At 40.4% G+C, this 144,179-nt stretch overlaps 1 protein-coding gene across 1 annotated transcript; it reads left to right on the forward strand.

Moving 5' to 3' along the window:
- Nucleotides 1-25,399: 25,399 nt before the first annotated feature.
- PARM1 (prostate androgen-regulated mucin-like protein 1) lies at nt 25,400-118,354 on the forward strand. Its single transcript, XM_033106254.1, has 4 exons — nt 25,400-25,699; nt 84,277-84,999; nt 105,416-105,494; nt 116,815-118,354. Exons 1-4 carry the CDS (start codon nt 25,657-25,659, stop codon nt 116,897-116,899), a joined length of 930 nt encoding a protein of 309 aa, XP_032962145.1. The 5' UTR covers nt 25,400-25,656; the 3' UTR covers nt 116,900-118,354.
- Nucleotides 118,355-144,179: the final 25,825 nt, after the last annotated feature.

Genomic DNA, 144,179 nt, shown 5'->3' on the forward strand with positions numbered 1-144,179 from the left:
GTACAGTAAATTCTGCAATTTGATCTGATTTTTACCTCAAATCGAGGGTCATATTCTAAAGGAGAGCTTATATTAATGGCAGCATATCTTGATTCATAACCTCCAGTTTCAGTTTAAAGTTTCCAATTTAAAGGTTCCATCAACAAATAATATTAGGTCAGCGTTCTTTATGGGAGTCTCCAATAAATCTGAGTGAGATACAGAAAATTCCCTGAGGTCAAACAATTGTGAGATTCCCCCTCTTCTGGTAGAGACAGGATTCAGGGTGTTGCAACGGGTGAATAGTAATGTGAGAGGGTGAAAATAACAAATCTCATAAGAATTTAATTGGCTGGCTGAAAAATATTGTGTATTCTCAATGAGTAGTAATGTCTACACTGTATAAGGAACAAAGCAAGGAACCTAGAACTAGCTCACCAGAAGCATCAACAAATGTTACAGTGCCAGCTATTGCTCTAAGACCTCTAAGAGGGCCTTTGCAACCAGGTCAAGATTGAGGCTATAATAAATGATGATTTTGATAGTTTCCATCAAATAGAGTTAAAATCACAAGGGCTCATCCATGTTGTTCATTTACAAATACACAAAAGGGCTGTTTGTAGTTAGGAATCCTGTTATGGGTGAAATTATATCCCCACCCCCAAAAGATATGTTGAAGTCTTAACCCCTATAGCTCACAATATAACATTACTTTGAAATAGGATTATTGCAGATTTAATTAGTTACGATGAGGTCATGCTAGAGTAGAGTGGGCCCTTAATCCAATATGACTGATGATAAAATGGCCATGTCACAATGGAAGCAGAGATTAGAGTGGTACATCAACAAGCCAATGATTGCTGGCAAACACCAGAAGCTAGGAAGAGGCAAGAAGGATTCTGCCCTACAGATTTCAGAGGGAACGTGACCCTGCCAACACCTTGAATGCAGACTTCTAGCCTTCAGAACTGTCACACAATAAATTTCTGTTGTTTTAAACCACTCAGTTATGGCACTTCTTCAGATTTCAGAAGATCTGTTCATGTTTGGGCTCCCAGAGGAGAGTCTCTTACTGAGGACTTAGTCAATTCATGAATAGGTATCATAATTCAGAGAAAATGGCACCCACGACTGCAATGTCCAATTAAGCCAAGAAATCCTCTCAATTGTCATTTTGTGAAGGATAGAGGATAAGTCTGCAAAGTCTCTCAGAAAAGAGAGTGTTTCCCTCTCCTTAGATATATCATGCCCAATATAGGGGGGCAATTGGAGGAGAAGGGAGAGGACTTATTAGGGAAATGAGTTTAATTTGTTGTCGTTAAGTTGGTCAAGTTGCTCGTGAGTTTCAGCCAAAGCATCTTTTGGTGAAACAATTTTATAATTAGAATTTGATTTGAAATACTTAACAACACTGCATTGTGCCCTTAAAAAGTTTTTGAGGGTCGATCTCAAGTTAAGTGATCTTACCATAATAAAAATAAAATACAATAGTAATTGAACGTAACTATACTGTCAGAACTGATAGGTGACTTTCTCAATTACTATTTATAATACTGGAGTTTGCATTTTTTTCAAACAATATTCAACATCAAACAAGTATTACTTTATGGTAGTAAATGTAGTATGTAACTATGAATCCCTACCACTTGCCTTTTTCTTTTCAATTTTTGATTAACAATGTTGTTCTATATCACTAAAGTTTTCTTTTATTATGAAATCAGAATCTGGCTTTTTTTTTCTATAAAGTTTATGTTCAGGGAAATGAAGAACACTCACAATGAGAACAGAGTATGTGGAGCCTTTATGAATCTTCAGCAAGGATTTTAGAAACAACTGTCTTTGGGACTTCTGAGGGAACTTGTGAAAGGGAATATATCCTCAGTCTTCAGAGGATTTGATGCTCTAATCTGTGGATTTTAGGGTCATACTCCCATGATCTACCTTAGGACCAACTTATGAAAGATTTTTATTTTTTTTATAAAAAAAGAAATAATTTTATTTGGAAACCGCTCCATAAAAATGAAAAACACTGCCCATTGCAACTGAGAAATTTTATTCCCTTTCTTTTCTAAGGTACCTCTCAAAGAGCAATTTTGTTCAAGTCAAATGCTCTCCAGAGAGCATTTGAAGGCCCAAATCATCCTTGGTAAAGTGATGCCATTTAGAGATAGTTTCATGAATAATGATGATAAGAAGATTGCATGTTAGACGCCCAAGTTTTTCCTGGAAGAGCAGAGCATTTCAACCTAGCTGACCCAGTGAAAGCAGGCAAGAGTCAGCCAAAAGTAATGCTTACACACTTTGTGTCTTGGGTTTTTAACCTGCTGGTTGACCACCTCTGAATGCAGACACAACAATTTGTGCCCTCCACCCCTCATGTTCTGGGATTTTCACAATGGTGTCTTTTCTAAAGATAGTTACTAACTGGATGTCTTTTGAGAGAGACCAAAGTCGGGAACAATCTATGTTGCCATCTTGATGACATCATTGCCAAAAAATCTACTTTTCAAATGAGCCATTAATTAGAATTTTTACTAATATTGATCAGTTATTCCAACTGCACTAGTCTAAATAAAAGATGACTTACCATAAATATGACACATTCGGCTTAAGTAAAATAACATGCCACTGTGAAATTCCATATGATTTTAAAAATTAATGGTGTGACGGAAATTGAATCAGTAATCAACAGTCTCCCAACAAACAAAAGCCCTGGACCAGATGGCTTTACAGGTGAATTTTACAAAGCGTTCAAAAAAGAATTATCACCAATTCTCCTCAAGCTCTTCCAAAAAATCCAGAAGGAGGGAAGACTCCCAAACACTTTTTACGAAGCCACTATCACCCTGATCCCAAAATCAGACAAAGACACCACAAAAAAAGAAAACTACAGGCCGATATCTTTAATGAACATAGATGCAAAAATCCTCAACAAAATATTAGCAAACAGAATTCAGCAATACATTAAAAAGATCATTCACCACGATCAAGTGGGATTCATCCCTGGTATGCAGGCGTGGTTCAACATCCGCAAATCTATTAATGTGATACACCACATTAACAAAATGAAAAATAAAAATCACATGATCATATCAATAGATGCAGAAAAAGCATTTGATAAAATCCAACAGCCATTTATGATAAAAACCCTTAAGAAAGTGGGAATAGAGGGATCTTATCTCAACATAATAAAGGCCATATATGACAAACCCACAGCTAACATCATACTCAATGGGGAAAAGCTAAAACCATTCCCCCTAAGATCAGGAACAAGGCAAGGATGCCCACTATCTCCGCTTCTATTCAACATAGTTCTGGAAGTTCTTGCCACAGCAATCAGACAAGAAAAAGAAATAAAAGGCATCCAGATTGGTAAGGAGGAAGTAAAGTTATCATTGTATGCAGATGATATGATACTATATATAGAGAACCCTAAAGACTCCACCAAGAAGCTATTAGAGCTGATAGATGAATTTAGTAAAGTAGCAGGATACAAAATTAATATTCAGAAATCAGTTGCATTTGTATATACCAATAATAAAACATCAGAAGGAGAAATTAAAAAAACAATCCCATTTACAATCGCTCCAAAGACTATAAAATACCTGGGAATAAATTTAACCAAAGAAGTAAAAGATCTATACTCAGAAAATTATAAGACACTGAAGAAAGGAATGAAGGAAGATATAAATAGATGGAAACACATATCATGTTCATGGATAGGAAGAATTAATATAGTTAAAATGTCCATACTGCCTAAGGCAATATACATATTCAATGCAATTCTTATCAAACTGCCAACGTCGTTTTTCACAGAAATAGAACATATAATCCTAAAATTTATATGGGACCATAAAAGACCCCGAATAGCAAAGGCAATCTTGAGAAATAAGAACAAAGTGGGAGGTATAACAATACCTGACTTCAAATTATACTACAAGGTTACAGTAATCAAAACAGCATGGTACTGGCATAAAAACAGACACATAGATCAATGGAACAGAATAGAGAGTCCAGAAATAAATCCACGCCTATATGGCCATTTAATCTACGACAATGGAAGCAAGAATGTACGATGGAGTAATGACAGTCTATTCAATAAATGGTGCTGGGAAACCTGGACAGACACATGCAAAAAAATGAAGTTGGACCACCTCCTTACACCATATACAAAAATAAATTCAAAATGGCTTAAAGACTTAAATGTAAGATCTGAAACCATAAAATACCTAGAAGAAAATATAGGAAGAAACTTCTCAGACATTACCCGGAGTAAGATTTTTACTGATATATACCCTCGCTCGAGGGAACTAAGAGAAAAAATAAACATGTGGGATTATATCAAACTAAAAAGTTTTTTCACAGCAAAGGAAACCATCAATAAAACAAGAAGGGATCCTACTGAATGGGAAAAGATATTTGCCAATGATATATCTGATAAGGGATTAATATCACAAATCTATGGAAAACTCACTCAACTCAACTCCAAAAAAACAAACGATCCAATTAAAAAATGGGCAGAGAGCACTATACACAATAGCTAAGACATGGAAACAACCAAAATGCCCATCGGTAGATGACTGGATTAAGAAACTGTGGTACATTTATACAATGGAGTATTATGCAGCCATAAAGAAGAAAGAAATCTTACCATTTGCAACAACATGGATGGATCTAGAGAACATTATGTTAAGTGAAATAAGTCAGACAGAGAAAGATAAGTACCATATGATCTCACTTATTTGCGGATTCTAAAGAAAAGAATAAGTGAATGAACTAATCAGAAACAGTTTGGGAGACAATGAGGAAAAACTGAGGGTTGCTAGATGGGCGGGAGGGTATGGTGATGGAAGGGGAGCTGACTCTGGGTGGTGAACACACAGTGTGACTTATGGATGATGTGATACAGAATTGCACACCTGAAATCTATGTAATTATACTAACAATTGTCACCCCAATAAATTAAAAATAAATTTAAAAAAAAATGGGCAGAGGACTTGAAGAGACATTTTTCTAAAAAGGACATACAGATGGCAAACAGACATATGAAGAAATGCTCAACCTCACTAACCATCAGAGAAATGCAAATAAAAACCACAATGAGATACCACCTCACCCCAGTCAAAATGGCTATCATCAATAAATCAACAAACAACAAGTGCTGGCGCGGATGTGGAGAAAAGGGAACGCTTGTGCACTGTTGGTGGGATTGCAGACTGGTGCAGCCGCTATGGAAAACAGTATGGAGGTATCTCAAAAATCTGAAAATGGAACTACCTTATGATCCAGTAATTCACTCCTAGGTATCTATCCGGAGAAATCCGAAACTTCAATTCAAAAATCTTTATGCACTCCTATGTTTATTGCAGCACTATACACAATAGCTAAGACATGGAAACAACCAAAATGCCCATCGGTAGATGACTGGATTAAGAAACTGTGGTACATTTATACAATGGAGTATTATGCAGCCATAAAGAAGAAAGAAATCTTACCATTTGCAACAACATGGATGGATCTAGAGAACATTATGTTAAGTGAAATAAGTCAGACAGAGAAAGATAAGTACCATATGATCTCACTTATTTGCAGATTCTAAAGAAAAGAATAAGTGAATGAACTAATCAGAAACAGTTTGGGAGACAATGAGGAAAAACTGAGGGTTGCTAGATGGGCGGGAGGGGTGGGGGGTGGGGGGGAGAGTGAGGGGATTGGAGGGCAGTCGGTGACCACAGGATGGCCACGGGGTTTGAAAATTAATCTGGGGAACGTAATTTGGTGGTTACCAGAGCGTAAGGGGGTTGGGGGGTGGGGGATGAGGGTGAGGGGGATCAAATGTACGGTGATGGAAGGGGAGCTGACTCTGGGTGATGAACACACAGTGTGATTTATGGATGATGTGATACAGAATTGCACACCTGAAATCTATGTAATTTTACTAACAATTGTCACCCCAATAAATTAAAAATAAATTAATAAAAAAAAATGCAAATAAAAAACACACACACACACAAAAAAAAGTTACCTTAATTTTGGGCAGATATAATATGTAAGTGCATGTCTAATCTCTGCAAATGAATACTTATGCTTTTAAATTTATTTCATATATTTTTGAACCAAATTCTTTACCCTGTGGAATGTAGATCCTATATAAATACTAAATAGGTTACTATAATAAATATTTTTTATCTTCAAAAAAAAAAATTAATGGTGTGAATAAAGGGGTATTAATTGATAGAATTTTTAAATAAAATGTACACTATTCAACAGTATAGATTTTTTTTACTATAATTACTAAATAAAAACAGGGAAGTAAAAAGTATAGTCAAAGACTATTTCCCAGTATAATTAAACAGTTGAACTTGGTAACCTCAAAGATCTCTTTTAGCCCCCAAAGTTTGATTGATAGCTCACCTTTGTGTGAAGTTCAATACGTGCCAAGCATAGTTCTGAGCACTTTTTAAAGGTACACTTCTTTCATGTGATTCTAATAATATTTATTGAATGCCTGCTATGTGCTGGATCCATTGAAAATTATTACCTCTTTGGTAACATGGTAATCTGGTAATATAAGCCAATCCGATAACATGGCCATTATTATTCTCTTTTTTACAAATGACAAGTGGAATTTTAAAAAGGTTAAGCACCTTGACTCCAAGCTCATTTTCTTTCTATTTTACCTTCCTGCTATTGCTCCCTTGCTGGCAAGTGCAGGGAAGGGAGTGAGTGGAACCACAAGGTTGGGTGTGGGGAGCAGGAGCCCAGATAGGCAGTGTCCTGGGGCTGGGAAGCCAAAATGAGTAGTCTTCTCTCTGAGTTATAGGGTGAGGCCAGGCCACACAACCCACAAAGGGGGAATCCAAAACCAAAATCAAATCAATCACCCCATGGGTTCAGTAGCTAAGAAGCTCAGGAGAAAGCCTAGTTGCAAAATCCTCACAAGAGAAAGCTAAAGGAGCCAAACTGAAAAAAGTTATTCAATTAAAAAGCCTAGAGTATTGTGGTCATGGAGTGCAGCAAACGGGCCCAATGGAGAAGGAAGGAACCCCATAGCTGGCAAGTCTCCAGCTGCCTCCATCCATCCAGTTGTGGCAGTGCCAGCTGAGGAGGAATTAAGCAGGTAACAGAGGGATGGAACTTGGGAGGCCCTTGGTAAATGGCAGCTTTAGGAAGCAGCAGTGCTGCAGGGAAGAGTAAGGGCTCAGGAACTTTCTGCGCTCTGTCACTCATTAGAGGTATGACTTTGCTGAAAGCCATTTAACCTTTCTGAGCCTTAGTTTTTTCTTTACCTATAAAAGGAAATAATAAAAACCAAATAAGTCATTTTTAACCTAACCTAAAATAATCACATTGTCTGAAAGTAGTAATTAGAGAAACAGATCTCCTTATCTGGTCACTGACGCGCAGCCTATTCTGGACTGGGGCTGCACCAAAACAGTGCTGTATGAACAACCTGCTTCGTAGGAGAAAATAAATTTACCAGGACCTGGCACATAATAGGAATGTAATCACTGGTAGTTGTTGTACCTGTTGTTTTTGTTATACACAAAGGACTAGAGGGAAATAGAAGACACCTCTCTAGTGAGTAATTTTTGATTAGGCTGATAGGTGTTCAACCTGTTTGTCCCAATTAACTAAACCTAATACAAGTCTAAGAAAACTCATCTTGACTCTCTTTTAAGAGACAAATCTTTCAGCTGCTTTGTGCTTTTATAGGTTTCGGAACTATAGTATGATTCAGCATATATGTTTGCCAAATTGATTTGCTTTCCCTTTAGGTGCTATGTCTGTATTATAAGGAAATCAATTTGGCGGGGGGTGGAAGAGATCTCAGGAAGGAGTATTATTTTACATGATCAGCATTTCTTGTACACAATTATCCAAAGCTTCTAGATACTAGATAGCAGGTGATATAGGGGCTTTCATGGTTCATTATTAACTGTTTTTTGTTCTTCGTGAGTTCTTACAGATGTACAATACAGTGGTTCAGTATAAGTTCAGTATGTTCTTTGCCTGTAATAATTTTTACCCAAAGAAACATAATAACTACCTTTCAGAAGGAGGAGGAGGGAAAGGGAAAGGGGACATGAAAAAATAATAAAGTGGGATCAACATGACCTGACTGATTTTGGTTCGGATTTGGAGGTACATGTATATGAAAAAATAATAGTATAAAATATTTACGATAGATACTGCCAGGTATCAGAGATGCATCATTGCCATACCAATAAAGGATAACTACTAAAAGTCTCTTCATAATAGCAGGCTTGTTCCTCGTCTGACACAGCAACAAGATAAAGGAAAGACATAGCTAATCAGACCATACTAAGTACTGTTATCAGCTTCTCATTTCAGATAGCACTGAAACCAATGTTTGACTGAAAAATCCATCATGTCAAACTCTTCTGAAAATGTTAGTGCTTTCATTTGCTTATCTACTAACGAATACTATAAACAAAATAATATGTTAGCCATTATCTTCTTTTGGTGCCATATATTTTCCTTAATTTAAGGGTATTCAGTACGGTATTGTCTTGCTTAGAATACTCCCTCTCAGCCCCTCACCCCCTCTTCCCACCACTCTCTTCCAAGCCTTTGCTTGGGTCATTCCTACTCAAATTTATAACTTAAGCTTAAGAGTCACTTTTACAGAATGGCATTCCTGACTCCTTAGGTTGGGTGAGGGTCCCTGCATATATGCTCTCATGGCAGCCTGTATTTCTGCTTTCATTCATCACACTTACTATATTGACTTTTTTAATACCTTCCTTCCCCTGCTCCTTCCCCCTTTCCAATGAATCCACCCCTTACACCATAAACAACAGAGGATCCTGCCTGTGTTTTCATTGCTGTACACTGAGCATAGTGCCTGGCACATAAAAGACACTCAATAAATATCTTGAATGAATGGATGGATAGACAAATGGATGGACGATAAATAGGGCAGATTAAAGGAGAGGATCACACAAGTATCCTGCTAAATATACTATATCAATCAAGGTAATACCAGCTTAGATAACAAAAATGCCAAAATGACAATGGTTTAATAAAGTAGAAGTTGCTTGCTTGCTCACATATTAATTCAATGCAGGTGTTTCTATTTGATGAGAGGGGCTAACCTCCATGGTGAATCAGAGCCCAGGCCCCCTCTGTCTTAGGAAGGGAAGAGAAGAAAGCAGCAGAGAAGCCTCATCTACTTCTTAAAAGTCTCAGCCTGGGAGGGACACAGATCACTTCCAGTCACCTTCCATTCAAAAGGACTAATCATTTGCCATATCAGGAATCAAGGAGGAGGTCCTGATCTGGGCACCCTCCTCCCACTGACAATATCACGTGTGGAATAGGAGAGTCCAATTTTTTAATGAGACAGCTAACATATAACTAGTATGAACATATAATTAGCCAATCCAGATAATTCAAGCTAAATCATCCTTGCCTACCAAAAACAAAGAAGTCCAAATTCTCTGGTCTGCACATTACTAGTTATAAAATGACCTTCTGCTTCATTTTGCATGTGAAATTACGGCCCAAATAAGGCCTTCCTCATACTGATATTTTGAATTATTAAGATAAAGTCCACAAAGCTTCTTTAGCTTCCTTGAAGCTATTGTAGCTCTATTGTGTTGTTGTTATAACTTTATTTAATGGTGTGTCAAATTTTTACATATCGCAAAAATAACCTAAGTGTTTTCAATGTTGCCTTGGCTGCCAAAGTTCTCTTCTAATTGCCAAGTCTGCTCTTATTTAATTATCAGTGCTATAACCTAAGGTAGCATGACTGCAGACCCAGAAGTAGCTTTGCAATAATATTTTAAAGTATAAATAATTTAAAATAGGATGGCACTGTGCTTTAAACTATAGCTCAGTATGGTTTTTTTATTAGCATCAAAAAGAAGAAATAATACAAGGATCTCTAATTGATTTTAGTGAACTCTTGCCACCTCTAAAGACAAGAATTACTAGTTAATCTATTTGGATGTTTTATAAGTACAAAATATTACTTAATAACAGCAAGTGTATACCCAATGCCAAGTGGAATAAACACAGAAAAATATTGCAAGTAGTAGTTAAAACAAAATTATTGAAGATCATAGTCTTTGCTTGGAAGGACTTTAAGGAAATGGATTCCTATGTTAATGCAAATGCCAGGTAGAATCATATTTTCAAAGGACAATATTCTTGAGAGGTCACATTGATTCAGTAAGTTGAATGTGCGGTGCTGACCATCAAAAGCAGGTAATGCTGATTCTATAAATTGGCTACTATGATGACTATTTCTGCTCTCTTGAATAATCACTATTCTCTCATCCAGTGGTTGCTGATGCAGTGAAGAAGCAGTCATTCATGTCACCACTGGTGACCTGTCACACCCTCTTTGCCTCAGATTTATTATGCTATTCAAGCCAAAGGTGGTTGGGTTGACCCAATAATTTGTGTGGGTTTATTTTGCTTCCAGACAAGTGACTTGCTACTAATTTAATGATTAAATGATATGGAAGAAAAATTTAATAGCAAAGTTACACTGCTACAAGTTTGCTTTCTAGCATGAGCTCTGTTTAGGATGGTAATAACATGAAAATGGTTAAATATTGAAAATAAGTTTACAAAACCTCTGGCATCAAGCGATTACCCAAAAGTGTCTATTTTTATTGGCTTGAAAGGAATCAAATCTATCCACACAATTTCTATCACCAGAAGACTGTAGAGTCATCTTTGTTAGCCTGCTCAATTTCAAATTTTTACTTCTCAGGTGGTAGCATCTGTGTTCCTTTGGGGACCTCCATGGATAATGGGTAGCACTTGACATAAATCAGACCAATCAGACTTACCCATCTAAGATTTGCTCTTGTATTGATAATCTTAATAACTACAAAGGATGGAGGTAATTCTTTTTGATCTCCTGAGGGGGCTTAATAAAGAAATAGTCTTTCAATTTCTGCTACTCAGGAGGATCCCCAGTTCTTGAGGCCTGAGGTAACTTTGCCGTACAATTTGAACTACCCATATCCTTCAAACAAAGTCATTTTTTTTGCTTAAGTTAGCTAGAATCACTTTCTGTGGCTTTAAATCCAAGAACCTGACATTAAAAGACTTTGTCATTTGTGATCAAGCACTCACCAAAAGACACAAGATTTCCAGGACTTGACTGAATGTCATTTTTACAGCTTTAAGAGTGGACCTGTTCTACCAAATAGAAGCATATGAAAGAAGGTCTGTCGAGTTCAAAGGATTTACAACTATATTGAGAGCCAAGGAAATGCCAAATTCAGACAAGCTGCCTAGATGGGAAAAAAGATTTCCATGAGCAGAGCAGGGAAGTCAACTACATGGACTAGGAGACTAAACTCTTTACATTTTGAAGTCCTTCTAATAATTGGTGTTGCCAACAAGAATTCAATCATCATCTTGGCTAATAACTTTAGCCATTACATATGTGGGAAGTATCCTTAAAATGTCTTAGGATTTGATAAATGTTTCTGTAATGGGTAAACATATTTTAAAACCAGGAAGATTTAGAATTAAGTTTAAAAATATTACAGAGGATTGTATCTATAATAAACCAATAATAATAATAATTGTGGTTCAGGAATCTCTACATATTTTGTATTTTATGTACCTCTATTATTTCAAAGAATTTGGCCTATTATTATAGTCATTTTGTCATTCTATTTTAAAACACATAAATATGTAATTTAGATTGCTGATTATAAGTAGAAAATGTCTTAGTTTGTATGTTATCAGAATATTTAAAAGAACTTGAGTGTCACTATTTGCAAATTTAATTTATTAGATTTAAAAAGAATTATTCAAGAATTTAGAGGGGTTTTTTTTGTTGTTGTTTGTTAAGCCTGACAACAGAAACACCTAAAGGGGAATTAAAAATATTAAATCTATAATTGCAGCTTAAAATGTCTTCAGACGTTTAACTTGCTTTATGTAGGAGGCTATTATCCAAAAACTTTAAAAATTATATATAAAATTTGACTAATCAATAAATAGAATAAAATTTGTCAGCTGAACATAAAAGTTTTGACATTTGTAACTGTAATAAACAGAATAACATATTTTATCTCAAAACAACCTCCTCATCCTTAAAAACGTCACATTGACAGAGTCCAGAAGGACATACAAAAGGTAGCAGGATGGATAGATAGTTCAAACATGTGACAAGAAATACTTTAAACTATTAATCTTTTTTTATTATTATTACTGTATTTAATTCTTCCCCTACCCCCAAACGAGTGTTTGGTTCAGTTTCCAGTGACAGCTTGACAGAGAGGGATTGTGGCAGAGCAAAAATCAGAAGTAGCTTGGTAATCTCCCAGGCCTTTGATTCCAAAGCCCTAATCCCTAAAACCGGGGAGTTAAGGTATAGACAAAGTATCTAGGCCAGCAACAGAAAGGAAAATGATTGCCCTAAAACAAGAAATTCATCCCCAGGATTTTAGGGGATAAGTTGAATCATGAGAACAGTGAGGTCTGAAGTCTAAATACGTAGGACTTCGTTGCCAAAGCCTCTAGAGTGGAAAGACCAGTAATAAAATGATTATCTTTGTAGGGATCTAGGCCTTGCAAAACTTCCTACACTTCACCCTAACAGAAGGCTCCTGGATTTGAAGAGTTTATGTTGATCAGAATGACTGATTCTCAAGAGTAGCCTGAGTTTCAAAATAGAGGACTTAATAACCAGATGCTTTCATCCCCACTCCAAACTTTAGCATTGCATAAGATTCTGGAACTATGGCAAAAATCCAAAAAGTTGGAGGTAAATCACAGTGACTAGGGTTAAAGCTGTCTACCAGCCTAGTGAGATGGAAGACTTAAAATAGAAATTGTGTTAGAGAAAGTAAAGGGAAGAAAAAAGAAAAGGGGTGAGGGAAAGAGGAAGGAGTCTAAGAAGATACAAGGGACTTTCACATTGGTAAATATGTAAGTCTCGTTATTGTAAAATACCACTTCCTGGTGAAAAATATCTTTAAAATTCTGGATAAAATTTTTATAAATATATACTGGTTTCATAAGAATGCAAAGGAAATCCCCAGCCCCCCTTTACCCAAAGAAGAAAGAACAGCTGTAATTAGAATGGTTAGCAGTTCTTAGAGTTGTAGATGCCCTAGGTTTAATGGTCAAATGGGGAACAAGCATATAAGGGCTTGACTTGCATAAATTAGAGTAATGGGATTAGATTTCTTGCATAAAGTGAGGGCCCTTGAAGGATTACTAAAATTTAAATAAATAGGTAGCTAGGGCAGGAAAAGAAAAAATATTGTCTGATGGTAAACGGAGACACAAAAGGTAATTTATCTGTCATACGAAAAAGGAAAAATAATAAGGAAAATACTCTCCCTCATATGTCAGAACCACAGCTCAACCCTCACATGGATTTGGAGCTTGAATAGATATTACTTAGTTCAAGAAACCCCAGGCTAATAATCTGAAGCTGTTATAGGTTTGAACCAATCCGTGATATTTACTGTGTTTCCCCGAAAATAAGACCTAGCAGGACCATCAGCTCTAGTGCATGTTTTGGAGCAAAAATTAATATAAGACCTGGTCTTATTTTAATATAATATCAGACCAGGTCTATAATATAATATAATATATTATAATATAATATAATATATTATAATATAATATAATATATTATAATATAATATAATATAATATAATATAATATAATATAATATAATATACTAGGTCTTACATAATATAAGACCCGGTCTTAATTATATAATTATAATATAATATAATATAATATAATATAATATAATATAATATAATTTTTCAGAAATAGAAGCTGAATTATATTAATTTTTGCTTCAAAAGATGCATTAGAGCTGACGGTCCAGCTAGGTCTTATTTTTGGGGAAACACAGTAGCAGAAACAAATGCAAATCTTCTCTAGAGCAGAGGTGGGCAAACTATGGCCAGAAGGTCAAATCTGTTTTTATACCGGCTGTTTACAAAGAATTAAAAGAAGAATATTTCATGACACATGAAAATCATATGAAATTCAAATTTCAGTGTCTATAAGTAAAGTTTTATGGGAACACAACTACACTTATTTGTTTACACGTTGGCCATGCTGCTTTCATGCTCCAACAGCAGTTAGTGTTGAGTAGTTGTGACATACACTGTATGTCACACTCTCATGGCTTCACACTGCTGCTCAGCACACTACAAATCACAGTGATGAAGTCACAGTTTGGCGTGTCATTTTGAGTGTCACACATATTACCATACCACCACATTTTATTTTATTATTTTTTTATTATTGCATACCCATCATGTCGAAACAAAAAAAAAGGAAAATGAAAAGTAGACTCTGAGTATTACACTTTTAAGGCACAATGGAATGTGGATTATTTTGCTTTCTAATTAAACTGCAAAGCATTATGCCATTACTGTATTAAAAGATTCCAATATAAGTCAATATTACCAAACTAAATAATTGTCACACAATTGTCAATGCACAGTATTCCTAAAACAGTCAGAAAAAAAAATGAGAAAATGTAAAACAAATATCTCATTGGAGCAGAATTTTTCCACAAAAATTAAAAATCAAAATGAAGCTGCAACCAAAGGAACTTTCTAAGTGGCTCTAAGCAATAAAAACCGTTTACCAATTGTGAGTTAATTACATTGTACTTAATTGTAGCAGCCAAAAAATGTCCAGAGTGAATAAATTTGTTTGGACTGTTAGACTTTCTGTTGCTCAGAGTCGAGGACATTAGGAGCAACATCAATAATCAACTTAAAAACATCAATAATCAGCTTAAAATGATTGCTAATGGTTTTCCTTGGCTCTTGATGAGTCAATAGATGTTACCAATATCATTCAGTTGTAGTTATTTGGAAACTTAATGCTGAGTTTGAAATAACTGAAACATTAGCCTCTATGAACAGTCTGAGCAAAACTACTGTCAAGAATGTTTTCAAAAAAGATGGAAAAACATGAATTCGGGATAACCAGAGATGAAATCTACTAAGGTATGTTACAACTGATGGTGGGAAAATACGTGTAGAGCAGAAAAAAAGCTTAGTAGTTCGATAAATTTACGAATATTGTGACAATATAAGCTGTTTAAAGCCAGGGTTATTTATTGTATTTTTCATTACAACTACTTGTGGAAGTCATTGTATTTTCATTACAACTACTTGTGGAATTTGTCATGTATTATTAAGCCGGCAGTGTCAATGGTGAACTACATTTGCTTTTATGGACGTAACCATTTTCAGTTCCATGCATTATTTTTCAGAAATAGAAGCTGAATATCCTGACTTGCTCTGCTATACACTAGTTCAATAACTTAGCAACGGTGTGGTTTTACTGTGATTTTTTTTTTTTTAAGCTCTCTCAGAGAATGAAATTTCCCTGAATGGGAAGACCTGTCCTCAATCACTATTATTGAACACTAAATGACTTTGGAAAATAGCTTTTGCTTCCCTCTTCATTAGTCAATTTCTTTGTGTTGCAGGTGACAGAAACCCAATTTGAACTAGATTGACCAAAAGAGGAAATTTATCAAAATGCTCATGTAGTGGTGAAAAATGCAAAGGTGTGGTTGCACCTCAGAGACAGATATGACAAGGGACTAGAATGCCACCAGGTCTCTTTTCTCCCATTTCTCCTTCTCTCTGAAAGTCAGATTTCTGTATCCTATTTCAGACTAGTTTCTTCACATTCTTCACCAGTGTACCCAAACCTCCTAACTTCATCTACAGAGAGCAAATTATTAGTGGAATTTTCTGGTCCCAATTGTAAAAATCCTGGGAAAGTGCCCTCAGTAGGGCAAGGAGAGTCTGATGTCCACCCTATACTGTGGCAACAGAGGCAGGCTACACAGGAAGATGCAACCACCACTGGAATCACTTGCTTAGAGACGGGGGCAGAGCATGTCCCTGAAAAGAAAAGGTCTGCTCTGGACAGATAAAACAGTTAGTGTTCTTAGGAATCTTCTAAGATGTTTCATTAAACCAGTAGTACCAAAGGTGTGGTGCACAGAGTTGTATGGGTCCACAAGACCCTTTCAGGTCTGCAAAGTCAAAGCTATTTTTATAATAATACTAAGATGCTATTTACCTTATTTATTTACTTATTTACTTTGGCACATTAAATTTTGCATTGATGATGCAAAAGCAATTGTAGGTAGAATTTGTAGTGCCTTAGCGTAAATGAAGGCAGTGGCACCAAATTATACTAGTAGTCATTATATATTCACCACCATGCATGTCCAGGGGAAAAAAAACAACTTTCACTTAAGAATGTCCTTAAAGAAGCAGTAAAAACATTTAATTTTATTAATCCTTGATTTTGAATACAGATCTTTTTCATATCTACGTAAATAAATGAGAACTATGCATAAAGCCTGTTGGCTGCATACTAAAATGAAATGATTGTCTTGAAGAAAATGCACTAATGCGATGACTTGAGTTGCAAGCTGAACTAACCACTTCTTTTATGGAAAACAATTTTTACTTGAAAGAATGACTAACATACAAACTATGGTTATTCAGACTTGGATATTTGTACACATTTTATCCATGAAGTTAGCCTGTCACTTCAAAGAAAACAACTGACAGTATTTGCTACCAAATAAAAGATTCAAGCTTTCAAGTGAAAATTAGATTTTTGCCAAACTTGTATCCTCCACCATTAACTTTACAGCTTCCTAATATTTAAAGGTTTTTCTGATGATATAGGTGGAGATATGGACAAATACAATTTTTTGATGCTGTGGAGTGAAATGTGTTAAAATTTGGAAAATCTGCACCACTCAGTGAAACAATATTTTCTATATGACCAATGCATGATGTTACAAAATACATGGATAAAAGACACATTGAAAGTGCAAGAGAGATCATGGATTTTTAATGGAATGGAATGTGAAAATTTCATTGAGATGCTTTCACATTCCACATTGCTAGTAACTTTTTTTAAAAAAAACTACTGCTTATTGAGTTTTGCTGTAATGTAAAAGAAGAAAAACCACTATTATCTGAAAGGGACTTTAAAATGCCTCTCCCACATAAACAAATGGTTTTTGGAATTCTTAATCAATTTTAGGAGTGTAAAGGGGTCCTGAAACAAAAATGTGTGAGAACTGCTGCTCTAAACTATGTGTACTCGTACATAGATTTCTAGGGAAAAGCGCTATTGTCAAAGCCTCTGAGTACTAAAGAATCTCTAATACTACAATGACAATTGAGAAGGCTTTACTGTTAATAATCATTTTTCATCATCATAAGCATTCCTACCAAATATAATGGTAAACATTTATTGAGGCTCTGCTCTGTCCAGGGTCTGTTCTAAATGCTTTACATGCATTTAATCCTTACAATAATTCTTTGACATAAAAGTGTCATTTTATCCTCATCTCCATTTCATAGAAGGGGAAACTGAGACTTAGAGAGGTTTATGAGGATTAAAGGCCATACAATCAGCAAGTCTTAGGCTTCCGACTACTCCACTGTCAGTAAAGAAAGTGCCACCAGCCCTGCTCTATGCTTTTACAGAACATATCCATGGAGTAAGGCAATGGCCAGGCCAATGTTCTGTAGCTGCTCTGCCCGTTATGACAGCTACTAGCCACGTTTGGTTATTGAGGATTCAAAATGTGCCGAGTCTGAATTGAGATGTTACATAAGTGTAAAAAATACACACTGGATTTTGAAGATTTAGAATGAGAAAAAAAATTGTAAAATAACTCAATATTTTTTATATTCATTACATGTAAAATGATAAATATTTTAGATATATTGAGTTAAATAAAGCATATTATTAAATACCCTTTAATTAATTAATTTCATCTGTTTCTCCTTTTCAAAAATGTGACTTCTAGAAATTTTTATCTTTTTAAGATTTTTATTAAAATATAGATAACATATAATACATAATATTATATTAGTTTCAGGTGTACACCATAATTATTTAACATTTATATGTTGAATAAAGAAGCGATCACCATGATAAGCCCAGCAAGCTTCTGACTATACCATGCTATCACAACATTATTGATTATATTCCCCATGCTGTACATTACATCCCTATGACTTATTTGTTTTATACCTGGAAATTTGAACTTCTTATTCCCCTTCACCTTCCCTGTTTTTTAATTTTTTCAATTTCAGTTGACATTAAATATTATTTTATATTAATTTCAGGTATACAGCATATGTAAACACGTATATTATTTAAGAAGTTGATTCCCCCTGACTAGTCTAGTACTCACCTAGCACTATACATAGCTATTACCATATTATTGACTATATTCTTTATGCTTTACTTACATCCTCATGACTGTTCCGTAACTATCAATTTCTACTTCTTAATCTCTTCACCTTTTTCATCCTGCCCCCAATCTCCCCTCCCATCTGTCAGCCATTAAAATGTTCTCTGTATCTATGAGTGTGTGTCTGTTGTTTGTTTATTTTGTTCTTTAGATTCCACATATAAGCAAAATCACATTGCATCTGTCTTTCTCTGTCTGACATACTCCACTTAGCACAATACCTTCCAAGCCCATCCATGCTGCTGCAGATGAAAAAATCCATTCCCTTCCATGGTCAAGAAATATTCCATTGTATATACGTACCACCTCTTCTTTATCCATTCATCCATCAGTGGTCACTCAGGCTGCCTCCACATCTTGGCCATTGCAAAAAATGCTGTCATGAACATATGGATGCACATGTCCCCTCGAAGTAGCATTTTGGGTTCTTCTGATAAACACTCAGGATTACTGGGTCCTTCTTTGTCTCTTATTATAGCTTTTGTTTTAGTCCATTTTGTCTGGTATAAGTATTGCTACTCCAGCTTTTTAATTATTTGTTTTCATTTTCATGAAATATCTTTTTCCATCCTTGTACTTTCAGTCTGTGTGTGTTTTTCGATCTGAAGTGAGTCTCTTGTAGGCAGCATATGTAAGGGTTTTGTTTTCTTATCCATTCAGCCACCCTATGTCTTTTAATTGGAGCATTTAATCCATTTACATTTTAAGTAATTGTTAATAGATATGTGGTTATTGCCATTTTATTATTCATATTTTTATTTAATTTTTTTTTCACCTCAACATTTCTTGGTGGTAATTTCTTTCATCTCAACTGGTTTGGTGGTAATGAACTCCTTTAGCTTTTTCTTGTCTGGGAAGCTTTTAATCTCTCCTTTGATTCTAAATGAGAGTTTTGCTGGGTACAGTAATCTTGGTTGTAGGCCCTTGCTTTTCCTCACTTTGAATATTTTCTGCCAATCCCTTCTGGCCTGCACAGTTTCTGTTGAGAAATCAGCTGACAACCTAATAGGAGCTCCCTTGTAAGTAACTGCTTTTCTGCTTTCAAGATCCTTTCTTTGTCTTTAACTTTTGGCATTTTAATTATGATGTATCTTGGTGTGAGCCTCTTTGGGTTTATCTTATTTGGGACTCTCTGCCCTTCCTAGGTTTGTATGTCTATTTCCTTTACCAGGTTAGGGAAGTTTCCAATCATTATTCCTTCAAACAGGTTTTCAATTCTTTGCTCTCTCTCTTCTCCTTCTGGTTCCCTCGTGATGTGCAGGTTGGTATGCTTGATGCATAGGCCCCTTAAACTATCCTTATTTTTTTGGATTCCTTTTTTTTTCTTTTTGCTGTTCTGATTGGGTGTTTTCTGATGCTTTATCTTCTAAATCACTGATTCGACCCTCTGCTTCATCTAATCTACTGCTGATTTCCTCTAATGTATTCTTTATTTCAGTTATTGTATTCTTCATTTCTGACTGGTTCTCTTTTGTGTTTTCTGTCTCCACTTTTATGTTTCCTATCTCTTTGTTGAAGTTCTGCCTAAGATCACTGAGCATCTGTATAACCAGTGTTTTGAACTCTGCATCTGGTAGATTGCTTGTCTCCTTTTGGTTTACTTCTTTTTCTGGAGCTTATTCTGTGCTTTTTTGGGGGATGTGTTTCTTTGTTTCCCCATTTTGGCTGCTTCCCTGTATTTGTTTCTGTGTATGAGGTAGGGTTGCTATGTTTCCCGATAAGGGTGGCCTTATGTAGTAGGTGTCCTCTGGGGCCCAGTGGCACAGTCTCCCTGGTGACTTGAGTCGGGTGCTCCAGGTGTGTCCCTTGTGTGGGTTGTGTGTGCCTTCCTGTTGTAGTTGAGCCTTGGTTGTTGTTTGCACTTTAGTGGGAGGGGTGGCCCCTCAGGCTGATTGGTTGTGTGGACTTGCCATGACTATAATGGAAGAACTGTTGTGCCAGGATGACCGTATGGAGCAGATTTCACTTTATCAGGGCTCTGGTGCCTGCCCAGTCTGCCCATTGGGTGTATCATCCTTGGATGGGGCAAGGTGATGCTCTGGCTTAGTCTGAAGCTGGCCACCTGGTATGCCAGCCCTGGGGCCTCCTGAAAAGGGCCCTGAAGCAGGCCAAGTTCAGCTGCAGCCTGTGCCCTGCCTGGGGCACCTGACATGAGCCATAAAGCAATCCTCAGAGGCATCCACCTGGGCTGGGCTTGGAGTTGCCTTGAGAGGCCAATCCATAAATGGAAGCTGGCTGCCACTAGTACCGGGCTTGGTGCTACTCAGCAAGAGGTACAGGATATGCTGAAACCAGATGCTGCTTGTTTGGGTTTTGTGACCTTTTGAATAATTTTAGGAAATCTTGGCATGAGCCAAGACAGGCCATTTGGATAGAAAACCCAATGGAAGCGACTTGGGTGTGCCTGCAAGTGGGTGGAGTGGGGTGAGAGAATCACCAGGGAGGGGTAAACAGTGTTAGCCAGGCTGATGGTGACTCAGATATGGCAGTTACCTGAGTCTGCATATCAGGAATGGGGAGTACTCAACAAAGAAACAATGGACTCTGCCAGCACTTCTGTCTGGGAGAAAGCTACCCCTACAACCCTCGCTCTCTAGCCAGACAACTCAGTTCCTTGGTGCCTTTTGAGCTGCTGCCCCAGCACTTGAGCTCAGAGTGAGTCGTCAGCAAGGAAACCCTGCACAGGCCCTGTATGAAGAACGCTTGGGACTCCAGCAGCCCTCTGCCTCATTCAGCTACAATCTCCTTTGGTTTTCACAGCCAGAAGTTATGTGTTGGGGAGCCTGGTGTGGTTCTGGGACTTCTTGTTCCTCCGGGGGGACCTCCACAACTGAGATATCCCTCCCAATTATTAACTGTCACATGTGGGTGTGGGACCAGCCCCGTCCTATGTCTTTGCTCTCCTACAAGTTTTGAGGTGGTATCTTCTGAATGTCCTTAGTTATAGGACTTCTGTTCAACCAGACTTCTGTTCAACCAGATTCTCAATGTTGCTTGTTCTGTAATTTGGTTGTAATTTTGATGTGGTCATGAGAGGAGGCAAGCACAGTGTTTACCCATTCCACCATCTTGACCAGAAATCTTAGACATTTTAAAATTACCTATGTGACTTGTATTTTACTTCCATTGGACAACATAGGTCTGCAGTATCAACACAATCCAATTTTAGATTTACTTAAATAAGAGATTTCATTATGTGTATCACCTCCAAGAAGCCAGTTTCTTCTTCCTGATATGTTTTAAGGGCTCCCTCCTTCATTAAAATAAAAATTAGTGACCTATGGTTGAGTGTCCTCAAAGAGCTCATGTAGCTCCAAACAACTTTATTTATTTAAGTCAGGAAAACCAATCATGTTTCATCATTCCCTTTTAAACCTGCTCTTGTTCAAGCAGATATTTCTTGGCAAATTTCCAAATTTACCATTTTGTACATATTGTGTAACTGTTTTTAATATTTTTTGTGATTAATATTTTTAAAAAGGAAATCAGAGTTAAAAAGAGAAAAGCAAAGTGATGTGAGGAAGTGTAGGAGAATCCACGGAGACATTTTTGCGATGTGACTTGGGAAGTGAAATGAAACCAAGGCAAAATGTATCAGGGTCTTAAGGCTGTTGCATTCTGCCTTTAGGGTAGAGAATTAGGTGGAGAAAGAACTGTCAGAGACAATTTAGAGCTTTCCCCAGAAGCTCAGTTGTAAGCAGGAATGGAATTTCTCAGGACAGAGCCCAAGTCACACAACGGTGTACGTGAAGAAATAGCTGCAGCAGGCATTAACGTTTTCTTCTTGTGCTTTAGATCCCCCCAATTTTTAAATGTTCCCCGAAAGTTTCTCCTCTAATAATAGCTAAGATTTATTGGCACTCAGAACATACCAAGTCTTTCACATATGTAATCCATTCAATCTTCCCAATAATGCCAGGAGAAACTGTGGCATAGAGGTACCAAATAATTTAGAGTAACTCAGTATTTGGCAGAGGGCAGATTAGATCCAGCCTTCAGTGGCCATAGAGTAGACATCAGAACCTAGCCTCTAACCACTGCACACACTGCTTCTCCCAGCTCTCTCACCTTCGGTGTTCTTTCTCTCCTAAGCCATTTGAATCCCAGAGTCCAAAGCTAACACTTCTATATTATCTAGCATATATTATATGACGTTATCTATAAATTATAATACATTTAGGATGTCAAAACCTAAGTCAACCAAGGGCAAGTTTTTGTAAAATGTTGAAAGTCTACAATACTAGAAATTCATTTTAACAGTAATCAAAAGAGAGTGGAAGTCAGTAAAAGGCAGATTTATCTTAGATTTTATTCCAGTGGAACAGTATAAAAGAACCAAGAGAATTCTATTAAGACACTGGCTTTTGCTGGTATGACTAAAGTATAGTCATAATGTATGACATGCAAATTCCATCCCTGAGCCCACTGAGGAGTGCAAGTCCCCCTATACTACCTCATAGCATCTTTTGGTTTCCTTCATACTTAAACTCTCTTTAAGTACTCTCAGTTTTTTGTTTTTGGGTGTTTTTTTTTCTTCCAATTTGTAAAATTGGGATAACCTCCTGGTGTGTGAAGTTTAAACAGATTACATAAAATGCTTGGAATAATTCCTAACACATAGCAGAAGCTCAATAAATGTTAGTGGGGATCATAATATCTATCATTTAACATAAATTATTGCATATATTTTGTGATTGTTTATTCAATATTTGACTCCCACTACTAGAATATAAGCTTTCTCATGGAAAGGACATTTAACTACTGTGGCACACATCACAACTTCCCCTGCTATCCAGCTCTCCTCTTCATCTGAGCACACAAGGAAATTGGCTTCCTTGATTTCTTGAAGTTGATCATGGCCACTGATTTGATTTAGCCAATAAAATATGAGCAGAAATTTCCAGGTGGAAAATTTAAATGCTGTAGTAACTCTTCACTTATTTTTTTCCCTATTTCACTGAATGTGGAAGCAGGTTTTGATATGATGTAGAGGACAGCTACTCTGGGGAGTAACTTGGATCCACAGCAGACTTTGATTAGTGAGAAATAGATCATTATTGCGTAAGCCTCTGAGACTTCGGGGTGGTTTATTACAGCAGCATAACCTAGCCTACCCTAACTCTTACAACCTATTACATTCCCACAGCCTAGCATAGTGTCTGGCACCTAGTAAGTGGTCAAATGTGTTTTCACTAAATTGATAAATTGAAAGTTTTAATCATTAACAAACATAAATAATTCTGTTAAATAAATTATTTTCAACTCTATTCTGTGTACAATGAAAAACCTTGGAAATTTTAACTGATTAGTATGTGAGCCTCACCATCCTTTGGGTACCAAACAATCATCTTACATATCAAAGTAAGAGTCACACATGCTTTGCACTCCAGGGGGACTTCATTAAAGTTTTATTGAATTTCAATTGAATCATTTTTTTTCTGTGAAGTGGTTTTGAAAAGGCTTTATTTCTGTAATAGAATTACTTACTTAAATGGCCATATTTAAAGGCACCAGTTCCTTATAGGATGGCCCTGCAAAAATTCATCTGTGTGTGGTAACTCCCTCCATGACAACTACAACCCAGATGCAGAAATTCTTCATAATCATGTAGATTACACTAGAAACCAGGAGGATCTCAAGTTCAAAAGCATTCAGAAAATGTGTTTGACAGATGGAATTTGTGGTTTCTCTGGCCAGGGAGGGGGGAAGCGGATGGGCACTGGTTGTATTAATATCTTACTTCTCATTCTGAAAAGAATCAATAACTTTACCAAAACAAAAGAAAAACTATGAGCGCCAGTTTTTCTTTCTGGTCATGGAAGCATGACAAGTTCTACAAGTAGTAATGGTGGTCAGGCAGAGAAATTGACCTTGTCACTGATAAAGTGATGAAGCCCAAAAGAGTGAGAAGATAAAACCTGAAACTCTGATATATGAGCAAGAAGTCACAGAAAAACAAAGCTGTTCTCCAGTGCTACTAATGGTCCCGAGCAAATCAATTCTTTTGGAAGGCTCATTAATTCCTGCAGCTTCCCAGCTCTAGTGCCTAGAGGACCACCAGGCTAATCATCACATAGATATTTGGAGATGACCTGGCATCTGGTCTGATAGAGATGTGAGAAATAAGCAGGTCGAAGGTAGTGGGGAGGATTAAATGAAAGATCAGCTTTGATCTGTGTGAATACACAGAACCTTTGGGCTTTTGGAGAGTAGAGTACAGGGGGTGACCCAGGATGCCTTGGGCAGGCATCTTATTGGTACTATTAGTTAGCTGCGTGACATTGGACAAGTACTTAAACCTGTCTGTGCTTCCATTTCCTCCTCTGAAAATGAAAACAGTGCTCACCTCAAAGAATTGTTGTGAGAATTTGACTTAGTTAAAACCTGTACATCACAGTTGTATAGCATGCAGCATGACTCAGGAAATGTCAGCCTTTGCTGTCATGGCCCTGGTGCACACAAACTGTTCCGTTATGGGGTCCAGCCCTTACCCACTATGCAACCTTGAGCACGTTAGTTCTCTGTGCCTTAGTTTTCTCATCTGTAAAATGGAATAATAGTAATTCTATGTCATAGGGTCGTAAGGAGTGATGATACAACATCTAGTACGATGCCTTGCTCATAGTAATCTCGTGATCAATGCTACCTGACGTTAGTAATATTTCTTCTAGTAAAAAGCTGAATAGGACAGCAGACATCCTCCAGGGCTGGATGTGTGTGAGGGTTTAATACACAGGCAGGAACATTTGGTGAAAGGAAGGAAAATGTTCTCCTGCTTGGAAAGAAATATGTGTGCTTTCTTACAATGGTGGGGTCTGGCTCTTCGAGGTGACACCTAAAGTGAGATATGGTCACCTGTTTAAAGGCTGTAGGCTCCTGTAAGAAAAGCTGAGATAAATTTCTGAGGGCAGAGTTCCGCTCACACATCCTTGCATCCCTTTAGTTCCCAAGTGCTAGACACCCCAAATATTTGTGGAACCGTCAAAACTCGGATCTCGCGCCTTGACTGACCAGCAGAGGCCGCCCTGGGCCGGGGCTCACGGGACCCCAGCACTCGGAAAGGGAAGGCCAGGGGGTGGCCCTGTTGTCGCTGCGGGGATCGGGTGGGAGGGGTTTGGCGGTAGCCGGCGAGGCGGCGGAGGCGGCCCAGTGCTCAGGCGGCTGGGATGGAGCAGAAGCGCACCGGGTGCCGGAGGACACACAGCTGAAGGAGACACTTCGCATTCGCCTGGCTTCCCTGCCCGCCGCCGGAGCCGCGCGGGACTCACGGTTCCCATCGCAGCCCATCAGGAAGAGGAGGAACAGTCAGTGCCCCGTGCGCTCTGGCAGTCCGGCAAACTCTCCCGCCGCCCGCGCCGTGCTCGGCACCAAACACCAGGGTACCATGGTCTGCAAAATTCTCTTCGTTCTCTGCATCTTCACGGCAGGTATTTTGGGGCGCCGTTCTCCCGGAGGGGCCGGGAGTGGTATGGGCCCTGGCAGCCAGCACTGGGGTCCGGGCCGAAGCGGGGAAACCGGGAAATAAATCGCCGCGCGCAGATGGTGCGAGCCTCGGGGATTGCGCGAGTGGATGTGCGCACTTGGATTTGGGGTGATGAGCGCCTTTGGAGATCCTGGTCTGTGACGGACCTAGGGGATGACAAGGTCCTTCCTGCCGCAACCCGCACCCGCACAAACTCTGAGTGCTGTAGAACAGGTGGCTGCGCGGCGCGTTCGAACCCCGGTTGGGAAACACTGGCTGCGACTCGGGGCTTCTCAAGTCCCCGAGCGCACCCTGCCAGAGTCGGGGACCAGACTTCTTAACGCGGTTGGACTCGGGGAGGGATGAAAAAGTGGGAGAAGCAGTGGGGGGAGGGTGTCGCATCTGGGAAGGCTTTAAGCAGTGGCTGCGCACCCGGCGGGGTTTGATTGCCTTCCCCGAGACTTGGTCTCTGGTCTCCGGCGTCTCTTCCTAGTTATGCTTGGACATGATGCAGCATTCAAGTCCAAGGGAAGCTGCCTCGACCCGGTTCAAGCTTGCGATCACCGCTACGGGTTTGCAGTCCTTCCCAGTGGCCTGGAGCCTCCCCAAAATGCGTGCCATAGCAGAAACTGATAACTTGGCTAAAAGCAGCATGCCCGGGTTCCACCCACTACCCCCGACACACGCACAGCCTCGGGACCACTACCCTCTACGCGCCTAGCGGGTCTTGTGACCACTGACAGTGGCGGCCTCTGGCAGGGGACTGAGGAGAGAGGAGCAGGGGAATGAGCTCGGCTTGGTGGGGGCCGGGGAGAGATTCAGAGCCACGCTTTGAGTCTGGAGTTGTGTGTACCCAGTTTTTCCAGAAAAATGCAGCCCGACAAGGGACAACTGACTATGGATGAAGCAAATAGTAGCTCGAGTGCATGGACACTGACATGTTTAGATAATGTTCCAAAGCCGCATACACACGCGCGTTTGACTCCTGCTTGTAGTCCGTGTATATTTTTCCTCCTGACTTGTTTGGATTCCTTTCATTGTGGACACATGTCTCTACAATCCCTTGAAAAGAAGCTAGGGGTTTCCTGGCAGCTCCCAAAGGATAACGCAGTTTTGAAGAAAACTTTCCCAACTTAAGGCTATAGCGTGCGTTTTTTCCTCTACTTGCTGAAAGCCTAAGAAAACTCCCTTTTCTGTGGTGTCTGCAGGGTTTGGAGACGGGCCCGCAGAAGGTTCCCGAACAGTCTCTGGTGGCTTTGGCTGCGTGCGCAGCCCGCGGGGCTGGGAGCGCGCGGATCCCGGCAGGTGTAACAGTGGCGTCCAGCCCAGGAGTTGCTCTGCCTGGGGGGTTCCCGTAATCCCCCAAGCTAACGATGTTTACGAAATGACATGAGGGGGTGCCTTTACTTTCTCCTCATTAGAAATCCTTTCAGGAGGCTCGAGGCTCAGAAAACTTTGAGTGAACCAGTAGAGCTAGTAGGTAGGTTTGTTTGCTAATTTTACTTCATGGCTTGTGTTTTCTTTGTTTTGTTTTTTAACAGCTCTGGCAGTTGGCAAGATTGGGATAAACCCTATTAGATAGTGTATTGTGGCTTTTGTTTTTTTCTAAAGAGGTCAAGATCTTTCTCCCTCGGCCAGTTTCAGAGTTTAGCCCCTCTATTCTGGGGGCAGGAGTACTGCCCTTGTTCTCAGACAGAGTGAGGAGGCTGGTGGCTCAGGGACCAGCTTGGCAGCCTCACCCCCATCCCGCACGTGTGTGTCGAGATCAGAGTCAGGAAAATCACAGCCTCCCAGTTCTGCAGCTCTCCTGACACCGCAAGACATAGTCATGTTTCTGTGTACATCTCCCCAACAGAGTGATGGAGCTTCCTTCTTCTGAAGGAATCTCTTCAGGGTCAGTGGGTGTTAGACCTACTCGCAATTGTTGTCAGGAAAATAATATAAAAATTGACATAAATACCTCATGAGGCCCTTTGCATCCCAAAGTAAAAGGTTTACAGAAACTAAAAGATCACTTTTTTAGAATAAAGAGATGTTTGGTAAAGGAAAGAGGGGTGAGGGTTCTTGAAATGAAAGTGGCATGAATGTTTCAGTGCCTCATCTCTGAGCTTCCTTGGCAAAGCTCTAGCTCATTTCACCAGGCTATTACTCCTTTTCTGCTGGCCCCCTCCCCTGCTTCCTCCCACCCCCAACCTGCAGCTTCAGAGGCTTCAAGAAAATTTCTGTAGAACTCAAGGTGATGCTGTCTTGAGCCGGGAATGGGGTTTGGCAGGGGACTTTTTTTAGCTTAATAAATCAATATATATGTACACAGCATTTCCTCCAGCCTGTGTAATGGACACTTGCAAATATATGTGTATTGTCAACAACCCAGAAAAAGTAGCTCTCTATATTTACTCACTTGAATTTTTAAAAGAAGGAAGAAGAGAAACTGTGGACTATCTTCAGTTTTCTCAAAGTTGACTGGTAGAAAACCAGCATGGCTATTGTACAAACCGTTCCCCAACACCTCTAAGGAGTGTACAAGGGATTTAGGAGTCCTGCCTCCCGACTAAAATACAAGCCAGAACCTGCAAGATTTGGCAGCAGAACCAAGAGCAAGGGAGGATGGCCAGTCCTGGGAAGCTTCCATCTTCATCCCTCGCTCTCTCCCCTCTGGATTCTCTTCCTTCATTCCCACCACCATCATTGCTGCCCTCCCATGTTCTATGCCCCGAATTATTTAAAAGCTCCCTCACTGAGACATCTGAGATATACAGGAACTTTCAAACAGCCTTTTGCAAACACTTAGGAAGGACAAAGGGGAAAGAAGCATAGGTAAGAGAGACACAGACCCCAGGATCTGACTTCCTGGTCTGGGTTCTGCCCTGTCTGTCCCTAGTCTCCCCCCAAGTTGGTCACTGCATTCCACCCCACTACTTGGTGATCAAGACCAGGAGAGCTAGATTTTAGTCAGCCACCCAGCTAGAGAGCCTATTTGTGTTCTGGGCCTGTCATCGCTCTTCTCCCGATGAGTAACATCTAGAATGTCCTTGTCCTTGACAAAAGACCCCATCCTAAACATTTACGGCTCTGTTCTTACTACAGATCCTGATGTATGTCAGGACCTCATCATAAGCATATTGAAGCCTCATCATAAATCTTGTCATAAACATGTTAAAAATATGCACATGCATTTATAGGAACAGCGAGGTTGCCTACGGGTGGTTCCTTTAGCTTGGTTACCTTCTATTCCCCTGAAGTCTGTGTCACAGTTCAAGAAATGACACCTCCTTCACATGAAACCTGATCTGAGAAGGTGGAAGCTCTTGTTACCTGATACATTTACTGAGGCAGTGTTGCAAAGTGGTAGGTAAGAGCTTCAGCTAGATTGCCTAGGTACAAAGCTAAATTTTACGGCTTACTAATTGTATGATTTAGGGCAAGTAAGTCAACCCCTCTGAGTTTTCTTATCTACAGAATTGGGGGATTAAAACCTCATAAGGTTGCTGAAAGTGTTAAATGACTGAAGATACCTACAGTGCATGGGACGCAGTAAGCTTTCAATAAATGTTAGCTATAATTGTTGATATTATTCTTATTAATAAAGTTTGCTGTATTCGGCATCAATTAGGTCATCCTCTCCAAAAGCAGAGTTTATATATTTGCTCTTGGACTATGTTCTCAACTAATATCCAGGACAGTGCCAGGAGTTCTGGCAAACCCTAATGCGCAAATTAAGAAAAGATTCAGCTGAGCCTACTAAATGGCTAATTTGAAAAGGTTAATAACATACCAGCTCAGACATAGCACAAGAGTCCCCAAAATGTTCGGTAACAAATAGAAGTACAGTCTCACCAAGGACTTTATTTCGTCCATAAAGTCTTTTGCAAACCGGTATGTTTCAAAAGCTCAACTCAGCTAAACCTTAAGGTCAGGTTCCCAAAGCCACAAATTTTGGATAATTCAGATCAAACAACTTAGGAAAAGACAGTCCATGGTATCTAAATGATCCAAATGGCTCTCTCCAGTACCCCAAATCATAATGGCCAGATAGCTAATTTAACTTGAGCATTTGGACCTGGTCTAATTGCGCTTGTGTTTTTATAAGGAAAATATTGGCCAAGTACTTTCACTGTTTGAGCAGACTTTCTTAAACAGTGATTTTCCCTTGAGGGCAGCGGAGAATAGCATCTACTAGAGAGAGACATTTAAGAAATATTTTCAAAAGGGGTTGGCTGTCTTAATACCCAAATGAAAGGAATCCTGCCATAGCATTTACAACCGTTTGCTTCCTTTTGTAAGTATCTGTCACTGAAATTGGACATGTTAGTTTAGGAACCAAATATATGCTTGTCTAATAAGAGACTGAATAAAATAGTCACTTGGAAAAATTAATGTTTCATTTAGAAGACAGACGCAGCTCTAAAAAGAGGTGGGTAAGTAGTAAGTACATGTGCCTTATGCAATGAGTACTTTTTACTTAGAAATGCAAGGCTAATAGGTTATCATCCCATTAATGTGGAAGCAGGGTGACTAAAAAATAAGACTGATTTGTGTATGTAATTCATGATGTTACTTTTTTCAGTCACAGCTTAAATTACTGAAATGGCAAGGATTGATGTAACATCAGACTTTCTGATCTGCAGATCTTTTAATGTTCATCATAATCCTTTACCGGCATAGCCTATTTCTTTTACCTGTTTTGATGTTGTTTATAAACCTTGAGTCCTTTGCCATTTTATAAGTAATAGAAATCATTAAAATAAAATAGACAATTAGATAATTCTTTTCATCTGTGTTTTTCATTAGTGCAGGGTGGTGTAATGTCGATTAAAAATAAGCTGTTTTAATTTTCCTTTGACCAGTGTTACCAGATTTAGCAAATGAAAATACAGGTTGCCCAATCTGATTTGAATTTCAAATAAACAGCAAATTCCAAGTATGTTCCACACAATACTTGGGACATACTTAAATTAAATAATTCTTCATTGTTTGTCTTGAATTCAAATTGAACCGGGCATCCTGTGTTTTATCGAGAAACCCTACCTTTGGCCTTTCATTTGCATCCCATCTATTCAATGGGTTTGATATAGGATTAGCTTTATTTTGAATCCTATCACACCCAGCTTTAGCTGGGAAGACACAGAGATTTCAGAGCAGCTCTCTCCCAAACAGCAACTACAAGGATTAGTATTCAGGGGCAGCTCTCCAAGGAAATATTTTGAATCTGACTGCATATCTAGTACAGTTCATCGTTGTGTGTTTCTGAACAACTGGTGGGATTTCTGTAGGCTCCCTGAGGCTACATCACCCGACTCCTTAGTAATCTTTTCTTTTCACAAAAACAATATATTTTAAATGGTAGCAATGTTCTTGCATAGGAGCTGGAACTAGACGCCTTCTAGAATCCAGCTGGCAGCTGATTAAAAAAGAAAGTTATAGAATAGCTTTGGATTTCAATGCTCTCTTCTGTGCCAGGATCTTAATACATCTCAAAAATATTAATTATATAAGGTTTACATAATTCCTGAGGGATAGCTCTATTGGTATCTCTTGAAAGCTATGGCTATATAGAGCCTGAAGCAGCATGTTAGGCAAAATTTCAAAGCAGATTGAAAAAAATATCCTTAAAGCTATTGGACTATAGTGGAAATTTGTACCTCTTATACCCAAGGTAAAATCTGTAAATAAGTAACCGTTACCGTGTTTCTCTGAAAAGAAGACCTAGCCGGACAATCAGCTCTAATGTGTGTTTTGGAGAAAAAATTACTATAAGACCCGGTCTTATTTTACTATAATATAAGACCAGGTATTATATTATATTACATTATATTATATTAATTATATTATACCCGATCTTATATTATAGTAAAATAAGACCGGGTCTTATAGTAATTTTTTCTCCAAAAGACGCATTAGAGCTGATTGTCCGGCTAAGTCTTCTTTTCGGGGAAACATAGTAAGTGGAAAACAAACTGTGGGAAGTTGTCAGATGTGATTTTAGAAAACATACCTATTCAATACCAAATAAGATGAATGGTAAAATACAACTTTGATGATAATATCTTCCAGTTGTAGTCCAAATTCTGACACCTGATTTTCTTTTCCATCAGGGAGGAAATAAGGACATGGGAACTTTAGTGCAGGTGTTAAACATGAAAATAAATGGAGAAGAGAAAGTTTTGTTTGAATTTTTTGTTTGTTTTTTTGCCATGGTTGTAAACTTGAAGCTATCATTTAGACTTCCCACTGGTTAGAACATATTATATTTTCCTATATGAGGTTATTAAAATGTTACCTTTTAAATTACGATATTCTTGCCAGCTTTTGTAGTCCAGAATCATAACGTTATTACTGACAGAGCTGTTTTACCCACTGTTGTATTCACAATGGATTGTTACTAGTGCTGTCTGCCTTTTATGAAATCTTTTCAGTTTCTGTTGGAAAAGCATTTGTGATCCCATACGTAGACCACAGACAGATACCATCATACTGGCATTGAACTTTTATTTGATTGCTAAACATTTCATACTATATATGATTATTGCTTTGTACTGTGATTTTGGTTCTTTAGTAAGAACAATACCAATTATTGTAAGGATAAAAGGATGCTCTTTATTCACTATGCAAAAGCTACAATGCACTGTCTCCATGTGTTTAGAGAAATGTCTAAGACACAGTCATTCTATTGAGTTAATGTAATGTGTTATATTATGAAAGGACTGCAGTACATCATGAGGGGGATTTCGATGCCCATTTTTTCAATAGAGAATCCTAAAGAAATCTGGTGGACTGAACCCCTCTCTCTTGGCCTGGGAGAAGAGGCAAGGTATTGCTGGATGACACATTCTGGGTTATGGGAATTTTTGTTGTTGATAGAGGCAACATCAAGATGGATATGGCCATCCCCCAACCAATGGGCAGCCCAAAATGTCTTGTCTAAAAAATTACAATGTTGATGGGATGACATTCAAGAGGAGAGAGTCCTGGAATTCTCTTTTTTGAAAAAGTGTTCAGACAGGTCTGAGCAGGAGAAAGGATTATCAAGTTTTGAGGCTAAATGATCATTCATCATTTACATTTTAGGAAATGTTCATGGGGAAGGGAGTAGGATATCAAATTACGTGTGGAAACTGGGTAAAAATGGGCAGGAGGAAGGGACAGCAGCTGTTTCAGAATTTCTACATAGGATACATGGGAGAAGCTGAGGGACTGGGAGAATATCAGATGGCTGAATGAGGGGGGTGACAATTGGAAATTATTTGGGGCTACAAAGGACCAAACCACCCTCTTGATGCTGCTTCTGGGAATGGAAAATTCATCAAGTTTTGTTTTTAGGGGGTGGGATAAGAGAATCCTCCTCAAACGTATGTGAATCTAAAAGCCTATTTTCTTACACCTTTTTAGATTTGTGAAAGGTTGCAAATGGAGCCTTTCCAGTGAAACAATGTGGGGGCCCTAATGGCAGCTAACTAAAGTACCCTCAGCATTGTGAAAGGGGGAAAGAATGAGAACATGCCCTGAGATGTCCAGAGGAATTCTTCTGCATAGTTTCCATCCATTAAGGAGGGATGAGTGGCCTGGGGTCACTCACTTCCAGGTAGCCTTTCTGGAACTGAACTTCAAAAAGAGTCCTATTTTGAGCCTATTTTCCTTTAAATGCTTATCTGAGGAGAAACACAGCCCTGATATTTATCAAGTGAGGATGAGATTTGTGTTACTTCATATGAGAAGCAACATGGTGCAGTAGAAGGAGCTTTGAAGTAAGACACGCACTCATGGAATGCCAACTCTGGGATCTTAGTTTCCTCCCTTGTGGGGTTATGATAGAGCGCCATGTGAATCCACATTCGGGAAATGTTTATTAAGCAGGTATATCAATAGGCAGAAGGTTTATTTTATTTTATTTTTTTACTTCATTTGCTTGTCTGCCCTTTGGTACTGGATTTTAAGGTGCATGAGAGGAGAATTTTACCTGTTTTGCCCCTGCTTTGTCCTCAGCATGTAGAACAGAGCAAGACATAAAGAGTGCTTAGCACATATTTGTTAAATTAATTTTTAATGGACAACCTAAGTGTGCTAAATACTGTCCAAGGCTCTGGGGCTACAGCAATGAAAAAAATAGACAAAACTCAACCCTCAGGGAACTTACATTCTATGAAGATGATTCATTTTGATTTGCTCATAAAAAAATCAATAGTTGAATATCTAATCATCATCTCCAACTCAACATGTCCAAATCTGAACTCTTGGGTTTCCCTCCCCCAAGAGTCTTCTCCTGAAGCCTTCACCATCTCAATTAATGGCAACTGCAACTTTCTAGTTGTTCAGGCTGAAAATCATGAGTCCACTTTGAGTCTCTTTCAACACCTCTCATCCAGTCCTTCAAGGAAATCTGCTTGCCTTATGTTTAAAATATATGCAGAATTCAGACACTTCTTGTCACCTCCATTGCTCTCATTCTGGTGTGAGCCACCCTCCTCTTTCTCCTGGAATACTGCAGGGGCCTCCTCTCAGATCTACCAGCTTTTCCTCTTTCCCTCCTAAGATCTGTTCTTTGCATAGCAACAGTTGATCCAGTGGAAATGTATCAGATGATGTCATTGCTCTGTTCACAGCTCTGCAGTAGCTTCCCATTGAACTCAAGAGTAAAATCCTGAGTCTTTAAAGCGACCGTCAAGACCTCCTGAGCTGCTGCTCCACTCATTCTTGGATCTGGGCAGCTGCCTCTCCTTTGCTCATCCTACACCAGCTTCCTTATACCGTGTTTCCCCGAAAAGAAGACCTACCCAGACAATCAGCTCTAATGTGTCTTTTGGAGCAAAAATTAATGTAAGACCCGGTCTTATATTATAGCAAAATAAGACGGGGTCTTATAGTAAAATAAGACCGGGTCTTATATTAATTTTTGCTCTAAAAGACACATTAGAGCTGATTGTCCAGCTAGGTCTTCTTTTCGTGGAAACACGGTAGATATGCTGGCTGATTCCTCGGTCTGGAACATATTTTCTCTCCATATATCCACCTGACTAATCCCCTCATCTCCCTAAAACCTTTCCTCAGATGTCACCTTCTCAGTCAGACTTACCCTGACCAACCCTGTAAAACCGCAATCTGTTCCCCCTGCCAACACCATATTCCAGTTCCTCATTTTTGCCTCTTGCCTCGGTTTCTTTACTCTTTACTTCTCTCCATCCCTTACCCTCCCGCCCCTACCTAAAGGATTTTGTCCCTTGCTTACTGTGGTCTCTCCAGTGCTAAATACGGTGTGGCACTTATGGGGTTCCCAAAATCTATTTGTTAAACTAAATGAAAATACATTTTTGAGGGCTGGCCAAATGAAGACTTAATTCAAAAATTTTCTTAGATCACCCGAAAGAGGCATTGGCAAACTTGCTTGCTATCAGGTGCTTATGTTTAATGTTTCTAAATAGCTTTTTTTTTTTAAATGAGCCAGGCTTTTAGTTTCCATTGAGGGTTATGAAAGCTAAACTTTAAAATCAGGTGGGTTTTTTTTTCTTTTTTTTCTTTTTTTTTTTTTTTGAACTATGCACATACAGAACACTTCTTTTCAAAATGTAAGCTTTTTTTTTTCCTTTGCCATGGGTATCACTTTAAAATAGCTGAAATTTCTTAAACTTTCTGGCCAATTAAGAAAATGTCACCTTTGAGCTTAGCTACAGAACCTTTTGAATAACTAAAAATAGTTATTCATAGGTGATTCTGAAACGCTATCTGTGTTTTAGTCCAAGCAATCAATAGAAGTGATGTGAAGTCCTGGTGAAAATCAACCCTGCAGACCTGACACCCCCTGACATGGCCACTGCTGACATCACTCAGGCTGGCATATCCCTCAGCCTCATCATCCAACAAATTCTCGTGGTACTTTCTGCCTTAAATAGGAATGTTTAATTATTTAGCAGCTACCAAAAAGAACATGAGCTTAAAAAAAAATAACATATCAGTCTTGAAGCCTTAGGGATAAGGGTAAAATTTCAGATTATATCAACTTGAAGAACAACCTACACAAAACCCAAAGAAGAGCAAAGATAACACTATACTAAAAACATGTGCCTTACTTGTTCAGTGATGTTCACTTGTCCATTCTTGAAGTGGGAAGGCTCTCAACCATCTTGAAATGCAGCAGCATTAACTGTAAGCAGAGGAGATGCAAGGGAGAGTAACCGTGACCTTCGGCTGGACAATGGACAGGGAACTGTGTCTGGTTTTGTGGTTGTGACACTGGGCGACACATGACCATTCCCCCAGCTCTCCTCCAGGGGAGATACCACGTCCCCTGATTAAAATGAAAAGCAGGGTCTGAATTCTCGCTGGAAGGAAAAGGAACACGCATTGACAAGAGAAGGCTTGTGATACCCAAAATCTCAAAGGCAAGTGTGGCAGCTCAAGGAGCGAAAATTACTACTTCACTAAGAATAGAGTTTCAGTGTGAACAGTTTTCAGAAAGAGGGGAGATGTGGGTTTTGAGATTCAGAAATTTACAGCCAAGTTTTTGTTTAAAAAAAAAGTCACCAAGCAATAGTTTATTGTTGTCTTATGACAGTTTTTAAAAGCTGCACTGAAGTATTGATTTAAGAAAATATTGTACTATGGAAACTATAAACATACAAAGAAATTGAGAAGAAAATATCTATCCCCTGTCCGGACCTGATTTAAAGTCCTGTTTGTTTGTTTGTTTTGCTTAAGAACTCTTACAAATATTCATACATTGGAAACAATGCAAATGCCTAACTGTAAAGTGCTAGTCAGATAAACTAGCATACATTCAACGTTTATTCAACTGGGCAAGACTAAGCAACTGTTTAAAAGAATGAGGTGGTTCACTTATGTACTGACACGTGGAAGTGGTCACTATATCGAACTAATATTTGGAACTTTATATTTCACAATATGTTGAAAAAGCAAGCTACGGAATAAAATGTACATTGTGATAAAATGTTCAAAACATTATGTTTATGTGTATGTCTGGGGAGAAAATGGTTTAGAAGGATACAGTGGTTAACTTTGGCAAGTAAGCTTTGGGGCAGTTTCACTTTTTATGCTCCTTTGTTTTGCCTGAATTTTTAAAATAGTTTGTATTGCCTTCAGCATTAAAAAATATATTATCAATAATCTACTCCCTCTTTATCAACGGTTAAGATGGTTGTAGTAACTGCTAGACGGCTATTCCTATCCTCAAAATCTTGATTCTAAAATTTCTGATGGAGCTCTCAAAAATAAGATCTTACAAAAGCAAATCATCTCTGAAAGGTTTATAGGATATCACTGACGTAATGGGCTGGGACAGTTCTGGGAAGGAATTGACTTAAAGTAATATTGTATTTTCTGAAACCAGAGTGCTGCATAAATCATTGATCAGGACAATCATCTTGGATAGTATTTTAAGAGCCTCTGAGATAACTGATCAGTATTTAAGGTACTTTGTTAGTTTTTAATATCTTCAGCATGTGTCACTTATGGGAGCAATTTTAAATTAAAACACTGTTCTCTAAGCTTTTCTAAAATGGAATTTGTCAACTTAGACATCAAATAAGAAAAATAGCCTTCAGAACAATATATGATTTTTTTTCTTTTGGCAATATTAAATTTGTTATATCATCTTTTCAATAAAATAATCAATAAAATGTGGTTTATGCAAATGCTGGAGGATCCATTATTAATTCTCCATGGCATTATCAGAGAACCATGCAAGTATGACTAGAGCGAGGTTTGGAGCACATGGCACTGGAAGAGCCTTTGTAATCTGTGCCAACCCTTTCACATTACAGATAAAACTACACATGTTGAAGAGTAGGGGGAAATCCACAGTTTAAATTTTTAATTGTACTAGGTATGTATCACACATTCTATCATGTTCATTTCATTTGCAACTTCACCTAATATTCCCAACCACCCCATGAGATAGGCAGAACTATTCCCATTCAGTAGTTCAGGCCACTGAGTCTCAGAAGTTAAGTAAAGTTAAATAATGAGCTGTAGATTACATAGTTGGTACGGCAGAGCTATGCTTTGGACAAAGGTCTGTTCTCTTTACCCATCTCAGCCCCTACAGCTGCTGAGCTCCCAAATCAGTTGATAAATCCTTTTGTGTAAAGTCTCTAGTATTTCTCTCAAATCTGATCCTCTTCCCATCCCACAGATACTATATTGGTTGAGAATCTTATCATCTCTTCCTAGACTCTTATAGTAACCCTAAATAGTTACAGGTCACCCTTTTTCTTCTCAGTCTCTCACCACTCTTTGGGGACTCATTCATGCCAGGCCAAATTGCCTGCTCCCCTCCAAAGAAGGAGAAGCAGACGCAGATCTGCTTAAGGGTCTTCCAGGTGCTCAGACTGAGGTTGCTAATTTCCATTTCTACTAAAAGGAATGAAAGCTCCTTGGAGAAGTGTCTAATTCCATGTCTGGGTCAGGAAATGTGTACGATGAGCCTGGAATATCTTGTGATACCAGACAGCAAGGATGCTAACAAAGATTACCAGGTTCCTATCAAACGGACTCAGAACCATTTAATGAGACTCCCACTGGCCAAAGATGGAACAAGTGTAGCATTAATATGGAAAATTGCAATAGATTGAATCATGTTTTAAACTCATGAGTTCAAAATGATACCAACAACAATGGTACCTTACCGTTGTCAATGGTACACAAACCATTAATCTCCGTTGGAGGATACTTACAAACCAACACATTATTTTGAAAATTAATAGATAAATAGGGTTAAGTATTCTTGATTGATTGATTGATTGAACTTATTTTTGCCTTGTGTTATGAGGTATATGACTGGGTGACCAAATAGTAAATGATGGGATGACTGACTGTCTCTACACAAGTATTCCAGCTAATAAATAAAGACAACATCATAGAAATAGAATATCACCGTATGGCATGACCTAATGAGTTAATGGATCTTGGCACTGACCATCAGTGGCTGCCAGCATTATGAAGTGTAACATAGCCAGATATATATCTCTTAATGGAAGACCACACCATCCTGTATAAAATAGCTTTGCCACTTTGAAAGGAAACTACATCTGATGAGGCCTCCACATCTCATAAGTAAGTCACAGGAAATATAGAGGACCCAGGCAGATGTTAAATAACATCATAGGAATGAAATCAGCAAATTCCAGACTGTAGAAAACTCTATGGGACAACCTGGTTTTTTTCAATAAATAAATTGCAAGGAAAAAAAGAGCGAGATTGAGAGAAAGATGAGGGGCAGGATTTATAGACTAAAAAGAGATATAGTAGACATGTCAACCAATCACAATTGTGGACCTTATTTGGATTCTGAATCAAACCAAAACTATAAAAATAAATGATGACAGTTATGAGACAATTTTGATTTTAATCATTGGCTACATATTTGATGATATGAAGGTATTTTTATTTTCAGCATGATAATGATATAGCCCTTATGTTTTCAACAAAAGTCTTTATCTTTTAGAGATACATACTGTTATATTTATATAAGAAATGCTATGATGCCTAGGATAGGGTTTTTATAGAAAAAAAATTATGGTGAGCTAATTCTTACAGCTGAGCAGAGGGAACATAGGGGTTCATTATAATATTGTCTCCCATTTTGTAGATTTTCCATTATATAAAATTTGTTAAATTTTCCATTGTGAAAACATTTGTAAAAAGAATCTTCCAAAACTCCCTATTTCTTACAGAAACAAGCCCAAACTCCTTAGCAAGTAGCTCAAACTCTGAATTAGAGGCAGAACAACAAAACAAAGAGGTACTGGTAATCATGGTGCGAGAGGCTAGAGAGGCATATGGGTCCTCCTGCCTGGGAAGTCTTCCCCAGACGGAAACACCTGCCACATATCTTCAGGCCTTTGCACATGCCAGTTCCTCATTCTAGACCATCAGACTCCATGATTCTCTGCCACCACCATTCTCTTCATCCTGTGAGCTCAAATTCCTCCGGAATTTGTTTGCCTATGTTGGCCCGATTAGACTTTTGGCCTTTGGAGAGCAGGGATCCAGTCTAAATTTCATATCCCTCCATCGCATGTATGACAGCATACACTGTGGGTGCTCAGTACTTGTTGAGCTTGTACTAAAGTAACTGAGGCTTAAAGATGTGGACCCTGAGGCCTCCCGGCTTATGAGGGGCTGAACTGAGACTGAAAATCTCAGGTATATAGGAATATAAGTCCCCTGAGTCTCCCAAACCCCTTCAGTATTGTGCACCACACTCCTCCCCTTGAGAGTCAGGATTTAAGCTTCATGGTCTCTGAGAGAAGTAACACATTCACTTAAAGTAGCTAAAAGTTATTTCTCTAATGCTATGGCCATGCAGTGGCCTACAGGACAAACGCTTTTTGGTAGTGGAAAGTGGCCTGGCAGCTAAGATACCACGTAGAAAAGGAGTGGCACAGTGAGAGGCACTGGACACCAAGAGCCTCCCCCCACCGGCCCCCCCAGGGAAGCACAGAAAGGAGAGGAGATCCATTTAGCCGCCTTCATACGGACCCACCTCAGCACATGAAATTGGGAAAGGGACTGTCATCACTTTCCAGACAAGCTTACTGTCTTTGGGCAACCACACTTACCTACCCATCTTTATGAAATAAAATTTCACTCAAGATGAGTGAGTCCAGTGAAAATTGCCTTTTAAAGGATCCACAGGTAGAGGAATTTAACAAGGAAGTGTGTTCTCCTGGTAGAAAGCAAAAACCTTCTCCTGTCTTCTAAGTTACGCAGCAGCAGAGGCTGCCAGTAAGTAAGTGACCTGTCCCTAAACATTACCCTCCCCCAAACTGCTGTGAACCCCTTGCTCCCTGGAACTACGCCAGCTTGCTAAGCTTAGGATAAATATAGATTAGCTATTGTCTTAGTTTGAAATCAAGGTTTCAGCAAGGCCACGCTCCCTCCCAAGCCTGGAGGAGAGAAGCCTTCCTTACTTCCCGTAACCACAGGCGTTACTTGGCTTATGCAAGCAATAACTCCAGTCTCTGCCTGTCTTCACATGGCCTTCCTCCCCGAGTCTGTCTCCACTCAGATTCCCTGTTTACAAGGACACTAGTCCTCCAGTCATAGGGGATTAGTGCGCACACTAACTCAGTAGGATCTCATCTTAACTTGATTACCTCTACACATTCACAGGTGCTAGGGGTTACGGCTCCAGCATATCTTTCTATGGGGACACAATTCAACTCATACCAACTATATTATTTTCACGTCTAAGCCGTGTTCACGAAAGACCCTTCCCCACTGATAACAGAAGCAATGAATAACTTCATCAATTATAAGTTACTTTCATTCAAGATTGCAGCTGCTACATATCACCTCAAGTATTTTTTTTTTAATTTGTTCACTTATTTACTTGTTTATTGATTGATTGCTCTTGTAGAAGGCTGGTTGAGACTGTTTAAATCAGGTATTTCTCAGCCAGAGTGCTATGGGCATTGGAAGGGGACATAACACATGGAAACAGCATTCTGGTCTCTGACCACTAAATAATAGAGAACCCCACAGCCATTGTGACAGCAAGATTAAAGAAAAATACATGGGGGGAAAAAAAGGAACGGAGAGAAGGGAGGAGGGAGGCAATAATGCATTTCTAAACTTATCAGACTCATTGAAAACCAACAATTTAATCGACGAGATTTTAAACGGCCCTTCTTAGAGCCCCTGCAGAATGGGATGTACTAAAACAACAGCAGTTCTGCTTACTCAACCAGCCTGCGAACTGCGAGAGATCTCTGGTAGCCTCAGAAATGCTCTGATCTGGACATGGCTAGTAGCCTGGGCACTGTTTGGGAGGCATGTGCCAATTTTTAAGGGTACTGTTTCACTTATTTTATGCCATATAGTAAAGTTTAATACTGTATTGTTTTCAACATTGTACCTGAGTAGAGACAGAAAGAGAACTGAAAGAACAAAAAGTTGCGGAAGATAAAAAGAGCCTCTGTTCTTTCTCAATGCAGCTCAGTGCCCTGTAGATCTGATGCCTTTCCTCTGTGCGCAGGGAAGGAGGGATCCACTTCTTACAAGTGTCTTCCTCTCAGTTCATTTTTTTAAATTAAATTTATTGGAGATAATATTGATTAATAACATTATGTAAATTGCAGGTGCAGAACCATTATTGGATGTGGGACTTTGGAGATCACAGGAATCTTTCATGGGAAAATGTAGAAATCATGACATTCTAGAACAGGGATTTGTGTCTGTCAGTGTGAAAGTGTGTGTGTGTGTGTGTGTGTCATATGTGTATATGTACATTTGTGAGTGGGATGTGTGTTTCCCTTCTTTTTACCTGCTTCCTTCCTTACTAAAATAATTAAAAGAATTTTAAAAGGGGAAGACCAAGTAACACTAGAAAGAATATCTTTTTCAGGGAAAATTAACATTCATTTTGTGAAATATCTAAAATTCAACTCTCCTGCCCATAGAAAAGCAGGATATTCTATACATTTAGCAGCTATAATCATAATACCCATGTCTTCTGATTAGTAACTAGGATGTTTATTAGGTAGAATATGGATATTTATTTGGTTTTGTAGCTACTATTCAATTTTTTTTTTTAATTTGTAGAATCATATAGCTTTCCTTATAAGTCAGAGTGAATATCAACATGTGAAATTCTTTTCCCTGGAAAAAATATAATTTCACCTAGAGAAAGTTTAATTACTTAGTTTTGTGTATATAGGCAAGAGAAATATTCTAAGTGAGAGGTCTATTGTCTAAAGTTTTATTGATTTGGGTTATTCTTAAAGGGATAAAAAATTTTAAAGCTCTGATACTAAAATCAAAGATCCTTGATGAGAACTGAGTTCATGCTGAGATAAAAAAAAAATTACAAAGCAAGAGAACAGCCTCATTATATTTTTAAATCCCTGGGAGAGCCATTGTTTTGCCAAAGCAATGTGGTAAGACAGCCTGGGACCCAACACCAGTGCCCAGGAGACTGGGAGTAAAGAGCTTTAGAAGCTTTGATTTTTTTTTCTAAAACAATTAAGATTAAAGGAGTTAATCAGGAAATCTGAGGTTATATAAGGGGTGAGCAGGTCAACCAGCTCATGTATCTAGTTTGGGGCACACGTTTGAGATGACCAAACTTTTCCATGGAAGATTGTACTTTATGATAATTGTTCCAGAATGAAAGAAGTAACAAGAAACATTAAAGTTTGAAAAGTGATCCCCACCGCCCCTGATATCTGAGAACATCCTGGCCTCTCCAGAGACATCTGACGGAGGAAAGCAGATGAGCCAGCTAGGGCTCGAAGCCCGAAGGGTCCAACAGGAAGAGGAAGGAAAGTGGGTCATGTTTGGTGAGCTTGTCAAGTTAAGCTGGCCAGTGTGGAGGCTGCCACCTCTACTGTGGCTGGCCTGGCCACCTCAAGACCACCTCTCCAAACATGGCATGCTTACTGCTTGAGACTTTACGTGGCACTGAAGTCAGAAATTAGAGGTAGATCTGGAATATATCCTCTGAAGCTCTAAGGCTCAATAACCACAATAAATTCTTGAAATTAGTAGGGAGAAATCATTCACTATTTGAGCAGGAACCACCCCCAGAAAAAATAAAAGCCTTCTTAGATGGTACGTGAAGGGACAGGCGTTTTAGGGAAAAGACTCAACTTCTTGATTTAATCAGGGTTGGGTTTCTAGGAAGGCACAGAAAACATGAACTAGAGAGTCAAAGTTCATTAACATGTACCAGTTGATACCTCCTTAAGTCTTTGCTAGTCAAAGTGACATCATTTATCATTCTGATGCTGTGCCTTTTCTGGTCAAACTTTAGTGACAGCAGCTTGGATTTGAAAGGGCACGCGTGTTCTTTGCAAAGCACTTAGGACAAGTTTTTGACAATTCATATTTGACCTGTGTTTGACTAAATAACGCCCGATCAAAAATAAATTATGCTGTTTTGAAGTTACACAGTGAGCAGTGTGTAGCTGGGACCTCGCTGTAAGTTCAGTGGCTCTACCTGCTCATTTCCTTTTCATTGGTGACGCTGATGGCCCATTCCAGCACCATGTTCAGAAAACAGGAAGAAACCCCTCTGCACCTTTAGGAGAGCCATGCCCATGGTTGCGATGACAATGAATAAGTAACAGGCAGCAGATCCCCATCTGCAACGGGAATGATGGCTCTCATCACCCAGACTCCGAAATGTGGGAATTGCATATGTGTATGTGTTTTCTTGACTTTATTTTTATAAAAATATACTTTTTTGAGCATCAGACTTAAGCAACACTCGAGTTTTCTTTTTGATGAGGAATTTGGCAGAGCATAGATGGTTAGCTATGAGCTATATAAATTCAAGAAACCTGATTAACTGTTAGATCAAAATTCATCTAAGAAGTGATGTTTAAGCCCTGGTGGATAAAGTATCCTCCTAAAAGCATTAGCAGTTTGGCTTTAAATGGGACATTGAATTAATTCAATCTATGCTTCCTTCCTACACAGCATCGTTTCAAAGTATAAATTCAATTTATGGTATGGGAAATGGATCGGAGATGCATAAGCTTGCCTTGATTTTACTCAAGATGATGGACTCAATGTTCTGGTAAATAAAATATTCCAAATAACTAAGTGGTCTCTATATAATGTAGGTTGGTGCTTTTTACAAATGGACAAAACACACACACACACACAAACACACACAACATATTTAAAACTATATTTAACGTTGATAGTAAGGTCACTGATAAGTTATATGCTTCCATTTGTCCTTTGCTAAATAAGAGTATCATAATAAATGAGATGAGCTTTTTCTCTGCTCTTTATGATGTAAAACAGATTTTTCACCTCAGGTCTACCAAAATGTAGATGATCCATAAATGAGCACCACGAAGCACCTAAAACTGTACGCAACGTTGCTTGTATGGGCTCATGGGTCTGTCTGTTTTTCCCCTTGGGAGAAGATCCATAGATTGTATCATACTTGAACTCTGGGTCCCCAATAAGGTTAAGAACATCTAACATTCATCCTGCAATTAATATGACCCTTAAATGATTTACTCTTCCTTTGAACATTCATAAGGCTCCGCAAGATGATCTGGTGTTTGAGAATGCCCTTATACTAACAATAGGACTGGCTCAAGGTCACTGGGGGCATGGCTTTCCACCTACCCATAGCTCTGGCATGCATTCATCTCACCCTCGGATCACCCACAAAGGTAGAGATTGTCCTTTCAAGCTATGGATAAGGAAATGGGAGTGCAGAATGAGGCAGTCAGTGAGAGCCCTACGAGTCAGTCATATGTGTTTTGACCTCCGGGTCTGGTGTTCTTTCCATTACAGTCAGTTATGTAGAATGCCATAAAAGCTACTTTTAATGCACACAAGCTCAGTATTTTGGAAGCCACTTATGTTAGCTAAAGTCTCCAAACTCTAAGACACCCCCCCCAAAAAAAATTGATCCAAAATTAATCAAACTAATGGCAACTATGAATTTCAATGTAAAAATGGAAAATACCGCCCTGCATACAGTTCAGACCTCTGCTCCTTAAATTCTAATAAAAACATTTGAATAGCACCTTGGGGGTTCCACAGAGCTTTCAGGTACAAAGTAACACTCAGTCTTCACGAGCTCTTGGCAGTCAGTTAGCACCCCCATTTTGCAGATAAGGAAAACTGAGACTCTTAGGAGTGAAGTGACATGTCCAAACCCACAGAGAAAGGGACAGAGCCAGAACTCAGTGCTGATCCCAAATTTGTACCTGTTCATTATACCACAACTGTCTCTATAGTGTTCTTAGGGCATTGCAAGTAAAGAAGAATTTCACAGGCTAGGAAATATGTTGTCAGGTGAGACCATTTTCGTAGACTCATGCATTGGAGAGGAAGCTGTGAGCAAAAGAAATTCTATAGTAAGATAAACAGTTATTCCCTGGAGTCTAGATTTGAAGAATTTTTCTAAAAGTTCAGAATCTTCCTCCATGCCAGGCAAAAGGCAAATATATTTCTGACCAGCTCCAAGATTAGAAATCCTCCAGAATTCGGGAGGAAAACTACCTAGATTGAAATCCTCCCAAGTTCTAAATGCAGCCCACAAATTTTTATAAAAACTGTTTGGTGGACTCGTATTTTTTTTTTCTTTCCAGAATAATACATAGCCTACTTCAAAGCAGGGGGACTACAAGAAAGATTCAGGACAAGAAAGACTATCGTTGCTTCCTGTGTCTTATTGGCTTTTTGTAAATTCTGTATAAACCCAAACCCAATGAGTATCCTATGATCTCATGCCAACATTAAACCTTTTTCCTAAGTAGTTCTATGACATTAAGTCGCTGGCAGAGGTATTTATATGATCAGGCAGTGCTGAAGGCACATTATAATGCACTTGGAGATGCATGATTTATGTCTTTTGATTTTCATTTCTAAAAGATTTTAAACTGGGCATCGATATATAAAATAATGGAGTGTTTTGTCAGTACAAAGAAAAGAATGATTCAAGTTCAGCTAGTCTGGTTCTACCACCACAGAGGAAGAGGAGCAGCTTGGACAAGTTCTCGTTCCAGAGCTGCAAAGAACTTGGGTTTGGGGCCCATGACTCTGCTTTTGAATTCCAAATTATTGAAGTCCAATGATTTGTCCAAACCCACAGAGCTATTGGCACCCCAATTTGAACCCAGATCTCTCTGTCATTAGACCCATGTTCTTTCTATTATTCAGTGGGCTTTTCTGGGCTTCAGTGTCTCGATCTGGAAAATGTGATCATACGACATACTTTTTTAGGATTGTTGGATTCTAAGAGATTAATCTACCCAGAATGATCCTGAGACCCAGGAGGTCTTCAATAAATAGTATTTCTCTTCCTACACTTTGTTCTGGTAATAGTTCTTATTTGGTTTGTTGATTTGTTTGTTAGGTTGATTGACTAGTATTTTGTTTTGTTTTGCTTATATTTGGACCTAGCTCAGCTCTTTTTAAAATGCAGAAGATGCCTCTAGATAGATGGGTCTGTATGACTTTAGAGGATAGGGAAAGCAGGAGTAATTTTTTGTTCTTCTGTCTGTGTCTGGAAAGAAGAGCTGCCGGGCAGGGAGTGGGGTGGTGCTGTTCTGCACCCAGGGAAAATGTGTGGGGTTGCCAGGTGAATAACATCCCTTCGTAAAGCAGTTGCTGCCCTGTTGCTTTGGGGCGGAGCTGAGGCAAGACAACAACCAAGCTGCACCCTGACAGAGGTCTACAGTATTTCTGAGTGGCCTCTGTCACTGAAGGCAGGTAGCCTAGAGCACTGCCCAGGCATGGTAGAAAAGGTGGACGGAACCTCATCAGAATTAGTTGAAAGGGGAAGGAGTTCCTTGCCAGTAAATGAGACCCTTCTTGCAGAGAGGCTTGGGTAAAACTACTCAGAAATATTAATTATGCATGCATGCATGTATGTATGTATGCATATGTATGTAAGGGTGTATGTGTTTAACTTTGCTCCCTACCTGAAGGTCCTGGAGCCCTCTGCTTACAGATGATGAACTATCAAATGATAACGAACTATCTAAACTTGCATCTAGACTGCTAGTTCCAGGAAAAATGGAAAGCATCTAGGTAAGCTGGAGTGGTTGAAAAAGGTGGTGACTCTTAATCTCAGAAAGACATTTTGATAGTTTCATTCAACAAACATTGAGGCAGCACCTTCTTTGAACTGGGACTAAACAAAATGACCGAGGCGTGGACTTCATTTTGAATGCACTAAAAGTCGGGTGGGAGATCAGGCTAGCAAACAGATACTATAACGCAGCCTAATGGGCTCTAAATGGAGCGTAGTGGAAACCAAAGCAGACAGGATAACTATTTTGCTTCATGGAGAAGTGATATTTGAGTTAATTTTTAAAGAGAAATAGGAAGTTTCCAAGCAAAGAAAAGGCGGCGATGGAGAACATCCTAGCCAAAGCATGTGCAAAGGCCTCGGGGTCCACACAGGGGGAGTGTGAGGAACTCAAGAGGTGTGGCCATAGACAATGAGACGAGAACCAGTCTTGGGGCCAAGGTGAAATATCGGGGCTCCGGACTGTTACAGTCAATGGGCTCAAGTCCTGGCTCTGCCACTTCTAGAATGTGACTCTGAACAACTCACTTAGTCACTCAGTACATATCTCAGGGTTGTTGTGAGGATCAAATCAAAATAGCCCTTAGCCCAATTCCAGGAATAGTAGTTCTCAGTAAATGTCAACTCTCAGTAGTATTTGAGGCAGCAATTGTCAATTTTACAATAAAGTCAATAACAGAAATCCTGTTCACATTAGACTTCTCAAGGGTCTTTTTTAAAGAATAAAGATCTAGAACAGAGCTGTCCAATAAAACTTACTGTATAATAGAAATGTTCTCTGTCTGCACCGTCCAGTTCAGTAGCCATTAGCTCCATCTGGCTAGCGAGCATTTGAAATGTGACTAGTGCAACTGAGAAACTGCTACTTTAATTTTATTTAATTTAAATAGCTACAAATGCCTAGTGGCTACTATGTTAGATGGTGGAGGTCTAGAGTCATGGAATCATAAAATGTTTAAATTATAAGAGACCCTAGAGAGATTGATGTAAACGACCCGCATCCTTCCCCATCACCGCCATTCTACAAAAGTGGAAATGGTCACACGGTTAGTGAATGATAGACCTAGCGCTAAAGCCCAGCAGGCCTTTGGCTCTGTGGGCAAGATTCTTATTATCCTGAAGTCGGGTTGGATTATCCTTTTGACTTTAAAAAGTTCCCGTTGCCCAACAATCATAGGTTCCTTTGGCCACCTCTGCTTTCCCTACCATGCACATTTCCGCTTTTTTTGTTTCTGATACACTTGCTGCGTCCGGTAGGGCCCGAATAATCCATAACTCATTGACAGATACTTCAGTTCCTGGTTTTGACAAATGCTAATGGGGAACATTATGTATTGACAACAGCGCATTTAGTACAAAATGTCCAGCACAATTGTTTTCATGACTAGTACTTTTTTGTTATGATACTATCATTATTTTTTGTTACTTTGCCTGTGTGTTAAACCAAAGTGTCAACAAAAAGACAGACTGTCTTATACAATTTACAAAACAGATGCCCAAATTCTTTATCATTGGAAATTTGAGGTTACTGAACCATTTGGCAGAGTCATTGGTTAAAGAAAGAAGATCAGGCGCAGACCCAAGTCTTTGCAACAACCAGTGTAATTCGTTATCCTTGAACTCAGATGCAAATATGCTGAGGGGATTATCATGGTACCCAGTCGACAAATGCAGCTCTTCCCTTTCTCTGCCAACAGAAGCTTCAGGCTTTATCTGTGGCAGACCCTCATTAGGAATGGCATGTGGTGTCAGGGAACTGAGCTGCAGGTTTGCTGCCTCATTCTCCTTTTCTGAGACAGGGCTGTGGGTGTGGAAGGAGCAGGGTGAATAGCTAAGGGAAATAGGGACAGGTCAGTTAGCTACTCACAGTACACACAGTGGTCTTCTATGAAGTGAAGGGCATACTTAACTCTTGCCCTCCCAAGCATTTCTCATCACTCCCTGCCTAAAGGATAGCATTCACAATCTTGGACATGGTCCTAACCTGGCTTGCATGCTTGCTGAGTTCATATAGGTCTCCATGCTCCAGACACACTGTCCACTGCAGTTCCTTGAACATTCCAGCAGCTTAGCTAACTCTTACTCATCCTTCAGATCTCCTATAAATGTTAGTCCCTCCAATATACCTTCCCTGACCTCTACTCTAAAAAGTCAGTCAGCTCCTCTTAATACCCTGCAAATTACACACACACACACACACACACACACACACACGGTCTCTTTGAATCTTTCCTTCATGTTTTCCTTATGATTCTTGTCATCGATTGAAATACCTTATTTTATGATGTTTAATATCTATTTTCTTAGATTACAGATTCTGTGAGGGTAGGGATTATGTCTGTTTTATTTATCCTATTCCTAGGATCTAGTCCAGTCTCAGACACTTAGTAGGAGCTTAGAAAATATCTGTTGAGTTCAAACAAACATAAAGAAAAATGTATCATGGGTAGGGACGAGTTTATTTAGCAATGAAACACAAAGAATAATTTTTTGTTGAGTGAGTGAATGAATGAATGACCTGACCTGTCCCCCTGGTTAGTTTCTACTTCTCTGGGAAGTTTAGGAGTAGTCTTGCCTACAGACCATTTAGAACATAAAGAGGGAATAGAGTGGCAAATAAAGCAACATGAGTGAATTTGTGATTGCCTTGTAAACATGACTTTGAAGAAAGCCAATATTGAACATTTAGGCAAAATTAGCTTTAACTCACACATCTCGCCCCCCAGCTACCAGGGTCAAGACAATTTTCCTTAACTCTGCAGTTCATCTTGCATGGGTGGACATTGTGCTGAAGTCATTTCTCACCTGATAGATTGTGGGTAGAAAATATTTTAATAAACCTTATTTTATGTAAGAGAAAAAAATTGTGATTGAAAAAAATCATTCCTTATTTATCTGACTTTTGTGCAGATGGGTCTTCAAAAGGGCCTTTGCTGAACCAGAAGGTGGATGTAGAAATGCATAAGAAGAGAGTTGGTGGGGGGGGAAGATCTGGGGTACAGATGGATTGGAGTTGGTGGGTTCCAGAGGCTGCCTGAGCAAGTGGAGGCCCCATGGGCTGACCTTCCTGTGGAAGAAAGGGGAACACTGATAATAGTGGGGGTTTTCATTAACTTATATGCCATTAACTTTCTTCTACTTACCCTCCCCTATTCTCCACCATGAAATCTCAGTAAAATCCCTTACTAATACCTTGGAGTGTAGGGTGTAGGGTTTCCCTTTGGATAGTTGTGGAGTGTGAAGAGTTTTGTTCTAAGATTAACAAGCAAAAGCTGCCACATTTGCAATAATCAGAACAATTAAAACAATCACAAAAACATGATCGTGTAATGGAAAGGACACTTCACTTCCATGGTATTCTTTCCAAAACCCCAAAACTCCAGACCAATGAGAAAATCATCAGACCAACCCAGATAGGGGACATTCTACTGGACACCTGACCAGTATTCCTGAAGTTCGTCAAGATGATGAAATATAAAGAAAGACTGAGAAACTGTCACAGATCAGAGGAGAGTAAAGAGACGTGAAAACTGGAAGCAATGTGGTACCGAATGAGATCCTGGAACAGAAACAGGACATCAATGGAAAAAATGATGAAATCCAAAAAGGTCTCATTAATAATAACTTAACTAAATTTAAAAGTTTAATTAATAGTAATGTACCAATTATAACTTCTTAGTTATGGCAAAAGTAAGTTATTAACAGTGGGGGAAACTGGGTGAAGGGTATATGAGAACTCTGTACTATCTCTGGAATTCTTCTGTAAATCTAAAATTATTCCAAAATAATACACAGTTTATAATAACTAAAATAGCCAATGTTTATTATAAATCTAAAATTATTCCAAAATAAACAGTTTATTTAAAGATAAAGCCTCAAAACTAAAATAGTCACTGGTGGCTTTTTGTCAAACTAGTAGGAGAAGCAAGTAAAATAATGACTAAAGTTTTTAAAACGTTTATTTAAACAAACTAATCACAAAAAGGGAAACTTAAGCTTCCTGCTGAGCAGACAGTGACATTTATTGTCACCAAAGTGCCTTGATCTTTGGCTCCTATTTCAGCACAGTTGTTGCTGTTAAAGAAAAAGTCGTTCTGATGCCTGTTAAAATGGTAAGGAAGATTTTATTCCAGACTCTTGCAATAGGTGTGAAGACCATCACATAAAGGAGAGAGAGGGGGCTCAACTCTGAATCCAACTAGGACATGTGGGAATTTACAGCTAAGGTCAGGGTGGGGGCGGGGGAGTCAATGGATGGAAAATCAGGAAGAAGGGAGAGAAATCAAGGGCATGGGGAGTCTTGCCAAACCAACTTAACAGAAATCTTGCTGAAAGCAGGCGGAAGACTTACACATCAAAGGTGGGGAATGAGGAACTTGGTCACAAATCAGACAGGTGATCAGAAATCAAGGGTAGGGGAATTCTCACTAAACTGACTTGGCAGGATTCTTGCTAAGACGGGACTGGGCAGGCAAAAGACAGGATGGGAGGGGGAGAAGGGGACCTCAAGGTCGAGGCCTAGAAGAGGACTCATAGGAACCTCACAAAAGTTTGGTTAAGGAGAGTCTTTATCATCACCAGTCATGCTAATACCATCCGATTCCAATTGGAGAGGCATCTATACCACCAGCACTCCCGTTGCTTGATTTCTATCCAGATTATTTGGTTGCATCTGTAATCTTGGCATGCTATAGCCTAGGAGCAGATTCCACCTGTGATTTCACATCCAGCATCTGGATCTTGCCCACTGGCACTGCCGGGTTAATGTTATATGAGCCAATTTCCTCCCAAATTAATAGGCTGGTGGTCTGGAGACAGCAAGCTTTGAGAATTTAGCGTGTAATTTTGCAGATGGTTTGGTACCTACAACCCCCCCAGGCAGTTTTTTTCCCCACAGCAGGAGTCCTTTATTGCAGTCAAAAAGATGCTTATGCAGGTGTAAGAACTTTACATACAGTGCCAACGCGAATCCCATAAACCTGCCAGGTTAGGTGAAGAAGATGAACTCCATGAGGGCTCTACTTCCCCATCCAGCACTTTTGTTCCCATTAACGTATCCATGTGTGCAGGGCTTTGCAGAAATTGATAAACTCTGTCTCCACTTTGCATTCCTCTTGGTGTAGAATGTCATGGTTGTTTGTCATGTGGGTAAGTCCTGGAGTAATGTTTTCCATGTAAAGCCAAGTGATAAAATGGGGACAGCCAGGCACTTTCAAGCAGAACCAGTTTTGGTTTTTGGCCTGTATTCTAACCTAAAATTATCTTCACAGTAGCCCCATTGCTCCACCTGTCTTTGGCTGTGGGGCACCTCAGAGCTCCATCTGCAGCGAGAGAGACTGTGTCATAGGGAGCATTTAAGGGGACAGCTGTGGGGGAGGACTGACGGAGGTTGACATTGGCACATGGGCTGAATTGATGAAAACTTAAATTCAAAGTTGTACCCTTTTTTTTTTTTTTTTTGGTTTCAATTGCAAAAAAAGAAAAAATTTCATAAGCTAACACATTCTCACTCTCCCAACTCCTTAAATAAATTCTGAAAGGACATGAAAGAAGCTCATAAAATCTAACCAAATTCATGTCTACCTATAAGGTCCTCTTGTTCTGCTGTTATTTAACTTGTGGTTTTTCCTTGGGGAATATCTTAACATACGGAGAAGGTGCAGCAGTGGCTAGAATATTGGGCAAAATGTAAACATCATTAAAGCAACACACTGACAGATTGTGGGCTAATCCCCCAATGCGTTGGTAGTTACTTAACTATCCCACCAGCTCAGTGGATAAAGCAGCAAACACAGGATTCTGATGCCTTAGGAAAGGCTGGCAAGGAAATATAGGTGGTTCATCGTTTCTGAAGACGTCACAGGGTTTTTTTGCCCCCTCCCTTTTATTTTCCTTTTTGCAAAACTCTAATTTTATTGCCATCTCCTAACCAGCTTTCAAAATAAAATTAATGTATATCTATGACTTCATTTTTCTTTTCAGCTGTTTGTAATATTTAAGGACAAGCCAACCATGATTTATTTATAGAATTTGATCCCATTTAGTTTTCTCTATTTTGTCTCCTAGAAAGCAGAGGAAAAAACTCTAAATATATCAGAAAAATTAGACATTGAACTTTACTTTCCCCCAAATGCTACAAATAAAATTAGAGCATTTGTCTCAAAAAAAATTAAGGAAAACAATACTGCATCATTTGGAAATCAGATTACCGAGACATCAGGTCTAGATAATTAAGTTTGTACAGGTCAGGGAATAAGAAAGTCGATTTATTCTGGTGTGATGCTTCACCCTAAATGCAGGTGTTGTGTTCTGTAATAAGGCTTTTGTGCTTGCTGAATTCCATACCATCTCAACCTCAAATGAGTTTTGAAATTTTTACATGTCATACCTTAAAATTTGTTAGTGTGCACAGAGGAAGGAAAAGGAGGGGAAAATAATACTGGCACTTCAATGAACTGAAACAGTCATTAATTGTGAAACCAGCTGCCATCCCCTTTGATGTGGTTCTGCCAGCTGCACAGAGAAAAGCAGTTTAGGATCAGTTGTTTATTGTGCTGTCTTTTGCTAATTTTTCATCCATTTTTTTTTCCAGAACAAAAGGAGTTTTTCCTTTTGATCATTTACTTCTGTCTCCCCATTACTCAAAAGTAGCAAAATACATGATTTAATTTCATTGAATAGAATTAAACCAAGCTTAAGTTTGGGAAGGTGTCAAAGTCGTATCCTAGAAATACCGTCAGATCAGTACCATCTTTGGTCTCTGCTCATTCTGAAAGTAGCGGTACTTTCCCATATCCAGTGCATTCTATGATGCATTGAGAATATCTCCAGTTACATGAGTAAAATCATGATGTTTGACACTTTGTGTCATTCCAATGTCACTGCCCTAACCAAAGCATTTAACCTGAGACTCTGGGGATAGAGCGTGGATGTTGGTTAATTTTGTAACATCACCACGTAGTTTTCATGGACAGCTCAGGAGTGAAGACTACAGCTGTAAAAATATTTCTTTGTAAAAGGAGACAAAAAGAAATGCCATGAAAGACAATAATAGGTTATTAGGAGCTGGTTTGCCAAAGTTGCTCATGTTCAAAAATAGAAATAACCTTCTAGCTAGAGAACCAGACTAGACTGAATACAGGCACTCAGGAAATCGTGCTGTCTCCTTGTACGTCGATATTGTCAAGGTAGCCACGGTGTATGCACAGGACTTCTCTGGTGACAAGGGAGAGAGTGAAGAAGAGCAACTGAAATCTCCCTGCTGTCTGTCTCACTTTCAGGACTGCCCAGAGCGAGCCAAGCTCACCAGCCCCTTGTGGTTGTGTTTTGGGGTCCAGGGGCCGCTCCTGGCTGTTAGGTTGCTTCAAGAGGGGTTTGCAGACATTCGGAAAGGAAAGCACAAATGTAAACTCGGGCTTCCCAAGCAAGAAGGGACTTACATTCAGGGAGTATATAGCACACCGCCCAGAATATTGTATCATCCACGTTGCTGACATGCAAGCACCAAATCTGAATGCATTTGCCACCCCTATTTTACCCAGCATGTGTGTCTTGCCTTCCACACTCCCACAGTGGTCCCCCACAGCCGGAGGAGGACAGAGAGGGCAGACGGCTTCACGTTTCGCCACAATAGCTAAAGTGCCTATCTTGCTTGTAAAAACAGTCCGTGTCTCAAGAGGAATGATACATTTTCTCCGGCACCTGGTCTGATGGCACAGCTCTGAGAGTGTTTCCTTTCTTCACGGGGCAGGGAACAACAAAGAAAATAAACGCCACAAGGCTGGACGGTAGCGTGATAGCACCAAATACCTTGTGAGAAGGCGATGTCTTTGTTCCTCTTCCAGCACGGCAGCCTGGCTGCTCCTTCTCTCCTGGGCACTGCTCAACACCTTGCTATCAGGCCTCAGGCAACACGAGAGTAGCCAGGGAGCAGCAGGTTTTGTTTCCCACTGTGTTTGAGATCATAGCACACCACACTCTCATCTTGAGATCTGTGGGCTGAGCTCCCAGGGCCGATTACAGGGGCCAAGGGAATGTGGATGCAACCTTACTTTATTGTCCACGTCACTGGCTACTCAGAGAAGGCGGCAGTTCACAGCCAGGTGACTAGCACTGGAACTGGGGGAAGGGCCTTTAGGTCAACTCACCTATAATCCAGGTGTCGGAGTGCTCTGAGTTAACGGCGATTGTCCTCACACAAGAAATTAGAGGCCATGATTCCCTAAGCTAAAGTTAAAAGTCACAGTATATGGACGGGAGGTACACAGTATCTGAGGTGTCTGAGGTACCTGGTAGGTGAAACATTCCAGATCATTCTCTTCCAAGCCTAATTTGTGCCTTGATGCCAGCCTGGCCAGAGTAGGCACTGCAGAGGGTATTGTCCTTTTGTGTGACCTTGCCCCTCTTCTCAAGACTGAGGGGTTCTGGGCCACATCGGGCCTAAGGGTTCACAGGCCAGCCAGCAGAGCCTGTAGTGACAGGCATAGCACACTTCCAGCATTTTTTTCCAGTGTTGTGGCACTGGAGTTGTGGAGGAACCTTAGCACACTGGCTTTAGGGTGGAGGGAAAGGCTAGGCCTATAGAAAATAAAATTGTTCTCGCCCTTCTCTCACTTTCCAGTAATTCCAGATCAAGTAAAACATCAAATCTACCTGCCATAAGTATCTCCTTCATTGCTAGGCATTTGGATTACCTACTTTACAGATTTCCTGAGTGCATTTGAAATCCAGAGGCACTGTCTCCCCCCTGGCACTCATCTACCCAGGCTGCTCCCAACCAGTCAGCACGTGCTCAAGGCAGCCATTCAATTTTTATACCATCATAAGCAAAACCTCATCAGGAACAAATGTTCTGCAGACAAATCTAGCTCTGTTTGCCAGAGCTAGAGATCAATACCTTGAAGTGAGAGGCCACAGAGAGCTGTGGGAGTCATGCTGTAGGAGGCACAGGTCTCCCTGAAGTCCTGCCTGTGCTCCTTACAAGTTCGGGGACTTGGAGGGAGTCACCCAACCTTTGGACTTTGGGTTTCTCACCTGTGAAATGAAGCTACATAGTAGAGTAGAGAACAGAAAGAGACTTAAGGACTTAGTACTGAGCATTTGGGTCAAGTGGCTTACTATATACATCTCATCGATTCTCAGACACGCGCCTTTTTTTCTCTTTACATTTACCACCTCTGAAACTGGATACATCTCACAGGCAATGGCCTATTCTAGTTTATTGGCAGTATTTGCCAGACTCCTAATGGCACACAAAATAATGTGCGTCTGATAATCACTACTTTTTAGGTCATGTTTCTGAGCTGAGCTTGCTTATCTGGAAATGAAGCAGTTGAGTGAGGTGAACTCTGAGGTTCTGGGTTCTGCTTTGCTGAATTGTCCATTCCAGGGCCTTCCTCCACGGCCATGTTAACGAGGAGCTAGCTTTACCTTTTCACGGCCCTACCCCTGAGCCTAATTTTCTCCCAGGCTGGTCTAGACTCTTCTTTCCAGGAGAAAGTCCTCCAGCTCTCTGAGAAGTTGAGGTATAAAAACACATTCTTCCTGCAACACCAACTAGCTGTACAGTGACAGGCCCTGCTAGGACCAGAGCACAGCCACAAGCATAATGATTTTGTGTCACAGGGACTTCTTTATTCACTTATAGCTCGTTGAGGACACTGGTAGTGGGGCCCTGGCTGGGGTTATGCAGGGGCACCAGCATATGTGTCTCTCTCTCTGCGCAGGGCAGAGGGTGACAACACTGAAATTCCTGATTCATTCAATACTGCACCATCTTCCTAAGGAGCTACAGAGACTGAGGGAGGATGAGCTGAAGGCTGTGAGTGACTCATGGCTCTTCCACTATTTTTCCTCCCTTTACTTTTTCAGCTTTGGCCCTGGAGAGGTCACCTTTTTAATTAGAATCAGTGCCTGGAAATTTGTGGGTGCTGAATTATACTTTCCTTTGGCTTTCCTCTCCCTCTTAACCCTCTACCTTCCAGTTCAGCAAGCCTCCAAGACCTAGTTTATGATTTTTATTCTTTATGTCTTTAATGACTTCCCAGCTGTTTCTCTTCATCTTTCCCTTCAGATGCTGTCTGGACCATTAAGAATTAAGCAGTTAGTATGACTTATTATTATCTTCTCTCCTGTTGGAGAAACCATTCCCCAGTCACCTGAGATCAGTAGAGGGACCTGAGAGCCCCTCTGAGTTCCATGCCTCCTACACTCTGTTGAATACAGTGGCCTGAAAATGTAAAACCTCCTTATACACCAAAGCTGTGTATAATGAAACAATAACTTAATGAGTTGAAGCAGGACTTGCCAATCTCTGTCATGCCTTGGCACACATAGGAAATGATCATATTTGCACAGCACACTGGGGTTGACAAAGAGAGTGCCCAGGGCCAGTGGCCCAGCTGCCCCAAAGGCTAAGGGGCTCCATGTCTACATACATACCTGTAACCTACTCCTGGCACTGCATTGGGAAGCCTGACATAAAGAATTGTCCTGTTAGCAAAGAAGTAGGACTCGCTGGTAGGAGTAGAAAAAATGAATCACAATGCATCATATGTGTACCAGAAAGTTTTCCATTAGTTGGGGACATTATTTTGAGTACTAACAGCGCTTCCTTAGGATTATAGATTAACAAAACAAAAAGCATGAAGTATAAGAATAGCTAATGTACATAGTGTTTTTAGCGCTATTTTTGTTCAATTTGTGAATTAAAATGGTTTTTTACATTTTTGAAAGGTTGTTAAAGAAAAAATGAATACACAAAGAAGAATATGCAATTGAGACTACATGTGGCTCTAAAGCCTAAAATACTACCTTGTCCCTATAGAAAAAGTTTGCCAACTCCTGTCATAGAGGATGGCAAGAGGTAACGAGACTCCAAAACACATCCGAAGCACATGCGTAAGCGGCAGGAAGACTGGTTTGCCAGAACTCCATAGTTGCTGAAAGTAGACAATGAGATTCAATGGAGAGGAGCAAGACAATCGTCATTTACAGCGCAGCAGACAGCAGGTGCATTATGTGGTAGGGCTGGTCCTTCTGCCATTAAATCCAACAGGACACAATGGGCCCAGATGCTGCCTATGCAGGCAGCTCTGCTGCAGCTGAGGAATACAGGACCAAGGGCTCAGCACCTTTTACAGCAAGTAGTGAACAAGCCAGGCTCCCCCTGGGGAGCTAGTAGTCAGATGGCAGTCACTCTGTGTCACTTTGAGCTACTTCATTGGCGTGTGACTAGCCATAGAAATGGCTCGGCATCAGAGGACAAACTACAAGGTAGGCCTTACAGTTTGGCACACTCAGCAAGTGTGGGCCTATGGCAGACTACCTTTCCTAATAATGGATTGTCCCTTTCATCCTCACCACAATCCTCTGAATTAGATATGACTACTGTCACATTTTACAGATGAAGAAACCCAGGCTCAGAGGAAGGAAAGTAACAAAGTAACTTGCCCAAGTTGCATGGCTCATAGGTGGTGTGAGTAGTGATTTAACCCTGAGCAGGCTAAATGCAAAGCTCAAACAACATACTATTGCCTCATTGCATTGAGCAAGAAGCCAAAAACCCTAAGAACTCAACTTAAATTATATACTGATAAAATAATTCATTGTTTTGCCTTCTTCCTTTAATAGCAATAACGCTAAGAGATGGTATTTTACAATGCATGAGGCCTGCCATGCATAATCCATAAAGATTTACATATGTTTAGATGCCTGCAAAATTTTTGCCAAAAACTTTCCTGGTAAAAAATGGATTTGGCTAGGTTTTACCTTTCCCAGTTATTTTGAAAGTTTCCCTTTGCAGTATGAAAGGCAAAACACAGATTTAATTACCCTTCTCTAGCTAATGTTCGAACTGCCTAATTACAGTAAGAACATTAATTGCAGATATTATGAACAGCAACTCAAAATAAAATATTCCCTCATTACTTATCCAGGCCCATCAATTAAACAAAGCCCCAGACATCATCTTCCAAACCTTTTGCATTATTTGGTCTACATTTCCACAAACAAGTAACTGATTTGTGTGTACAGGATGGAAGCAAGTGGGAAAATATGTTGTGTTTGTGTGTGCTTATGGGTAGAAACTAGCACACACAGCAGAGGAGGTTGTAGAAACGGGGTTATGAACATATGCGCATGAATTTCAGTGACAATGCTAGGTCTAACAGAGGGTGTGAATGAAGGGAGCAGGGCTGTTGTATGTGATGTTTGGGCTGCAGGTAACTGAAACTTCTGAAATTGTTTAGGCAAAATGGGGAGAATTTAATGGAAGAAATTGGTCTTCCTTATAATATTTAAAGGCAGAACGCCCAGACAAGTCTCTGGCAAGACCAGGAAATGTCTCAATAAGGAAGCCAGTGCTCTGCTCTCTGGAGTCATGGGGTCCCCTCACCCTGCTCTACTGCTCCAGAGCAATGTAATGTCACATTAACAAGCTGGGCTCCCTAGTCAGACAGACGAATTCACATCCCTGCTCTGTCACTTTCATTAGTCTCTCTTAGCCTCTTGACATGAAACACCTGAGTTTAGTTGAGTCTATGAGAATTAAGTGAGATAGTACCTGATACTTACTAAATGTTCGATATTTTTTGGGCTACTTTTTCATGTTTGTTTCATTCGTTTTCTTCTACAAATTGGCTTCCCCTTCTTCTTTATGCACATAGGAAGATGCCCTCCCAATTTAAACGTTAATTCTCAGAGACTACCTGATGTCTCAGTCCCAAATACAATTTCCTGGAGGAAGGCATCTGATTGAGCCAGCTTGGGTCAATGGATCAAATTCTGCCCCCAGTCCAGTCAGCTATGGTTGGACGACAGGGCCACCGTGTTTGGGTGTGACTGCAGGGGCCCATTCCTTTGTTAATTCTTAGAAAATAAGCGACACAGAATTTTCAGAACACTTTTGCATCTACTATAAATAGTCATAGTTATAAATGAGAGAGAGTAAGTGTTCTAGTAGTCCTATCTATAAACAGTAATTATATTAAGGAAAGGTGTGTATAAGTCAAGCCCTATGTTAAATAGTACATAAGAAGATCATGAAGTAAAATTATTTGTAAGGACTTCTTTTATATTTGAAATAATAGTGATACTAAATATGTATTTTGTACATTAAAAGTTAAAATATTTGAGGTGTTATTTAAGCCAGGTTATGTCAAGGTCAGGAGATGAAATTGTGAAGTTTTAAAGTTTGCTGCTCAGTTAGCTTGATTACCTTTTGAAGAAATTAACGTGACAGATTTTGCGTTGTTTTTGGTGTTCTATTATGGTAGATCGATTGAAAGGGATTACAGTCAGATACAAAGAAGCAGTCAGCACCTACTACCTCCAGGGATATTAAGTGATCTTTGTTTTCCTTTCAATTATTTGAGACATAAACAGATCATCAGTATCCTGACTCTTGTCAGAGCTGTGTTTATTACATTAATTCAGAAAAGAATCCATATCCGTTCAATTCAGTATTTACTGTGTGTCATGCAAGGCCTGGGGCCAGGCTCCATGAGTGAAGCCAGGAGAAGTAAAATGTAGTCTGTTCCCTTTGGAACCTCACTGTAGGAGGAAAATGGCTGGTATGCAATGGACACATTCACGCGGCCATGAAAGTGATGTCCGTGGATACACTGGGCACGTTCACACTGCCATACGTAGACAACCATTGTTCAGTTAACCCTACAGAATGGAACCTTTGCACATCATGGGTGCTCAATCACCTCTTGTTAAATGAATTGACTAATTGGTACATCAGTGCAGGATGATAAAAATGCCATTGAACAAGTATCAAATGCTATGAATGTATAAAAAAGAATCATTCGTTCATCAAATAGATACTTCTCTGCCAGGCACTGTTCTAAGCATAAGCACATGGCTATTACTGCTGGCTGAAAACTTTGAGAAAATGACGTGAAGGAGTTGGCATGTGTGCTGGACCTTAAAGATCAGATTCATAGGTGTAAACAAGCATAAATGGGCCTGAGAGAATTCCAGGAGAAGCTAGAAGTTCAGTTTGGCTGGAGATGACAGGTGTGAGGTGAGGTATGATGGCTAAGATTACAAAAGTAGTAGAAGCCAAGATCACTGAAGAAAGGGCCTTCAGTGTTGAAGGATTGGCTTGAACTTAGTTTTGTAGACAGTGGGGAGCTATTAAAACTTTGGAAGAGGGAATTCACATAAGCAGGTCATCCTTGAGGGTGTTTTACTATGGAAATACTATGCGAGATGGGTTGGTGATGCTAGAGGCAGGAGAATCAGGAATGAAACCTTACAGCCAGAGAGTAATAATGGGAATGTAGATTTTAAAATGAATGAAACATTGGAAGGTCAGAATCCATTAACATACATGAGACATCATAAATGTAAAACTCTTGGGACTAGAAAACAGATCAGGTGAAAATAGTAAGAAAGCAAGGTGTTGAAAATGACTCCTGAGATTCAAGCTTATCTCAGCAGGAGATTGAAGCCATCACTAATGAAAATAGAGACCACAGGGGAAGGATCAGTTTGGCAGGGAAGATGAGAATGTGAATTTTGGATATACTAGGCTTGAGGTGAGAGCAGAGTATCTGCATGGAAACGAATAGCACATCCATTGACAGGGTCTTTAATCGAAGCAAGCAAGGCCTGCGAACTGCAGCCATTGGTCCTTAAGGGATTGATTTTCACCTATGAGACAGTAATATTATTGGTATTTTCATCTACAAAACCAGCTTTTCCAGCTGAAAGGAGGAAGAATTTTGCAACTACAGTATAAATAGGGATTAGTGAGCTCCTCCAGAATACTGTTGGCCTCAGCACAACATAGATGTAGCCAGCGATCAAACTTAGATATGCAGGAACAGTACCAGAAACAGCAAATGGACTTCAGGCTCTGTGTGTGATCCAAGAGAAAGAGACTTAGGACCATCCAAGGAAAGTCTTGGAAAGTCACAAGTTGCTACCGGCTGAGTTGAGAAGACATTGAAAATCACAGCGGAGAGTGGGAGCTTAGGATCAGAAGGTGGGAATGTACCCAAAATAATAGGTGACAGTCAAGCTTAGTAATTGGGATAATCAGACTAATTTTGTGGGTTTTCACCTCTGTCAACCTTTAAAATATTTGGCACATAAATTCCAATTTGAGACCCTCTGATATTGTCATGTTTCCACTAAGTATTTGACAAAGATAATAGCTAAAGCCACCAGATTGAGTGAATTTGTGAAGTGGAGCTCCTACATTTATAGAGTAGGAATAGGAACTAAATGACAGAAATAAGTGGACCAAAAGGATGCATTATTATGGAAGCAAAGGAAAGACACTATACTGCCAACCCTTCCAAGAGACCATATAAAGAGAAATATATACTTTTCAACACGTGCACAGCACTGTACTAAGGGCAAAAGTAGTCAGATAATATGGGCTCTGCCCTCTGGAAGCATTTTTTCATGGGCATAGGATAGGGATAGATGAAAATTTGGGGGATAAAGTTGTATTATTGGTTACTAAAGCATATAGAATAGATTTCCGCTACTGAACATGATGGAGTAACAGAGACCAGATTTAACTTTATACCTTAAACACCAACAACAGCAGAAAGAAAAAGAAAAGAAGAAAACATATGAATTAGTGATTTTCTTATATTGGACAACAGGCAATAATCTCTAAGAGAAGGGGAACAAACAAGGTGAGCTCTACAATTTCCTCACCTTGATACCCAGACAAAGGTTTCAGGCTGGGGTTCAGAGAAAAGGAACTTAGGCAGATCCAGGCAGTCTTCCTGAGTTGAAGAAACAGAGTTGAGAATTTTAGGAGAGGACAAAGCAGCTAGAATTCCCAATCCCAAGGCAGAGTATGAGAACTACAGAGAGAGAGAGAGAAAGAAAGAGAGAGAGAGAGAGATCCAGAACCTGAAGAGGGCTCCTTTCATGTCCTAAGCTGAGTACTGATTAGTACACACTTCTATGGAAACTTCCTAAAGTTGAGGAAAAAGTAATCAGAAAGGAATTGACCAAAAAAATTTGTTGACACTTATTCAAGAGTGGAAAAAATTCATGCTTCCAGCAGCCAGAGGAGAGAAACCTGATAATTCATGGGGGCATCAGGTTGGGTACTCAAAAAGATATCGCATAAAGATAGGGAACAAATTAACCCTAGTCTAAAGGTTGCTGTGGTCCCACCTAACAAAGCTTAAATGTAAGCTGTGAAAGGATCAAAATGTTTTTAAGTATCTTAACCATGTCCCAGAACAAGGTTCAAGAACAGTTAAAATAATAGGGGGAAAAAAGGAATTAACACCCAACAACATAAAAAGGCACAATGTTTATTACCTAATAAAAAAATTACCAGGAATGTAAAGAATCAATAAAATACAACTCATAATGAGGATAAAAAGTAAATAATAGATCCAGACTGAGAAATGATACATATGATGGAATTAGTAGAAAGGAACATTAAAATAATTATAATAAATGTACTCTATATGCTCAAGAAAATAAAGGAAAGAATGAGCATTTTAAGGAGAGATGTGGGAGATTTTTTAAAGAGCTAAGCCAAACCTATAAAGAAGAAAATTACAATGTCTAATATGAAAAAATACACCAAATTGGACTAACAGAACCTGACACAGCATAAGAAAAAATAGTAAATTTGAAAAAAAAAAAAACACCATAGAAAATTTCTAAAATGAGACAGTGAGCAAAAAGACTTAAAAAAAAATAAATGAACAAATCAGCAATGAGTTGTGGGACAACTCTAAGTAGCCTAAAATACATGTCCTTAAAGGAAATTGGGGTTCCAAAAAATATTTGAAGATCTAATGACTGAAATTTTCCCAATTTGATGAAAACTATAAACTTAGAAATCCAAGAAGTTCAAAAAACCCCGAACAAAAGAAACATGAAGAAAACTACATCAAACCACATTTTAATAAAATTATTTAAGACCAATGAATAAGAGAAAGTCTTCAAAGCAGCCAGGAAAAAAAAAAAAAAAGACACAACTAATAAAGGACAAAGATAAAAATTACAGTACACTTCTCATTGGAAACAATGCAAGTCAGAAGAAAATGAAGCAACAGCATTAAAGCACTGAAATTCTAGACTGACAGTCTGAAGTACTGTCAATCTAGACTTCTGTACCCAGCAAAAATAACTTTAAAAAGCAAAGGCAAAGATTTCTTCAGACACACAAAAACTGAAAGAATGTGCTATTAGCAGAGAAGCAATGTAAGAAATGTTAAAGGGAATTCTTTAGGTAGAAGGAAGATGATGCCAGATGGAAATCAGGACCTAAATAAAGAAATAAAGAGCTCCAGGAATTGTCTTCTTTTAAAAAAATGATGTGTGTTATGTGCTTTATGATATATGTACCCCCCTAAAAAAACATAGTACGAAGTAGTAATCTTCTAAAATGGCTCCTAATGATTTCCACTTCCTGGTGTAATCCACTTTCCTATGTGTGAGATGGACCTAGAGACTTGCTTCTAATGCATGGGATACAGCAAAAGTGCTGGGTTGTCACTTCCAGGATTAAGTTATATAAAAGGTGCTGACTTCCATCTTGCTCACACGCTCTTTATTTCTTCTGTCTTGCTTATTCAGATGAAGCAATCTACCACACTGTGCTCTTTTCTATAGAGAAGTCCATGTGGCAAAGAGCTGAGGGTGGCCTCTAGCTAATAGCCAGAACAAAATTGAAGTATTCAGGGCAAAAATCTCACCAGGACCTGAATCCTGCCAATCATCATATGAATGAACTTAGCAGATCCTTTCCCAGTTGAGCCTTGAATTGACTGAAACTTTGGACACACTTCTTGCAGCTTTGTGGAGATCTGCAGCTAGACTGCACCCTAATTCCACATCCACAGAAATTGTGAAATAATACATGTTGTTTTAAGCTATTTCAGTTTGGGGGTAATTTATGATATAGCACTATATAACTGATACACCACGGGATGAGAAATGAAATATACATGGGGATAAATATAAAATACTTTGTCCCTTAATTTTTTACATATTTTTATAATATAATTGAGTGTTAAGGCAAAAGTATTTACAACAAATGAAGAAGTGAAATGTACGAAAATATTTTTATTTTTGGTGACAGAAAGCAGATCAGTGGCTATCCGGGAACAGGGCTGGATATAAAAATAATGGGATTACAAAGGGGCACAAGGAAACTTTTGGGGGCACAAGGAAACTTTTGATGGATGTGTTCATTCTCTTGATTGTGGTGATGGTTTCTATATGAGTATACATAGGTCAAATCACATCAGTTTTATATACTTTAAATATGCACTGTTTATTGTACATTAATTATACCTTATTTATGTAGTCAAAAAGATATAAATAAAAGAATAAGGACTAGGCAATAGAAGTTTAAAGATGGGAAATATCAACGTGGGTTGTAATTATTATAAAAGACTTCACAGAGGACAGAGGACCTAGTAATGGAGTCATTGGTAAAATGGTAGAAGAAAAATGGGGAGGGAACTAAGGCAGAGGGCAGCGTACCAGCAAGACCAAGAAGCAGGAATTAGTATGGTGTGAAGGGAAGACTAAGGTAATGCCCAGCACGGAGCAGAGTACGCCTTTGGAAGAAAACAGCCTTCCTCAATCTTTCAAGGGTAATTTCTTCCTAAAAACCTCCATAAGGCAAATTCATATAAGTCTAAAACATAATTACTATTAATTTCAAGAGATGTTGCTTCTTGAGCCCTGAAATTAAGCCACATACTAAAACACCACCAAATCTTCTTCCAATGGACACTCATTTTAGTAAATGACATCAGTTATCATTGCGTGACTTCAGGCAATTTCCCTTCATTAATTACTCTGTAATAAAGCTGAATGCCTTTGTTTAGCTCATTTACAGCTATTGCATAGCATGTATTTAAACCTTTACTGTCCTTTCCTTTTTTATCCCACAAAAGACAAAGTAAATCAATAAAAGCAGAGCAAATGGTGCATAAAATTGTCACTACTGCAGACTTACAAACCAAAAATACTGGAAATATTCACCACTGGGAAGATGACCTCATAGGAGCTCTTCCTGGCACTCAGCTACTTGAGAGGTACAGACCATCCAAAACAGTTCTCATAAATGTGAATAAATGCAACATCAGAAGCCAAAGCAGATATTACATGAAACTCCCTGCAAATTTAAATTCCTGTAAACCAAAAGGGCATTCCCTAGGGTATAACTATAATGGGAAATAAGCTTAGAGAAGAATAAATACGACCAGGTTAAGGAAAGGTTTTAATTGTTAGATCAAGAATTTTGGACTTAATTGGGAGGCTTGTGAGAGCAGAAAAAGTTGAGTCACGTGTCCTGAAGATTAATCTAGAAATCAGGTGCAGAGTAGAATTAAGAGAGGAAAGAATAAGGTGGGAAGGCTATTTGAAATGCCATCATGGGGTAGACTGATGAGCTTGTAAATAAAGGAACTGACAATACGATACCAAACACATTTAATAATAATAATATCTATTGAGAGCTTCTTATGTGCCTGACACTGTTCAAACTGCTTATATGTACTAGTATTAGCTATGTATTTACTGTGCGTTTACTATGGATATATACTCTTATTATCCCTATTTTACATTTGAGAAAACGGAGGCACTAAGAGATTAAATTATCCGTGGTCACAGAGAGCTAAGTATTCACTGTTCAGGCCCCATGGTAAGTACTGAGAGTGACATTAAAGGAGCCCTCTTCCAGAGGTGTCCTGAGTGCACTTCTCTCCAACTCCATGGCCACTCTCTTAGTCCAGGGCAGTGGCTTCTCTTCTCTGAAATGGCCTCGAGCAGCTTTCCCTGGCTGAAGACTTGCCAGCCTCCAATCAAGTCTCTGCCCTCACCAGAGTCATCTTCCAAAAGCCTAAGGCTGATCACATCGCCCCTCTTTTCAAAATCATTGTGATAAAGTCCAAAGCTCATGCCGCTCTCATAAGGCCTTCTGTGATCTGGATCATTTTGCATTCTAAGTTCCAGACATGAGACTTCATGCTCTCTCGTTTCTGGGATTTTGTACATGATGCTCTTTCAGTTTAAAATGCTATTCCCCCTTCTTTCCACCTTCCCTGTTTTTCACGGACTAACTTCTACTTATGCACCCATCCAATCTGAGAGGTCACTTTTCTCAGAAAGTTCAGTGGAACACCCTAACCCACATGTGCCTTAGGCTCCTCCGATGTGCTTGAGCTGTACCCTGTACTATCACTAATTATACAGCATTCTAACGTCAGGCTTTAATCATTGGCTTACTCAATATTAAGCTCTGTGAGGGTAATTACCTTGGTCATTATTTTATACCCAACATTTAGCATGGCACCTAGTATATAGTGGGCTCTGAATAAATTTTTTTTAATCAAAGGATAAACAAGGATTGAGTTTGACAGGATATAAAAAACAAAAGTGAGAAAGAAATCAAACTTTCTTCTCACACAAACTTTCTTCTCACCCTACCTAGTGCCATTGGCAACATTAAGGGAGCATTTAGGAGAATTGTTTCGAAATTGTTCAGTTTAGATTGGGCCCTAATGAATATGGTGTTAAAATGTCTTCCAAGAAGAGATGCCCTGTGTGCAGCTGGAATGATGGAATCATGGATCATTTGTGAGTCTGGAGATTTAAACTTAGTAATTCCCAAAGCGTCTACCATTGGTTTTCAAAGAGAATTTTGCTTTCCTCCTTTTTTCTTGGTAGTGTTTGCCTACATTGATTGTGGCTTTATTTAGGACAGTGAAACAGAAATCAAAATCATTAGCAGGTAATTAAGTTATTATCAGAAATAATCAATAACTATTGCCAAAATTATTAAGTATAATTGCAAATATGATCATACATAAAAGGGAGAATTAATTTTGTCTGTATGGTTCAGAAAGTTTTCTTTTTTATTAAATTTATTGGGGTGATATTGGTTCATAAAATTATATAGGTTTCAAGTATATAATTCTATAATACATCATCCATATATTGCATTATGTGTTTACCACCCAAAGTCAAATCAGCTTCCGTTACAATATATTGGACCCCCTTTATCCCTTTCTATCTCTTTCCCTCTGGTAAGCCCCATAGCATTATTGTTTGTGTCTGTTTTTGTTTGTTTTTCTTGTTCACTTGTTGCTTTCAGTTTTATATTCCACATATGTGTTCTTCAAATCAAATGGCTCTTGACTTTTTCCATCTAACTCATTTCACTTACATGATATCCTCAAGATCCATCCATGTTGTCACAAATGGCAGTATTTCATCTTTTCTTGTGGCTGAGTAGTATTCCATTGTATATATATGTATATATATGTATCATATCTTCTTTATCCAAGTATCTATCAAAGGACATTTCAGTTGTTTCCATGTTTTGGCCACCATGAGTAATGCTGCAGTAGACAGAGGGGTGCATAGATCTTTATGAATAAATGTTTTCAAAAATTTCAGGTAGATACCCAGAAGAGGGATTGCTGGGTCATATGGTAATTCTATTCTTCATTTTTTGAGGAACCTCCGTAATGTTTTCCATGGTCACTGCACCAATTTTCATTCCCACTAGACGTGTATGAAAGTTTTCTTGTATCTTTTTTATTCTGCTGTTACTTGGTTAGGTCCTGAATGAAAGGGTGGATTTCAGAGAAAGAAGCCAGAGCTGAAATGATCTTGATTCAATTACACAGCAAATAGAAATGCTATTTCTGATCTTGCAAAGAACAATTTTGGCTTTTCTATATATCATTATCTGATAAGGACTCAGTAAAAGGTGGATGAAGACTTGTGAATGCAATTACAGCCCCCCAGCCATACCAAGCCAAAGTGATTCTGCTTCAGTCCACAGAGACCTGACTAACAGTTAAATGCTTTTAGGGTGAGATGTGAATCTGTCATGCTAAAAGCAGACTCTGAACGAGAGAGGTGTGTCAGTAGTCTGGCTGTCAGGTAGCTCCTGCCAAAGGACACGTGGGTATCTGTCCTATAGCCTGAACAATGACCTACCCATTTCCTTCTAGCTAGCTCTGTGAGGAACGTCTGTGTTTGACTGGACAAGCAAAAGTTCTGCCTTTTTGATGGATCGTTTAGAAGGGTGTGTGTGTGTGTGTGTGTGTGTGTGTGTGTGTGTGTGTGTATTCATGTGTAGCTTAATATTTCACCATAATGCAAACAAAATTCTTCCTTTGCTAGCCTCCATATCTACAGGAATCAGATACTCTTTACAAAAAGACCTGAAGGATTACTGGAATAAACATATCTGGGCCTAAACCCCAGCTTTGCTTCTTGTGAGCTGTGTAACTTTGGGTGAATGAATAAAGAAATTATGATATATATGTATATGAATATTATTAAGCCTTAAAAAAAGAAAGAAATCCTGCCATTTGCAGCAACATGGATGAACTTGAGGACATTGTGCTAAGGGAAATAAACCAGATAAAGAAATAAAAAATAAAAACACTATATGATCTTACTTACCTGTGCAATCTAAAAAAGTAGCATACATAGAAGCAGAGAGTAGAATGGTCATTCCCAGGGGTGGGAAGGTGGGAGAAATGGGCACATGTTGTTTAACAGGTACAAAATTGCACTTATCTAGGATGTATAAGTTCTTGAGATCTAATGTACAGCATGGTGTATATAATTAATAATACTATATTGTATGCTGAAAGTTTGCTAAGAGAGTAGATTTCAAGAAATCTCATCACAAAAACAATGGTAAACGTGGGAGGACATGGTATGTTAATTAGCTTGACAGTAGTAATTATTTCACTATGTGTGTATATATATATGTATATCAAATCATGTTTACCTTAAATATACACAATTTATTTTTATTGTGTAAGTTTCAGTTGTACATTGTAATTCAGCATCTGTATATACTACAAAGTGATCACCCCCGCAAATTTAGTTACTATCTATCACCATACAGTTGACACCCTCCCTGTCTTTTGCCTACTCCCAACCCCCTTCCCTTCTCGTAACCACTGATCTGTTCTCTCTACCTATGATCTGTTTGTTTTGGAGTTTTTGTTTGTTCGCTTTTTTAGATTCCACATATGAATTAAATCATATGGTATTTGTCTTTTTCTTTCTGACTTACTTCATTTAGCATAATGCCCTCAAGGTCCATCCATGTTGTTGCAAGTGGCAACATTTCATTCTCTTTTATGGCTGAGTAGTATTCCATTATATACACCTAGTATATACTACATTTCTTTACCTATTCATCGATTGTTGGACACTTAGGTTGTTTCCATATTTGGGGTATTGTAAATAATGCTGCAGTGAACATAGAGGTGCATATCTTTTCCAATTAGTGTTATATTCTTTGGATAAACACCCAGCAGTGGGATAGTTGGATTATATCTTAGTTTCATTCTTAATTTTTTGATGAATCTCCATACTGTTTTCCCTAATGGCTGCGCCAATTTATAATCCCACCAGCAGTGTACGAGGTTCCCTGTTTTCCACATCCTCGCCAACACTTATTATCTCTTGTCATTTTGATTACAGCCTTTTAACAGGTGTGAGGTGATCTCTCCTTGCATTTTGATTTGCATCACCCCTATGATTGGTGAGTGTTGAACATCGTTTCATGCGTCTGTTGGCCATCTCTATGTCTTCTTGGGAAAAACGTCTATTCAGATCCTCTGCCCATTTTTTAATTGAGTTGTCTTTGTTGTAGTGGAGTTGTGTGAATTCTTCATATTTTTTGGCTATTAGCCCTGTATTGGATGCTTTGCAAATATCTTCTCCCATTCAGTAGGTCGTCTTTTCAGTTTAATGGTGGTTTGTTTCTCTTATATGTGGAGTCAGATCCACAAAAACATTGCTAAGACTGACGTCAATGCGCTTACCGCCTGTTTTCTTGGAGCAATTCTGCGGTTTGGGGTCTTATACCCAAATCTTTAAACCATTTTGAGTTAATTTTTGTGTATAGTGCAAGATAGTGGCCTAGTTTCATTCTTTTGCATCAATTTAAACAATAAGTAAGTAAAGAGAACTTGGATAAGGGGAAGGGTGATGATAGAAATAAAGGAAGCCTGTAGGAACTGGCTTCAGGGGGAAAGATAAAGCAGTTGTTAGAGTACTGACTTTGAGTGCAAAGCCCAGAAGGCATTTGGAGAAAGAGGGCTAGAGCACTGGAGAGGACGCAGGACTGGATATTTAAATCCGGGAATCACTTTTAAAATAACCTCCTGAGGCAGGGCTGCCTTTGTCTCAAATTAAGCATGTGTGCATTTAAGCATGTGTCTCTATACAATCCCAACACTGACAGAGAGAGCATGGGCTATATTAAAGAAGTGATTCATAAGGTATAGAATGGGCAGAGTTACTTTTTGAATAATTTCTTTCTAAGTAGCAACCCTTTTTCCGAAGTTATTCTGAATAAGCACACTGAAAGCAAAATTATTCTTCAAGTTGAGCTACCAGCAGAGCCAATTTTTATACAGTTTCCATAATTCACCCAAGTGAGCTCACATTGCCAGAGTCTGTCCTTCCAGACTGATGTGTTTAATCGCATCTGCCAGCAGTGGCTGTGGAGCAGCATTTTAATGGGTCCCAAAGATTTTCATCAGAATATGCTGGACTCCAGTAACAGTGCCAGTGGCGCCTCCCAGTTGGTACTGCTGACACTTTCCTTAGCGGAGGAGGCCGTGTTACAGGCATTTAAGAGATACTGAGAGTAGCAGCAGTTGGAGGTTGGTTAACAAATGAAACCCTGAAGACCAAGTGGTGACTTAGGTTATTTTAAGCAGAGATGCAAACTCCGTGAGTAAGGAGCGCAAGCAGGTTCTCTCTGGAGTAGTGAATATGTTAGGGAACAAGAGCCTAAGAGAGTTCGGATTTAGGCAAATTAAAAATCAGAAGGCTTCTTACACAGGTGACAATTTACGAGGTAATTAGTCACATTAAATGAGGATTCACCATGGAATTTCTTCAAACAGCCAGTCCCCCTCATCATGTATTTGATTAAAATTCATTACCCACAACATCTTTTACATAAAGCATGGTTCCTCATGTTGATTTCAACTGATTTAGTTCATTATGAGGAACACTTCTGCAGAGGGGATTCATGCCTGTAAAATTAATCGTTTAGCCTAATAACACATGAACTGGAAATAAGGTTTGTCTCCCCGTAGCTTATGCCCTTCAGACCGTCATGTGAGTTACAAGTTTGCACATTAAGTGGAACCTCCTAAAGACTGAGCTCCCACTCTCTCAGCCCCTTTTCTTTATTCAGGGAAAGAAGGGATACGTGGTTCCCTGCTTCCCTAGGGTGGTCTGCCTGTCTTTGACAACATATCAGGACTTGGACCACATATCATGAGAAAATAAAACACAAGGTCCTAATTCTGAAAGTGGCCCCCCCTCAGCAGAGAGGCCAAGCACAGCATTGAGGGTCTCTTATAGGGAAAAGGTTTCTATTTATGGAAACTGAGTCTCAAAGAAGAGAAGAAGCTTGTCTGAGAAACTATGGCCTCAACTCCCACAAAGCCAGATAGAGAACTTAGGGTTTCAAATTCTGCCTCAGCACTTCCAGACCTGCACACTCAAGTGAGTAACAAAACTCAGTTCTCATTTAGAAACGTACAGAGGACAGAGATCTTCAGATTCTAGAAACTGTATCCTGACCCTTTAAGTTTTTTTAAACCTGAAGTTTGGGAGATAGTTTAAAAGACAGAAAGAGAGCTAAATGGCAAAAATCATAATTAATGAATACCTTACTTTAGTGTGTTACTTAATAGCCTATCAATTCCCTACACCTCCTTGTTGATCCCTTTCTGTCTTAGTTAGTTAGCAATGCTGGAACAAAATTCCACAGACTGGTAGCTAATAAACAACAGAAATTTAATTCTCCCAGTTCAGGAGGCTGGCAAGTCCAAGATCAAGGCATGGCTGCGTTCTGTTGAAAGCCCTCTTCTTGATTCAGAGCCAGCGCCTTCTCTGTGTGTCCTCATGTGGAGGAAGGGTTAGGGAGCTCCATGGAATCTCTTTTCTAAAGGCCCTAGTCCTTTTCACAGGGCTCCACGCTCATGACCTAATCACCTGCCAAAGGACCCATCTCCAAATACCTGCACATTGAGGGTTAGGATTTGAACATATGACTTGGGGGTCGGGGAGCACAGGCATTCAGACCATAGCACCAGCCTTTCAGCACACTTGACAAACAGATGACGATATGTGTGGAGAAAAGCTGGTAAAGGAGGAAACATGACTGTGCCAATATCAGAGGTCATTATTCCAAAAGACAGGTGCAGAAGGCATTAAGCATCAACATACATGAGAGAAAAATAAAGCCAATGTGGCTGCTGTCCATGGAAAGGCTATATGAAATATAAAACAACTCTCTCTCTTCCAGTATGCCTTCCTTTGTATCACTTACGTTACCTGGGTACCTTGGCTGTAGCAGGCACTCAATACATGTTGATTGAATTGGACCTAAACAAACAGAGTCTAACAGAAGTTTTCAAATGTAAACTGCTATGTGATGCTTAAAATTTAAAAACAATAGTAGGATGCCATTGTAGTGACTATATTCTCGCTTATACTGCCTAGCACTGATAAAGGCGGGCCAACTTGTCTAATAATGACAAAGTACTGTCCCTGATTGTTGTGGGGGCTATTTCCTCTTCCTCCTCAGCCTGCTGAAACCACTCAGACGTGTGCATGTCCTATCAAGACTCATGGTGGAAACTGCCTCAGAAATTTTGGAACTTTTTTTAAATAAGGTAGAAAAATACAAATCACATTGAGCTGGGGTTTTTTTGTTTGTTTGTTTGTTGGCCTTTTTCCTTTCTGATGAATTCTGTGGGTGTGTGAGGCAGCTCATCTTTTGTAGGCATCAGCCTAGAGAATAGCTCTGGGAACGCTGACAGGTCCAGCTGCTTATTGCTTTGTTTCAGGGTATTGGGAGCACTCCATCCATGAGGCTCACAGCAGATGCCCTAGTCTTCCTCCGATGTTGCCTAAAAAGTACCTTTTGAAAATCATTAGCAAATTAAAGGAGGTGAAGGCATTTAGGACTAAGTTCCAGTTAGACAGAGGTCAACATAATAGCCTAATATCTACTGAGATCTTACTTTGTACCAGGCATTGTGATAAGCTTTTTACATGATCTATCATCTATATTGCAAGAAAAGGAAAACCTAACCAACAGTGTCTTAATCCCCAAAGGCATTTACTGTTTATTTAACAGGAAGTCTGGAGACAGACATCCCAGGCTTAGCTTGGCAAGATCAACAGTATCATCAAGGAGAAAGCTCTTTCTCTTTTTCATTTTTGTCATCTTTAGTGGATTGACTTTCATCCTTGGCTTCACAAGATGGTTGCCACTGTGCCAGACATCACAACTACATTAAAGACAGGAAGGAGGGGAGAAGAGGAGGCACCAAGAGAATTTCCCTTTCTTATATATTCCTTTTATAAGGAAGCACAATTTTTTCAGAAGTCCCTTAGCCTATATCCCATCAATCTCCGCTATATTGCTATATATAGCAAGATGGTTAAGAAGTCAAGTCATTGAGGTCGAGTGCCTTCTAGAGATTGAATCCAGGCTATACTACTTTCTAGTTATATGTCTTGGTAAATTAACCTCTTTCTGCCTCAGTTTGCTCACATTTGAAATGGGGACAATAATAATACTTACCTCAGGTTGAGTGTGGAGACTAAGTGACTTACTACTTGTGAAGTACGCAGAATTTGGCTCATAATAAGCATTTGGAAAGGGTTAGCTAAGATGCTATGAAGCCAGCAGCTTCATTTATCGGATTGCATTTCATGGGTATTATCCTGTGATTAGTCAAATTGCCTACTAATTCTCCAATAAGAATGCCAGGATACATCAGCCTGGGATGCCCCTGAGAGCTGTCCTTCCAAAGGCAGATTGCCATGGAACTGACCTAAAGAGCTACAGCTCTTTGCATAACAAGGAGTCATGGAAGGGGCACTCAGCTGAGCTGGAGATGAAGTGGGAGAAGAAGTGGGCAGGTGTCCTGAGACTGAGAGGCAGTGGTGCAACTGTTCCAGGGCTGCCTCTGCCATTTGGGCAATTCTAAGTCTATAAAAAGATCCCTTGAAGGAAGAGGTTCAGAATCAAAGCAGGCCAATATCCTGAGCTTCCTTAAGTTCTAATTGCTTCCAGGGGCTGTAGGGTATGAGAAATGACTTGATTGTGACTTGGGCCTATAGGAGGAGGTGGAATGGAAGGAAGGGTCTGCAGCTTCCCCCCATCTTGACCAGGCAAGAGACCACTGCATTTTATAAACACCCAAGCACAGACTTTTTTGTTTTTAATCCCATGAAAAAAATTGTTTGAAATGTCAGTAACTGATTGAACAAACCGGCGGGCCCACTGGAACTGAATTGGGCCCCCAGGACAGAGGCTCTGGCCAACAAGCCCATGATTAAGTGTAGCGAGGAGAGAATCCGCCTGGGCTCTGAGTCACCAGAGGAGGGGCTACCTTTGCTTAAAGTTGACCACCACAAGCCAAGGTGCTACCTGCACTCCCTGCACTACCTGCTTTGGAATGCCTGAAAATCCTACCAGCAACGTGCGGCCTGGGGAAGGACAGCCTGCCCACCAAAGCTGCCAGAGAAATGTGTCCAGGTCAGTCTCTAATCTGGGTTCGGGTGGGCCAAGGACCAGCTTTGGCCTCACTGCCCAGCAGATCCCCGTTCTGCTAATATTGAGATCACTAGAGGGATCCCCTAGGAGTGGGCTGCAGGGCCCTAGATAGAGCACAGGCCACACATACTTCTTAATTTATAAGGGTTCCATATTTAGACATTCTTTGTGGGCCTTTGTGTGTAGTCTTGCTCTGCGCCCCACAAATATTGGAACTGGGCCTGTGGAACCTGACCTTGTTCAAGTTCAGAAAATCCCCTGCTACTTGAAGGAGGCATTAGATCTTCTTTTCCCATCTTACTACCTACTGCACTTGCCTGTATCCACCTTCAACCACAAAACAACTGAAGAGAAGATATGTGCCCTTTCTACATGGTCTCCCTTTCCAATGCCCCCCCTAAGAAACCCCAATATGGCATCTTCAGAATTTCAGGTGTCTGTTGGCATCCTTGCTCAATATCCCCAACCCCCACCCCCGAAGCTGCCCACCACAGTCCCACCCAACCTAACAATAGTGAGTTTTAGGGGGCATTTGACTGACAAAGACAGATGTTGCTTCCGGGGAAAAGAAAGAAAATGGTGTATTTTTTTTCCCCAGGAAGTACAACATTCTCCACAAATGTTATTCTCTCATTCACATTCACAGCACCCACGGGGAGCCTGGTGATACCATTTGTCCTGACTTTATGGATGGAGAAATTGAGCCATACACTAGGGCTGCAGGTTCTGATTCGGCAGCTGGAACACAGCGCTTTTCCTCTTTTTTGGACTAGAATTGTATCTTATTTCCATAAACAAAATACTCAGGAGAATATGGCTTTTCTACTTCAAACAAATTTCTTCTTGAACACAGTTTGATGGCTTTGGGGCATACACATTCTGTCTAGACATATGATAGCTTTCAAATACCATATGGTTGGACCAGACTCTGATTAGTAATGGTTTTGCAGATGTTAGATGAACTTCTAGAGTGTTTGGTACCCTTCGCAGCACCAATCAAAGGCAACATGGGGAATTTCTGTAAGTGTAAGTGTTTCAAACAGTGGGTTCATGAAACCTAAAGAACACTAAGAACTAGCTTTGCTATTAACAAATATATGTCATTTTCAGATTACTTTTTTACTCTTTCTCTCTCTTGAATGCTTGCTGAAGTTTAGTCCATTCAATGCAGGGAGGGAAGGCAGCCTGATTGACAGTCAGTATTTCAAGAGCTGGTGACTGTGGTCTATGTCACGCAGAGAGAAAGGAAATCTTTGTGATCACCCAAGTAGAATCAAGCAAGCAAAAATAGCAAATAGAAATTTCACATTAGCTGGTGGTTTTTACAGAACTTACAGAAAAAGCAAAGGAGGGGTGTATTTCTGCTATCATGGCTTAAAAGGAAGGAGAATGGTTCATATGGTCAGATAACTTTTTAAAGATCATTCTGGTGCCCCACACTAGAGAATTTATTAAGGAAGATAGAGAAAAACTGGTGATTGATTGCCTTACAAGCATGTGGCCCAGACTTCAAAATCACCGTTGCATTTCCTAGTACAATACAGTAAAGTGGTTAAAAGGTTAGCCTGGAAGAAGTTTCAGGTTCAAGCTTCAGCTGTGCCATGTAGTAGCTGAGTGACCTTGGGGAAGTTATTTAACTTTTCTGAGCCTGTTTCATCATCTGCGAAATCAAGATAACAATGGTGATTATGATTAAATGAGATGATGCATATAAAGTGCTTAGCATAGTGCCCTGCATAGAGCACTTAGCTCATTCACTCATTTTATATATACCTGGGGTGCCAAAAAACATGTATACCAGTGGACTTCGGTCAACGTTGCTCAAGCAGTAGTTTGCCATAATCAGAAATGTCTGGATGCTTATGGTAACCACTTGAGCACCTCTTGTAATTGCAGAAGTCAAACGTGACTTGCAGTCATCTTTTGTTATCAGTATATATTGACTATTACAATTAATAGTTTTTTCCTTTCTTAAAATGTGTATACATTTTTTGGCACCCTCCGTGTGTGTGTGTGTGTGTGTGTGTGTGTGTGTGTGTGTGTGTGTATTTGAATTCCTACTGGCAATGGGGATATATGGTAAGCAAACCCACTATAGTCCCAGTTCCACACCAATCTTAGAGTCTAAAGGGGGAGGCATACATTTTAAAAAGCTTCCCATAAACAATTACATAGTTACATGCCAATTTCAGTGCTATGGAGTTAAGATACAAGGAATTGAGCACATATGGGGGTGGAAGCAGGGAGGATGGATTTAGCAGAAGAATCAGCAAAGGCCCTGAAACTAATACTGGAAGAATAAATAGGAGTAACTGGGGCAGAGCAGAATGAGAGCTGTTTCGGCAGAAGGAATAAAGAGGCTGGTGTGTTTGAGGACCTAGTGGGAAGCAAGGCTGGGGTTGGATCACAGAGAGCCTTCTTGGCCTCAGTGAGGATCTGAGGTTTTCTCCTCAGTCCAGGGAGAAGCTAGTGCAGGCTTCCTTTTCTCCCCTCCCCCCTCACAGGGGAGTGATATGGTCCAGTTGGCCTTTTAAGAAGCTCACAGGGGTGGGTGGCTGTGTGGAGTAACCGTTAGTAATTACTTGGCGTGCAGATCTTCAGCCGCCGTGGGGCCTCTGCCAGGCAGGCCTGGCGTGATCCACTGAGACCACAGGCAATACTTGCGCTGACTTGGCAGCCGCAGGAGAGGCCTTGACTGTGTTTTGATCGAGTTTCACTGAGTTTGCCAAAGCTTTGTCACATGTTTTCTCAGGTACTTGACAAGCCAAGGACAGGAAAGGACATGTTGGGGGCGGGGGGTAGGGACAGGGAGAACAGATGAGCAACACAGGTAATCTCGCTGCCTGGGACTCTGGCACAGGCTCAGGTTGCTGCTCATGAAACCCAGGAAAAGGTGACAGTTCAGGGCACTCACTGTCCACCGGCTGTTGATGTGGCAGACCCACATTCCTGACACCCGGTCTGGCCAGAAGGTGAGAACACGTGCAGAATGCAGCCTTGCTGTAACTCCTCTCCTCACTGGGAGAACTCACCCACCTGTCCCAGCCCCCAGCCCCCAAAGCCCTCCTTTAGCAAGGCCAGGAACCAGGGATCAAGCTAGACACAGTTCTTTCATATGTCAAAGAGATGTGAACAATGATATTGGGCTGCCCTATAAAGGACAATATATATGGAAATGAGGAATTTTCTATCCAACTACATATCTGCTTTTCTTGTAAGCGACAATCTGTCAGCTATTCTTGCAACATAAAAGCTGACCAAACTTCAGGAAAGACTGCCATTTGTAAACGTGCAGGGAGGACTTTCAGATTTAGTTGGTTGTCATATCCCTAGCCCTCTCATTTGGGCCAAGTCTGAAAGAGTTCCTTCCTTGAGTCAATCCATTTCAGGCATGTGGGCCTTTCATTGCCAGGCAGGAAACACCACACCTGACAATGTCTCTGTTTTAGAACAATGCTCATTTACCTCTAATTTAGAGATTAATGTGTTAAATTTCTTCATTCTATTTCTTCGGCCGTTTTCTCAAGGAAACATTAGAACTAATCCTTTGCTTCAAAGAAAAGTGGCTCTCCTCTACGTGGGAAGGTATATGGGGCACTACATTATTTTAACTTCTTCAGTGGCCCAGGCTGACATGGGCTCCTCCTTGTTACTCTGGAATGATAGATGCTACAGTATGTTGTTCTCCCAGCCTCTTGGAGACCAGGGCACAGTGTGGTGGTGGTGGGGGGTGGGGGGGAGGGCGGTCAGGGGGTGGGAGTTCTAGTTCTGGCTCTGTCCCTACACAATTCTTTCCAGACAACAATGCTCAGTTCTTCCTCTTAGATGTGTAAGTTCAGTCACATCACTTCCCCTCTCTCTGTCTGTTTCCTCATTTCACCAATGAGGGGCTGTCCTTTTTCATCAGTGAGGTCCTCTCTAGCTCTAAAAAAAAATTGTTTTTGAAATCCTGAAGAAGGATATATATCCTTAGCTTTTAGACTTATTTACTTTGGCATTCCTGGAGAAACACAAGTCCTACGTGTACGCCTAAGAAGGTGGAAATGATATTTCCTCAGTGATTCTGAATGTTCACGCACTCATCTCAATGTGATGCATTTGGAGATGGGGCGTTGGGGAAGTAATATGGGTTAGCTGAGGTCACGAGGGCGGTGCTTTCAAGATGGAATTAGTGTCATTATAAGAAGAGACACCCTCCTTCTCTCCCTCCCTCCCTCTATAAGCACACACAAGGAGAAGCCACATGAGGACCAGCTAAAAGGCAGCCACCTACAAGCTAGGAAGGGGGCCTCTCACTAGAACCTGATTGGCCCACACTTTGCTTGAACTTCCAGCCTCCAAACTGTGAGAAGTAAATTTCTGTTGTTAAAGCCACCCAGTCCACGGTATTTTGTTCTGGCAGCCTGAGGTCACTAGGACAGCAAGCATTTTCTAGGACAGTCATGGAGCCTGAGCCTTGGATATTTTCATGCTAAAAGAAGCCCCATCCTCATTCAGTGCGAGCAATATGGAATATACCATCAAATAGGGCAAAGCAGAGGCTTTTATGTTCTTAATGTTTAACGAAACACTAAGGTTTAATGTTAATTGGTCAAGTGAAGATAACCAGTGTTGTTCCACAATTTCATGCACGGTTGTTTTGTTAGGAGTAGAAATTGCCTGAACTAGACTGTAAAGTACCTTAAATAAGTACTCAGTAAATAGCCATGGAAATGAATGACCACTTCCAGTCCCCTTTAACGTACGAAGGGAGGGCAGGAGTTACACAAGTACATTAGAATGAAACAAGAAAATGGATATCTTCTGCAGACGAAACCAATTCCTGAAGCATGTCATTTTTAGCACGATAATGAATCCATGGTACGGCTTTTAGCTCCACTGGAAATGACAATGCAGGTGTCACCCTGAATATCATATACCTTAAATGGGATCTCATGTGTTCTCATCCTTTCAGAACCAACTCAAATATCTTCTCTTTGTGGTTTTTCTAAATATCATTTGAAAATGACATTTGTATATTTTTACATTCCATGATCCCCATACAGAATGTATTCATCTTTCCTGAGGGCTCCCATTGCAACTTGTTTTTACTTCCATAAGGCATTTATCATATCATATTACAGGAAATTAAGTGTCCATTCCGTCTTGCTAGATAGTGAACTGTCTGAGGGCAAGGCCATGGGCATAGAAGCTACTCAATAAAAGCATGAATGAATGAATGAATGACTCATTCCTCATTCATCCAAGACTTCCAAAAACTGACTCAGCTACCTCTTTCTGCCTCTGTCTGCCCATCTATGCTTTGATACTATGAAGAGTAGTAAACATTGTCATTTTTGTTTTTCTGTCCTCAGAATCTTAAATGAGCCATAAGAGCTACCAGAATGCAGAGCCAGTAAACTCCAAAATCACATATGAAGATCCAGTGTTTTAATAATATTTGTCCCAACTGTTGTTTTGTCCATATTTCAAAGATCTCTTGATCCATATTTATCCTGAAATTGTTGACACTTCTCAGCTGCCAAAAATCCACCATAACTTCATGGACTATTATGTGGCCAAATTTGGGAGGTCCACGCGTATGTTTATTAGAGATTAACTCTCTTGTAGTTTAGTCTTGACCAACTCCTTTTAAATAAAATAAAACCAATTATTTTTATGATAATCCAAATGTTAAATTTAGTTAAATAATGAGAACATCATGTTTTCAGGATAGATTCTGGAGCAGAGCTTTTCATCAGCTACTGAATCTATTGTGTGGCAGAATGAAGAAGTAAACAGTTTTATCCCAAGTGCCTGACTACCCCTCATACATCTCTTCTCTCTTCCTTCGTGCTGGCATCTAGTCCATGTTTTATTCCTTATGAATCTTGATCCTGGTTGGCCATTACCTCTATGCTACCCCCAAGGAAATCTCCTCAGAGTATGAAGGGTTTAATAGTTGAAGACCTAACAAGACAGAAGGCATAGGGATATGTCATGGTAGAATGACATAGCATGAAGTTGACTTTTTAAGCAGGATTCCTGACCTCATATAATAGCCATCCTTGAGGCAGCTATGATGGATATTGCCATACTAAGTGGTATAGAGAAGATACTAGAGAGATTCTGGAGTATTTCGTAGTAATGTTCTTAATTTATTTTTCCTACCTCCCTCCTTTCCTTCCTTTTTTCTTTCTACAAGTACTTATTGAGCACTTACTATGACCTAGACACTGTCCTAGGCTTCAGGGAAACAACAGTGAGTAAGACCAGGTCCCTGCACACTGTGGAGCTTATAATCTGGTAGAAAAGAGACAGATAATAAATAGCTAAATGAATAACATGTAATTTCAGGAACAAACTACTTCATTTTATTAAAAATAAAAACGAGCAAAGGGTATGGCAGTTCCTAATAATATTAAACATAGAATTACCATATGATCCACCAATTTCACTTCTGGGTATATTCCCAAAAGAATTGAAAGCGGAATCTCAAACAGATATTTGTATATTCAGATTCATAACAGCATTATTCACAATAGCCGAAAGGTGGAAGCAACCCATCCAAGTCCATTAATGAATGAATGGATAAACAAGATGTGGTCTATACATACAATCTAATATTATTTAACCTTAAAAAGGAAGGAAATTCTGACACATGTTATACCATGGATGAACCTTGAAGACATTATATTAAGGGAAATAAGCCAGTAACTAAAGGACAAATATCGTATGATTCTACTTACGAGAAGTACTTAGAGTAGTCAAATTCATAGAGACAGAAAGTAGAAAAGTGGTTTCCAGGAGCTGGGGAGAGGGAGGAATGGAGATTTGCTGTGTAATGGGTACAGAGTTTGGGAAGATGAAAAGATTCTGAAAATGGATGATGTGATGGTTGCACAATAATGTGAATGTATTTAATACCACTGAACTGTACATTTAAAATGGTTAAAATGGTAAATGTTACGTTATGCATATTTTAACAATTTAAAAAATTTAAATCTTTTTAAAAATAAGCAAGGGGCTGGAGTGGGAAAGATTCGGATGATCTGGGAAGCGTCCTCTGAAGAGGAAGTGACATCTGAGTAGAGAGAAAACGACTGTAGCAATGAGGAGAACATAGGACGACATAGGGGATTACTTTGGGATTTTGTTCTAAATGCAACAGAACGCCTTTGGAGGGTTTTGATCAATTAAAAAACATGATCTGATTTACCAATTTAAAAGATCATAGTGGCTGCTATGTGAAAAGCAGAGTGAAAGGGAGGGAACCTGGTAGCCAGAAGACTGACTAAGAGACCATGGCAGTTAGTTGTCTAGGCAAGTGACTGGTGGCTCAGGTGATGTTGAGATAATGGGGAGGTAATGAAAAGTGGTTGGATTGGGATGTATTTTCAAGGCAGAGTCATCACGATTTGTTGCTGGATTTGATGTGGTGTGTCAGAGGTGATATCTCCATTTCTAACTGAGCAACAGAGCAAAGTGGGGTGTCATCCACTGAGATGGAAATGACTAGGGGAACAGCTAGTGATGGAATGGACATGGGGAGGGAATCAAAAGACGTTGTACGTAAAAAGTGAAATCATAAACCCAGTATTTAGCAGAGTGCTAGCACATAGAGGCCATTTATTAAATATTTGAATGAATGAATGAATGAATGAATGAATGAATGAATGAATGAATGAATGAAACTGAATGGGTAAATGGAAGGAAGGAGGAAGAAAGCAAACTAATTTTAAATTTTACAAAACATAAAGAACATTTTGCAAAATGAGATGATCTTAGAATTTGGAAGAACTGGATTCCAGCCTCAGAAAATATATACAAACCTCAATCCTTCCTTCAGCTTTTTTTCCTGGAACTTCTCGTCTTTCCTCCTCAGCAGGGAACGTACTCACACCGTTACTCATCCCAACCAGCAAGCCCATAGCTCTTGCATCCCTGTGTGTAAATGCAGAGCTCACAACCCTGGTGCAGGGAGCAGCCAATTAGGAAGCTCCTCTGACAGGGAGCAGCCAATTAGGAAGCTTCTCCAGCTTTCCACTCACAAGTCATGCTTTCCCCACTCCCAACACTCCACTCTGGGCATCTCTCCCCACAGGCATGTGGAGCAGGGCCCTCAGCAGTCCAAATTCCCATAAAGTCAGTCCCCCAGAGAGTCACACTTTTTAAGGGCACAGTTTTAAGCAAGCAGGCGACAAGATCAGTTCATTCCATGGGTTGGCTGGACTTGCATCGACTGACCCACTAATTGCTCTTACTGAGCCTTCAGGCTGGTTCCTATTGATAGCCACAGAGAGCGGAGAGCAATTCGTGGGAAGAGACTCTTTAAAAGTCACCTTCACAATTGGATAGGCACGGGGCAAAACGAGAAAGATCCGTGAAAATGCTGGGAGACAGCCTTCCTTACCTCTCAGGTTTTCACCCATTAACCACTTTTGTACTGGCTCTTCCACAGGACTGAGGGTACAGAGCGTGCCTACAGTAGCCCTCTTGCCTGTGTCTCATCCGGCAAAGATTACCCCGACAACGGCCATCTGGACGAGCTCTCCACAAGGCTCTCCTGCCTCCACTACCAGCACTGAAACGCCCAGCAATTCAGTGCTCCCTGTCACAGTGTCGTCACCGGTGCAGACATCTCTGCTCCCCAAGAACGTTTCCTTAGAGCCCAGAGAACAGCCCAGAGAACAGGACACCACCAGCCCCACGTTGGCTGCAGAAGGCACAAACACAGACCTCTTATCAACAAGTGGTGGGATCCACTTAACACCCACACCCGGGGAACACAGCTCGGGCACTTCCGAGGCGAGTGTGCCAGCTACAGGGTCGCAGTCCCCTGCTGAGTCTCCTGCACTCACCTCGCCTCAGACTCCAGCCTCATCACCCTCAACCCTACCAACCTCACCACCAGAAGTTCCTTCTACCTCCATCAGCACCAACCACAGCTCCGCTGAGCCCAGCACCAAGCCCACAGGAGCTGCCACCACACCAGAGGCCCCAGCGGAGGAGCACAGCTCTGGCCACACCCCCACGTCACATGCCACGTCGGAGCTGGTACCCATGGAGACAACGCCCCAAACAACTTTGCCAGCCAAAGTGACCTGTATTCTGGTCGACATGGAGACCACCACCGCCTCCCCCAGGGTGATCATGCAGGAAGTGGAGCACGCGCTAAGTCCAGGTGAGTCTGTCCAGAACACCACTTGACTACACTGCGATGTTGAGAATGCAGTTCAGTTAACCAGACACAGTTGGTTAGGTTTGAATTTTGGAACATAACGTCTGAGCTGAAGTATAATTCAGAAGAATTTCCACAAGAGTGCAAACTTTATTTTTAGTCACTAAGTAATTTCCACATTAATTAATTTATTTTCTCATTAATTGTGGCCAATTGCCAACGTTATGACTTGTCTTTACATATGTCACAGGGAATGTAAACGAATGAGACTCTATAAGCAAAGGAATTAAGAGCACAGCTGTTGATCAAGCTTCCTAGGTTTCAATTCTGGCTCCTGACCTTGGGCAAGTTACTTCATCTCTTTGTGCCCTTATTCTTCCTCATCTGTAAAATGGGAATAAAATAGGTTCTATCGTATATGGTTCTTGTGGAGAAGAAATGAGATGATATAGAAAGTACTTATAACAGTTTCTGGCAGGGAGTAAGTGCTGAGGAGATGTCAGTTGTTATTATAATAACAAAGTGCTTATGGAAACCATGGAAACCACTCCAAAAGAGTAGGGTGGAGGTGTAGAGAACTTGTCTATTCTTTATAGTCACTGATATATTTCATGGGAAAGACAATAAATTTTACAGAACAGTGCATTTATTTTTATTTTCCCAGCAACCCTGTGAAGTTAGAATTATTTTTATCTTGATTTTGCAATCTCAGAAATTATGATGGAGAGAGATTTAGTGTCTTTCCTGAGGTCACATGTATCTGACATTGACGTGGAGACTGTAAATTTTAGGGCCCTGAACAGGAAAAGGTTCTAGTGGGAGCATTTGGAGTCTTGATTGAGAAACAGGAAGGTGAGAACAGCCAGAAGGTGAAAGGGGAACATGGAACTGCAGGCCCATCCCTGGGCAGCTCCTGCCTTGGGCCTGAAGTGGGTTCCTTCAGAGGGCAATGTGGGTTCCTCTGTGCCAGCTCCATCCTCGTTAGCACCCTATTTGTGCCTCCAGCCAGCACTTATTACACTGACCAAGCCAAGCATAACCACCTGGGGTCAAAGGAATGGCTGTGACAACAAGAAAGTGTCTTTAACAACCAATTAATAAACAACCACTATGAATGGACACTCTGTTAGACAGTGGAGGTGGGGAGACAGCTAAGATTCACAAAACGTGATTCCTCATGGATGAGCTCCCAGTTTACTAGGGAATAAAGTCCCAAAGAATTGCAAATTCTTATTTCAAAGGCCCAGTGTATCAGTGAGGGTCCTAATAAGAAAGGGCGATACAATCAAAAGGTTTGGCTGGGTTATAGGGGAACCACAGGGGATCACAATAGCAGAGCAGTTATGCATGAGTCTTAGGAGGAGAGAAGAGTAACCAGAACCCAGAAGGAAAGTCTTATAAAATAGACCAGCTTAACTGGAGCAGTGATTCTCGGTTGAAAGACACAACTAACCCCAGGCTAACCTCCCGAGAGTGAAGGGAATCAGTACGCTAGCCTCACTCTCCCGCTTCCCTCTGATATGCAGCAGGAAGCCACGGACAAGGCAATCCATTGATGTGGGGCATACAGCTCAGCCTCCTGGAAGCCTGTTCAGAGAGTGAAGTGTAGAAGGGTGGAGAGTGGATCTGGAGAGGCAAGCAGAAGAAATCTGGCACACCAATTCAAATGCGGATTCCCCCACCCCCATTAGCACCCTGTTTCTACCTCCAGCCAGCACTTACCACATTGCATTTAGATGAGTATTTTCCGTCTCTGTCTCTGTCCTAGCCCCACCCCACCCCCCCTTCTGCCTGATACTTTCTGTGCTCCCAGTATGCAGGTAACATCTGTAACATAGACTAGCCCCTTGGAGCAGAGTGGGTGTTGACTTGACTCACTGTCTGAAGGACTGTCCCTAATGAAGCTACCATGAAAGTGCATGCTTGCCAGCAGTGGCCTCAACTCTTCCATCTTTCCTAGTTCAGGCCCTCACTACCACCTATGTGCACAGCTCTTCAGTTTTCTAACTGATCTCCCTTTTGCCACTCTCTAGCCCCTCCAGGATACTTCGGATATGGTAGATCCACAAATCATGAGCTTGGTATGCAAGAATCTCCCTGAACTGATAAAACCTACTACTCTCCATAAGTGCCCTAGTTTCATGGATTTGGTTATCCAAAACTGTCCTATTCCAGTATTCTGGCTTGTGTTTTAGACCATGTGTCTTGATTTCCTCAACTCTAAGTCAGCAGGGTCAAGAGGCACAAAATTAGCGACAGAGCTGGGTCATGACCCTTTGTAGTTCTAGGGAGTACTGCCCCCAGTAGCAACTCCAGAGTAAATGAACGAAGGAATGATTGAACGACTGAAGAGATAGGCATGGCAGGTTAGAGGGAGATCACTGATCGTGGGCCATAGTCCACTTCACAGACGAAAGAGGATTTATCTCTTATGACCTTTAAAATATATATATATATATATATATATATATATATATATATATATATATATATATATATATTGCGCATCTCCCGGGACCCTGCGCTTAAGGCAACGAAGCATAAGAAGTATAAGACCTGTCCTTTGAGATTTTATAGTTTAAGTAGAAAGAAAGGGCACAAGTCACTTTTCATGCCACTCATTAGTTTCTAATCTGAGAATGAATCGAAGTGGGTGAAGGGATCTTGAAGCAGATGTGATACAATCTGTTCATTTCAAAGCTGAAGAAATTATGTCCCAGAAGTTTGGAGTGCTTTACCCAAGGTCACACCTCAGTGGCAGAGCTGGGCCGAGCCCAGATCCTTAAAACCACAATCAACTCTTCTTTCAGCATCCAGCACTACTTTACTACCTTTCTCAGCCCTGCACACCAATGGCAGCTGAGACTGTGCTCACAGATTACTCTTTTGGGATGTTCTTGTTTACAGAATTTTGTGCTGCCTTAATAGTGGCAGTAATAATACCACACTTTTGTTTAGCATCTTGTCTTTTTCTCCGTGGATTCACATAGCATATTTCTGTTATTCCAAGAACTCGCCCATTCATAGTCACCAATGAGTAATTCTAAAACAAGGTAAATGCTGTTGGAGTTAAATTTGACTAGAGGAATTAGGAAAGCTCCATGCTGGAGGGAGCACAGGAGCTGAGTGGTAGGAGATGGAGGGAATTTAGGCCTAAGGAGGTAATTCGGGCACGTGTGTGCAAAGGTGGAGGACCAGCGGCACGGTAGCTAATGCTGCATGTGCCTGGCTTCAGAAGCCACCCAGCAACTGTAAGCACCGAAACTGCCCTTGTCAAGGTAGGCAGAACTCCACGTTGCCAAGTCTAGGTTAATTCTTAGGCTTGGCTTGACCTGACCTATCAGCAGCATTTGACACAGGTCACTGCTGTCGTCTTTAAAACACTGTCTCCACTTGATCTCCAGGATACAGTCTCGCTTAGTTCTTCAGCTACCTGGCTGACCGCGCCTTCTCAGTCTCTGTTGCCTTATTTCACCCCTAATTTTCCCACACTGGAGTACCCCAGGGCCAGCATTGCCCTCCTCTCTCCCTAACCTCTCTACATTCACGCTCTCTACCCTCCACACTCACTCCTGACATGATCTCATCCTGTCTCATGACTGAAAATGTCACCCAATGCTGATAACCCTGAGATATAAAATTCTATCCCTGTTTTGTTTCTCTGAACTAAAGACATGTCTATCCAGCTGTCACCAAACTCATACTCCTCACGTGGGTGGCTCCTAGGCATCTCACACTTAATGCGTACAAGATGAATTACTGATTTTTCTCAACCCTCAGTCGGCTCCTCCCTCAGCCTTTCCCTCTCTTCTTTCAATTCCTCAAGACAGAAACCGTGGACTAGTAATCCTAGACTCCTCTCTTTTCTCAAAACTCCAAACTCCACATCCAGTCCGTTGGAACCCCATCTCCTCTCACCCCTCTGTCATCTCTCACATGCATGGCTTTAATATTTCTGTAACTGACCTCACTACTCACTACACCCTTGCCAGAGAGACCCTTTTAAAACCCAGGACAGATCTGTCGCTCCGAAGCTCTAACCTTCCAATTGCTTCCTCTATGAGTCAGAGCAAAGCCAACGTCTGCGTCCTGCCTACAGCACGATCTGAATCTGTGCAGAGCCTCTCTGCTCTCACCTTGTTTCTCTCTTACCTGCAAACACACCGCCATCTCACTGCTTCTTGAATAGACCAAGGGCACTCTCCCCTCCGGGCCTTTGCATTTCCCATTTCCTGTGCCTGAAACAATTTCCCACAAGGTCTTTAATGGCTTACTCCTTTTCATGAGTCCAGATATTGGTTAGCTGCCTGCTCCTCAGGAGCCTTTATTCGTACTCTTGTCTGACATAGTCATCTCAACACCCTTAATCCCTTTACCCTGCTTTATTTTCCTTTTGATCATTTACCCCTTTCTGACTTTATCTCATTTATTTGGTCAGTGGGAGTCTATTTTCTGTCACTAGACTATCAGCTCCATGAAAACAAGGACTGTCTTCCCAACAAGGACGATGTAGGTTACATCCAACCCCTAGAACAGAGCCTGACACATGGGAGACCCTCAGTGCCATTTGTTGAATAAATGAATGAGTCAACCAATCAATACCAGGGAAGCTATCGAATTTCTCTGAGCCTTAGTCTTCTCATCAGTAAGATGGGATAAGGATAGTATCTGCATGATTGGGTTATTGTAAGATTTAGTTGACATAATAAATTTGCAACATAGTAGCCATTGAGCAATGGCTTTGTCGATACCGGTGATTGTTATTTTACTGTGATTTATCGTCATCATCATTATTTTTTTGCTTTTGTTATTATTATTTTTGTTGTTGTTATACTTATCATAATGAAGAATGCCCACCATCTTCAACAAACTTCTATTGAGCTTTTATGATGCATCAGGCATCTAGCTAGATACTGGGGATAGGGCCATGAATAAGACAGTTACTTCCTCGTGGAACTTGCAATGTGGCATGTACGTAGTATGGCAAATAACCTAGTTTGGTGGATCGAAGACTGAGTGGAGGGGTGCAATGCAGAACACGCAGGAAGATTTCAGGACAAGTGTTAGAGGACCCTGAGGAGCAGGACCCTAAGTAGTAAAGCAAACTTTACTTTACTAACCAGGCCATTGATAGTCACTAAAGGCTTTTGATCAGGGGAGGGAAATACGGGAATTTTCTTTTAAAGAGGATTCAACTGGCAGGAACACGTGTAGTACGTTTCAGGGAGTTCAGGCCTGGAAACATGAAGACCAGTTTATACTTGGCTTCTGGCTCGTCATTGCTACGGACAGACCATGACACTTAACTACTCTGACTTTAAGAGATGTTACTGCAAACTATGTACAAGAGAGGCAATCTTTCAGGGTCCTTTTGGCTTATGGTACCATGAAAATTGTTTATGACAATTTTTCTATGTGGAAGAAGTGAGATTCATATTCACGTGAGGTTTACTGGCTATATACATGTTGCAGGGATGGGGCTAGTGAGTGACACAGGTGGCCCCTCATCTAATCTTCAGGACATTCCACTGAGGTGAGCTTGAGGTTACCCGTCCTACAGGTGAAGACTAAGGTCCAGAGAGATTAACTGACTTACTCGAATTCTCACGCAAGTGACCAGATGAGGATTCAAATTCATTTTTCCTGACTGACCTTGAGTCAAGTGTTCCTTTCACTATACCCATCCCACATGAACTCACAGAAGTGAAAAGTTGAGGGAGGACCGATGGCCTCCAGAACTACTGTGGGAATGAGTGACACGGGACGTTATCACGTGCCAAGTGCTGCCAGCTGGGTCTCATGGGTGGGGATGAGGAGAAGCTGGTGGCAGTAGTTCTCATCCCAAAGCAGCTATCCAGAAGAAACAAATTTTGATTTCCATTTTTCAGCTTTTGTTTTGCTTTAAAGGAAGCGAGAGAGAGCCATGATGTGTTAAATTTGGGTCATTTTGTGTTATTGAATCAGACCTCTTCAAGGGTAGAAACTATGACCACAGAATGTTTGACTCCCTGAACTAAAACAAATGACGCTGTGACATTCTATGCTCAGCAACTGCTTTGGGGATTAACTGACATTACGCACCAACTTTACTCAGAACATCATCAATTCTTGCATATGCAAGCTTTAAAATTATGGTCACCATGCTTGTTGCAAAGTGGACATTCTTTTGTCTGTAAAATCCAATTGTCGACTGGTCTTATGCTGTCCTATACTTTGCATTACAAAGAGATGGATACATAATTGTGAAAATTGGTAAAAGCTTTTGAACTTTAAATTGCTAGTCTGAATCCCAGTATCTATTCAGTATGAACTGTGCTAATAAATACCCTTAAATAAAGGGCACTGAGCAGGCAGACATCAAGACATCTCTGCATCAATGCCTGCAAGGGACTTTCAGCTCTACATGACATCTCCTTATCCCAGATTAATTCTTAGGATCGATATGGATTTGAAAAAAGAATTGACTCCTAGAACAAGTGAAAGAATAACTTTTAAAGTACACATACAACAATTTTAGGGGTAAAAATGTGTACTGTAGTAAGTTCATGACTATCATTCTTAGATGACATATTAAAAATATGTTAAAAGGGAAACTGATGATTTAATTAATAATAGGTGAGAAGCCCATGCAAAAGAAGGTTAAACATGCAAAAGAAGGTTGACCAGATTCTTTTGGAATGCCCAGAATATACCAGGAAGCAGTAACCCTAAAAAGTATTATATTTATCTTAAGCTCAGTTTTACAAATACCAGATCATGGTACATGCCTAGACCCAGCCTAGTACAGTAAATGGTACCCCCATCTTTTCAGTTCGCTCTCCTTCACTCTGTGTCCTCTCCATCATCCATTACTACTGATTTTGAACTCTTAGTAGCTCTCAATTCATCTATTTCTCTTTACTTTTACACTCATGTCAAAGCTCCCATAATGCCATGTTAGCTCCCAACTGGCCACTTTATTGCCTCCCCTGTACCAATCTCACCGTTTTACCCAATGACACAGCAGCCAGAATGACAATTAAATGCAAATCTGATTGAGTCACACATAACCTTACCACCACCAGCATCCCAGCGCCTCTGGGGCATCCCACTGCTCTTAGGATGAAATTCACAAGCCCCCAGAGCCCAGCAGCGTGGGGCCTCTGCTCCCTTCCCTGCCTCACCTGGCTCCTAGGCCTGGCTCTCTGCATCTCCCATGCAGGCTGTCTCCGGGTTCCATGGACCTGCTGCTCGCCCTCTTGACACAGGGCCTTTCTTTATTTGGATGCTTCTACCGGGAACCCACAACACATCACTTCACCTGGTTAATTCCAATTCATTCCTCAGGTCTCAGCTCAAACATGACCTGTTCAGGAGGTCTCTGCCGGGGCCCCCAGCCCAGCTCTGGTCTCCCAGTTACAAACTGTCACAATTCAGTTGTATCTCTCCTTCACAGTGTGCAATTATACACGTACTTGTGGAGCTCTTTGTCCATTGCTTACATTGCTTTTCCAGGTACCTGAAGTGGGGCCTTGTCTGTTCGGGGCCTTGTCTCACAAACATATTCCCAGTACCTAACAGTGTCTAGCTCAGTAGAGGTGCTCAATAAATGACAGATGAGTGAGTAAATGAATGATTTTTAACGACTACCTATCAAGCTCTATACCATAAATTCACTATTTTCTTAGCTTCATAAATCCTAACCTTTGAATTGAGAATGAAGAAAAATTAAACACCTTCACCTGTGGTCCTAATCTGTTCAGGTTATTATAACAAGAATACCATAGACTTGGTGGCTTAAACAATGAATTTATTTCTCACAGTTTTGGAAGCTGGGAAGTCCAAATTCTGTGTCTGCCGAGGGCTTGCTTCCTGGATCACACATAGCCGTCTTCTCGCTGTGTCCTCACATGGCAGAAGGGGAAAGAGAGCTCTCTGAGGCCTCTTTTATTCGGGTGCTGATCCCATTCATGAGGACTGCACCCTCATGACCTAATCTCCTCCCGAAGGCCCACCGCCTGATACTATCCATTGGGGGTTAGGATTTCAACATGTGAATTTGAGAGGGACACAAACATTCAGTCCATTATATCTGTGCATGCAAAGGAACCCCTTTAACACACTGTCAAATAACAGACCATCAAAAGGGTTCTCTGCTGTCACTCTGGGTTTCTGCCCACCCCCATTCCCACCACACCTCTCTTGCCACCATGCTTACTCCTATCTTTGGATTTCAGGGTTGACAAAGGTATAGATTTTTATAAACTCTCACTCACATTGTTTTCTTTTGTACCCAATTCTTTAAACAGGTTAAACTTCAAAACCTTCTAATGCCAAGTAAACTACCATATGGAACTCCAACTGTCAAATTTTATTTTAGACAAAAATTGTTCTGAATTCTTGTCTCTACTACTTTTATTTCTCCTTCATTTACTTTCACTACTTAAATCCTAATCTAGTTTTGGTACATTTCCAAAATATCCTTTGAAAAATATGTCAAGGTAGTAAAATGAGATAGTTATCATTTATACTGTTATCTAGAGGCTACAACTCCATACAACATATTTATAACATAAATATACAACATTTTAATTGTGTCAATGTCACTTTTCATTATGTTTGGAGAGTTTATGTCTCCACGGAACAATGTGAACATAGTTTCTTTTTCTGCTTCAAATACTTTCACCACTTGTGACTAAAATGATTTTGGAAATGCTTCACTGAGAAAGTGGATGTTAGCTTATAAGCACAGCTGATATCATTAATGAATCTATGACTTGTTGGCTCATTGGGAACACTGATTGGATTATGCCTATGATTCCATATGCAGACTGAACCCTTATTGTAATCTTTTGACTCAAGGGCATGTCTCTTTAATTACAAAATAATAGCAGGAAAGTGAGAATGAATCAGCATCAACCCATCATCTTTATCAGTAAAGGATCTAAAATTCCCACCCCAGCATGTTGAGTCAGGAGCACTGTATTTGGAGAACACATAATAGATACTACATTGATATTGCCCTCAGCATGCCTTGTTTTTCAGGTCCCAGAAAAGAAAAATATTGACCAATAAGAGACATTTTATTTAGCAGTATCTTGCTTTTATCATCAGACTCAGCCTTCAGGCGTGGACCACACCCTCAGAAATGAAGGTGAACTTAGGTTAAAATCATAATTTCAATTAAGTCCGTGGAAGCAGGCCATCAAAAACCCTTTGCCGTATTTCTGTTTGGAGAAATTATGGTGTCATTTCAAAGCCAGGCTGTAAGAAGGCAAGCATATTTCTGATAGTACAAAATTGGTCATCAGACTGCCTGGTTCAGATCTCACCAATGCCATTTGCTAGATGGGCAATTTTATCCATCAGGGGTATCACATTTTCCTCATCTGTAAAATGAGGGTAATCATAGTACTGTGCTTGCCTTATAGAATTCTTATTAGGATTAAATGAGACAAGTATATAAAGTGTCTCACATAGTTGGCACTAAACAAATGTTAACTTATTATTATTACAGTTGGGTCTCTAATCCTCAGTGGATACCAACAACAGTTGACTCTTCTAGACTTTGATTTTCTTAACTTGAAAAAATAGAACATTTGTAAAACTCTTTACGATTCCCAAAAGGATTATTACTATAAATATTAGGCAATAAAAATTCATTTAAGCACCCGCCTATAACACAATACAGAACAGGATAATCTAAAAGTGTGAAAGAGAAAAACAACTATGTTCACATTTCAAATAGTAATGCTTTCATGAAACTTGGAAAATCTGAAAGGAAGGGTTAAAGAGTACGAACAATAGAGATTTTGAGCTGGAAGAAAAGAAATCTTGGGGGAGGGAGGATACAAAGGCTGTGCTATAGGATTTTGCCAAGGCCCCCCTTGCCCCTCGGCAAGATAACTAAGAGCTTGATGCGGTTGCCCTTTTCCCTTAACTGGCATCCAAGTTTGGAAATTATGTTCTTTTCAGAGTTTTCAACTCCAAAACTGTGGGGGCCTGAGTCTGGGAGAAATTAAAACTTGGTGAAATACAGTCAAAAGCAGGTTCTTGCCCGGCCTTGCTGATTAATTACATGGAGGCCAAATTAAATTAATCGTTCCGTGGAGATCCCTGTGTCCTTGGGCTGCAGTAATTATACTGATGTCACTGCCCTTGACCAAGATGTCGAGACAGGTGATCAGAACCTGTCACTCTCTGCTCCGCACACAGGCTGCTCCGGCCCTGACTACTGCCCTCGCTTCTTCCTGGTCTCTTCCAGGGGCTCCAAGGGTAACTAATTTACCCTCAGCCCAGTCTCTCACCCCCAGCCCCTTTGTGAATCTGGTATTCCGAGGAGCAGTATCTTCAAAAGTATGGCTTAAGTTCCTACATGGGAAGTATACAAGGTGATGAACCTTCTTTATTCTAATAAAAAACTGTGTTAGTGTTTTAATGTGAATTTGAAAAAACCATAAATGATTCCGTAACTATTATGGCTTAGGATAAGGCTATATGTAGTAAGTATCTAAAGAAAAATAATGACTTGATTTAAAAACAGATATTAAGAAAATAATAGTATAAGTGGTGTGGACATTGCAAAAAATATGAGAGTGGTATGAAGATGTTTATGAATTTTGGAAACATTGCCCTGAAGTCAAGGCTGGGGTCTTGTCCTTTTTTATTACCTCAGCTAATTAAGGCGTTTAAAGCTTTTACTCAAGATGAGACCAAGGGATAGAGAATTTAAAAGCTTGAATACCGGGAATCAAAAGTTCTGAGTTCTAGTCCCAGCTCTGCCACTAATGAACTCATATAACCAAATCTCTTAAATTTCTTTAGACTTCCGCTTTGTCATCTGTAAAATAAAGAGGTTAGATTCAATGAAACTTCTTAGAATTTCCTTTCAACAATAAAATTACATTATTCCATTGGTCATGATCTTGCTGGAAGCAAAACTTGAAGTTTCAGTCTTCACTAATTTCTAATACCCAAATTGGCTCAAATCTCATCTGGATTCAAGGTTCTTTCCTGGCTTCAGAGTTTTTATGGGTAAGAGGTTCCTGGAGCTTACGTGGGACCTTTGTGTTACATTCACAATGAAGCATTTCAGATACACTATTTAAATTGTAAAAGCACTGAGAGGAAGTGAGTGTTTCATCAAATTTCAGCACTAGTAAACATCAGCTGTGTGAATGATTGAGTGAATCCCCATGTACAGGTAGAGATGGGGACACAAATGAGGCCAGGGAGGGAGGGAGGCTTAAGATGACTTGCTCCCAACTCTTCATTTATAAAGCCAGTCTCCATGTCAGGTCTTCTCATCACAGGAAGTGGAAAGCATGGGTTTGGGGAACCCAGCCTCCATGGTTGAATCCTGTTTCTGCCCACTAACCCGGTGAACAGATTTTTGTTAACTGCTTTATTTCCTGAACTCTAATATGGAGATACGTGCCCTGCTCTGCCTGGCTCGGTGCCTGTCACAGGACAGCCACAGTAATGATGGCTTCTGTGACTTTCATGACTAGGATTGTTTTTCTTACTGCGTCTATTACTGTTCTTAGCACAAAACTATAGATGTCCCTGAAAACTGTTGTTAAGGCTGTTAACAGATTTAATGCTATTAACAGACTGCTATTAACAGATGGAGGGGTCAACCCATGTTTCTGGAGGGGTTCCCATTCCCTGCAGCCTCCTGTTGGTCTGGGCAGCACCTTTCAGCCAACTGAATGGGAGGGATCCTCTCTGACCGTGACCTACGGCTGCTGTGCAGTCATGGGCTTGTCCTAATGCTATGGGGAAGGGAATGAGGCACACCCTTTGCTATTCTTAGAAATCGAGCTTAGTTCACACGTTGTAGGTGTCAAAGGAGAGCTGGGATTGGGAGATCTAAACAGGTAGTTATAACAAATTCCAGGTGGGAGATAAGCCTCATTTGTGCCGGGAAAGATGGTAATTGTAAGTGAAGTGAAGAGACTTTAAAACCATGGTAACTGGGGACTATGGAGGCCTGCGTGCCCTGGGTTGGTTCATTGCAAACCAGAGCTCCTTGTGACTTTAAAGCACAGCCCATGTGCCATCTGAGAGAGAAACGCAGGGAGAGGAAACAGGGAAGTACAAATCTCTTATTATCTCCACAGAGACTTACTTTTTTGTATATACTTTCAACTATGTGCTACCTATGTAGGTAAAATGCTCTTAGATAAAAGTAAAGCCAGTCCCCGAACCAGGTCTCCTGATTCCAGGAAGTGGGGAAAGTATAGATGTTGGGGACTCTGTCCCAAAGTTTGAATCCCAAGTCAGCTTACTGACCAGGTCTGCCCACTAACTAGCTTTTAGGTAAGCGTATAAACATGAGGTAAAAAATTCCAGTTGTGGTAATATTTGGCTAATTTTGATAAAGTTTACCTCTGCCACTCTGTGGGAAGTAATGACTAAGCAGTCCTTTAATGATGTAAAGATTTAGGGGGATGGGGCAGTAGCGAAAAAGGACTAATTTACTGAGACAAACTTAGGTTGTGTTAATTAAAAACACTTCTGTAGCATATTTGCATGTAGGCTATATGCCTTATAAAGGAGTTTTATTTTTGTATCTTTACTAAAAAAGTGCAATTTAAAAAATAGCTATGCTTTCAGAAGAAATCAGTTATTTCATGGATTTCTTACTTTGTGCCTACACAAATACTTGTGTCCCTAGCTTTAAAGGACTTTTGATCAAAAGGGAAGGCAGAACATGTTCACATAAAACCATTAGTATAATAGTATATTTTATGCGTCTTTATCTTGCCTGTATATGAATAACCACCCACAGCAACATATGTTAGTACTACTTATATACTAGAATAAGTTAACTAAATTCTTGCATACAGAGTAAAGAAGTAAACATCTAGCAAAAGATTGCTCAAAATGAGCAGAGGTCATTGGGATGATTTCCAAGAGAAGACTGGCCTTCACAAGGTTCTTGCAAATCATCCTTCTGCCCAAAACACTTCCATGGTTCCCGGTCCCCACTCTGTCAAGCCCAAACAATGTGTCTGGCTTTCAAAATGTTACATGATGTGGTCCTGAGTACCCAACCATTTCACGGTCCTTATTAATTTCCATTGTACCCTCTAATGTGGACTGTAGCCTTAGTTTTGTCCCCTCTGTAAATTGTGTGACCTGGGGTAAGTCCTTCTGAATCCTTCAGTATTGCGGTCTCCTAATCCATGCAGTGAAGGGGCTGGACTGTGCAAAGGTCCCAACAGTCCTCTTCATTTGTGCGAATTTACAAAGCACTTCATCTCTCCAGACCCTCCCCACAGCCCTGTGAAGTGGAGAGGACCGGGGTTATGCCATTTTTTAGATAAGGACACCAGCTGAGGTGCTCTGTCTCCAAGCTCAGTGCTAACCCTTCAAGCCTGGAAACGTCAGGTGTGTGTACTCCCTCTAGCTAGTTCTTGCCTCAGTCCTTCGCTGCTGACTGTTCAAGTCCTGCTCATCCTTCAGAGAACAGCTTCATTCCCACCTCTTCCCACGGCTGCTCCAGCTTTTATACACACACCTTCTGCCCAGTTCGAGGCAGAAATAGAGTTTGTTACTACCCACGACCCACCCTTTACCTTACCCACCTGCTTGTCTGCCATCCAGCCTCTCCCTCCCCTGTATGATTCCTGGGGCCTGACACTTGCCTCTGTGCCCCGGTGGTGAACCTCAGCACCCTGGCATGTGGCATCTCTACATCCTGTACCATCCTAGCTCAAGGGGAGCCCGTAGAGCTCATTCAGGAGAAGCTTACAGCATTGATTTAGGGTTAGAATGAGGTAAGCTTAGCTTCCCACGGTGTGGGGTAGAGTGGGAGGAAAACAGGAGTGAATATTCAAGCAGATTCAAGGCCAGAAGGCAAAGCAACCTTCAATACTGATAAAATTAGAACCAACTTAGATGATAGTATCCAAAAACTGAGATTTTCTTTTTCTCTCTTTTCCCCCGTATCACAACCTACACACAAGTGTGTGTATATACAACCCAAAGCAAAAACAAAAACAAAACCATACCCTGGGTTATTTAATATACTGCAAGGTACAGCATTTGGCAGCATTCCCAGCAGTGATTTTGGACCACAACACATTCTAGAAACCAAAGACAAAGACCTTAGGTCACTGTTCTGTGACTACTGTCTGCTTCTAACTTGTTGGCCTCCCAATTAATCTGAATTATTGAGCTTTGACCTACCTTCACCTGTACCTACAAGAGGACCCAAACCACCACCCAACCCCAAGGTAGGCTGATTCCTGGACAGCCAACAGAAAGCAGAAAGGATGTATAGGAGCGGCCAGTTTTAACCACAAGCAGATGCTGATATATCACTAGAGCCTTGGGTGGAAGGAGAGCCTCGTCGGTAACAGCATGGACTCTAGAGCCTGCCCTTGTGTCCCAGTTCTTCTAATATCCAACCATGTCGTTCTAGGCCCTTACTTTCTCTGTGCCTCCGTTTCCTCGTCTGTAAAATGGAGATAACAAGAGTACCTACCTTATAGAGTTCTCATGAGAATCACATGAATTGAACTAGTTGAAGCTCACAGAACAGCCCCTGGCACAGAGCAAGTAACAAGAGTATGTCCATTGCTATTATTTTTATTACTGCTGTTGTTGTTTATTACTATTGTCATTGTAGTTTGGAGGAAGGAGCTTGATATGAGACTATTGCTATAAAGATGGAAGAGTCTTTTCCTAGTGTAACAAAGAGAGATTCAGGCACACACAGAGGTCTAACCTTCAAGCCCCTTTCCTCACCGGTCACCACTTCCCTCCTCCAGCACATGCAGACAGATGCTTTTAAAGAGAAAGAATTCCTCTAGATGGAAGGGGCGGGGGGTGGGGATAATGGGAAAGGTGAGGGGACTAGAAAGCACAGTCGGTAACCACAAGATGGCCACGGGGATACGAAAGTCAATTTGGGGTATATGATCAATAATGTTGTAAAGATTTTGTAGGGTATCGATGGACACTTGCCTCATTAGGGAGACCACCTCAGGGATGATGTAGATGCCTGATCACTGCACTGTACACTTGAAGCTGAAGCTGAACAATAATGAATGTCAACTATAGTAATATATGTATACATATATTATATATATATGTATATGTATAAATATGTGTGTATACATATACATATATACATATATATATAGTCACAAGAAGTGGAGTACAGCATAAGGAATAGAGACAGTGGAAATGTAATGGCTGTGTGTGATGTCAGAGGGGTAGTAGATTGGGGGAGAGGGGTTAGCACTTTGTGACGGGTATAAATGATAAATATCTAACTATTACAGTGTTTTGTACACATGAAACTAATAAAAAAATTTAATAAAAATAAAGTAAAGAGAAAGAATTCCTCTGAGACAAAAGGTTCCTTTCCCCTTGGTGACCTTGAATGAAGGAGCCACCACACACTCTTAAGTGGCCTCTTGCTTCTATTCTGCATTTCTTACCTACTCCCTGGACCAGGAAGAGGAAAGAAAATAGCAAGAATATTGAAAAACAGTCAAGAGCATTGTTAAAGACTCTTAAAATAGATCAGACGCGCGCGCGCGCGCACACACACACACACACCCACCCACCGGGAACTTGGTCAAAGTACTTACACGTGCGTTCTAAATAAGCTGACTGTTGCATTTCCAAGGAGAAAGTAGTTCAGGAGTCATCTACAGATAGGATCAAAACATTTACCTTTCTGTCACCCCTGGAAACTTCCTACCATTACCTCTTCCGGGCCCCAGCCCTCTTAGAGCAATAACAACTTTTTAAAAGAGTCCAAGAAAGCTCTTTCTTTCAGAGGTTGCTTTGGTTCACCCACCACAGCCTGCTATTATCATTTTGCATATGATTGGCAAGTGTCATGCCAAAGAGGGCAGGTGAAAAACATTTCTTTCATGTTTAAAGTGAGGGGAAAAAAAGCTTCAATAAGAAGAGTCCCCAGAGGAGCATTTGAAGTTTAGGAATATTGCTGACTAAGCCCAGGAAGACAGGAGGGCATCTTTAGGTCAAGGGAGGGGGGAAGTAGTTTGGAAAGGAGAGCCCCTTCTGAGTGTGGAAGACTTTCTGTGTCTGTGAAGGACTAGCAGGAGTATGATAAAGAGGGCGTATGTCTGTCGTGTGAGAGGCAGATGTGTGGAGAAAGACCCCTTAAAATGAGGACACAGTTTATTGCAGGGCTGCACAGGGCACAGAGCAGGCAAAGCAGGTGAAGTAATGACTTCCAGGGCAGCCCCCTTCCTTGGTTAGTCTGACCAGATCTGACCAGGAGCATGGCTTTCTGGGAGCTTGCTCTGGCTACTTCAAGGATATTATCAGACCTTCTTCAGACAGTATTCCTAAAATAACTCTCCTCCCAGCTCAGTCATCCATGGGACTCACAAGCAGGCTGCGGTGTTTGCAGCATAGCTGTAGAGTCACAGGAGTAGATACTCAGGTAAAACCTGGAGCAGGGGATTCCAAGACGGATGATAGGCGGGGAGCCTGCTGCTTGGCAACTTTCTATGAGTGATTGAGCTCAAAAAGTGCCAGTTATCTTTTCTTTTTTTTCTTTTTTTTTTTTCTTTTCTTGCCAGTATTATACTTATTCATTCGACATTAACTGAGTTGAGTGCCCACTATGGTCTACAGACTGGTTGGTGCTCAGAGTGTGGGAAGAAGGGGAAAGAGACGCAAGATGAATGAAGTCTGCCCGGGAAAGCTCATCAACACAACACAGTGTTTGAAAGAAGCAGACACAAAGCTAACACACAACAACACTGTAATTCGCTTGGGGGTGTCAGAAAAGCTTTTCAGAAGGATTGATATTTAGTTGTCATGAAGAAAGAGTAAGAATTGGCCAAGCTAAGAAAAGGGACGAGGTAGTAACCAGTACACTAATGTTTAAAAATGCAAAACCTGGAGTGAAGTAGTCCTGGGTTCAAACGTTAGCTTAACCATTTACCAGATTGTGAAACCTGAATCAAGTTCTTAATCTCTCTGAACCATAATGTTCTCGTCCATAAAATGGGAATAATTCTACTCATCTCATGAAGACAATGAAATGAGATGATCGCTATAAAGTGCTTGGCACAGTGCCAGCCCAAAATAATGGCCTGCAAATGTAGAATAAATAGGTTATTCTTCAGCCTATTCTGATTTTTTTGTTGTTGTTGTTCTGGGTGGTTATGAAAGTCGTAAAATGGTACCCAGAAAAATCCCAGCCTTCAGAGAGGCCCAGAATTTAAGGAGGCTTTGGCTCACAGATCTTCAACAGCCGTCTGGTCAGGCAACATGTTGGCAGAGTGCAATGTGCTAGCACAGTGGAATATTCTTATATCTTGGCTCATAAAATATACAGATAAGGTTCCTCCAGTTCTCTCTTATTTTCTCCTGGCTCCAGGGCTTTACAGTGTGAGTCACACCCAGCCTGTAACTCCAAATCCCAACGAGGAAGAACTGCAATGCCCGCCACCTTCCCACCCCCACTCCCAGGGCACTACCCACCAAATGCTCCCATCTTCCTCATAGGGCAAAGCCTCCCTTACCCCAGCCACACATTCCTCATGTTCCCTCTCCCTGTCCCTCTCTGAGAAAAGAAGGAGTAGGAGGAGATGGGGAATTCCAGTTTAGTTTAAACAGAACACAAGGGGAAATGACTTTTGTTTTCACAAGGAGGAAATCAAGCCTTTTCAGTTACCATATAAAGTTGTGCTAATGTTGGCTCAGCCACCCCCTCTTATGTTCAAACTACGATGCCCTGATGTGTGGAACCTCCCAGGGTGAGGTTCCTGGCTGCTTCTGAAGGCAGCAGCTGCTGTGAAGGTGACAGAGAGCTCAAGACACAAGATGTGGAGGGTAGGGCCCTGATAAAGGTCTTCTAGTTCCAGAGGACCCTTACTCTCATGGCGGGCACCCTCTGAGAAGGGCTGGTGGGTGGCAGAATAGTTACAATGGTCTAAGTACAATCTGCTTTAAAATAGACATGTTTCAGCCTCACATTGGGCAGTTCCAAGCATCAGAAGTACCCCTCTGCTCTGCTGCCCTCAAGGGCCCATCAGGTGAAAAGTCACCTGCTATTCCCAGCTCTGGTCACACAAGCTATCCTCTGGGAACAAGAAAAGGTGTCCTTAAAGAGCCCTGTTTGGATACTGGTGTTACACTGAGAGCTAGACAGCCACCAGTCACATAGAGGAGAAGCGGGTCACTCTATCACTTGCTGTTTTTAAAAAAAAAAAAAAAACAAGGTACTTGAGTTGGGGCCCCTGCCTGATTTATCTTAGAAAGAGGTGGTATATAAATAAATCCAGTAAATCACAGAGTTGGATGAGATCCAGCTGCCCAGAGTTAGGGAAGAAACTTTGAAAAACAGGTCAAATCTACAATTTCCTATACCTATTACACTATCCCTGGGCAAGAAAGAAGAGTCTTACAGGGAAATCAACTATATTCTTCTTTGTCTTCCATTTTTTAAAATGGGGGTGGGAAGGAGGAATTAAATTAAAAGGTCAGTTTTGTAAATTGCTCCTAATTGCAATCGCTGTATCTTTTTGAATCTTGAAATACTCCCATCACCTTACTTTGCAGTAATAATCCTCGTTTCACAAGTTCTTAAACGAGCTCTTAGGAGGCTTCGGTGAACTTTGAATTGTTCTAATTTCAGCACAGTTTGGAGGCCAAAAAGCTAAGTAAGAGCAGTCTTTCAAAGTAGGAGTGGTGGCTTTTCATAACTGGAACTAACCTCAGACTTTCTCTGTTTGATCTGGTCTGCACATTTGAGCATTTAGGGTCATAATTCTATCTTCACAATAGTAACAAGGGGAAGAGAAATGCACTGATAATACTCATAATTATACTAATTATGCCGTAAAGGATTCCAGGAGCAAGGAGATGGGCGTGTGAGTGTCCATAAGTGTGGAAGTTCTGAAATACTGCAATATGGTCAATCTGTGCAGACACACCAAGCTACGGTCTTAGACTCTATGTTAGCATTGAACCTCCTTGTTCTCTTTTAGAAATTTAGACATCAAATGGGGACATGGATGTCTGCTGTAGCCTTCTCTCACCCAAAACTTTTGGGGAGTTACTAAAGGTTAATTAGTAGACTGATTTGCGTCTTAGATCTACTCCAATTCCTTTGGTGGAAGGGGTAATGCCAAGAACAATATACAAAAGCCATTCCTCAGAAACATGAAAAATAAAAGGAGAAACTGCAAAATAATCTACAACTAATAAATCTCCAAAAATCTGGGGCAGGTCCATCAGCTTTGAGACCTAAGTCCACAAGAGATGGGCCCAGGTCCCGGGCGGTACATTTGGAGAGGACTTTAGCTTGGTGCACATGGTGTCTAGTGGTACCTGAGTGGACAGGGCTAAGTAAACAGCTCATGGTCACGTGGCCAATCATGGTGGAACCACACTTGAATCCATATATTTAGTCTCCAGATCTCAGATGCTCTTTCCAAAGTGTTTCAGAGTCTTATTCATTTGTTGAAGTAGCAAATAATTTCCCAGTGGCCTGAAAGAGTAAATGGGGTCCCTAACACCAGCATCAGTGCTAAAAATGTCACTTTAACTATAGGGGACAAGAGCTCAATTGATTCTTGGCATTTCTTAGGTGAAATAAAACTGAAGTCTATATATGTTATTAGTCCAAAGCTCACACAAGAAGAGTGTTGTTCTTCAAAGTAGTAATCGTTGGAAGCAGTATGGTTATTCTTACAAGGTTGCATGCTCAAAGTTTTGTTGTTTTTTTTAACTGCCCATTAATAGTTGCTTTTGGAACCAGATTTCAAATTACATAATAAAACATTCATGTGACTTTATAATTGCACCTGATTAATTCTACATACAAAAAATACTGTTACCTATGAGACTTGACCTTATTTTTACACCTAACTTGACTTTATTCTATACAAGGATAAAAATTGGACACACTTCCCAATGAGGAATTTTAAAAAATGCTTTGGTTTGATGACATCATTCAAATTAATGCATCTCCTACCAAGATGACTCTTTTGAAGTTGACACTACTGATACAGCTATGTGATTCTGGTTTATTTAAAAACCAACCACATTACTTTGTAGTAACCCTTGAATAAAACATCCTGAGTCTCCCAATAAGTTGGAAATGGCAGAAAGAGGAGCCAGAGCATATAAAAGTAAAAAACTAGGATGTCAGGAGATTTTAAACCCCCTACCCCTGCTAACAACAGCAGCAGCAGTACCAGATTGGTGTTATTATTGAAAAGATAATCAAATATCACTGTGGACTGTTCTCTGACCTCCAAGCCAGCCCAAAGGTTTTAATAAATATTGACCATTTACCTCACCTCACCTAGCATGAAAAGCATTTTGATAAGAAGTAAGAGCCTGGGTTTTGTTCTAGCTCTGACTGCTACGCAGAAGGATCTGAATGAGTATGCCTCCTGATTTTCCTTCCTGTGCCTTTCCTCCTTCCCAGGCAGCATTGCCGCCATTACAGTGACCGTCATTGCCGTGGTGCTGTTGGTGTTTGGAGTTGCAGCGTACCTGAAGATCAGGTGAGAAGCCCCTTACTCTTCTTTATGAAGAAAAGAATTCCATTTTGTTGGGCTCCAGGCTAACTGCTGTTTTGCTGAGTGCTTATTTATTAATAAGTGTCTTAGCTCTCAGAAATACTGGCAGGGAAGTGAAAATGGCTGGTGTGCTCCTCACTGAACAGGAATAGATGGTACAGTATCTGAACCTTGGCAAAGCAGAAGAAGTAAGCTGAAATACACAGTGTGATGATGTAATGGGATGAGAGTGAACCTGGAGTCAGGAGACTGAGGCTTCGGCTCTCTGCCCTTAACTCACCTTATCACCGTGAGGGAGCCACATGGCTCCTGACCCTCAGTGTTCTCATCTGTGAAATGGGGTGGGCTCCTTGGCTCCTAAATACTGAAGTTCTGAACACTGATGTGTAGATGTATATCCAGTCCGTAAGGAAGTTTCCACTGGTACTAAAGCAAAATGTTGAAAATATAAGGAAAGCATAGCATTTTCTATAAAATTGGGTTTTTTTCCCCTTGAGATTATGTCCTTATATTTTTGGTTTTAAAATATCTTTTGTTATGGAATGAAGGTGATCACAGATGGTAGCTGAGTTGTTACTTTTTATAGCCAAATAGAAAGTTGCAATACTCTGTGAGCCTGCACTTCTGTTGTCTACTGCTGTATGAAATCCCAAAGTCTCAAAACCACATTATTCACACTAAATGTCCTTTCAGCTGTAAAATGCCAAATGGCAAGTGACAGTATTATTTGCCAGTCTGTGCAGTGCCCGTAAAAAGGGACAGAAGGGCAGGTGCCACTGTGATGAGCATAGCCACTCCCTAACCGCCAACACATTCTCCTCCCAACAGCGGGAGCCATCTTTACAGAAGCTCCTCTGACCCTGTCACTCCCTCCCTTAAAAGCCCCCAGTGGCTTCCCCAGGCACTTCGAATTATAATAAATCCTATCCTCTCAGGTTGGCCCTTGAGCTCATTCATGGACCCATTCCTGCCTGCCTCTTCTCACTCATCACATTTGTCTTTCCTTCTTAACCACTGAGCTGCAGTCACACTGTCTTTCTAGCCAATCCTTAGAATATGCCAGGTTCTTTTTCTCTTCAGGCCCTTCACTTTTCTTGGTCCCTCTCCCTGAAATGCTTTTCTTCTACTTCTTCCTCATGCATGGCTTTCATAGCTCTCCAGAAGACGTCCCTTCCAATTTGGTGCCCATTATTTATTCTCTTACTTCCATCCTGGCTGTTACCACTATCTATTATTTGATTTGATTTTTATATATTAGTTTGTTTGTTTATTGGTTCTTTCTCTGACAAAAATGTAAGCTCCGTGAGGACCCAGACTTTATCTATGAACTCAGTGGTGGGCACAAAGAAGATGCTCTATAAATTGAATGAGTGAATAATTTAGCATAAGAATACACAGTCACTCAGGCACTGCCATGCAGACACACATACATTCCTGACGTCTCTTCCCTGCAGCTGTGTTTCTTTTTCAGGAGGCTTGTGCACACCCTCTCCTTCCCTTCTGTCCTGGTTCCCCATGTGTGGCTCATGTATTTAATTTCTCATCTCTGTGCACACATATCCTTTGCTACCCTCTCTCCTCACTCTCTTTCATCTCCTCTAGTCACCCAGCCCAGCCCAACACCCACTAGGGAACACTTCCCTCCTCCTTCCCTTTTATCTCCCTCCATCTTTTATTCTAAATGTGCACCAAATCAATCTAATGATGGTGTCGAGTATAAGAGCGCCCTGTAATATCACCTGTATCTAAGGTGCAAAGAACAGGAAAGCCAGGTTTCGAAGAGAGATTGGAATTAAAGGGCCAGTGCTACCTGTGTTTAAAAGCCTTTCATCAAAGCGTCTGTAAGTCTCCTTCATATTAAAAAAAAAAAAAAATTAATCTTCATTAAGTCTATATTTCCTTGAGCAGCAAACTTAATTTTGTGAACTATATCTTACTGAGTGGTATTATTTTTCATCTGGTTTAATTACTAGTTCATCACTGAGGATACATTATATTTTTATTCTGAGTTAAATTGGCTTTTATGAATTGGTCTTGGAACCTCATTCCCATGTCATAACAAAGTTTTTCTTTGCATGAAGGCAGGAGTTGCTCAAAAAGGGGACTTATGCATTAATTTAGAATCATTTTGGAATCACCAATGATGAGTTTCTGAAGGGCTATCACCAAAAATATAACTTCCACTGGAGTGCGGCTTGAAATAGAAATTCTTCCCTCTTACCACACACTTGCCAAAAAATAATAGTGAAATAACCTGAGGACTCCTCTTGACTTCAGGCAAGAATTCAAGTTTATCATCTCAAACCTACCACTGACTATAGACAGGCAGTGATTAAGAATTCAGACTCCACAAGTAGGGAGACCTGGGTTTGAACCCCAGCTCTACCACTTTGTAGCTGGTTCTGGTGTGACCCGAGCATGTTATGGAGCTTCACTAACCCTAACTTCCCTACCCTGTAAAATAAGGGCCATCATTTTAACTACTTGGTAGCATTGCTGTGAGGATTAATGGACACTGCTTCCCAAGTACCTAGCCCTGCCATCATCATCAAGGTGGTCAACGGGAAGGGACTCCAATAGTAGGACGGTTGCTTGATGATAGTTATGGAGCATTAGCCACGTGCCACTCTTCTAAGCATGGGGATCACATCAGTGATGAGATGCAGTCCTGCCACCACAGAACTTACTGTGTTTGGAAAATTCTGTTAGCAGGCCATTAAAATGGGCTCTAATGAGTGCTGATTAAAATTGTACAACATTTTATTTAAAAGTTTTTAAGTATATTTTCTTCAGGCATTCTCAACTTTGGATAAATTCGGGGAGAGATTCAATTGAATTAGTCGTGGTTTTCTCCCCCATATAGGTGTTCCCTCTAAAATGTAGAAAGGCCCCCTGTTGTGTAAGTATAAGGTTGCTAGTTATCTTTGGCACTACAAATTTAAGGATGGATAAAGTGATCAGACCCCTGTTTGGAAACCCCCTAAGGAAAACCCAATTCTGCTGCTGTATTAATTATTTTGGCAAAATGGTAACATAAGGAAGTTAATAGTTCTCATGAATCTTAAGGCTGTGCTAAAACCCCCTCAAGGGTTATTTTCCCAGATTCTTGGAAAGCCCCATCAATAATTCATCAAAAGTACATTTGGCTCAATTGACGTGTGTGTGTGTGTGTGTGTGTGTGTGTGAGAGAGAGAGAGAGAGAGAGAGAGAGAGAGAGAGACAGAGAATGTGTGACGTGTGTGTGTATCTAAGGCTAGGTTTTACCTTGGCTGGAAAGTTATTTTGTTCCTATCATCCCAGATTTCTGAGAACAATATCATGATAAGAGGCCTGTTGTCTATGGTCTTTTAGCCCACTTGGCTGGAGTAGCAAACAAGTGGCTGAAATCATAGCCCATGAGGGAACCATTAGCTTCTGGCCTAAAACCTGGGTCCCTGCAAATGTGAAAGAAGAGTCCACTTGAACAGGTAGCCTCACAACCAGAAAAAGGGCACAGCTTACAAGCTCTGCTAACAGTAGCTCAGTAGTTTCACCAAGTTCTAATTCCCTCTGAAGGCATCGATCGGTAAACTCATTAGCCATCTGTTTTAACACGCCTATTCTGTGGGGACAGTGACCCCTGCCTGGAGAACCATATCTTTCTGAGACCTAAGCTACTACTGAATGTGGCTTCCAGGGCTCTCCTCTATTATTTATCGACCCCCCATTTTAGCCAGCAGCAGCGTGGTGAGGAGGGAGGAATGTGGGCTTTGTGGTCAGGTTCTACTTCCTAGTTGGTGGCCTTGGATAAATTATAATCTCCCTGATCTTTAATTTCTTCATCTGCAAAAGCAGAACTAATACTACCTACATTTCAAGCTTATTTTGAAGATGAAGTAATGAATGGAGAGTACCTGCAGAGACCAGATGGCGTGGTGGTTAAGAATATGTACTCTGGAGCAAGCATATGAATCAGTCTGTGCGTAGTTTCATTTATAAAATGGGACTATACGAATACCTAATTCAGGATCATCATGAGGATTAAATTATACAGATAAACATTCAGTGCCGAGTATGAGATGAGGATGATGGAAGCACTAACTCCTGTTATTGTTGTAATTGTTCTTGTTAAAACAATGCTTACGGCTTAGGTGCTTAGGAAAATGGTAGCTGCCAACAACCCCATTCGGTAGGCACCAGGGATTCAAAAGACAGGGGAGTTGTAGGAAGAGGAGAAAGATGGCACAGCAGCTCAGTTTTCTCTTGTTCCATTTTGGCAGTTTCAATCGTGCTTTTTCTACATGCCTGTGAAGTTGAATGCATGTTATATGTCCATAAAGAGAAACTATCTCTGAGTAGCTAATATTCCAGGGCTAGTTTGCAACTTTAAAAGAAATCAAAGGCCTTGCCTGCCTCTTGCAGAAAGGTGTCTTTAATTAGTGATGATTGAAGAATGAGGTAAGTCGGTTTTGTCTAAATTGGCTTAAAACAGTTCAGCCACAAGATAATCCCCTGTGCAGGAGACCGTATCTGCTATCACCAGCAACGTGGATGCTGCTATAATTAGGTGTGCTGGTAACCCAGGCAGACAACACGGCTGTTCCCTTCACAAAAATAAATGTGATATTGATTTATAGACACAACAGGGCCTGGCTCTGAAGGCATCTTGTTAAAAGTCACCTGTTTTGCTTCAAGTCTTCTAGTGATTATATTTATACAACTGGATTCCTTCTGGTTGTTGTTAGGTTTACAGAGTAGGCCCAGCCAGACCTAAAGGCTAAGATCTTCTAGAATTTGTGATCTACACCTTTGGCATTCTGTAGGTCTAGGTGACTTGATTCTTTACTTCAGTGGTCATCAAATTTTAATGTGCATAGGAATCAATGGGAGAGCTTATTAAAAACAGTTTGCTGGGTCTCATCTCCACAGGTTCTGCTTCAGTAGGTCATGGTAGGGCATTTCTCTGCAACTCACAGATGGTGGCACTGCTGCTGGTCCGAGAACCATACTTTGAGTAACCTGCTCTATCCTCATCTCCTAACACTCCAAATGCACACTTCACTGCAGTTTCCCAGATAGGTTGCCCTACTGTTTCATGCCTCTGTCACTTTCAACATGCTGATCCCTCTGTCAGATATGTTTGATTCACCTCTTTTGGGTGATTTATAGACACAGCAACTTGGAATCTGGCTGATTCCAAGTTGTCTAACTCAAAAGAGACCCTCTCCGGAAGTCTCCTCTCCATCGTCTTCATGGTGGGGAGTTCCTTGCTGCACATACGTCCTTTGTACCACTCTCTTCCCTGTACTAGAATCGTTTTGTTTTTTCTGCCAGTCCCCTCTACTAGCAAGGTATAAAGCCCCTGACAGTGCTGGCATATAATAGTAGCTTTATAAACAATTGTTGCCCGAGTGAATGATTCTGGGTAGGAAAGTTTAGGGTGTGGAAGGAGTATTCGTTTCTTCCAAATCAGGAGAAACTAGGTTTAGAAAAGGGGAAGCCATGGGAATCTGTCAACCCACACACTCAAACTAGTTACCTTGTAACTCTGAATTTGTTCACGATAGACAAGTGTTCCAATGAGGCCTGTTTTGTGAGGAGTGTCTGCCAGGATGATATCTGGCAGATAATTTTGAAAAGGAAAATAAACAAATTTTATCTGCCCCCTTCAAAGTAAAGGTGATTATTGAAAGCTAAGTTTGAAAGTAACTGCTTTTTGAAAGAAACCCAGACTATATATAAAGAGCACTTTGAAAATGAATGTTTGGAAATATTTCCATCACAGGGATTTTGGTAGAAAGAAGACAGAACTGATAGAATGAATCCTGCATTTTGATACTCGTTCTGCCACTAACTTGCTATGGTAACTGTTGCCAAATAAAATCGCCCCTAATGGTCACAGTTCCTTTGCTTCAAAATCGCAACTTACAATGTCAATTTCTTAGTCTTGACAAATGTGTCATGGTTATGTAAGATGTTAACATAAAGGGAAGCTGGGTAAAGGGCATGTAGGAATTTATCTTTGCAGTTTTTCTATAAATCTAAAATCATTCTAATATAAAAAGTTTACTTTTAAAAAATTATAATTCAATAGCTACCACACAGATGTGTTGTCTTCTTCTGCCCCAGAGCCTTTGCACCTGCTATTCTCTCTGTCTGTAGGGTATATTTCAGGCATCCATGTGGCTCATCCACAACTCTTTTATGTGCCTGCTCAAATGTCATCTTAGTGCGACTTTCCCTGATCACCATATTCAAAATTACAATCGCCACCTCCCAGTTGGAATTCCTCGCTGCCCCTTCCCTGCTTTATTTTCCTCCCTTGCATTTATTACCATCTGCCATATTATTTTTCATGTCTGATTTATTGTGTCTATCCCCACAAGAATGCAAGTTCCCTTAGGACAAGGGTTTTGGTCTGTTGTTCACTAAAGTATCCCCCAGGCCTCAGAATAGAGCCTGATAGACGGTAAGTTTTCAATGAATCGTTAAATGAAAGGAGCCAGACATGGAAATGACATTCAGAGAAAGAAAGCCACCAATGAAAACAAAACAAGGAGACAATGACAGCTGCACCAATCTAGCTTTGCTAATGGATGATATGCGTCAAAGGCTTAATTACTGATGACTAATAAGCTACAAGTTCAGCTGTGTTTTCCCAGCACTAAGTCATATCTTATTCATCTTTATATCCCTCCTTCTTAGTACATCATAAGCACTAATAATTCAATAGAAAAGACTCACTTGACTAAAGAGGAGAGGACTTTGGGAAGAAAAGTAATGAATTTGGAGCCTTATTGGGGAACCGGGTTGACCCTTATAGAGGAGAAGGTGTTCTCTAAAATATGTTTGTTTCAACACAAGGAAAGTAAAACCTCATTCATTTTTAAAGACAATTGAGTTCCATTCAGTACTGATGCCAGTTGTCTTAAAATAGGTACCATTTTGCAGGGGTGGGAGAGAAGGCCTCAAACCACAGTGTCAACACCACAACTGCCAGTTGTCACGAGCAAAGCATCACCGACGGGGGAGAGGACGCGTGGGGAGGGCTGCTTCCTGTTCAAGCCAAAGCACTTGAGAAGGATGCAATGAGGCAAGGGCTTAACACAAATCATGCTCTAGCCTGGCCCCTCAGGTCCTGTGTTTAGCTCACTAAACCATGTAATGCAATAGAATAGTATCAACAGTAACCCCAGTGCCACCAACTAACAGGGACTGAGCACTGTGCCCAGTGCTGTCAAGCCATGTCATCACGTGGGGGACATTTAGCCGTAATTCTCTTTCTTCTTCCTATATTGAAAGTCAAAATGGTGGCTTTGACCCTTTGTGTTCTTTAATAAAATATTTTCACTTTTTCACAATGAATTCCACAAGCCATACTACGCCCTGCTGGCATCGACCAAGCAAACTCCATGTAGACTATTTATGTCCTACTGGAGTATGCAATCATCAAACATGTATAAAAGAACCACTGCATCAAGAGCGATGTATTAGATGTTCAGAAAAGAAGAAGAAACATAAGACATAGTCTGCCCCCAAGAGGTTTACCATCTAAGGGAAGCCAAGGGACAGCAAGTAGAAACAGAGCTATGTTGGATGGGTGCCAGTCTTAACTAAGAAATTGAGTAAACAAAACGGCTTTGACCTGACAATGATGTCATTCATACAAATTGCTGTTCAGAATGAAATTAGATGAAGCAGTGTTGCATTATAGATCCGGGAGACCTAGGTTTTAGTACCAGCTGTACCGCTAAATCACATGGGCAGTCGTCTAGATTCCTTGACGACTTCCCACCTTCCTTTTCTTGGGAATGGGAGTGTTTTTACTTCTTAGACTCCACAAATGCCAATCTGAAAACCTACCCAATTTCCATCTAAAACATGCCATGATTTAAGACATTTTCACTTAGAGAGTTTAAAGTGATCATTAATAATCCTTCCCTTATCTCTTCCTTCTCTCTTTCCTTCTCTCTTGCTCTCTCTCTCTCTCTCTCCACACACACACACACACACACACACACACACACACACACACACACAAATGTGTTTGTCTGACTCTTTCTATAATATGATAGGGTTTATCCAAACCTGGCTTGAATCCCAGCACCCCCAATTCTTCTTGTTTAGACTCATTAATATAATAAAAAGTCCTACGGATTCAGTACATTCCCAAATATGATTTATCTATATCTCTTGCTTTGTTTTCCTCATTTATCAGTATTTCTCTCAACTCACTGTTCATTCAAATGAGAAGGCAAAGGAAAATGAAAGATCCATCATTTTCCTTTATTTCCTAGTGTTTGTATAAGTAGACATCTCTTTTACTACAGCAGATTCAGGTACAGCTCTGATCAAATAGCCTTGCCTAAAATAACCATTATCAGTAAAATCTGATGTCCAGAAGATTTTTAATCCTCTAACCTCACTCCAGCATGATAATTTCTAAAATTCAAATAACAATAACATAAGAAGCTTGTTTTATAACTGTACCTGGGCCATCATTTAAGGACTTCCTGGTGGGAGGGGACGGCTCATTTTTCACTGTCTTTTTTTACTACTTGCACATTTGTCATGTGTCTGTGTTGTTTTATTATAATAACAATTGAAAAGCACTATTGGCCAACACTTATTGTGTATTTACTATGTGCCAGGCCTTTCATATGTATTACCTCATATAATCCTCCCAACAACTCTAACACAATTTTTTTTTAACATTCTCCATTTCATAGATGAAGAAACGGGGCGTTAAAAACACATTCAAGGACATACATCTATTGTCCCTACTGATATGGGAATAAAATTATATGATAGACATAAAAATGCTGCAAGAAGTTAAATAACCGTACGAAGGTGAGGCAGGAATGCCCTATCAATAAAGAAACATGCTTTATAGGTAGACGTTGGCCAGGTTTACAACACTAGGTCATGCTGAAATTTAGGCCTGGCTCCAGTCTTGTAATCCCCAGGTTTTTACTTGTTCATTCCATAGCTTCCATTTCTCAACCATCCTGTTAAGGATTTGATTGGAATTGGAGGTTTTAAACATGGGGAGGGGGCGTGCTGGTGATGAATGATGGGTGACCCCATTTTACCAAAACTGCCTCCCCATTCCTGTCAGTCAGAAGATCAGTGGTGTATTATTTGTGATCTCTTGCCTTCTCACACCTGCAGAAGTGAATATGGACCTTTAGAGAACACAAAACATATTGTGGAACATCCTCAAGTTTGCAGGTGTATAGATTGGGTCAGCTGAGCCTGCCTTCAGGCCAGAAATCAGGATTTTGAAGGCTAAGAGTTTGAAACCAGTACATCAAAGGTCTGGTTCTTTTCAGCTGATTATCCCTCTTCAAATAGCTGGCAAATGGAAATAAGCTTCAGAGAGTGACAACAATTATTTTAGCAACAGATATAAGTATAGCCACTGCTTTCTGTGCCTCTCAGATTGTATTTTCATTTTGTTTAATTTTCATATCTAGTTGAGACAAAAATTAGGGAGGCTAGGCATGTTTATCTATGCTATATATAGCATAGCTGATTTCCAGTGGCAAGGTGTAATAATTCACACGCTAGTGTGAACCTCACAGGCATCACATGCTCATTTTGTAGAGTTTTCCCAATCTTGTCATTGGTTTTAGTCTTTAAAGGCCCATAATCCTCTCCAGGAAGATTCCATCTTGTGAACAGAATGCCTTTTCAGGATGTATTTTTTCCCCAAACACTGTTTCTTCCACCAACATTTATTCTACTTATTGAGGACTTACTAGCAACTGGATATTTTTCTAGGTGCTGGAGATAGAACTAAGAACAAACAAAACAGGCAAGTAATCCATACTTATACTGTGTTTCCCTGAAAATAAGACCTAGCCAGACAATCAGCTCTAATGAGTCTTTTGAAGCAAAAATTAATATAAGACCTGGTCTTATTTTACTATACTTATTTTACTTATTTTATAGTAAAATAAGACCAGGTATATAATATAATATAATATAATATAATATAATATAATATAATATAATACAATACAATACTGGGTCTTATATTAATTTTTGCTCCAAAAGACACATTAGAGCTGATTGTCTGGCTAGGTCTTATTTTCGGAGAAACATGGTAATCTAGTTAGGGGAGAGAGGCAATAACAAAGTAAGTAAATTATACAGTATGTTGGAAGGTGATGAGTACTATGAGAAAAATTATGCACGCACTACTGGAGGCAAGGGAGTTGCAAGTTTAAATAGAGGTCTTAAGGAAGGGCTCACTGAGGAAGTGACATTTGTGCAAAGGCTTGAAGGATATGATCTGGAGGACAACTGTTCCAAGCTGTTCCAAGCTGGAACAGTAAATGCAAAGGCTCTGAGGCAAGAGTGTGCCAGGCATGAAGAGGAAGAACAAGGAGGTCAGTATGGTTGGAGCAGAAGGAGTGAAAGAAACTGGAATAGTAGCTGATGTGCTCAGAAAAGTAACGGGCCAAATCCTGTTGGGCTTTGCAAACCATTGGAATGACTTTGGCTTTTTACTCTGTGTGAGATGAGAAGCAACTCAAAGGTTTTGAACAGAGGAGTGATAACAATCTGACTTGTTTATTAAAGAAATATTACTTGTGGAACAGGTTCCCAGAATAACCCACCAAAGCCTGTTAAACCCATATTACCATTGAACTAAGGTGCTAATCAGACTCTAAGACGCTCAGCTCAAAGCACTGGATTTAGAGCCAGGCGGTGTTGACTCATAGCTCAACTGGGTGACTTTGAGCACGTCAATCAACATCTCTGAGCCACATTTCTTCACTGGAGAAATAATGATAAACAATACCCGCCCCCTGGCTTTATTTTGAGGATCAAGTAGAAAGGGAACATAGAAACACTCTGTGGATTGTAAAACACTATATAAATACCAGGAAGGGTGGTAACAGCAACAGTGGCTATGGTTGTGTCATTATTATTTCAGGGAAAATTAAGTCCAGGACGTAAGTCAAAAATGCCAGGACTGCAACCTGCCTTTTCCCATTACTTCTTATTAAATAGACACGGAAATGGGGCCTCCTCCTTCTCCAGCGGTAGAGGGCAAGGAGAGAGTCAGGACCCTGCTGATCTCAACAGAAGGCGCCATTCAGACTCCCAGCCCATCCATCACTCATAAGTTACCGGGTGCTTGTAGACATGGGCCTCCACAGTTGGTGGATCTGTTGCCAAGAGGTTGTCCTAATGAAGAATCATGGCTTCCCTCTTGTAGGCCCTGTGAGCCTCCCCCGTTCAGGTGGCAGGCCATTAGGCTTCCCTCAGATGGCCAACTTCTCCAAATAACCACAACCCTCTTCTTTCCCACCAGGCATTCCTCCTATGGAAGACTTCTGGATGATCACGACTATGGGTCCTGGGGAAACTACAACAATCCTCTGTACGACGACTCTTAACAAAGGAACGTGGCCTGGGATGAGGAATAACTGCTCTTTATTTATAAGTGCTTATCCAGTAGAATTAATAACAAGTACCTGATGCGCATTGAGCGACAATCTTAAGCCCTGTTTTGTTGGTTTGGTTGTCTTGTTTTCCTTCCTCTCCTCTGGCTGCTACAACTTACCCTTTCTGGTACAAAAAGAACTATTATTTAAAGGTGAGTGGAGGCTGATTTGCAGCTAAAATGGGCCAACCTTGAGCCGGTGGGGCCAGACCACCTCGATGGAGGCTTCTGTACCCACCACAACACCCACTGCAAGAAGGACTGAGGAAGAGGAATTGAGTTATTTTGTTGGGGGTTACTTTTGGGGAGCTTTTTGTTTGTGGTATTTCTTAAACTCTTATTTAGGAAATTACATTAAATCTCACTGAGGGGAAAGAAAATGAGTACTGGGAGGATTTCACCCTGCAGGTGATGAAGTAGGGGTTTCTCAGATTCCTTTTAAATCTCTACTCAGCTGGTTGTGTCTGACAAGATGCCTGCGTGGCTCTACAAGCTGGATCCCAGCTTCTTAGCTGCCTAATTAATGAAAGAGGAAACTAGAAAGTGCCCAGGAGGAGGCCGGCAGGCCGCAGAGCAGAGTAGCAGGTTGCTGTCAGATCTCAGCGTATCCTCTCTCTGTTCTCCCCTCCCGGCCACTGAAGACTATGAGATGAGCTTAGTTAGACAAGAGAAAGGGAGAAGCTGGTGGAATGAGTGTACAGTAGAGGGAGTGGAGGAAGGAGGGAGCTGACACGTACTGAGTACCTCATTAGGGAAAGTGAGAATCAGCTCTCAATAACTGTCAGAGGCATCCACCACTTGGAGGAGCCCATAGAATCCTTGCTTTATACCCACAAAACAACCGGTTCACTGCCTTGCTGTCTGTTGGATAATGGCTGTAAACTGTTTTTGAAAAAAAAATTTTTTTTTTAAGGCACTAGTCTATCTGCAGTGCTCAGTAAGGCATTTCCATAGGAAACAGATACCGTGATTAATCCATGTATTCTTCCCATACATTTACCTTACTAATTCTGCCCTTTAATAAATGAAAACCCCTGGTTAGATAGTCTTAAAATCCTGCATAATGAATTCTGAGAAAGAACTGATCATTTTTGCAGGTATCCATTTATTGTAACGGTTCGCGACCAGCAGGCAGTCTTGCAACCCCCCAAACTCCCCCACCCCCAGGACATCTGAAAGTGTCTGGTGACATTTTTTATTATCTCAACTTGGAGGTGTTACTTGTGGGCAGAGGTTATGAATATGCTAAACATCCTACAATGCACAGAATAGCCCACTGTAACAAAGAATTATCTGGCCCAAAGTGTCAATAGTGCTGCGTTTGAAAAACCCTAATATTACAGTGCCCATTGTGACAGAACAAGACACTCCCAGATTTTTAACTAAATAAAATGATTTGTTAAATTTTTACCCTTTTTAATTTGTTGTCTGATGGGTTGTTTGGGGCATGCATGGTTGCCTTTTTATTTCTTTGTGTGTTCTAGCTAACTGTATTTCATGGCTCTATCTCTGTCCTCTTATACCTAACACCTGATATTAGCAACTTGGCATTTGATGTCTTGATTTCATGGCACAGAAAACATGCATTGGGTCCTGTTTCAAAATGGGTTATATTGTCTGACAATGTCATAAAGAACTTGACACTGGTCAATTTTTATTTTTAAACTCGGACCTGCTGCCACGACTCTGTTTCCAGAAACTTGACTCTCAGCTCATCCTGTCACTCGTTGTGACCCAGCCAAGTACTGACATGTAAACCACCATTGCCATGTTGTCCTAAACCTTCTGATGTCAAAGACACCAGTATCCGGGCCATTTCCACAAACCTGCCATCCCACACTCTGAAAAGAATTTATTCCTAAACTCCTTAAGTACCAAAGGAAAAGGAGCAACCGCCAGAGGTATTTTACAACAGGAGTGGGTAACAAGGAGTGGAATTCTCATATCTCTGATTATTTAAAACAAACAAACAACAAAAACAAAAGTGGACATTCTCAGGAAAAAAACGGTCAAGAATGACTAGCGATGTTCCCTCTGGCCGAGGTTGGCGTAAATAATTGTCCCTCTTCCCTGCCCTCACTCCCTGCATAGGCTTTCATTTTGGCAAAGGACGGTTCAATACAAACAGGACATTCCTTTTTTTTTTTTTCTCCCTCTATCAAAACCGTTTCGGGAAAATGTCCATGAAACGCCTTTGACGAGGTGCACTTCTGGACGTTGCTTCCGTCATAACTACTGAGTCAGAGGGACCAGCCTCGTCCCACGTTATCCTGACCAATGAGTACAATCCATGGATTCCGCCAGCGGCTTTCTTTACCGAAGGCTCCAATTGTACAAGAGCACTTGATGTGCTTGTGCTCTTATTAAATTCCAAATTCTTATGGCAAAGGCAGGGATCTGGACCTCAAGCAAATCTGTTCAGCAAGGTGACAGTTTCCCACAAACACTCTAACCCTCCTTGTTATGTTAGTATAAAATACCAGTGGGTGGAACCTTATTTGGCCACATGCATTTTTTCTATTTTTGAGTTGGCCAAAGGATTTTAGCAATTGAATTCAACACACACTGTTACACACACAGATACACCTCTGAAGTATACGCGGATAATTGATAATCTTTACCTCAGGGATTCTGTCCACCTCAACCCAAGGAAAATGGCTCCAAAGGATCTAAACCACATACCATCCAGGAACAGGACTAGTGAAAGCATTAGAGGGAATGTCAGAGCAGGAGGGAGGCAAGCAGCCTCTTCTAGACTATAGTTTGCAAATGATGAAACAGTGAAATTAAATTGTTTTCTTTTTCTGGTACCCCAGGGAAGTCTCCTGCCCTTCTTGGACACCTGTGTCATCGTTTCGTAAATGGGGCTGATGCTTTCTTATTGGCTCCACCCATGCTACCTCACAAATGTGTTGTGAGGGTTAATGAAGTCATGTGTACAGTGTTTTCAGTTTCTGCAGAAAAATATTTATAGACATTTTAAGTACTTTACGTATTACATAGATATGAAAGTGATCTCCGTTACTTGTTTGTTGTTATACCGGTGTGTTGTTTTTACTGAAATCTATAAAAAGACAGCTGTGTCGTAGCTACATCAGCCAGCTGCTACAGCTTTAGGCTACCCCCCCAGGGCAGCTGACTGACTGAGGGTTAACGGTGCCTGGGACCACAAAGTTTAGTTTCCATCTCCATAGAATGGCCCTGGACATGGGTCTTGCAGGCTTGAGTTAGGACCTAGGAGGGTAGGGTAGCACAGTATGGATACCTAAGCACTAACAGAGACAGACTCCTGGTCTTTATCATCCTGGGGTCTGCTGGGTTCTTTGTGGAAGTTGATTTTGGTTTGATGGCATCTGTTTGCCCTTTATCTTGCTTGCAAGGGTGCATGGTCCAATCCCTTACATCTGGGAAATGGATTTTGCAACTGGGCCAGATGCAGATTTGCACATTGATTCACCTTACTTGCCTTTAACCTCCTTTTTGGCAAATGAATGTACCATTTCAACTTAGATTTTAAAGTGCTACTTGCTATTGGTAATAATGCTAACCAAGAGACCAATGCCAGATTGCTTTCTTGGGGTGACAGTTTCCCACGGACACTCTAACACTCCTTGTTATGTTAGTATAAAATACCAATGGGTGGAACCTTATTTTTCCACATGCATTTTTTCAATTTTTGAGTTGGTCAAAGGATTTTAGCAATTGAATTCAACAAACATTCAACAAAAATCAGCTGGCATTATTTAAAGATGGAAAGGCGTGCAACTTCTTTGATATTTAATGTAATTGTATCTACATTTGTTGTAAGATGGATTGCATACCAATTATAATTATATCAATTAAAGTTGTTAAAAGCTTGTGTCCCACAGTGGTGATTCACATTTTGAAACGTTTTGTTATTCAAGCCATTTAGCCCAATACTGCTTATATTAAGTAGCCCTGGCTTGTTTTTACAGAAAACCTATCCCAATCAATAAATAACATTTTCTGCAGATCAGGAAGATTTCTCTGATCTTGAAAAACAATCGAAGAGTATCAGAAATGAAGAAACTTTCCAAGCAGTGATTTTAGTCTTACTTAAACACCATGCCTTACAAAACAGATGTAAAAATAAACACTTTGATTTGATAAATAGATGATGATGCACATCAAGTCACATGAAAGCATGTCGGCATTAGCAGTGCTTTTAGCAGTACTTGGTTTGCTCTTCTTCAAAAACTTGCACTCGGCATACCCATCCTTACCTGACAGTTAAACGGCAAGCAATATCAATCATCCAAAATATAATTTCAACGCCCAGAAACTAACCAAGATTATTCTGATTCTGAAGGAAACAGCAACAACAAAGCCACACATTATGCAACCTAGGAGACAAATGGAAGCTTCTGCAAACTAGGGTTCAGTGATTTCATATTGTATGCAAAATGAAGGTCCAATTTAAGAAGTTTAGGTACCTGGCTTCCAGGGACACAGCATGGAGGCTTGACTGCAAAGAATCAAGATGGGGAATGAGGAGCAAGCATGGAACACTTCCCACTGATTATTCAGTCATTTCTTGAGGACCTGCCGTGAACACGAAAGCAAGTAAGATCCCGTTATTCCAAGCTTGCCTACACAGGATTGGTCAGAAAGCACTTTAATGGTGCATAAAAAGAAAAGGTTTAATAATACATAGTGTTTACATATTGTGAGCTCTTGGGTCCAAATCAATATTTTCCCCAGTATTATAGCTTTTCCAAGTCAGATTATAACCTGTTTCAATTATGTAGTAATCTATTTACAATCTTTTGCTCTCCTGAAATTCCATAGTACTAACCAATAGCTAGGTATATTTTTTATTTTTGTCAGAAAGCATTGAGTCATAAATGACACTTGAAAAGCACTGATCAAATTGGGGGAAAAAACCTGTAAGAGGTATGATTTCTTAAAGGATCTAGTCTTTGGCAAATGTAGAATGGACTACATTTATTGCACTAAACAGCATTAATCAATTTTAGCCAACAAATGTACTGTTCTATTTTAAGCAAGACACTGAATATTTACTATAAAAAGAAGACATCTAATTAATATTCATTAGGGACTTTAGGTGCCTGTGGGCATTGTCTAATATAATCCACGCTTCAGCTTTAGTGGTCATTACACTCTCTCCATCTTATAGATGGGGAAACTGAGGTTTCACTATATTAAATTCATTCATGCATGTACTGAATCCTACGTACTGTATAATGAATAGGATGGCTCTTGCTCTCCAAGTATTTACAGTTTAGTAAGTGTCAGAGGTGAGATTCAAACCAGGTTCATCTGTCACCAGAGTCCTTGGTCTTTTACCACCCAAGGAACTGGTATTTGACATAAATATAACCCAGGTCTTAAGACTCTCACACCTCTTGCTATAATGGGCCCTTCCACGCTTTGCAAAGAACCCCCTAAGCTATTTTGGGCAGTCTTGAGGGTGCCTGGCATGCAGCCCGTAGCAAGCCCAGTCAGCTCCTGAGCACATGTCTGCTAATTCCCGCTGCCCTGCTGGGCCGCATTCTCTACCAAGAGGGAGACCACCTTCCCCCACCCCATTGTTAGGGCATCTGCACAGGACCTTCTGTCTCCCGGAGTTTTAGTGAACATGTCTCTCTTAGTTTTCACGTGTGGCCTCCCTGCTCTCCACAGGAGTCAGGTGTGTGCCCGCCGCAGCCTGGATGAAGACTGTTGCCCTGGGAATCACTCCCCCTTACCCTAAGTCTCCACCATTGTGCCAGCTTGTGTCTCCTTGGTGTCATACTAATGATAGCTTACTCTCACTATGAGCCACATACTGTCCTAAGCACATGGATTATCATCCCTATAAGGTAGATGTTATTAATAACCTCATTGTGCAGATGAGAGAACTCAGGGCCAAAAAGGTATAGAAACTTGTCCCAGGTCATGCAGCTAGTAAGTGGTAGAGAATTCAAATGCCAGTGGTTAGCCTCCCGCGTCCATGCTCTGGACCACTTCCACAGAGCGCTCACTCTATACCAGTAGTTCCTGACACACAATCGCCAGCCCATCCATGTCTGAACCCAGAGTGGGACAACCTGAGGCCAAAGCTGGGCACCCACTAGAAGCAAGGTCCTTACCTGAAGGAAGGTCTCTAGAGTGGCCAAAGAGGCCCACTCTTAGGGTGCCCAGCCTGGCAGACTCTCAGCTGCCTCAATCTAGATCTGGCACTTCCAGCCAAGGTCACCCACTTGACATTCACCAACTCAACAGCAGGGCTAACTCAACAGCAGGGGACTCCAGGCTGACCCTTCCCTGTCATCAGGTCCACACAGCAGCTGTGCTGAGACAGTCCAGATTGCTGTCCTGTTCTCCCACTAGCCATTTCTCCCTTGGCACTTGGACAAAATGTAATGCAACAAACACTGCTGGGCAGAGTGTTGAAATGTTCAAGTCGGTCAGAAGCCTGGTGTTTCGGGGTGGTATGAGAGACAAATGGCCACCCCAGCCCCTGTGCCAAGACATTCAGCTCTGCAGTAGGAATTCATCAGGGAAAACAAACAAACAAACAAAAAAAATACCCTCCATGGATTCCTGAGATATATTAAAATCATAAAACATTAAGTTAAGGATTCCATATAGAATTTTGTCTCACACAAACTTTGCAAGAGCAGGAAGCAAAAAGTTGAGGGAAGCCACTAGCAGGTTACTGCTGAAATTCTTGGGTCTCTAGGACGCTGCCATCATCTCTGCTGCTGGAGTGAGGTGGAAGCCACAGCTGCCTCCACACCTGACAGCAACGGTTTTTGGAGAACGGTGTTGCCTTTGCCTTATCTCACCAGAGCTGCTCATGTGGACAAGCTCTAGCCAGGAACATAGAGGAAAGGGGATTGCAAGCAATGTGGTTCCTGGCTTCCCCTCTGTATTGCAAAGGAGATCTTAGAAAAGGGTGGTAACGATGCTGAGCTGAAAATAAACATATGAGCACAAGCCACCTTTCTTATCCTAGATGAGAACATCCCCGAAAGGACAATCACATCATGATATCCCTAGTGTGATGCAATTGTCCATTACACAACTGAGGAGGCACTCCCCTGCCCCCCAAATAGAAAATGTCCCATTTAGCTCTGGGAATATTCACTCCTAGTTCACATGCAATCTTCCTTTGATAGCCTGTGACTTAAATGACAAGTATACCTAATAAAGTTTACCACTTTATGTTGGAATTGAGGGGGGATGAGAAAGAAGAGAAGAACTGGTTAATATATATATAAATAGAGAGATAAATACCTATATACATATCAAAGCAAAGATGAGAATTGAGTATGTACAAAAGACTTCCTTTCTGCAACCAGTCATGTGACCATGTTGGTATTTATAACTTTCTTTTTCCACTAGCCATTGCAGGTTCCTTTTGTCCTTAGCCAACACCTCACCTGATCATGGTTTTTTTACAAGGCAGGTGACCCAACCTTCTGTACAAATGTGAGTGAAACTTAGGAACTGGAAAAGAGAAAGGGAGCCACTAAACTGGACAGCGTTTCTACCATTTACAAAATTTGAAAAGAATAAACAAATGAATGGGGGTAGGGAGAGACAGAGAGAGAGAGAGAGAGAGAGAGAGAGAGAGAGAGAGAGAGAGAGAGAGAGACTCACATTGTATATAATGTGGCAAATACTCTCCTCTCCCTACTTTCCTTCCTCTCTCCTCTCCCCTTCCCCATCCCTCCAAGCCATCTCATCCAACCCCAACAAACAGTGGGGAAATGCTGGAAGGGAGAAAACAGAGACGGGGTTCTAAACCATTCTCAGCACTTAGCTGGCTGCATAGAGAGCCCTGGGTCATTCCACATCCCCATGTACTCCTCCCAGCTCCTCCGTTTCTGCTTGGGAGCTTCTGAGGAGAATAATACATTCTTCAGAAAACCAGAACTACATAAAAGACCTACTAGGAAGAGTGGAGGAGAGTAAGAATAGGGTTTTCTTTAATTTATTCACTTTCAACATAGAAGTCCCACAGGTCATTCCTCCTTCAATACCCCACCAATCCCCCATCCCTCCCGCCCCTCCCATGGAGAGACTAGGCTGCAGATGGTTTTACTAGAGCCGTGATAACAAGTTTTGGAGCTGATATGTAATGAAATCTATTTAACTGTTACAAGATGAGTAATCCCCACTGGCAATTCATCTCAGTTCCCAAGGCCCAGGGGCTGTTGGAGGGGTTCTGCCTTCTGCTGTTGAACATCCATTTCTGGAAAGCAGCCAAACTCAGCAGCCCTACTCAAGGGGGCACGGCCTTGAGGCCTTTGCCTGTCCCCTTCCAAGACAAAGCATAACCTCCAGAGTGGAGAGGCGAGATTTATGTTTGTCTCCCCTGGGCCAGTTTTAATGCTTCTAGGAGTTCAGGTAAACCCCTGAGCTAGTTCTGGGGGGTTTATCTCCTGAGCCATCCAGGGGGTTAACAGATGTATCCTCAATAAAGAAAGGCACGATCATTCTTTCCTAACCTCCATGAGCTCCTAGAAACTGAGGCATCATGTTCCCTGCAAAGTAACAGACTCTCAACCCAACCATAGTCAAACCATAAGCAAAGGAGAACTGACAGGCTAGAGATTCTGCCAACTTTCTATTCTTTCCCCTTCATTCCTTCTCTATGCTTAGGACACTAGCTGTGAGAAAAGAGGGGGAAGTGGGAGACCAGGCTGCCTGATAGAGGCATGTGGGGTTTGAAACCAACATGGTTGCATGTGTTCAGGGAGAGCCCCAGTGTTTGATCTGTTACAGGCCCCATGGAGTCCCGTAAGGAGTGCACTGTGATGGAATTATAGCACTGAAAACAAAACTTAAATTCATCCATTCAGCATTCAAAAAACAGTATTCGTTTATACATTCTAGATGTATAAACCTGTGAAACAAGACACAATACCTAAGATAACATTCATCCTCAAAATGCTTTCAAGCTTATAATAAAACAGTCACATCTGTGATTCCATACAGAGTAATGTATACTCTAGTAAGGTGCAGGGTATGCTGGGAGTGCAGGAAGGGATGTTGTGAAAGGATGTGAAAATGTTCTGACAACTTTATTGCCATCTTCCCTATTCCAGATGTGTCTCTGATACTCACTGCCCCACTGTTTTCCTAATCAACTTCCTGGACTTGAACTCATCCCCTGGGCTCTTCCTTTGAAGCTCCACCCTTTGCTATCCATTGTAAATTTTATCTTGGAAATTCAATTTATTCCTCCTAACTGACCCTTTTGAACTAGGGGTACTGGCCACTCCTAATCCCGGTCACACTCAGATCAGCCCTCTCTTCCTGTGTGTATCATCGTGCCTCAGCGATGTCCCAGCTGGAATTTGATAGGTATTGTGTCTCCAACTGCAGAAAGAAAGCAGGAGAGTGAGGAGGGTAGAGAGAACAGAGAGGAGAGAGCAGAGGAGAGGGGGAAGGGAGGAGAAGGGGAAAAGAGGAAGAGGAGAGGAGAGGAGAGCAGAGGAGAAGAGAGGAGAGGAGATAGATAATCATTCTTTCTTCATGAGAGAAAATCATCCTTTCTTCATCTTGCCACAATTTCCTAATGATCACCGAAGAGCCAAATTGGTTTTCCTGATTGTGTCTTCTGATAGCAGAGAGAAGAGGAAAAGGGAAATGACATTTACTGAATGCCTATTATGTGTCTACACCGTAAGGAAGGTATTACGATCTTTTAGAGACCAGGAAACCCAGACTCAGAAAGGTGTTCTATCTAGTATGGCATGCTTCTCAAACATTAATGTGCTTACAAGTCACTGGGGATCTTGTTAAAATGCGGATTTTAATTCATAGGTCTGAGGTGGAGCCTGAAATTCTGCATTTGTAATAAGTTCTCAGGTCTTGCTGATGCTAGGCTGTCCTGGCTTGCCCTCATTTTGAGCAGCGAGGCAATAGAAGACAAAGCTTTCTCCTCATAATCCCAGGTAAACCCAAGGGCCTGGTGGGGAGCAGTTTTCAAGAGGGCTGGTAACACAAAACCAACCCCAGCTCAGCATACTTTAGGTTTGGTTTTTAGTTGTCACTATGACTGATAGAATTACTGGCATTTATTACCCGGGAGTAAAGGATGCGACAATCCTACAATGTATGATAATCCAGCCTGAGTTTCTCGGGACAGTCCTGCACAGGCTAGAATTAACCCACCTAAAATTCTTACAGCATCCTCATCAAGGACCCCTGAACTGCATCCCGGGGTGGTACGCACTGCTGTCTGAGTGATCCCTTCTGCTGCCTTATCTCTGTTCTCGTTCTCAGTCTTCAGAAACATCAGCTCTGCCTTCCAGCTGTTCTGCTCCAAACTGTCATCTCTGACAGCTGCCCTACAGGATGTCACTGCACACACATGAGTGCATGTTGATGTCTTGTTTCCTGGAACTCCAACGTGACAAAATGATCCAAGATGGGACTAATGAGAGACAGGTATGTTCACATATTTCTGGGTACCCCCAAAGAGTGCAGGGATGCTGCTATTACACAAACTTGGATATGTTATGAAAGCAAGTAGACCAGCTGACAAATTCATTTCATTTTGAATTCCATGAGAATTTCAGAAGGTATTTATCGAGAAGTTTAGAGAGGAGCTGACATCTACTATTCATCAAGAACTGGACAGATGCTTTACAAATACTATTTCACCACATCTCTACCATTCAATAGTCATTACAAACTCAGACTCTGAAGCTAGCGCATCTGTGTTTGAATTTCACTTCAGGTAATTACTAGTTATTACCTTGAAAATAATATTTAACCTCTCAGTTCCTCAGTTTCTTCATCTGTAAAATGGGGGTCAAAAGGGCACCTGCCTCATTAGGCTGCCATGAAAGTTAAACAAATTAATACTTGTAGAATGCGTAGAACAGTATCTAGCACAGAGCAAAGACTATAAAAGGCCATATTTGTTAAATAAAATAGCCATGCAAGATAAATTATTTTTCCATATTTTACAGATGAGGAAACTGAGGCTTACCCAAGTTCACACAGCTATAATGTGGTAGAATCTGTCTGATTAACCATAATGAAAACTAATACTCACTCAGAGCTTATTATGTACTAGACATTGTTCTAAGTTACTTCCTAGCATCAACTCGATTACTCTTCACAGCCACCCAAATAGATTGGTCTTATTATCCCCATTTTACCTAACGAGGAGACCGACTTGCCTGAAAATACATATTTATTAGGTTGGTGCAAAAGTAATTATGGTTTAAAAGGTTAATAATTGCAAAAACCACCATTACTTTTGCACCAACCTAATAGTAAGTGGCAAATTCAGGAATTGAGCCCAGGGTTTGGTTCTGGAGCCTGGGTGCTACAGTTCCCAATTTCATGCTACCCCCATTTTCCTACCAACCCCTGTTGTTCATCTACTGTGTGCCCAGCACTGACCTAGGCATATTTTGGGATAAAAAGAAGTAAAAGTCACAATGGTTACTTACAAATTAAAAATATAATGCCGTATCTTTACCTCCATGTAGGAATGATTATTGGCAAAGCAATGCATAAAAATAAACCTGCAGTTAAATCTCAGTTCTGCTAATTACTAACTCTAATGACTCTGGGTATATATACTTAATCTCCCTGCTCCTCAAATGCCTAAAAAATGTAGATGATAATATTTAACAATGGTGTTTATAAAGCCTAAATAAGGTCCTTTATGAATAATACTCAGTAACCATTAACCCCATCTCTTCTTTTCCTTTCTCTGTGTTCTAATTCTACCTGAATTAGAAATGCAGATATTGTTGACACAGGATTTACAATAAAGTTTCTGGATGACAGCTAAAAGAGTCTCATAGTTGACTCTTGAATTGGAGTTTTGTTCCTTAAAATCCACTTCATATAATTAAAATACCAAAATAATCATGAAAAGAAAAACCTCATGCTTTGGATACACAGTTTGACAAAACTATATTTAATATGTAAACCAAAACATATATAAACTTATATTTAAAAGTATCAGGGGTATGGGAGTAGATATAGACTAATTGTTTGGTTCCCAAAAATGTGAATCTAATAAAGTGTGGACCAAAAATGTCTTTTTTTCCTAATAGATTTCTTCATAGTCAGAATCGGCCGTTCTCATTGCTCTAGGGAGCTTGAAAATGTTCAATATTTGGTTCACTGCAGGTAAAAATTTTCCATTGTTGAGTTAATGAGTGTGGATGGTGAATTCTAAGGGAGGAATTTCAAAGGTGACTTCTCTTACAGGGAGATCTCCTGCTCCCTTTTCAAAAACACGTATATTGAACAATAGTCATCATCTTGAAGACTTCAGCTAATTTATATGGAGAAGCCATCCATGTCTTTATATCAGCCCTTTCAGCTTCCCCAGAAATCTGATAATTTTTCAGCCTGTTCTCTTTTTGAAAGATTAAACCATTTTTTACCCCACTTATCACCTTTTCTTGATGGTTTCCTGAACTCTGTTCATAAGTTTTAAAAAGTGACAATCAATGCCTTTGCTAGAATTTATAGCTTCATTCAAGGTCATGCTCCTTAGCCAATCCTGAATACAAATCATCAAAAGTATTTTTCACCTCTCAGATCAACACATCACTTTGTCTTACCACTAATTATTTGCATTGACTTTATTCTGCAAGCACATTGGCTTCAGCTCTCAGGTAACCATAAATACAAGTTTGTTCGTTATGGTTAAAGTGTTACTGATGATAAGCCTATAAAGACTGAACTTCGCTTTTTTTTTTTTTTTCCCCTGAAGTTAAGCCATCCTGAATCAGGTGGTGCCTGTTTCCAAGTATTCCATTAATTACATATGATGTCTTTGCTCAAAATGAGGATTCTAGTCTGTTAACGAATCTTACTAACATCACTTTTCTTGGAGCTAGAAAAAGACTCCAGATCTCAATTGAGTTATTTTTGGCACTAGATAATTCCATGTCCCAGAGTCGAAGTTCTTTGCAATCGAGTTTTAAAATGGCAGTAGCATTTTGGAGGGCATTAAAGTATTTCTAACTTTTGAAAAAACTTCCAAATATCCTTAAGTTTGTTTAATTTGCCTAATGAAGTCAGATAAAAGTTAAACCTTTTGTCAGTCTAAAGGGGATCCCAATACAGGACCATTGAGGTTGAGAGCTATGTCTGCATATTTAGTCCTCAAATATATAGCCCTTCATCCAGAAAAAAATAGCCCAGCCTTGGAAAAATTGAAGTCACCAGCTTGAAAAGCTGCAACAAACAAAGAGAAGCCATGAAGTATGTTTATAGCTCTTTAATAAAAAACCTATTTATATTTAGCACATTTCCAACCCAACTTGCCACCTGATTTCATTAATTGGCCCTTCTAGGAATTTGGAAGATTGGAGGACAGAATTGTGTCTTATCTATGGTAAACAAGACTAGCATACTTCAAAATCTCCTGCTGTGCTCCATGTGAAAGAAGTATGAAAGGTGAAAAATAAATGGCCATTGGTCTGGATGACACGCAAAGACCAGGTCCAACAATACTCATCCCTACAGACATCTTACAAACTATCATGGAAGAATATTTTCAACTTTGCTAGCAATTTTTTAAATTCTAAATAAAATTAATGCACTGTTTTGCATAATAAATTTAGACAACCAAAATAAATCCCCAACTTTAAAAAACAAGATATCCAATGCCAGAAATTCTATGATGAAACTATTATTTCATATATTCCTAGTGAGATAGAATTTGGCACAAACCTTCTGTCACAGATCAGAAACCTGAGAATCATACTCCCAGGTAGAGATTTGTGTATAGGAGGTTTATTGAGGAGTGATTTGGGGATCAATACTTGAGAGGGAAGGAAGGAAGCAAGACTGAGCAGAGGGTGAATTGAAACTGCAAGACCATTGCAACAAAGGTCTCAGTTAATCCTACAGCGAGCTCTGGGGCTGAGGTGACCCTTCAGAGTTGTCTCAAATTGGGGTGTGAATTGCAGGCTCTCCTCTGCCTAACTTTGGGCAAGGCAGCTCTCTCCAGTCTATGGAAAGTTCCAGGAAGGGAACTCAGCTAAACTATCTGCCACCAGCACTTCCACCAGATGGGGGAATGAATTAACTCTCTTGAGAGTAATCTCAGTGCACGCCATGGCATCCTCTATAGACAACTTCTGCTCCACTTGTATCCATTTGCTTCATATAATAACTTCTGAGAGAAGCTCCTTCAGTATTCTGTTTGGTTTCTTTTGGGGGGGAATCTTACTAAAGGAAGATTAGTGAGAAAAACTACCATCCCTACTAATCTGGAGACAGTAAGAGATATTCATCATGCCTGTCCTTCATCCACCATTCTAGAGTCTCTTCTTCCTCAACTAGTACCTCTGCTGGTCTAGGTGGCCAGGCTGCTGACATGACACAGACACTTATCTCTGCATAAGCATGGCCTAATTACTCCTTAGGCTGTAATTGCTGCCATATTTACCATCAAAGCTGGGCAAACTGTTACCAAGAGCAACCCATGTGGATCACCTGAGTGCCCAATACGTTCTTCCCTGTCCCCAGTGTGTAACAGCAGCTCCACCTCTGCCTGATGGTCATGGTGAGTTGTTCCTACTAGTATGGTGACTGCTGGTCTCTTGGGACAAAATCTTTGAAGTAACTGAGCAGGAGCTTAATCTTTGGATCTTGCTGTGTTCCTTGGTAGACCCATTCGCTCGCTAAGAACCACTAATATAAAATGCCAGAATCCAGAGTTGCAGAGAAGGAAGCACAAACTCCCTAAAGGAGCCATTGGGGCTAGTGATACACAGAATCACTGCTATTTTCACTTCTTTCTTCCTGGGTCCATGTCTTTTACATTTTGAAAACACAGCACCATTTAATATTTAATGATTTGAGGTGTATCTTAGAGGACAGTGTTCTATCTGCACAGAGCATGCTTAACAAGATGGTACCTCAGCTGAACCTTCATCAGACTGTTCCCGTGCTCTGTCACCCCAGCAGCCTGTGGATGGTGGGATATAAGACAGAAAAGTGGACACCATGTTCATGTACCCCCAAGCGAGCAGTGGCTCACCTTCTTTGCTATAAAATAGGTCTCTTAGTCCAGTACAATTTTATGTGGGATGTCATGCCTATGGATGAAACTCTTTCTAAGCCCTTGGTTAGTGGTGCTGGCTGAGGTCCAATGGGCAGAAAAGGCAAGCCCATGTTTGGAATAGTTTTTAAGTCCAATAATGAAGAGGTCCCACAGCTTGGAGTTACTAGCGATCCTTTTTCCTTTCTGCGCACACAAATCTGGCAGTCTTATGTGTCACCCAGCAAATAAATTGAATCAGAATTCCCAAGTGTGCAATAAATATGCTGCCTCCAGAAACCCATCCTAGTGATGGGAAGTGCAAAATGCAAATGCAATAATCTGCCCCTAACTTCAGAGAGAATGTTCCAGCATGCCTCAGACCATTAGACTAAAAAGTGCATTGATGCTATGGGCCCCTGAATCTTCTTAGGGTTTATTACCCATCCTCTGGAACACGTTGTATTGATTTTCTGTTGTTTCATTAAAAATTACCACAAACAAGAGCTTAAAACAACACCCATGTATTATCTCACAGGTCTGTAGGTCAGAAGAGCAGACAGATTCAACTGGATTCCCTGCTTAGGGTCTCACAAGGCCAAAGTCAAGTTGTTGGCAGCGTACCATCCCGGTTCATCATTGTTAAAATGTTTCACAATTGCACCACTACCATATGCCATAGGCTATCTGCGGTCTACCTACCATCAGCAGATTTTACTTGTTGCATAATTTTTTGCACAATGCACTAAACATAATGCACTAAGTAGCCACTATTTGTATTTACAACTTTCCCTATTCCCTCTAAAATTAACATGTGTGGTCTACTTTACTGCCAACTAATCCATGTGAATAAAACAGTGAGTGGTTTCACATTTCAATGGACTCTCCTTTACCCACTGCAGATATGGTTGCTCCTCCTTCAGAATTAATCTCAACATCTGTTTTCCTATCTAACACTTACAGTGTTGGTATCAACTAAATGAACAAAATCTCCCACATCATAGGTTTTCAGGAATAAATAGAACAAAAAATTGTGACACAATTTCCCCTCAGATACAATGTGATAAATGTCAGGAACTATTTGAAATTCTGAAATTGTGCTTTTATAGAACTACAAAGCAAAATATTTATTATTAGGTACTTGTAATAGTAATTGGCCCTTCATATTTAATTTCACTGATACTAAGCAATATACAGCAGGGTCATTTCATAAAGGAATTTTACCAATAATCCTCAAACATCATATTTATCATTAACTTTGTGATTAATTTTACAAGATTCTTATGATTTGTGTAATCAGTACTCATTTTTGTCATAAGTTGTACAATTTGAAATGATTCTTCCTTCATTTTGATCTCTTCTTTGTCTTTAGCAATAAAATGTATCAGTAATATACTAAAAAGCAACATTTTGTGCTTATTCTTGGAAAACATACTAATTTATTTTGGAGGTCTTTTGTGGAAGAAACTGCTATACACTGTCCATTCTCCCCTTCTGCCTTAATAGCAGAACCTCAAATTTTAGATGGACGCTATGCTGCTCAAAGGACTATGTGCCCACCTCCCGTGCAGTTAGGATGGTCATGTGACTAAGCTGAGATATAAATAGATGTGTTTGTGTAGGACTCTTGGGAAATCTCCTTGAAAAAGGTGTGCCTATCCTTACTTCTTCGTGCTGGCTAGAGTGTGATTGTGATATCTGGAACTCCAGCAGCCATTTTTGACCATGAACTAACTGTAAGAACAGAGACAACAAATTGATGTGGTAGAATAAAGAGAAAAGAGCCTAGGGCTTAGATGACACCATGGGACTATGACACCAACCCCAGACTTCCCCAAGACTTCCTTGAGAAAGAGAAATTAATCCCTCCCTATTCAAGTCATGGTCATTTTAGTGTTAATGTCTTAAATGCAGCTGAAATCATTCCTATTAGACTTTATTTTAAAAAGATTCAACACAAACAAATGAGGAACAAAAACTCATAGACACAGACAATAGTTTAGTGGTTACCAGAGGGTAAGGGGGGAGAGGGAGGTACATGAGGGTAAGGGGGATCCAATATACGGTGATAGAAGGAGAACTGACTCTGGGTGGTGAACACACAATGGGATTTATAGATGATGTGATACAGAATTGTACACCTGAAATCTATGTAATTTTACTAACAATTGTCACCCCAATAAATTAAAAAAAAAAGATTCAAAAGCTACAATATCTTCACATCTCTATTAGACAATATTTTTCGATGGATAATACAGTAAATATCAGAGAAAATTAAGTTGTCAGTCCAGTAACATTCATATTTCAGATTTTTATTGTTATACTTTCTAATCATATGTTCTTTTTTTCTTGTGCAAAAATCATTGCCATAGATTTTCCAGTCCCAGTTGATGGAAATTCACAATGTTTGTTCATTATATTTACATTCTATATTGAGGAGTTCTGTTCATTCTAAGTTACAGTATTTATATGACTATTGTTATTATACTTTTATTCTGGTAAATCCTTTTAAGAATTTAAATCATTTAGATAAAATCAGGATACCATGCAACAACCAAAGTAAAAAATAACAAACATAAACAATAACACCAAATAAAAATACAATGGTAGAAAAGGATTGGGGAAAAATACTCAACTTGCCAGATTTTCCATGCATAATAGTTTCTAATGGCCTCACCTCCAGTTTTGGTGTGAGGTGGACAGAGAGCTTTTGAGTGTGACAGCTGTAAAGTGAAAAGTCATTGGTGTGAGATCACAAAGGAAACACATGTATGTCATATAAGCTCACCTCTGTGAACTACCTAAGGTTATGACAAAGAATGACATTAAGATGTTGGACATAAATTGGGGCTAAGATAGCAAATACACATTTTAAAATATGCAATATTAAGTGAAAACCATTTGTTAAGTTTTGGCGGGAATTGAATGTGAGAGTACAGCTCAAAGAAACCAGTCGTGGGCAGACAGAAGAGGACAGAATCTCCATCTGGCCAAGGGGAGGGCAGCCGGGACTGCAGGTTAGGCTCCTACAACCCACAGATCCTATCCCTCCAGCCTTTAAAACTACCCTCAAAGTGGCTTTATGAACAGCTTCCACATAAGTATTTGTAAAGAACATCTGCTACTTGTACATTCGTTATAAACCCCCCCATGGCTGCTCGAACCTATCATGTTATCTCTGTGGGTCTCCACGTTTCCAGCCAAGAATAAGAAAAGGTCACATGTATCTACATCCTTTACCTGGGCCAAGAGAAATGTGGGAAGGAAGAAATGTCTAAATGTGTAAAGAAATCTTGCTTCTGCCCTTTATGCTTGATCCCTCTAGTCTGGAACAAAATCTGCCTGCATCTGGAGAAGTAATTGTGAACTTTGTAAACTTCACACCCAATACCAGCATAGCAATGGAGATGAACCAAATGGATACAAGCAATGCTTTTAGAATATTTTGGTTTGTTAGGAACAGAACAGAATTTCTCTGAAGCCTATAATTAATCTTATACTGCAAATATGTGAAGTATATACAGAGGGTGCCAAAAAAATGTATACACATTTTAAGAAAGGGAAAAACTGTATTAAAATTGCAATACTCAAGGGGCAGCCAGATGGCTCAGCTGGTTAGAGCGCGAGCTCTTAACAAGTTTGCTGGTTCAATTCCACATGGGATGGTGGGTTGCACCCCTTGCAACTAAGATTGAAATTGGACTTGCAGCTGAGCTGTGCCCTCCACAACTAGATTGAAGGACAACGACTTGGAGCTAATGGGCCTTGGAAAAACACACTGTTCCCCAATAAAAACAAAAAAAATTTAATACTCAATATATAACGGTAACAGAAGTCACGTTTGACTTCTGCAATTATAAGAGGTGCTCAAAGTGGTAACCATCAGCATAATTTTAATATAGTTTTTTTCCGTTCTTAAAATGTGTATACATTTTTATGGCACCCTCTGTATTGACAAAATGTTTATTGCTTTTTCTTGTAAAACTGCCACACTTTCTGAGGACTTCTTGATAAACTTCTGGGACAACCGGTGATCTCAGGAACCCATTCAGACCTCCCAGACGTCTGAAGCAGAATGTCACAGTGAGAGAGTGAGTTGATAGCAGAACCAGAGAGACCTGAAAATATTACTTTGATGTGAAAGGTTGATAAGAAGGGGCTTAGACACCCGTGCACAGCACTAAAATAAACTATTCTAAAACTGGAGTCTCTTCTGAATTCATCAGGAGCCTGTCTGCAGGTCCTTGGCAACCTGAGTATACTGAGCTGTACATCAGAGCTGCCTAAGAGAGGGGATTGTATACTAAAAGGGAAAAAATCCTGTTGTGCTTCATATTCTTTTACAATCTCTGGCCTCTACTCTCATCATAATTCCAAGAAGGTTTACCCTGAGCATTGAGAGAAAAATTTGTCTGCCAAGCACAGTTTTACGGGCTAGGGGAAGGAGGGTGTATTTAGGGGGCTTTAGTTGTTCCACCCTGGGAAGTACAGCGTTAGGATTCCCTGCACCTAGCCCCCTCATCGTCCTTACTGGCCAGGAGGTGTAAGGATCATCTTGGGCATGGATAGAGAAACCAGAGGAATAAATTGAAGACCATAAGCAGAGCTGCTGCGTCTGGCTGCTCACAGGTAGTGCCCTGCATACCTGCAGGGGTGCTATTTCCAGACTCCACAGTATCAATGGCACCCCTGGTGCTGCACAGTGTGGTGCCCATGGCCCCAAAAGCCCCTCTGCCTTAAAGACATCTTCTCTTCCAGTCTATCCCAGTGCCCAATTCCCACTCTACCAGAACTTCTTCAAAAACAGATGTGAAAACACTTCACAAAGGCTAAAGAACTATGCAGAGCTAAGGTATTTTAGGGAGTATGGTATCATTTCCAGTAGCCCCCCGTTAACATATCATTGTGTTATCTAGAGGGATTAACTTATTAACATATTAGCCCATTCTAATAAGTTGATCTAATAAGTTGACATGACATACTTAAAAGCACTTAGCAAATTTTAAGGAACTTTACAATGTAAGGTATTTGAATGACACCCACAGTGAGTGGGTAAAGAAGTACTGCAGTCTAATAAACAACAGAGCACAAAAACAGATGAAGACACGTAAGATTTCGTGGGGGAAAGAGAGCCCTGGTGAGCCAAGGTATGGCATTAAAGTACAGGAGATAACCATAGAAAGCAAAAAGTCACTGAGACCCCCAGGGTAGGGGGGTTCCACAGGCCCAGAGGATAAATGAAGATGCTAAAAATAAACTTCATCCCCTTAGCAACTTACCTTTTGCAACCATAAACTCATTCTATTAGGTTGGTGCAAAAGTAACTGCAGTTTTTGCAACTTTTAACCTTTTAAACTGCAGTTACTTTTGCACCAACCTAATATTTTCCTTACTCTCCATCTTCCCCTATACCCGTTCTTGTCAGTTTTCAATTTGTTAAAATAAGAACTAAACGTCTTAGTTCACTCAACCAGGGCTGTTTAGAAGATTAATTGAAGGTTCAGATCTCCTTAAGTTTCCTCTACTGGGAATAAACACCCTGCCCACTTTCTTCTCTTAAGGAAACCTTAGAAGGGCTGACAACGGAAGGGTATGCTTCCCCTGAAGTTTGCCCTGTCCTGCTCAATGGCCGTGTTTTCCACTACAGTACCTCACTCATAAGTTGTCTTATCATTTTCTCCCTCTGCCCCAAAACACTGTAGATTTTAAATCCCTCAAGACAGTGCCAGCATCTCACCCATCTTTCCATTCCCCATTGCTTAACAAGGAAGGTGATTAATGCTTTAAACTATACTGAGCTCCTGAAGTAATAGACCTCATAGTTGTGCTAGTAGCCTCAAGTAAGGGAGGCAAATTTTATTAAGAAAAATTTAGGGGCCTATCCGTAAGTACTCAAGAACCTTAACACTTATTTCTCCTCAGCAAATCAGAGATGGTACTTAATACAGGTATCCTGAGCCCACTGGAGACATAGAAGAAGCACAGGTTTGAAAGAGTCCAGGCTTCTCATGCCAGAGTCCCAAGGGACTCAGAGACGAGATGGCCAGATAGTCAATGAAACTTAAAATCTAGTGGAAGGAGACAAATAACAAACAAATGCATAAACTATGCAAACCCTAGATATAGCAATTGCTAGTGTATATTTGAAATTTAAACTGAAATTATAACCAAAAAAATCTTCCCCTTTCCCATTTGTAAAGAGACTAATATACAATTACATAAAAAAATCCTTTTCTTATGCGACATTGCATTTCAAGTGGGAAGTAGGGGGCCTGACCCCTTTACATATTACTTTATATACTTCCATATATTTAAGATCATGGTTAGGATAGTCTTTGGCATTCCTTGGGGGTAAAAAACAGTAACTTAAATCAAAGCCAAAAGAAGTTAGCTGTAAAATGGAAAATATCGGTATGGTGATTTTTCCAGGTCAAGTTGGTAAAGATAAAATTACATTTTCCAAGTTTCTTAAGCCTGTATATTATACGGAATTACAGTTGGTCAAAATTGGAATTTGCATGGAATTTGGAAGGTGGAAATTAAGCAGCAGCCATTATACTCTAAAGGCCATCATGCTTAGACATGAGTGACAGACAGAAGAAGGTGCCAGCGGTTTCCACATTGTTGTCACTCTCCTCCATTCAAAGTCAAGCTCTTCTTCTTGACTCTTCAACCTTCTGTTTAACAGAGATCCCAGGTTCATCAACAGATGTGTGGCTGTGGATCCAGATAGGCAACAGTTCACTGTAGATCTTTCTACCTTGGCAGCTGGATGTGCTTGGTTTTCAGACTGACTGGTGGTGTCTTTTATGATCCTCCAACCTACCCTTCAGATCTTCATTTCCCCAGCTTCCCACACCTGCATAGGGTCTATTTCCTGCAATAAAACACTTATCCACAGCTCAGAGAGGTCAGCTTCCTAATTGAACCCTGATGTTACAATTGGTTAGAAAGGATCATTCAACTCCATTAATATTTGTTGAGCATCTATCTGGGCTGTCTTCATATACGCTAATCTCATTTTATCCTCATGATATCTATGTGAAGTTGGCATCATAACCTCCTCTTACAGATAGGAAAACAAAAGCTGAAAGGGATGAACTGGCTTGCCTAAGAGAACTCAGCTAGAAGAGAAAGATGAGTAGAGCAAAGCATATTTCCTTGGCCTGCCACCCCCTGCCCCACCCACCTCACAAACATATATACACACCTAGCCAATAAGATGCTACATTTTCACATCTCAAAACCAGTTGGAGAAAGAAATGAATGGCTTCATTGCTAAGGATATTAATCAAATAATTAGTGAAATGGGGCCTAGGGCTAAATAAGAAGTGGGTGGACTAGGAGAAAATTAAGCATGCTGAGAACACTCCACAAATTCTCACAATACTCTAAGGTAGACTACTGCTATCCTCCTTTTACAGATTGGGAAGCAAGGAAAGTATAAACCTCAAAGCAGCTAAAGCAAGACAAAGCAATCTTCAAACACTGCATTTCTTTACTAACAGAATATTCAGCCAGAATTCTGAAAAAGCCACATGACTTTCCCACACAAATAAGAAGAGAAAGGAAGGGGGAAATGATGAGAGAGACAGAAAGAAAAAAAGAACTAAAAAGGAGAGTGGTAGAAGAAAATAAAAAAGGCAAAATTGGGAATGAAGGGGAAGGGGTTGGCAGATGATTTTCATTTTTTATCACCTGCTTTGGGTCTGGAACTGTGTAGACTCTGGATATATGACACAAATAAGTCACCTCCCACTCCATGGAGCTTACATTCCAGTAATTAAACCAGATATTAACATGCAAATTAACAATTGCTATATTGTCTGCAATTTACTTTAAATTATTTCACAGTAATTTGTGATATATAGGTGGGCCCTTAAATTTATACCTTAGGAGTGGTTGGTTAATATCTGAACTACCCTAATCAGAAATACACATTCCAGTGTGGTTAGTGAGCATTTGAAAGATTCTAATCAAAATCTACACTCCAGCGACAGATACCAGGTTTGTCCCTTAGTATAATAAATGTTGGGAATTATTTTTTTTCGATGAAATAAATAATCTTCCAGTTGTATATAATGACTAAAAGTACTGTATAGGCACCACCACCCTTACATAAACAAATATAGGAATCTAGCAAACGTAATAGCCTCATATCTTTTGATATGATACCCAAGGCCTTGAATTTCTTTTGGTACCAAATCCTACTCTTCAGATAGTATTTGATACTGATTAAAAATTTAGCTGAATCTTGCTGCTAGAATATTTTCACATTTGCTTCAAATGAACCCTTTAATTAAAAGCTCATCTGGGTGCATAAAAAGAGATCTAGGAATTCACCAAGCTTACAGAAAAGGATGTTTGATAGTTTATGTGTCTGTTGATGATATTTGTGATGCAGAATCCATTTTGAGACTGGCTTTCAGTGTTACATCCTTCCTGGTTATAAATTCCGGAGAAAATGTAATAATTATAAATGACCAGCTTAGGTCACATTACAACCGCAATTAATTTCAGATAGTTTCAATGCCCTAAGGGAGAAATATAGGGTAGCATGGAAGCATATGACATCTCTTCCTGATCTAATCTAATAAATCAGAATTAGGGGTTACACTTGGGGGCGGGGTGATAATCCATTGTAAGTAAAAGATCAAAGAAGGTTGGACTATTTAAGGCCGACAGAAGGTCACCTGTGATAAGCTGAGTCAGGAAGAGTTACACTCGTTAAATCGAAAAGGAGCCAAAGCACGCAGGGCCTTGTTGGTAAAGATTTTAACTAGATGGACTTAAAACAGGCTGAATGAATGAATGAATGAACGAGATGTTTCAATGGAAAAACCACAGGAAAGAATACTAGGTCTTAACACACAAACCCTTTCCGTTTGACAACTGAAGACCAAAATAAAAAGGAGATGCAACTTGGAGAAGCTTGATCTTGGCAACTTAGACAAGCCTTCAGCCTTAGCAAGAAAGATTTGTTGGTCTGCTCAAAGCCCTTTAGGTGAGTTCTTCTGGCATTTTTTGTTCTTGGGCATTAAGTTTATCTTAGTTGGCCATGGTGTTTTTGTACCAATGTCCAATTAGCCTACAGCTCCTCGGAGAACAACAAACCTCATTCATTTGCATAATTGTTTCCTTTGCTGCTTCCTTTATAAAAAATAATGAGCCATTATGCATATAATTAAAGTAAGTTTAACAAATGAAGGCCAGGCTGACAAGAATCACATGAGAAGGTCAAGAGAAATTAAAATCAAGGCCTGTCTGCTAAGCATAAGGCCAATCTAATATGCACTATCTCCTGGGAGCCAAAGGATTCCTTTGGGGCCTCTGCTTTGGGATTTTCACAGAGGTCAGACTTGCTGGAGAAAATATGATTTGATTTCATCCAGCCGTTCTTCTGCTTTTTTCCTTTTCCTCTTGTCCTTCTCAATGAGAAGTATCTGGTTTGCTTGTTATTAGAGCAATCTGTAACAAATATTCTCTTTTCTCTTTCCCCTGAATCAGACATTTTCCCAATGAAACTTACTAAAAAATAGAAATAAGCAAAGTTCTTTAATCCTAAGAAGTTCAGTGATAAGATTTATGGAGACCAATATTTCCTTCTTTAAAATAGCAACATTCATCACTTCTCGGCCTTTTGCCTAAGATCAAGTGTAAAATAGCAACATTCTTTGATCACAGACTGGCTACAGCAAGGAAGAGACTGGTAAATAAATATCTTCTCTTCCAGCTACACTGGGTCTCCTGGTCATGTGACTTCTAAGTGTTTTCTTTTTTCTGGTACCAGTGGATTGTTCCATCTTAGCATCTTATATACATCCTAGGTAGTTTCCAATCCCGAGGCTGAATATCCCAGTTCCTGGAAGCTATTATCAGTCATTCTTGTATATGCCAGACTCCTAGATGTTTAGAAGGTCATTTATGAGTGATACAGTGAATGATCCATGTCTCGCTGCCCGGGATTCCGTGTTCCTTAGGGTCACCTGAGAGCTTGTTAGAAATCCAAAATATCAGACCCCATGCAAGACTTACACCAGACATACTACATAAGTTAGAATGGATACTTTACAAGATCTCCAGGTAATTGGTTTCCACATTAAAGTTCAAGAAGCAATGATTCAGTGGGGACCCATTCAGTTCAGTTTCTTCTAGAGTATTTGGCCACCTCCTATTTACCTTGTTGGTGATAGAAGGTTATGGGGACAGCCCAAAAACATCTGACACTGAACAGATGAGATCACAGCAGTTTATTTAACCTGGACACAGGCAGGACAATACACACCTCACAGGCCAAGGCCACACAGGTGTTGTACTCAGGAACAGATGGACAACCAGGGGCAGGGGGAGGTAGGCTTGGTGGTATCAAGAAGTGAGGCACCCCCGATCTCCCATGGGAGGATGCAATTGGCTTGTATGAGTAATTCTGTGGGCTGGCAGAGAACAGAAATCTGCTACTGAGTGATAAGTGGGAACTGTACCTGGCTGTTTGATACTAAGGAGGGTTGTTTGGCTTGGGCACCTTATCCACAGGAGTAGAGTTGAAGAGAAGCTTGTGGTTAAGGCATTGGAGGGCCCTTCCCCGGCCCCACCTTCCCAATTTCACCAGATGTCAAGGCAGAACATAATATTGTACCTTAATTTTAGGCTTTACACCCCACAGGGGAGTTATCTTATAAAAATACTTATTAATTCCACAATATTAAACTATATGCATGTATTTCACTAAGCATAGTGCCTGGACTATGGAAAATGCTCAATAAATATGTATATCACTCCCCGTCTCCTCTCTGCCTTTAGACTTAGCATATAACAACCATAGCCTATAATGATTCAGATCCTACCAACATTACTTGAATGCCTACCACATGTCAGGAGCAATTAATTGCTCTCACATACATGATCTTATTATAATATTTACCCCAATAGTATTAGTCAGTTGTTTTTATCCCTGTTTTATAGACCAAGAAACTGAAGAGAATTTTACCCAGTCAAAAATGGACCATGTTTATCACGTCTCACTACAGTATTCATCAATACACTATGTGATACGTTATAATAGTACAGTGAGACTTCAGCAATGCAATGGAAACCTTCATAAATATATGGATGCCAGTCACAATTCGTGAGAAACCAGCCATAGAAAAAATTAAATTTATTTAGCTAACTCAATAATATGAAGAGCAGGAAAGATGGGTAGGTATAAAATGCTTTGGACTTGATTTTCTAGTCTGATGCAGATAAAGTCCGACAGTAACTAGAAAGTTACTTGAGAAACATATAATTGAAGGAGACAGTCTAGGAGATATAGTAGCTATCAATTTTTCTAGGTTATCTAAGTTCTATCTGATTAATTTAGATCATCAGGAACAGTGCAGCTGGACTATATCTTTCTAGTTCCCAAAATAAATGCCCTCACCATCTCAGGTTTAGAGGCAGTATAGCATAGTGGTTAGTAGTACAGACTCTGAATCTAGATTTCCTAGGTTCAAATCTCATCCTTTGCTTTCTGGCTGGAGGACCTGGTTCCAGTCACTTAATTTCTCTGTGCCTCATTTTCCATCTGCAAAACATAGATAATAACAGCTTCTATTCATAGAGTTGTTGTGAACATACATATCTATATATGAATATATAGATATATAGATATAGATATATATAAAGTGTACTAGAACAGTGCGTGGGTACAGAGTAAGCATTATTGAAGTTAAGGCTATTATTATTATGAATAGATATTATGTCCTTGACTCACATAGAGGGTCAATAAAATAAAGTGATCATGTGAGACTTATCCAAATAAATGGAACAAAATAGATAGCCCAAGAACAGACCTCAGTATATGAAAGAATTTAGTTTATGATAAAGGAGACTATTTCAATCAGTTAAGAAAGACTGGGTTATTCAAAAAATGGTGTTGGGAGAATTGAATAACCTGGTCTCCTGTTACCTTGCCCTCCATCTCTATGCTATCATATGCTACTAATGGTGATATTTTGAGTAATCATGATGGCACCTCATACTATGAATTACCAATATCTCATTTCCCCCAGGAAAAAAAAAAGAGAGAGATCATTCGTATATTCATCATATAAGTCAGAAACTCAATCCCAGAAGTTCATTTTAAAGGTTTATTTCTGGGGCCCCTCCTGGTACCATTTTATACAATCCAATTGAATGCTGGCAAGACAGAGATAGCACATGCAAACAGGGTAATGGAGAAGAGTTT

This window comes from Rhinolophus ferrumequinum, chromosome 5, assembly GCF_004115265.2.
Source record: "Rhinolophus ferrumequinum isolate MPI-CBG mRhiFer1 chromosome 5, mRhiFer1_v1.p, whole genome shotgun sequence".
NCBI lineage: Eukaryota > Metazoa > Chordata > Mammalia > Chiroptera > Rhinolophidae > Rhinolophus > Rhinolophus ferrumequinum.

Excerpts from the sequence above, each read along its gene's own strand:
- PARM1 (XM_033106254.1), top strand. The coding sequence starts at position 25,657 with ATGGTCTGCAAAATTCTCTTCGTTCTCTGCATCTTCACGGCAG. Across the intron at positions 85,000-105,415 it reads GGAGCACGCGCTAAGTCCAG|GCAGCATTGCCGCCATTACA; the intron begins GTGAGTCTGTCC and ends CCTCCTTCCCAG. Across the intron at positions 105,495-116,814 it reads GCAGCGTACCTGAAGATCAG|GCATTCCTCCTATGGAAGAC; the intron begins GTGAGAAGCCCC and ends CTTTCCCACCAG.